The 144179-nt window shown below is 39.5% G+C and overlaps 2 protein-coding genes across 9 annotated transcripts in view; one reads left to right on the plus strand and one right to left on the minus strand.

Annotated features, from left to right (window-relative positions):
* EMP2 (epithelial membrane protein 2) overlaps positions 1 to 391 on the plus strand; it is a 39947-nt gene extending 39556 nt beyond the window's left edge. The window contains exon 5 of the mRNA XM_027117423.1: positions 1 to 391. This exon is cut by the window's left edge and continues 3152 nt beyond it. The gene's annotated coding sequence lies outside the window, so the exon portion shown is untranslated.
* Positions 392 to 19572: 19181 nt separating this feature from the next.
* On the minus strand, positions 19573 to 95307 carry ATF7IP2 (activating transcription factor 7 interacting protein 2). Of its 8 annotated transcripts, XM_027117426.1 has the most exons (12): positions 95200 to 95307; positions 93726 to 93820; positions 81823 to 82679; positions 80683 to 80807; positions 76738 to 76872; positions 76079 to 76177; positions 65522 to 65682; positions 46225 to 46295; positions 45057 to 45118; positions 44550 to 44616; positions 21724 to 21809; positions 19573 to 21122 (listed from the first exon to the last, which is right to left on the minus strand). In XM_027117426.1, exons 3-12 carry the CDS (start codon positions 82667 to 82669, stop codon positions 20709 to 20711), a joined length of 2067 nt encoding a protein of 688 aa, XP_026973227.1. In that variant the 5' UTR covers positions 82670 to 82679; positions 93726 to 93820; positions 95200 to 95307; the 3' UTR covers positions 19573 to 20708. The 8 variants fall into 8 exon arrangements, 6 of the variants coding, with proteins under 6 accessions (XP_026973227.1, XP_026973226.1, XP_026973231.1 ...); XM_027117425.1 differs by lacking the exon at positions 93726 to 93820 and having other exon boundaries at positions 95200 to 95303; XM_027117430.1 differs by lacking the exons at positions 93726 to 93820; positions 95200 to 95307 and having other exon boundaries at positions 82226 to 82343.
* Positions 95308 to 144179: the final 48872 nt, after the last annotated feature.

Raw genomic sequence — 144179 nt, forward strand, 5'->3', positions numbered from 1 at the left:
CTAATCAGGCTGAATTCATAAGATGCTCTATATTCACTAGTGATGAAGAAACCTAGACCCCCAAGCCCGTACGTAAGCACACTAAACACGGTAGCTTGAATAGAAGCTGTAGCATCATTTAAAATCTGCCTGGATGGGAATTACTAAACTTGCTAATAGTTGAAAGGTTACTTACAATACAGCAAGTTGGATAGTTTTGTCTATTGGGGGGCAGTGGTGATGGGGAGATGCTAGGGAAAGGCATAGAGGTTAAGTTTGAATCTTGGTTGGGGGACAAATGTGATTTTAGGGTAGTTAGATACTTTCTACTTAATGTGCCTTTAAAGTAGTCCATTTTCTATGTTTTGTATAATCTGAAACTGTACATTGAAAAATAAAGTTTAAAACCAAATTGCCCGGAGCAACAGACTCTAATGTTCCCAGCGGTGCCAGTATCTAGAGGAAGAAGCTGCTGTCTGGAGTGGCAAGGGGTCATTTGATTTCTCATCAAGATCATAACATGTGGCTTTTACAGTGAGCCAGGGATATCTGACAATTGGCCATAGGACGATTTCCCACTGCCTCTGCTGCTTTCATGGGCCAGCTTCCTGGACGAATGACTGGCAGTGGCACAGGAGCCAACACCTTGAAGGGCCCCATGCTTGGTTAATGATCTGCTAGCGCTGTCTTAAAACTCTTCATGATATTTGGACAAACAGCCCCACATTTGCATTTTGTGATGGTCTCTGCAAGTTGTGTAGCCGGTTCTGTTCTCCAGTTTGTATCTAATAAGACTTTGGCTTTAAAGAGTTTGGTGATGATGAAAATGAGACTATTGTAATAGCGCACTCTCCAGAAAAAAAAAAGAGAGGAAGGAAGGAAGGAAGGAAAATTCAACCAGAGAGAGAGAGAGCTTTCATTTTAACCTAAGGAATGCCCAAAGTAGTAACAGCTCTCTGTCTCGGGAACTCACACATTTCCTTGTCTCCACACAGGGGTTGCTGTCCATATTCTTCGTGTTTCTAGATTTTTTGTTTTTTTTTCCATGTGGCAATTGGATAGTGATCACCCCAGAGCACTCAATTTTATATTTCTTCCAGTCAGGAAATTAACCTATCGTTCATTCACCAAATGTTTGTGGCGTAACATATGGTTTATCCAGGAGAATGTTCCATGTACACTCGAGAAGAAAGTATATTCTGCTGCTGTGGGATGGAATGTTCTATCAGGTCCATTTGCTCTAAAGTGTAGCTCAAATCCAATGTTTCCATATTGATTTTCTGTCTAGATGATCTATCCATTGTTGAAAGTGGGGTATGGAAGTCCCCTAGTATTACTGTATTGCTGTCTAATTTCTCCCTTCACATCTATTAATATTGGCTTTATACAGGTGCTCTGATGTTGGGTACATAAATATTTATAATGATAAAGGGGTCAGTTCATCACCAGGATTTTGTAAATATTCACCAAATATTTGTGTACAAATTATGGCATAACCACTGGGCTAGGTGTCAGGTACATCGTGATAAACTTAGTCCCTGCTCTGATCTAGCCTATTTGAGTCCCAATTTCCCCCCCAAAAAAGTGACAAGAAAAATAGTAGTTGGTGACACATGAAAATTATATGCAATTGAAATGTCAGTGTCCATAAAGAAGGTTTTGTTGGAACACAGGCACGCCTGTTTGTTTAGATACTGTGTATGGATGCCTTCACGCTATAGTGGCAGAGTTACCACCCAATTCACATGGTCTGCAAAGCCTTCAGTACTCTCTGGCTAGGAGAAAATGTTGCCATCCATCCCCTGGTTTAATCAGGTAAGAAGGAACTGTCTTTTTTCTAGTTGTTTTTTTAGGAACAAGAAGAGATTTCCCAGAAGCCCTTTAGCAAACTCTCCCTGGTGTCATTGGCTTGAGGATTCCAGTTTTCAAGCTTAACCCAATCACTGGCAGAGGTAATTAAATTACCATGCTTAGCATTGACCTGCAAGCTGGGGGTCAAATTCCTTCAGTGAGGGATAGACTTATGAACCACATTATTAGGAAAGAAAAGCGGGGATTGACTGTGAGCTGGGCAACCAAATTATCTGCTCAAGTCCGTCCCTTTGCTATCTAGATCCATGCACAACTTTATAAGAAGTTTAAAAATTCTTATACATTCATGAAATGAACCAACCCCTTCCTGGGAGGTACACACCCTGAAGTCACAACCACTCCAGGATCGCTTGGTGATGCGTTAATATCCTCTCATCAGGCCCAGTGTGTCTCCTCATGGCCCAGCAACCTATGAGTAAAAGTTATATACTCCCAAAGGCACCCAGTATAGAATGGAGGAAAAGGAACAGGATTCCTACCATAAATGTTCCCCTTCGGAAAACGGATAAGCAGAATGAGCATCAATGCCCAGTGGCCCACATTTTGTGCTGGGTACCAACACCAAGAACTCCCTTCCCTGGTCGGGAGTAAGATCAGGGGTTGGTCAATGCAGGGCCCTTGGTTCCGCTCAGAGGGACGATCTCTCTAGTCTGCAGTCCTCCAGGGTTGTATCTAAGATGGGCGCTGGGGAGGAGGCCCTTCCCTCCTTCCTGTGGTCATGAAGCCTAGGGTCTCAGAAGTACCTCAGGGTTGGCTAGTCACAGGAGGTTCTCGGTTCCTTTAGCCATGGAAGACCAAGCCAGCCAGAGCTCTTATCTGGACTTTTTTTTGGTTAAAACAACAAACATTTATTATCACACGAATTTTGACAGTCAGGAATCCAGTAGCAGTGTATTAGGGTGGTTTTGCTTTACAGTCTTATATGAAAGAGGTGGACCTCATCTTTGAGCCTGAGAATTCCTGCCTCCCAGTCTTTTTTTTTTTTAATTTATTTTATTGAAGTATAGTTGATTTACAATGTTGTGTTAATTCCTGCTGTACAGCAAATGATTTAGTTATACATATATATACATTCCTTTTCATATTCTTTTCCATTATGATTTATCACGGAGTATTGCATATAGTTCCATGTGCTACATGGTAGCACCTTGTTGTTTATCCATCCTATGTATACTATTTGCATCTGCTAATCCCAAACTCCCAGTCCACCCCTCCCCCACCCACGCCTCTTCCTTGGTAACCACAAGTCTGTTCTCTCTTATGACTCTGTCTCTTCAAGCCCTCGATCCAAGCTATGTCCCCAGGCTGGTCCTTTGTCTGGTGAAGAATGCTTGAGGATTTGGTATATCTTTTCCTGTCATCCCATATGTCTTTGCTAAGCTTTTTGCCTCCACACCATGGATCCTTAGTCTAGAGCAGGGCTTAGCAAACTCCTGGCTTGCTAGCCAAAGCCCTGCCTTTTTTATGGCCCTCAAGCCAAGAATGCTTTTTCATTCTTTAAGAGTTATTTTTAAAAATGCAAAGAAGAATATGCAACAAAGACCTTATGTGGCCTGTAACAGTTAAAATATTTACAGTCTGGCCCTTTACAAAGAAAGTTTACCAGCCCCTGCTTCAGAATTTGACTTGCTTATCCCTGCAAATCTCCAAATCATTGGATTCTCCACCAATTTAGATTGCAGGCTTCAGGCAGAAAGAGTCTCAATAAAGCCATGTTTTCTTCCATTTTTGTTGTTAAGTGGACCATCTTTGACCCAAGATTGACTTTTTCTTGTAGGAACTTACTCAAGGCTCTAAGAAGCTGAACATGGCAACATCCTGATGTGTTTCTACAAGTTTTTCTGATGCTTACAACATCCATGGGTACGTGGTTGGTGTAAAACAGGTGACAGTTTAAACCAGGGTTAAACCATGGACCAAGGGCCAAATCCAGCCCACCACCTGATTTTGTAAACAAAGTTTTATTAGCACACAGCCACAACCACTGATTTACATATTGTTCAAGGCTGCTTTCAAAGGCAGAGCTGAGTAGCGGCAGAAGAGACCACATGACCTAAGCGTGAAACATTTACTAGCTGGCCCTTTACAGAAAGTTTGCCAAACCTTGGTGTAAACCAAATGTTTTGCAATAGCAATGTCAGGGCCACTGCTTCCCAGCATGGGAAGCGGGTCACAGCTGCCCTCTGCTCTGCCACCTGTCTGTTGCTTGTAGCACCCACATTCTGTATAAATCAGGGTTCTTAGTTGCAAGCAACAGCGACTGGTCGATTTAAATAGAAAAGGAATTCATTAAAAGGAAATCAGGTAGCCTTCTCCCCCACAGAGCACAGTTTGCTGAGGAAACCACTACTGTCACCACAACATGACACCAAGTTCTTGCACCAAGAACTTGATCTTATGGAAAGCATCTGTGCTACCCCTACTTCTTTAGATTCGGAGCCGGGCATGGTGCATCTGATTGGTGAAGGCTGGGTCACGTGACTGTGGCTTTACTGCAAAGGAGGCTGGGAAATGATTAGCAAGCATCTTCAGTTTCTACAGTGGGAGGTAAGTTCTGCAGCCTACCAAGACTCAGAAGTAAGGGAATGCCCCAAACGAAGGAAGGACACTCAGATACTGGGCAAACAGAAAGGCCAATGCTTGCTGAATCCCATCAGAAGCCCAGTTCCCTACTGACCCACAGCCAGGCTAGTGCTTCCCAAACTTTATTGATCCATGGCCCATCCACATGCTCTTTGCTCATATGTACGTACATACTATACTATTATTCACTGAGCATTTTTCCTTAAATCAACTCTTTTTATATAAATACATTTATTCAGAAGAAAAACTAAATTTATGATTTTTTGAAATTTCAGATTTCTGGAGTAAGTTGGAGATTAGCATCCGTTGTCATTAGTGACCCAGTTTAAAAATGAGATATGATTGGTCTTCCCTGGTGGCGCAGTGGTTGAGAGTCCGCCTGCCGATGCAGGGGACACGGGTTCGTGCCCCGGTCCGGGAGGATCCCACATGCCGCGGAGCGGCTGGGCCCGTGAGCCGTGGCCACTGAGCCTGCGCGTCTGGGAGAGGCCGCAACAGTGAGAGGCCCGCGTACCGCAAAAAAAAAAACAAAGAAGCAGCTGAGGTTTCTGACTTATTGCCCAGGGGGCAGGAGCTTTCATTTGCCTTTTTCTGTTCTGATCGCTGCTTTTCTTGCCCCTACCCAAGGCCGTGACCCAGGACTTCTGCGACCGACCAAACCCTCCCTGGGAGGCAGCGTAAACCACAGTTCCAATCCAACTCTGCAATTAGGAGCCAAGAGGCTTGAGTAAGCTACTTAGACTCTTTAAACCTCGTGTTCTAGTCTGCAAAACCAGGGTAATGCTTACTCCATTGGTCTCCCCTTCACCCAATGTTTGTTGAGCACCTAATATGTGCCACACATTGGGCTAGGCACCAGAGACACAGAGATGTACCAGACAGAAGAGTCCCATGCGCTCACGGAGCTTACATTATAGTGGGGGAGAGGAGCAGACAATAGGCAAGAAAAAAGATAAATAAAATTACAAGTTGGGATATAATCTGTGAAGGAAATACTGTCATGTAAAGAGAGCAACATAGGCCATGTGGGACGGACTCATTGATGAAACGACATTTAAGCTAAGACCTGTATCAGGACGGCTGAGAGCAGGAAGGACTGGGCAGCAGGGCCAGTTAGGATACACGGCTGTAAGGATTAAATAAGGTAATGCATACACAGGACCTGGCACCATGTAGGGAACATTGTGCTTCCAGAGATACCCAGAACTTCAGTTTACAAAGCACCTTCATGTGAATTGTATCATTTAATTTGATTCTCATGACCACTCAGCAAATAGGGCAGACACTGGTGTGCCCAGTTTATTGATGGGAGAGTGATGGGAAGAACAGTTAAATAGAGCAAGGAGGCAAAGCCTTTCCCTTTGGTCTCTCGGATCCCCAAAAGTCACCTCCTTTGATCAACAGTGGATGCTTGCAAGACAGCAGCTGGTGAGTTAGCTACTGCTGGGTAACAAATAGCCACAATGCATGGTGGCATACAACAGTCAGTGTTCGTTGTTCACGTGTTTGGGATCAGCTGGAGTCTGGATGGGCAGCCCTGCTGACCTTGGCTGGATGTGCTCACGGGTCTGGGTGTTGGCTGATAATGCCCTTGGCTGAAGCAACTCAACCTTGTTCATATGTCTCCTGTCCTGTATCAGACTGACTCGGGTATAGTCTCATGTGATGGCAGAGATGCAGGAGAGCAAGTGGAAACATAAGGCCTCTTAAGGGCTAGGCTTGCAATTAAGATACCATTACTTCTCTGCCTTCTACTGACCAAGCAGTTTACAAATCTTACCCAGGTTCACAGGAGGGGAAATCAACTCCCTCCTTCAGTGAGAGGAACACAAGGAAGGGGATGGGGAGGTGAGGGTGGGAGCAGATTAGGGCCATTAATGTAATCTATTACTGCAGGCTTCCAGTTAGGGCCATGCAATAGAGAATAGTGTGTGTGTACATGTGTGTGTGAAACAGTTGAACCATTTAGGGCACAGATGGAATACTTGTGAAAGTGCAGATTTTAAACCTGTTAAATCTCTAAGGGCATGACCCAGAATCTGAATTTTATAAGCCTTTCAGTTTATTCTGATGATCACAAAAGTTTGCAAACCATCATTTTAAGGGATCAGACCTATGTACAGATGGGTTTTCATTTTACATTTGGAGGTAAACACTGGAACAAGAAGTATATTATGTATGGACATGAATATGAATCTCTACTCCTCCCTCCAAAACATATGTGTCCAAAAATTATCCTGCTTCCAATGCATTTGCTTTACGGGCATTGAAAGGCCAAGTGCCCAGGGAGTGAAATAGAAGGTAATACTACCGCCTCCTAGTGGTGGTGTGTGGCAACACAACAGAGCAATAAAGCACCGTAGCGAAGATTTTTTTCTTTCACATAAAATTCAGCCAAATACAAGACAGCTGATAAGAGCTAATTTGAGTTATTCCTCACTGCTTTACAGTTTAATCTATTACTACCAGACATGGCTATGTAGCTATTTTCATTGAGCTCAATTTATTAATTTTCAGCTCAGTTTTAAAATTTGTACTCTTGTTTTCAGCTAGTAGACTATTACATTGAGAGGGATTTACAGTTTGCAGCTGGATGTCAGTGTAGAATTTACTATTCTTGCATGAGAAGAAGAATATATTTTAAGTGCAAAACCACTTTGAAGCCATTTTGAATAATTGTATTATGAAAAGTACTTGTGAACGTTTTTTCTCAAAATTTTTCCTTGAAAGAGCTTCATATTATCTGTCAGGGTTTCTCGACGCTGCCACAATCGACACTGGGGGGGCAGATAGTTTTCAGCTGTGGGGGTCTGTCCTGTGCACTGTAGGATGTTTAGCAGCATCCTGGCCTCCACCCACTAGATGCCAACTGCACCTCTCGAGTGTGACAACCCAAAATGTCTCCAGACATTGCCAGATGTCCCCTGGGGAGGGGAGGCAAAATTGCCCCCAGCTGGGAACCTCCACTTGTAGGGCTTTATATACCAGGAAATACGGTGATTGGCAACCATGAGGAGGCCACCAGGGTCCACAGCAGGTCATGCCACTGGGAGAGGAAACAGGGAGAAGCCAGTGACAGCCCACCCCACCGTGGCCCCTGGCCCGTCTCTGAACAGCACAGGATGTTCCTGGTCCCAAGGCTTAAACGGCATATTAGCTCAATATTTGTCATCAACTAGAACAAACAGAGACCGGAGGAACCAGGAAAGACTTGCCTCTCCGTGTTTGTAGAAGGACAACAGTGTAATTTCACGGGGGACTTGGACACATGTGAGGAAAGAGAGGTATGACTTAACCTTGGCACAGGGTTCCCTTAAATAACAGCTATCTTTTTTTTTTTTCTTTTTTGCCATTGGGGGAAGTTAAATTGCCATGATGTGCTGCTGCCTCGTCCAGAGATGAACGCTGCTGGAGAGGACAGCCTGGCCAGGAAAGCATCCACATCCCTAGTCTGACGCTGAGCTGGTGATGGGGAATGGGGTGTAACAAGGCGGTCGCCATGCCTCTGTCCTCTTAGTTGTGCTTAGCTTTGCATTTTCCTGAAGCCCGCTTTCTCTCTTTGTCACCCTCTGTCTCCTGGGGTGGATGGTCTTTTGTCCTGAGAAAAAGGACCCTGAAAGGTCCCCAGACGTTCTCAGAATAAGGTGTGATGTCTGGAAATATCTCACTAGGACCAATGAGACCAGCACGCCAGGGCTAACTCTTCCCGGTGAGCTGGCTGCCTGCCTTCAAACCAGGTCTCAGCATTTTCCTGCTGTATGACCTCAGGCAAGCTGCTTGATTTCTCTGTGCCTCTGCTGCCTGTAAAATGGGAACAGCTGTGACAGCAACAGCAGGGGACCTACACCCAGCGCTCAGTGAGGGCTATTCATCTTTTATTATCAAGTCACTGGGCCAAGCCCACCTACCAAGTAAGCGGCAGACTTGAGGATTAAAATTAGGTTTTCTGACTCCAAATCTTGGGTTCTCAACCTTGCCACATGCTGGAATCGCTTGGGAGGCTTCTGAAGGCTGGATCCTGCAGAGGTTGCCATCTCCTTGGTCTGGGGAGCAGCCAGGTGTGGAGAGTGTTGAGGGTCTCCAGGTGATTCTAATGTGCCGCCTTATAACTCAGGTGAACGACACTCAGGCTCAGGCAGAATCTGACCTCCCAGGGCTGGCTTATCTCACTGAGCATAATGTCCTCCAGGTTCATCCGCGTTGTAGCGTGGATTTCCTTCTTCTTCGTGCCTGAATAATATCCCATCCTATGTACATACCACATTTTCTTTCTCTACTCATCTGTCATTTTTTTCTCCACATCAGCTGATACTGCTTACATGAGGTATTTAAAGTGGTCAAATTCATAGGAACAGAAAGTAGAAGGATGGTTGCCAGGGGCTTGGGGAGGGGGGATGGGGAGTTGCTGTTCAATGGGTACAGCGTTTCAGTCCTGCAAGAGGGAAAGTTCTAGAGAGGCTGGGCAACATAGTCCTTATAAGTAACGGTATAGTTCCATACACTTAAACTTTGTTAAGAGGGTAATCTCATGCTATGTTATGAAAAAATTTATTTTTTTTTTACCACAACTTAAAAAAAAAAAGACAGGCTCAAACGGGTGGTTCAGGGAAGTGCTGAAGGCTCCAGGGTGGGCAGAGGCTGAAAAGAGGGGGACTGAATCAGAAGGGCTTCCTGGATGAGGAGCCTCCAGGCTGTTCCAGGAAGAGGTGGAAAATGTGGACCCAACATGTGGGGCAGCTGCTGGAGTGGAAGCGTTTCCCAAGGGATTAATGGGAGAGAAGGGCTGCTAGGAGACCCAAGCCGGGATCTGGAGCCTTCAGTGTGAACTGCAGACAGCCAGCCTCGGAGAATTGCCTCCGCTTGTTAGCAAGGTGTGGCCTGCAGCCTCCCTGCCCCTGGCTGAGTTGACGCAGTAACCAGAGTGCTTATTTAAAGGATGGATGACTCAGCCTCCAGTTCCAGCCTCCGTCTTGCTTGGCTTGTTTTCTGGCAAAGGAGGCAGAGAGCCAGCGAGCAAAACGTGTGATTCGCCAGATTTTGCCAGCAGCTCAACTGATTGCAAATTCAGCCTAAATTTCTGTCTCCTTGTACGTGAAAAAGTCTTTATAATTTGCTGGTGGGGAAGGGGTGGGGTAGGGGGCTGATTCTTAAAGTCTAGTCAAGGACTTGCTGCCTTGGAACTCCCTGGGGAGCATGTTGAGACTACAGATTCCTGGGTCACACCCCAGACTTGTGGAGTGGGACCCTCAAGGGGTGGGACCCTGGAATCGGCCATCTTACCGAGCTCTCCAGGTATGTGGACCAAACGATGTTGGTGGATCACAGCTGGGAGTATTTCATGGGATGCTTAACACTGAAAACCAGGCCAGACAGCCCAAATTAAGAGGTGGTCGTGGCCCATCCAACCTGAACTTCCTTTCTTCTCTGCTGGTTCTCTCCTTTGTCTCACTGAGCAGGATAAACAGACCTCAGAGGTGGTTTGGAAATGCAGTGACCTGCAGTCCAATCAAAAATGATAAATTTTAAAAAGAAAGGAAATCTCACTTCATGGTCTGCAGGTTTTCAAAATACCTGTGAATCGCGTTGACACGGATTGCTTTCTTTCCCGTCACCTAATATGCAGTTCCCTTTGCTTTGGTAGCAACCCCCCAAATTCCTTTTGGAATCATCTCTCCCTCCCAGTGGGTGGGCAGGTCGATCCATCAGGGTGTCTGGTGGCACGTGACCCAAGCCAAGTCAATCAACATTTCTCTCCTAGGCTTGTGAGGGTGGAAAACCCAGCCCTCAAACAGCTGCATCTTATTCTCTCCATTAGCTCCTGTTCCTTCGATTATTCTCTGTGCTCCTTTCTGAGCCTTCTCTAGCCTACAGCACAATTCTGTGGGCTACCCCAGGCCCCTCCCATAAACCCCTCTGCTGCTGAAATTCTGGTCCGCTAGACAACTCTGGGAACTAAGGTTCTCTCTCTCTCTCTCTCTTTTTTTAAAACAGATGCTAATATTTTGCCTTCTTTTTAAATTATTTTTGGCTGCATTGAGTCTTCATTGCTGTGCACGGGCTTTCTCTAGTTGCAGCGAGCGGGGGCTACTCCTCGTTGTGGTGCGCAGGCTTCTCACTGCGGTGGTTTCTCTTGTTGCGGAGCACAGGCTCTAGGCGCGCGGGCTTCAGTAGTTGTGGCACGTGGGCTCAGTAGTTGTGGCTTGCGGGCTCTAGAGTGCAGGCTCAGTAGTTGTGGCACACGGGCTTAGTTGCTCCGCGGCATGTGGGATCTTCCCGGACCAGGGCTCGAACCCACGTCCCCTGCATTGGCAGGTGGATTCTTAACCACTGCGCCACCAGGGAAGTCCCAGGCTCTCAATCTATGTCCGCATGCTGCTGCAGAGTTCTGGAAAGCTTTGTCCTGTTTTGACTTGTCATGGGGAGAGGGGAGGAGCGGAGATGGGGCGGTAATGTGAGTCGTTTTTATGCTATACATTTTGCCACTTTCAATCCAGTCCCTCAGAAAAGCTTTACATCTTCATCACAGACAACTAAGGGTAAGTTGCTTCCAGAGCCTCACTGAGATCTGAGTCTTTTTTGACTTGCATTGGATTTTCAGCTTAAACTAACTGCCTCTAATCTACATCAATTCCAATTTGATGAAATGAAGTGAGGATGATAAAATCCACCTGCAAGGGCTTTTGTTTCTAAATGGAACTGAAGCTCTGGAACGGAGAACACAGTCAAGGAGGAGCTTCTGACTCTAAGTTTAGAGAAGCAATTCCAGTTAAAAATTTTGACTCAAGACTCAAAATCAACTGAGAATCAATGTGGAGGTCTGGGAAGAAAGGACTGTGCTGTACCTAAATATTAGCCAAAGTCTTGCTACACTGGCACCATATTTCAAATATGTTGTTTGGTAGTTTTGTGACAATCGATTGGTTTCAACACCAAACATGACAAAAAGCAGGTTTATTTTCAGTTTCAGAAAGGTGGCGAAGGGGCATTACCGCCACCTGGTGGCCAATTTTCCAAACTGTTCGTTCAGGTCTTGTAGGGATGAAATTTGCGACGTTGAAGGCCGGCAGTAAACCGCAAACTTTCCAAAGCCTCAACATTTGGCTACTGACCTGCATATTATACATTTCGATATTCAATTACAATCCCAATCATAAACCAAAACAATTTGGTTTGGTCTGGTCAGATAAAATTTCCTTTTTTTTTTTTTTTTTTCAAATCGGATATTCCCAGAGAAATCATTACAGTGATTCCATTTGTGGTCATTCTACATTTCCTTCTGCCATGTTATTTTTTTCCCGGAGGAAGAAGGGTGTGCACATTTATTCTGGCTTCCTTAGTGGCATCGGGACAGAATAACTGGACCTTGGGGTCTGGGGCTGGTATGTGCATTGACGTTTCCCTGGAAAGGATTTGTTCTTCAGTTCCCCTTCCTCTGGACATCACTTCCACAAACCCAGTCCCAGCTGCTGTCGTGTCACCCTGACCATTGTGATGGACTTGTAATTTGTCATCCTGGTTCCCCCCTACCCATCGCCCCCACCCCAGCCCCCAGCCCATTTTCTATGTGGCAGCCAGAGTGACCACAGCCTCCACTCTGGTCCTGTCATCCATCGGGCCTGAAGGCTTCAATGGCTCTCTGTTACTCCCAAGATGATGACCAAACTTCTTAACATGGACAACAGTCTCTAGCAGTGTCCCAGGTGCTGTTTTTGCCTCATAAACAAACCCCAAACTTAGTGGCTTAAAATAACTTTTTTTTTTTTTTTTGCGGTACGCGGGCCTCTCACTGTTGTGGCCTCTCCCGTTGCGGAGCACAGGTTCGGGACGCGCAGGCTCAGCGGCCATGGCTCACGGGCCCAGCCGCTCCGCGGCATGTGGGATCTTCCCGGACCGGGGCACGAACCCGTGTCCCCTGCATCGGCAGGCGGACTCTCAACCACTGTGCCACCAGGGAAGCCCAAAATAACTTATTTTGCCCACAGTTTTGTGGGTCCAGATCTGGATAGGACTCAGTTTGGCTATTCATCTGCTCCACGTGGCTTCAGCTGGGGCATTTGCAATCCAGGATCTGCTCCAAAGATGGTTTCTTCACTCACGGGTCTGCCATCTCAGTGCTCCCTGGCCTGTCTCTTTCTTTCTCCCTCTCTCCATGTGGCATCTTGTCCTCCAGGGTCTCATGGCCTGGGTTTCCCACAGCCTGGTAATTTTAGGGTGGTTGCACTTCTTATGTGGTGGCTGGTGTCCAAGAGGCAGGAAGTAGAAGCCGCCTGGCTGGCTCCCAGAGCTGGCCCAGCATTGCTTTCATTGTATGCTATTGGTCAAAGCAATCATAGGTCTCCCCAGAGGCAAGGAGGTGGAGAGAGAGACTCCACCTCCAGGCAGGGGAGAGAGGCAAGTGGCCTGGGAGGTACTAGGAGGTCTAGCCTCGTCCCGCAGGCCCCAAACCAGACTGTCCAGAGCCACCTGCCTCTTGCAAATGTCCTTCCCTGTGCACTTAACCTGGTGAGTTCTACCCATTCTGCAGATTCCAGCTAAATCAGGATTTCTAGAGGGTAGTCTCACCTGACCCTATGTGGACTCTAAGAGTCCATGATCCATTGTTTTGTCCCCCCACTGCTTATTTTGAAAATTTTCAACCTGCAGAAGTGTTACAAGAATAACATTACTTAGATTCACCGACTATGAACATTTTTGTCACATTTGCTTTTATCTTTCTCTTTGTATGTGTGTGTGTGTGTCTAAATATTTTATGAGCCATTTGTGTGTCAGCTGCAGACATCAAGGCACTTTGCCTCCAAGGACGTCGGCAGTATCTCCTAAGAACAAGACTGTCCTCCCACGTAAGCCCAATACAATGAATACGATGATCACTTTCAGGTGATTTAACACTATTATCCATAGTCAGAGTTCACCAAGGTCCAAATAATATCCTCTAAATCCAGGATCCACTGTGGGTCATGCATTGCATTTCATTGTCCTGTGGGATCCCCTCTTACACCCAAATCCTTTTCCTTCAGAGGACTTTCCCCATGTGCGTTAAGCTCCTTGGTCAGGCACAAGCCCTTCCCCCAGGCACTCTCATGCCTTTCTCTTTATCATCCCTCAGCTTAAGTGCTTCCTCTTCCAGGAAGCTCTTCTTGACCAGCCTGTCTCACATAACCTCACTGCCCCCATCATGCCCCACCATATCTCCCTCCTTATTTTCATATGGACAACATCACATTGCTCTCTGAAAATCTCATGTGTGTACTTTCCATTTGTCTCCTGTGTCCCCCACTAGGTCAGCTCCAAGAGGGCAGGGACAGTGATAAGTCTTGTTCTCCATGTTAGCACCTGGCACGGTGTCTGGAATCTGGTAGATCCCTTGATGAATGAACACATGAATATTTCACTGTGAAATTTTAACCAATGTGTGAAAATAGAGTTTTGGGTTGCTGGGGCTGATGTCTTTACCAAACTTTTACCATGTCGTAAACCTCTTAACACAGCTGCTAAGAATTTCTCCTGTGTCTTGGGCTACAATCCAGCCTACCTAAACTTGGCCTCTATTTCGCTCAGACGAATAACCCCTGCCCACAAATTTACCAAATTGCATTTATACAGAGCCTATGTGGCCTGAAACAGGGCCCTCAGTCCTACTACTTAAACTACCCCAGATATCTCTGCTTGCTGCACATGGGTCCCAGTCTGTGAGCAAGACATGGGTGAGTATCCCCAGGCTAAGGGATAATTTTTTTTCATGGAGAGAGAAGTGGTAGATAAGCACAATTAGCTCAAAAGGAACTGACCTCAAGCTGTGGAGGTGATGGGGGCAATTTGTGGGTAGTTCACACTCCCCATGATCCTTACCACCATGTGTGGTTTCCATGGTGGCAGAGTTTGCCACGGCCAGAATTGGCTGTTTGCTATCATTGCAGAACCAGCTGTGCTGCATCTGTATCCTTCACAGGCACTCTGGACATCCATCCCACAGATTACTCAGATCTTTAGGAACCCCCCAAAACTCAATACTCTCTTTAATGTGAATAGTTAAAACTCTGTATGGCAAAAATCAAATATGATCTGCCTTTTGTATTATCTTGGCCCAAATTCCATCCGAACCTGTCCAACTGCATTTACTATATTCCCCTACAGCCAAAATCCAGGGAAACATAATTGGGTTAGAAATCGTTTTAAATAAATCTTGAGTGTAGAAAGATTTTCTTCATACATCAGATGTCATTTCCCTCTATCAAAGTAAGGAAAAGAAACTTCAGGTGTCTTTGCCCCTGTGGTCAGTCATAGCATCTACAGATATGTTTTCTGATACCATCTTCATTGATCCAACTTACTGCAATCTTTAAGGTGTTTTATTTCACTGGCATTGACAAACAGCTGTCCATCTTGTTACTGAACTGAACTCGGGTTCATTTGCCAGACGCACAGATAAGCCAATCTGCGAACACCAGGTTGTGGTGCATTGCACAGTGCCAAGCAAGAAGAACAGGCAGCTTACGCTCAAAAGACCCGAGCTCTTCGATGGGTTTTAGTGAAGGATTTTTAAAGGCAACGTTAGGGGTGAAGGTTGCAGGGTACATGATCAGCTCATGGATGTTCTTCTGATTGGTCGGTGGTGAGGTAACAGGGAGGTGTTTGGGCAATCTTAACCATCAGTCTTCTGACTCCAACCAATCTGGGGTCTACGTGCTTGTGGTCAGCAATTTCTATCCAGTGAGGCCCTGGTTTCTGTAAAACAACTCAAGGATATGTGTCCGATTGTTATCTATATCCCTTGAGGAGGAACTGGGGTCCTGTGACTCTGTTTTACGGCTGACCTATTGTTTAAGCTATCATTAATTTTCTTGCTGGACTGCTTTTCCTTTGTTTCTGCATTCCCTCACTTCTCTAATTAGTAACTGCTTGAGTCTGCTCTTTGGATCCTGGGGAAGGCCGAGGAGACTGAAGCCTTTCTCCTACAAACAAGAAACAGGGGACACCGAGGGATCTACCACCAGGAAGGCCCTGCAGGGTCCTGCTCGCTTTCAATCTCACAAAACCCTGGCCCTAGTTTTAAAATGATAAGAAATTTTCCTTTCAAAGAAATTTGAGAAAAACATCCTGGTATATGGATGATTAATTCATTGTCTATGTATAAGAGTTGTTGCTTGTTGACCAGTGATGGTCTGAGTTTTAACTAATGTTTGTTCTTTTCCACCATCTAAATAGCTAATCTGTTAAACTCTCCCACCACCCATCGTAATTCCTGTGGTCTCTGTCGTCTCACACTTTGCTTGTGTATTTGGAGGATTAGATCCCAGTGGGTGCGACTCTTTAACCCAACACAGTTCTACCACCCACAGTTCACATTGTAGAGGAAGAAAACTTCCTCTTCCCTTCTAGGGGCTATGAATGGAGCCTGTGAATTAAACTGACAAAAGACAGATTAATAGGAGAAAGGGAATACAAATTTTAATATTTTTACATGCACAGAGGTTTCAGAGAAAACACGTGAAACCCCAAAGAAGTGGTTAGACCTGGAGGGCTTTAACAAAGGGCGATTAAATTATGGGGAAGTGACAAAGGAAAGGGATTTGGGGCTCCTAGAGGTGGTAAATTGTGGGAAGGTGACTAGGAAATATATAGCAGATAAAGGTTTGCTTAATAGGGTTTGTTATGCAGATTCATCTCAGGTCTTCCAGGTACTGGAGAGGGAAACCCCTTTACAGAGGGAAATTTATGTCACCTTTACAAGTGGAAATTTATGCCTTGATTTTAGGCAGAAAGGGGGAGCCAAGTGAACTCTTCCTGTGTCTTCGGTTTTCTCAAATGCGTTCAGCTCAACATAATCCTTATGCCAAAGTGGCATATTTTGTGGTGGCACGTTTTGATCCCTTTCAACACAGATAAAAAAATCAAGTAGCCACATCCTCCCCCTGAGAAAATCTCAGGAGGCTGAAAGGTAGGAACTGACTGAATTAGATTTGTCTGCACTGTAGGACTCCTGATTTTTAAAATTCAATGATTTAACTCTATCCTCTGGATTTGTGGTAATAGGTAATGTAAGTCTATCTCTGAGCATTTGCCACTTCAGCTGTGTCAAAGGAAAATAAGATGGAGTGAGTATTGCTAAGAGAGCTCTCCGGAAAGGAGCCAGGAGGCTGTCGAGGAAGTGGGATTCACGCATGTCTCATTCCGGGTGGAATCTGACCTTTGACCACTTAGTATCTTAACACGGGCATCCAGAACATCTGCACAATGTTCCAGAAGTTCAAGATACCTATTAGACCCTTACCCTAAATAACTCGTTTCAGCCTATCCCTTAAAGACAAATATTTCCTTTTTGCATCCGTCATAATTCTCGCCAGACCATAACCTTGTGGCTTTTGCCTTTATAAGCCCCTGATTCCCTCTTCCCCAGAACACTCTTTTGGTTTTACCTGAATCTGTGACTCCCGAATTGCAATTCTTAGGACCCCAAATAAGGCTCTTTGTTTTCTGAAGCCTTGATACTGATTATTCTTCAACAGCTGCCATCTACCAGTTAAAGATAAAGCCACCATCTGATGTCACGATGTCGGGAACATCTCACTGACAGAAGACATTGTGAAATGATTGACAGAGGCTTTGCATCTTCCATGTTGGGGGCATAAAACCACCCCCCCAGGCCAACATGAGTGTCTAGGAACACACCTCCGCAGCATATGGGGTAAGGGCCAGGTGTCCACGTTTTGAACAAATCGTGGTCCCAGGGAAGAGTGCTTGTGTTAGTTTCCCTAGGGCTGTTGTAACAAATTACCACAAACTTGGTGGCTCAGAACAACAGACGTGTATTTTCTCATAGCTCTACAGATGTCTGAAATCCAGGTGTTGGCTGGGCTGTGCTCCCTCCAGAGGCTCTTTCAGCTTCTGGTGGCTCCGGTGTTCCTTGGCTTGTGGCTGCATCACTCCAATCTCTGCCTCTATCTCCATATTGGAAACGTGTTCACATTATGATTTTTAGAAGAATTTTCTTCTATCTCCATGGCCACCTCTGAGTGACATGCCATCTCCTGCTGACCCTTTGGTCCAGTAAATTAGCAGTTACCTCGGAAACAAGGTATTTCTAATTTACCCATCCCCAGCAAAGGTTTTACGTTTTTGCTTTCTACCATTTACTAATAAAGGACTTGCTTTGTCCTAGGTATTCTATGTTACATCGTTAACTCCTTACAATGACCCTGAATCAGGGCTCTTGAGCTCAGGCAGCAGAACCAGTTAAACAAGGAAAGAGAGGGAGAAAGAGGCAGAAGGAAGGAGTCAGCACTGCCTTCATTCTACACATTGAGAAAAAGCAGGCTCAGAGAGATGCTGACCTCACGGTAAGTGTTGGAACTGGCTTTCAGACTCAGGGTCTGTCTGTGAATTCCTTATCCCACGAAAACAACGTAGGAGACATTCAGTGTCCAGGACAGGTGGACAAGCTACTGCCCTGATACTCAATTCCCGGGGTGAGGATGCGCCTCCTCTGTCTGGGGGCCCTGTGGTCTTGGTGAGGAAGCCATCAAAACTATAGAACTTGGAACTGATTACAGGGGCTAGGCTTGGCCCAGTGTGGGAGAGCTGGTGGAGAAGCCTATGCAAAGTGTTCCCTCTGGGTCTAGTGTTGAGTCTGGAGTCACCAGAGGTCAGCCAGGTGGCCGTCAGGAAGGAAGGAAGGAAGGAAGCGGACAAGTACGAACTGGAAGCACGTCTGTGTGTGACTACCTCCAGCCTCGAAGCCACAGGAAACACGGCCTATAGGAAAGGCACAGAGCAGCATGCAGAGGTGCCCTTCACTTGGCCAGGCACTTGGCAGGAGCTGTGGGTCTATGAGCCAGCAGAGCATAGAAGCCTCCACGCTCTGATGCCCCGTGTCTATCTTCAGAACATAAAACACAGAACTGATGTTTTGCTTCTGCTCCAAACTGCATGCAGTGTCTCGTGACCAACGCTAAACTTGAACCAGCCAGGGAAGGACATCCTTGGAAAGGTAGTTCCAGCTTAGCGACATGGACATCATCCAAAGCCACTACACCTACCCTGAGTGTCAAGAGTAGCGGAGTATACCTCTCACTGACCAAAAATGCCAGAGGTTTACTTTCTTGTTCACCTTGCAGCTTTGACAAATGCCCTAGGATAAGCCAATCTGATATGTGTCTGGGCTTTGATTCTGGAACCACAAGGCAGCAAGGACAGTGGGAAAGGCTTTCTGTTCCGCCCATTGTCCCCACGAGGCCGCACAGCCTGTGTATACAGCCGGAACCCAGGACCAGGGCGCTGCATGTGAATGGGCTGGGTCTCTGTGACTCGGGCAAGCCAACTAAGCTCCCTGGACCTGTTTCCACTCTTTAAAATGGGCAGAAAATATCTTAACATATCATTATGGGGTATAAATTGCATAAACTGTCTCAGGTTTGAAACCTCATGGGAATTTGTTGCAAAGTATCTTTTTTTCCCCTTTCCTGTTTTCCAAGCCAGAGTCTCTCAGCTCCCTGCTGATTCCAGGAACCGCCCCACAGCCTTTTCTCAATATATTCAATTTTAGCTCATCAATCAGGAGTTTGGTTCTGTTGCTTCAAGGAGGCATAAAGGTTTCCCACCAAAAGCGCATGAAACGTTTCCTGGGTGGAGGTGGGGTGTTTACCTTGTACTATGTAACTGTACAGTCCTGGGTCTTGTTCTCAGGCCGGTTCTCTTCTGGTGTCCCTGATAGGTAACAGTTGAGGATCTTGCTCCTGCCCCTCCAAAAGGCAAGAAACATTAATGCTTTCTGGGCCACCAGCTGTAAGATGCTTGCTTGCTATCAGCGTTCCTCCTCATTCTACTATTGTGAAGAGCTCTTTTGCTTAAGACTTGTATACCTATCAACATTCCAGAAGATCTGCTGGTTGGGATGCAGTTTCGCTCTGCTGATGCACACCAAAGTCTTGGCTTTGGGCTTTGCTTAGTGAGTGAATGGCTAGTTGATGCCAACCCAAGGGTGCAGTTGTCCTCAAGTGAAGCCCGTGTCCTGTGCTGCAGGACACCCTCCACTGCTCCGAGCCTGAAATAGGACCTCACAGAGGGCAGCTCATCTCTTCAAATTCAGGTCAGAATTTGGCTCTTTCAGTCATAATGTTTTAAAAGGTAGACACAGGAGACTGAAAAATAACATCTTTATTTATGACTGAAGATGTGACAGCATTCACAAAATGCCAAGGAAAGCCATTCCTGTTCAATTTTTTAAATCTCAGAGCCTCTGAGGCCTGAACTTTCACTATATACCAGAAAAGAATGCCTCTCTTGAACAGACTTTCACACTAACTGTTATTTTTCTGTTTTCTCAGTGTCCTAGTATTACTCATCCATGGTTTGTCCCATTAGGGACTGACTTACACTTACCCAGTCTGCTCACCCGTCAAGTTTCTTGGGCTACTTGTAGGAGCCACAGCTCACATCAGTGTTCCCTCAGACAGAGGTAAGCAGGACATCTATGGGAGCCCCTTAGTGTTATGTTGTAAGTAATGACGGTAGCCAGGAAATAAGCAAAGGGTCTCATTAGGGAATCAGCAAATTAAAGCCTTAAATCTAAGGCAGACAACTCCATTTTCCTCCACTGAAATAGCAGGTTGGGTAATTTTTTATTTTACAAGAGATACTGTATTTTTTGTGTACACAGCATACGTTTAAGTAGTTTTATTACATATGTAAGTATACAAACCGATTTCGGGAAAACCTAGACTATTTCCCTAAATGATTGACATGGCTTAAAACAAAAGGGGGGAGTAGGGAGGGGCACAAATTAATAGCCCTTAGAATTTGAACAGAACGGGAAGACATATTTTCATAAAATCTTGGTGTAGATGCCCCCCAAGGATGATCTGGCCTCAGTAAAGAGCTGAATTTTCCTGTACCTATACTGACCACAAGCAGGTCACCAAAAGCTGATATTCAAGAGAGGAAATAGTGGTTGCTTGCATCCTAGGGCTTCTGATAGAAGCAGCAGCTCCATAGTTACCGAATGTATTATAACTAACACAGCTTAGCGACATGGGTCCATGATGGTGTATGTCTTAGAACATATCCATTGGAAGTATTTATTGAATGCAAATCAGAAATTCATGAAACTAGAGGCCACTTACAACATAGGGAAGAGGACTGTCCCTGTATAAAGGGTTCACAATCTGAACTGGCCCGTTAAGACACTGAATAGGGTTAGAGAACCATTGTAAACAAACAACTGAAGTATGAAAAAAAAATGTAGTACAATATATAATTATCAAATACTTTTCTTACTTTTAGGTAAGATTTTCAGAAAACCCAGGAATAGATTTTATATCACAAAATGGTCCATATCGCCCAAAAATGTCTTTTGACTGGACAGTAAAATAATATTTGTTGGAAGTTAAAAAATGAGATAAAGTACAGGCCATTGGGAGTGGTAAAGCTTTAATTTCTCCAACTTTCTTCCAGCTCATCTTATTATTAGGGATGTCATGGCACAGGAAGATGTGGTAGCTTTCCACGGGGGCACACTTGGGATTGATTTTGGTTATGTTCCAAGTCAGGGCAATGCCCTTGGGTCTCAGCACCCGTTTTACTTTGAGCTCAGGCTTCTGGGGAGGAAGTGTGTCTCGGATTTTGTCTACCAGTTCGGGTAGTAGTGGTGGTAGTTCTGGGAGAGGTGGCAGGTGCTCAAAGGATTCAAGAACCTAAAACACATTTATAAAAAGTTTAGCAAGCTGAATTGGTGGGTTCTGATTTTTTTTAAGTGGTTAACTGCAGTTCTACAATATATATTTCCCATTCCTCAATCCATTTATCAAAATCATAAGAACAAAAGGATGCTTCAAGGATACGTGAGGCTGGATCCAGTTTCTTTCAAGCATAAGCTTCTTTAAGAGTTAAGATCTCTACACTCTGGAATATCACTAATCCAGAATGGGTTAGGGCCCAGACATTCTGGAGAAATATTCCATCTCATTTCCAAACCTGTGTTCCCAAACATGAAAAGTGTGAGTGTAGGAGAACACCCATTTCCATCCACCTTCATCAACAATGGTTATTATTCTTAAAAATCTTTTCCAATTTGTTGGACTAAAAAATGTAGTTGTTCTAATTCTGTAGCTTCTGGAAAATTCAATTAAATTATTTTAATTGAGTAAATAAGTAGACTCACAATAGCACATTTGAAAAAGCATATTAAAGTGCTTTCTAAGATGAAATGTAACCCAAATGTTTCTTTATGAGTAAAATGGATACTTCCACTCAATTTGGAATGAATATCCCTTACAGAACATTTCATATCAGTACCTGGGCTGCATTTTGTGCCTCTGGGGTTGTCTCTTTTGAGATTGAAATAGCTTTCGTAGGTGACTCAAGCATGGATACTGGACTTTCTGTGAACAACAGAAGGTTTAAAAGTAAAATGTATCTACAATAATCAGTCCCATAGCCTTTAAAGCAAACAGTAGTTTACATCTTGGGTAGTAATTAAATGTGAACTAAAATTATAAAACTGTGAAATAAGAAGATAACTTTTGATATGCAAAGGTATCAAATATAGAGAATTTTTCTTTAATGTGACAAAAATTCCTCAAGGTAAACACTAATGTCATGATGCAACTGGGAACTAGGAAAAATTACCCATGGTAGAGGGATTCCTGCTTAGCAGTCTTAGAGGCAGATTTTGCTCTGTTAGGTCAACAAGGATGTTTGCAAACACAGAACTGTTTACAATCCTATAAGAATGTGTGATACAAACAAGGCCTGGGAATTCAAACTAAAACTCATGCAGGCTGGGGTTGGAGGTATCCCATGGTAGCCTAGAGGGAATTAGACATCAATTGTGGACTGCTGAAAGGGAGGGGAAGGGAGGAGAGACAGAAGAGAGAATGGAAGAAAGAGAGATGGTTAGAAGAAGAAAAGGAGGAAAATAGAGAAAATGTGGGTGTGAGGGAGAGAAAGAAGGTTTAGTAGGCACAAGAATGGTTTGAGGACAACTGGGGAAAGTATCATGGGGATAGTAAGAAAAGTGCCTCCATGTTGGAAAGTAATAGGACCAGACAGCTAAAAATTTCAGAAGTTTGAACATATCTAATAAGCAGCAAAAATCATTTTTAATCCACTGTGTGTGCAGTGATATAACTGTTTAACGTACTTTAAGAATCTCCCCCAATAAAATTTTTTACTTGTATTTTTCTTTTAACTGACAAGGATAATTGAGATTGTACACTGTTTCAAAGGTAACTTATTAATCGCTTTATTTACTGGTGTTAAAATATGTTTTTGTAAAGGTAATGATTTTACGCTTTTAATTGTAAGAGAATCGATGCATGAGAGATTGGTTCAAAATGGCAGAGTAAAAGGATGTGTGCTCACTCCCTCTTGCGAGAGCAGCAGAACCACAACTAACTGCTGAACACTCATTGACAGGAAGACACTGGAACTCACCAAAAAAGATACCCCCACATCCAAAGACAAAGGAGAAGCCGCAATGAGGCGGTAGGAGGGGCGCAATCACAATAAAATCAAATCTCATAACCGCTAGGTGGTGACTCACAAACTGGAGAACAATTATACCACAGGAGACCATCCACTGGAGTGAAGGGTCTGAGCCCCATGTCCAGCTTCCCAACCTGGGGGTCTGGCAATGGGGGGAGGAATTCCTAGAGAATCACACTTTGAAGGCTAGTGGGATTTGACTGCAGAATTTGACAGGACTGGGGGAAACAAGAGACTCCCCTCTTGGAGGGCACACACAAAGTAGTGTGCACATCAGGACCCAGAGGAAGGAGCAGTGACCCCCACAGGAGACTGAACCAGACCTACCTGCTAGTGTTGGAGGGTCTCCTGCAGAGGCGGGGGGTGGCTGTGGCTCACCGTGGAGACAAGGACACTGGCAGCAGAAGTTCTGGGAAATACTCCTTGGCATGAGCCCTCCCAGAGTCCACCATCAGCCCCACCAAAGAGCCGGGTAGGCTCCAGTGCTGGGTCACCTCAGGCCAAACAACCAACAGTGAGGGAACCCAGCCCCACCCATCAGCAGACAAGCAGATTAAAGTTTTACTGAGCTCTGCCCAACAGAGCAACACTCAGCTCTACCCACCACCAGTCCCTTCCATCAGGAAGCTTGCACAAGCCTCTTAGATAGCCTCATCCACCAGAGGGCAGACAGCAGAAGCAAGAAGAATTACAATTCTGCAGCCTGTGGAACGAAAACCATATTCACAGAAAGACAGACAAAACGAAAAGGCAGAGGACTATGTACCAGATGAAGAAACAAGATAAAACCCCAGAAAAAGAACTAAATTAAGTGGAAATAGGCAACCTTCCAGAAAAAGAATTCAGAATAATGATAATGAAGATGATCCAGGACCTCAGAAAAAGAATGGAGGCAAAGATCGAGAAGATGCAAGAAATGTTTAATAAAGACCTAGAAGAATTAAAGAACAAACAAACAGAGATGAACAATACAATAACTGAAATGAAAAATGAACTAGAAAGAATCAATAGCAGAATAACTGAGGCAGAACAGATAAGTAACCTGGGAGATGAATGGTGGCATTCACCGCCATGGAACAAAATAAAGAAAAGAGAATGAAAAGAAATGAAGACAGCTTAAGAGACCTCTGGGACAACATTAAATGCACCAACATTCTCATTATAGGGGTCCCAGAAGGAGAAGATAGAAAGGACCCAAGAAACTGTTTGAAGAGATTACAGTCAAAAACTTCCCTAACATAGGAAAGGAAATAGCCAGCCAAGTCCAGGAAGCACAGAGTCCCAGGCAGGATAGACCCAAGGAGAAACATGCTGAGATACACAGTAATCAAACTGACAAAAACTAAAGACAAAGAAAACTTACTGAAAGCAACAAGGGAAAAATGACAAGTAACATACAAGGGAACTCCCATAAGGATAACAGCTGATTTCTCAGCAGAAACTCTACAAGCCAGAAGGGAGTGGCATGATATATTTAAAGCGATGAAAGGGAAGAACCTACAACCAAGATTACTCTACCCCGCAAGGATCTCTTTAGGTTTGATGGAGAAATCAAAAGCTTTACAGACAAGCAAAAGCTAAGAGAATTCAGCACCACCAAACCAGCTCTACAGGAACTTCTCTAAGTGGGAAACACAAAAGAAGAAAATGACCTACAGAAACAAACCCATAACAATTAAGAAAATGATAATAGGAACATACATATCAATAATTACCTTAAACGTGAATGGATTAAATGCTCCAACCAAAAGACACAGGCTCACTGAATGGATACAAAAACAAGACCCATATATATGCTGTCTACAAGAGACTCACTTCAGACCCAGGGACACATACAGACTGAAAGTGAGGGGATAGAAAAAGATATTCCATGTAAATGGAAATCAAAAGAAAGCTGGAGTAGCAATACTCATATCAGATAAAATAGAATTTAAAATAAAGAATGTTACAAGAGACAAGGAAGGACACTACATAACAATCAAGGGATCAATCCAGGAAGAAGATATAACAATTTTAAATATATATGCACCCAACATAGGAGCACCTCAATACATAAGGCAACTGTTAACACCTATAAAAGAGGAAATCGACAGTTACACAGTAATAGTGGGGGACTTCAACACCTCACTTACACCAATGGACAAATAATGGAGACAGAAAATTAATAAGGAAACACAAGCTTTAAATGACACATTAGACCAGATAGATTTAATATATATTTATGGGACATTCCATCCAAAAACAGCAGATTACACTTTCTTCTCAAGTGCACACAGAACATTCTCTAGGATACATCACATCTTGGGTCACAAATCAAGGCTCGGTAAATTTAAGAAAATTGAAATCATATCAAACATCTTTTCCAACCACAATGCTTTGAGATTAGAAATAAATTACAGGGAAAAAATGTAAAAAAACACAAACACATGGAGGAAAAACAATACATTACTAAATAACCAAGAGATCACTGAAGAAATCAAAGAGGAAATCAAAAAATACCCAGAGACAAATGACAATGAAAACATGACGATCCAAAACCTACGGGATGCAGCAAAAGCAGTTCTAAGAGGGAAGTTGATAGCTATACAATCCTTCCTCAAGAAACAAGAAAAATCTCAAACAATCTAACCTTACACCTAAAGGATCTACAGAAAGAAGAACAAACAAAACACAAAATTAGTAGAAGGAAAGAAATCATAAAGATCAGAGCAGAAATAAATGAAATAGAAACAAAGAAAACAATAGCAAAGATCAATAAAACTAAAAGCTGGTTCTTTGAAAAGATAAATAAAATTGATAAACCTTTAGCCAGACTCAACAAGAAAAAGAGGGAGAGGACTCAAATCAATAAAATTAGAGAGGCTTCCGGGAAGATGGCGGAAGAGTAAGACACGGAGATCACCTTCTTCCCACAGATACACCAGAAATACATCTACACGTGGAATAACTCCTACAGAACACCTACTGAACGCTGGCAGAAGACCTCAGACCTCCCAAAAGGCAAGAAACCCCCCAGGCACCTGGGTAGGGCAAAAGACAAAGAATAAACAGAGACCAAAGGAGAGGGACCGGACCTGCACCAGTGGGAGGGAGCTGTGAAGGAGGAAAGGTTTCCACACACTAGGAAGCCCCTTCGCGGGCGAAGACTGCAGGTGGCGGAGGGGGAAGCTTCAGAGCCACGGAGGAGAGCACAGCAACAGGGATGCGGGGGACAAAGCGGAGAGATTTCCACACAGAGGATCAGGGCCGACTGGCACTCACCAGCCAGAGAGGCTTGTCTGCTCACCTGCTGGGGCGGGTGGGGCTGGGAGCTGAGGCTCGGGCTTCGGTCAGAGCCCAGGGAGAGGACTGGGGTTTGCGGTGTGAACACAGCCTGCAGGGGGTTAGTGCACCACGGCTAGCTGGGAGGGAATCTGGGAAAAGTCTGGACCTGCCGAAGAGGCAAGAGACTTTTACTTCCCTCTTTGTTTCCTGGTACACGAGGAGAGGGGATTAAGAGTGCTGCTTAAAGGAGCTCCAGAGATGGGCGCGAGCCGCGGCTAAAAGCACGGACCCCAGAGACGGGCATGAGACGCTAAGGCTGCTGCTGCCGCCACCAAGAAGCCTGTGTGCGAGCACAGGTCACTATCCCCACCTCCCCTCCGGGGAGCCTGTGCAGCCTGCCACTGCCAGGGTGCCGGGATCCAGGGACAACTCCCCCGGGAGAACGCACGGCTCACCTCAGGCTGGTGCAATGTCACGCCGGTCTCTGCTGCCGCAGGTTCCCCCCACGCTCCATGGACCACCCTCCCCCTGGCCTGAGTGAACCAGAGCCCCTGAATCAGCTGCTCCTTTAACCCCGTCCTGTCTGAGCGAAGAACAGACGCACTCCGGCGACCTACATGCAGAGGCGGGGCCAAATCCAAAGCTGAGCCCCTGGGAGCTGTGCGAACAAAGAAGAGAAAGGGAAATCTCAGCAGCCTCAGAAGCAGCGGATTAAAGCTCCACAATCAACTTGATGTACCCTGCATCTGTGGAATACATGAATAGACAACGAGTCATCCCAAATTGAAGAGGTGGACTTTGAGAGCAAGATTTATGATTTTTTCCCCTTTTCCTCTTTTTGTGAGTGTGTATGTGTATGCTTCTGTGTGAGATTTTGTCTGTATAGCTTTGCTTCCACCATTTGTCGTAGGGTTCTATCCATCCATCTTTTTTTAAAAACTTTTTTCTCTTATTTTTTATTTTAATAACTTTATTATATTTTATCTTACTTTATGTTACTTTATCTTCTTTCCTTTTTTCCTTCCTTCCCTCCCTCCCTCCCTTTCTTTCTACTTCTACTACTTCTTTCTTTCTACTTTTTCTCCCTTTTATTCTGAGCCGTGTGGATGAAAGGTTCTTGGTGCTGCAGCCAGGAGTCAGTGCTGTGCCTCTGAGGTGGGAGAGCCAACTTCAGGACACTGGTCCACAAGAGACCTCCCAGCTGCACATACTATCAAACGGCAAAAATCTCCCAGAGATCATCTCAACACCAGCACCCAGCTTCACTCAATGACCAGCAAGCTACAGTGCTGGATGCTGGACATCCTATGCCAAACAACTAGCAAGACAGGAACACAACCCCACCCATTAGCAGAGAGGCTGCCTAAAATCATAATAAGTCCACAGACACCCCAAAACACACCACCAGACGTGGACCTGCCCACCAGAAAGACAAGATCCAGCCTCATCCACCAGAACACAGGCACTAGTCCCCTCCACCAGGAAGCCGACACAACCCACTGAACCAATCTTAGCCACTGGGGACAGACACCAAAAACAACAGGAACTATGAACCTACAGCCTGCAAAAAGGAGACCCCAAACACAGTAAGATAAGCAAAATAAGACAGAAAAACACACAGAAGATGAAGGAGCAAGATAAAAACCCACCAGACCTAACAAATGAAGAGGAAATAGGCAGTCTACCAGAAAAAGAATTCAGAATAATGATAGTAAAGATGATCCCCAATCATGGAAATAGAATGGACAAAATGCAAGAAACATTTAAAAAGGACCTAGAAGAACTAAAGATGAAACAAGCAACAATGAACAACACATTAAATGAAATTAAAACCACTCTAGATGGGATCAATAGCAGATAACTGAGGCAGAAGAATGGATAAGTGACCTGGAAGATAAAAACAGTGGAAATAACTACTGCAGAGCAGAATAAAGAAAAAAGAATGAAAAGAACTGAGGACAGTCTCAGAGACCTCTGGGACAACATTAAACACACCAACATTCGAATTATAGGGGTTCCAGAGAAGAAGAGAAAAAGAAAGGGACTGAGAAAATATTTGAAGAGATTATAGTTGAAAACTTCCCTAATATGGGAAAGGAAATAGTTAATCAAGTCCGGGAAGCACAGAGAGTCCCATACAGGATAAATCCAAGGAGAAATACGCCAAGACACATATTTATCAAACTGTCAAAAATTAAATACAAAGAAAACATATTAAAAGCAGCCAGGGAAAAACAACAAATAACACACAAGGGAATCCCCATAAGGTTAACAGCTGATCTTTCAGCAGAAACTCTGCAAGCCAGAAGGGACTGGCAGGACATATTTAAAGTGATGAAGGAGAGAAACCTGCAACCAAGATTACTCTACCCAGCAAGGATCTCATTCAGATTTGATGGAGAAATTAAAACCTTTACAGACAAGGAAAAGCTGAGAGAGTTCAGCACCACCAAACCAGCTTTACAACAACTTCTAAAGGAACTTCTCTGGGCAAGAAACATGAGAGAAGGAAAAGACCTACAATAACGAACCCAAAACAATTAAGAAAATGGGAATAGGAACATACATATCGATAATTACCTTAAATGTAAATGGACTAAATGCTCCCACCAAAAGACACAGGTTGGCTGAATGGATACAAAAACAAGACCCATATATTTGCTGTCTACAAGAGACCCACTTCAGACCTAGAGACACATACAGACTGAAAGTAAGGGGATGGAAAAAGATATTTCATGCAAATGGAAATGAAAAGAAAGCTGGAGTAGCAATTCTCATATCACACAAAATAGACCTTAAAATAAAGACTATTAGAAGAGACAAAGAAGGACACTACATAATGATCAAGGGATCAATCCAAGAACAAGATATAACAATTGTAAATATTAATGCACCCAACATAGGAGCACCTCAATACATAAGGCAAATACTAACAGCCATAAAAGGGGAAATCGACAGTAACACATTCATAGTAGGGGATTTTAACACCCCACTTTCACCAATGGACAGATCATCCAAAATGAAAATAAATAAGGAAACACAAGCTTTAAATGATACATTAAACAAGATGGACTTACTTGATAATTATAGGACATTCCATCCAAAAACAACAGACTACACATTTTTCTCAAGTGCTCATGGAACATTCTCCAGGATAGATCATATCTTGGGTCACAAGTCAAGCCTTGGTAAATTTAAGAAAATTGAAAGTGTTTCAAGTATCTTTTCCCACCACAATGCTATGAGACTAGATGTCAATTACAGGAAAAGATCTGTAAAAAATACAAACACATGGAGGCTAAACAATACACTACTTAATAACGAAGTGATCACTGAAGAAATCAAAGAGGAAATAAAAAATTACCTAGAAACAAATGACAATGGAGACACGACGACCCAAAATCTATGGGATGCAGCAAAAGCAGTTCTAAGAGGGAAGATTATAGCAATACAATCCTACCTTAAGAAACAGGAAACATCTCGAATAAACAACCTAACCTTGCACCTAAAGCAATTAGAGAAAGAAGAACAAAAAAACCCCAAAGTTAGTAGAAGGAAAGAAATCATTAAAATCAGATCAGAAATAAATGAAAAAGAATGAAGGAAACGATAGCAAAGATCAATAAAAATAAAAGCTGGTTCTTTGAGAAGATAAACAAAATTGATAAACCATTAGCCAGACTCATCAAGAAAAAAGGGAGAAGACTCAAATCAATAGAATTAGAAATGAAAAAGGAGAAGTAACAACTGACACTGCAGAAATAAAAAAGATCGTGAAAGATTACTACAAGCAACTCTATGCCAATAAAATGGACAACCTGGAAGAAATGGAAAAATTCTTAGAAATGCACAACCTGCCAAGACTGAATCAGGAAGAAATAGAAAATATGAACAGACCAATCAAAAGCACTGAAATTGAAACTGTGATTAAAAATCTTCCAACAAACAAAGCCCAGGACCAAATGGTTTCACAGGCGAATTCTATCAAACATTTAGAGAAGAGCTAACACCTATCCTTCTCAAACTCTTCCAAAATATAGCAGAGGGAGGAACACTCCCAAACTCATTCTATGAGGCCACCATCACCTTGATACCAAAACCAGACAAGGATGTCACAAAGAAAGAAAACTACAGGCCAATACCACTGATGAACATAGATGCAAAAATCCTCAACAAAATACTAGCAAACAGAATCCAACAGCACATTAAACTGATCATACACCATGATCAAGTGGGGTTTATTCCAGGAATGCAAGGATTCTTCAATATACACAAATCAATCAATGTGATACACCATATTAACAAATTGAAGGAGAAAAACCATATGATCATCTCAATAGATGCAGAGAAAGCTTTTGACAAAATTCAATACCCATTTATGATTAAAAACCCTGCAGAAAGTAGGCATAGAGGGAACTTTCCTCAACATAATAAAGGCCATATATGACAAACCCACAGCCAACATTGTCCTCAATGGTGAAAAACTGAAAGCATTTCCACTAAGATCAGGAACAAGACAAGGTTGCCCACTCTCACCAATCTTATTCAACATAGTTTTGGAAGTTTTAGCCACAGCAATCAGAGAAGAAAAGGAAATAAAAGGAATCCAAATTGGAAAAGAAGAAGTAAACCTGTCACTGTTTGCAGATGACATGATACTATACACAGAGAATCCTAAAGATGCTACCAGAAAACTACTAGGGCTAATCAATGAATCTGGTAAAGTAGCAGGATACAAAATTAATGCACAGAAATCTCTGGCATTCCTATACACTAATGATGAAAAATCTGAAAGTGAAATCAATAAAACACTCCCATTTACCACTGCAACAAAAAGAATAAAATATCTAGGAATAAACCTACCTAAGGAGACAAAAGACCTGTATGCAGAAAATTATAAGACACTGATGAAAGAAATTAAAGATGATACAAATAGATGGAGAGATATACCATGTTCTTGGATTGGAAGAATCAACATTGTGAAAATGACTCTACTACCCAAAGCAATCTACAGAATCAATGCAATCCCTATCAAACTACCAATGGCATTTTTCACAGAACTAGAACAAAAAATTTCACAATTTGTATGGAAACACAAAAGACCCCGAATAGCCAAAGCAATCTTGAGAACGAAAAACGGTGCTGGCAGAATCAGGCTCCCTGACTTCAGACTATACTACAAAGCTACAGTAATCAAGACAGTATGGTACTGGCACAAAAACAGAAAGATAGATCAATGGAACAGGATAGAAAGCCCAGAGATAAACCCACGCACATATGGTCACCTTATCTTTGATAAAGGAGGCAGGAATGTACAGTGGAGAAAGGACAGCCTCTTCCATAAGTGGTGGTGGGAAAACTGGACAGGTACATGTAAAAGTTATGAGATTAGATCACTCCCTAACACCATACACAAAAATAAGCTCAAAATGGATTAAAGACCTAAATGTAAGGCCAGAAAGTATCAAACTCTTAGAGGAAAACATAGGCAGAACACTCTATGACATAAATCACAGCAAGATCCTTTCTGACCCACCTCCCAGAGAAATGGAAATAAAAACAAAAATAAACAAATGGGACCTAATGAAACTTCAAAGCTTTTGCACAGCAAAGGAAACCATAAACAAGACCAAAAGGCAACCCTCAGAATGGGAGAAAATATTTGCAAATGAAGCAATTGACAAAGGATTAATCTCCAAAATTTATAAGCAGCTCATGCAGCTCAATAACAAAAAAACAAACAACCCAATCCAAAAATGGGTAGAAGACCTAAATAGACATTTCTCCATAGAAGATATACAGACTGCCAACAAAGAGATGAAAGCATGCTCAACATCATTAATCATTAGAGAAATGCAAATCAAAACTACAATGAGATATCATCTCACACCAGTCAGAATGGCCATCATCAAAAAATCTAGAAACAATAAATGCTGGAGAGGGTGTGGAGAAAAGGGAACACTCTTGCACTGCTGGTGGGAATGTGAATTGGTACAGCCACTATGGAGAACAGTATGGAGGTTCCTTAAAAAACTACAAATAAAACTACCATATGACCCAGCAATCCCACTACTGGGCATATACCCTGAGAAAACCGTAATTCAAAAAGATTCATGTACCAAAATGTTCATTGCAGCTCTATTTACAATAGCCCAGAGATGGAGACAACCTAAGTGTCCATCATCAGATGAATGGATAAAGAAGATGTGGCACATATATACAATGGAATATTACTCAGCCATAAAAAGAAACGAAATTGAGCTATGTGTAATGAGGTGGATAGACCTAGAGTCTGTCATACAGAGTGAAGTAAGTGAGAAAGAGAAAGACAAATACTGTATGCTAACACATATGTATGGAATTTAAGAAAAAATAAGTCATGAAGATTCTGGGGGTAAGACAGGAATAAAGACACAGACCTACTAGAGAATGGACTTGAGGATATGGGGAGGGGGAAAGGTAAGCTCTGACAAAGCAAGAGAGAGGCATGGACATATATACACTGCCAACTGTAAGGTAGATAGCTAGTGGGAAGCAGCCGCATAGCACAGGGAGATCAGCTCGGTGATTTGTGACCGCCTGGAGGGGTGGGATAGGGAGGGTGGGAGGGAGGGAGAGGCAAGAGGGAAGAGATATGGGAACATATGTATAACTGATTCACTTTGTTATAAAGCAGAAACTAACATACCATTGTAAAGCAATTATACTCCAGTAAAGATGTAAATAAAATAAAATAAAATTAGAAATGAAAAAGGAGAAGTTACAATGGACATAGCAGAAATATAAAGCATCATAAGCGACTACTACAAGCAACTCTATGCCATTAAAATGGACAACGTGGAAGAAATGGACAAATTCTTAGAAAAATATAAACTTCCACGACTGAACCAGGAAGAAATAGAAAATATGAACAGACCAATCACAAGTAATGAAATTGAAACTGTGATTAAAAATCTTCCAACAAACCAAAGTCCAGGACTGTCCAGGACCGGATGGCTTCACAGGTGAATTCTATCAAACATTTAGAGAAGAGCTAAGACCCATCCTTCTCAAACTCTTCCAAAAAACTGCAGGGGAAAGAACACTCCCAAACTTATTCTACAAGGCCACCATCACTCTGATACCAAAACCAGAGATACTACAAAAAAAGAAAATTACAGACCAATATCACTGATGGATATAGGTGGAAAAATCCTCAACAGAATACTAGCAAACAGGATCCAACAACAAGTTAAAAGGATCACACACCATGATCAAGTGGGATTTGTCACAGGGATACAACGATTCTTCAATATAGGCATATCAATCAGTGTGATACACCATATTAACAAATTGAATAAAAACCATATGATCTCAATAGATGCAGAAAAAGCTTTTGACAAAATTCAACACCCATGTATGATAAAAACTCTCCAGAAAGTGGGCATAGAGGGAAACTCAACATAATAAAGGCCATATACAACAAACCCATAGCAAACATCATTCTCAATGGTGAAAAACTGAAAGCATTTCCTCTAAGATGAGAAACAACAAATGTATGTCCACTCTCACCACTATTATTCAACATAGTTTTCTAAGTCCCAGACACAGCAATCAGAGAAGAAAAAGAAATAAAAGGAATACAAATTGGAAGAAAAAAGTAAAACTGTCACTGCTTGCAGATGACATGATACTAACATAGAGAATCCTAACGATGCCACCAGAAAACTACTAGAGCTAATCAATGAATTCGGTAAAGTTGCAGGATACAAAATTAATGCAAAGAAATCTCTTGCATTCCTATACACTAACAACAAGAGATCAGAAAGAGAAATTAAGGAAACAATCCCATTTACCATTGCAACAAAAAGAATAAAATACCTAGGAATAAACCTACCTAAGGAGGTAAAAGACCTGTACTCAGAAAACTATAAGACACGGATGAAAGAAATCTAGGATAACACAAACAGATGGAGAGCTATACCATGTGCTTGGATTGGAAGAATCAGTAGTGTGAAAATGACTATACTACTCAAAGCAATCTACAGAATCAATGCAATCCCTATCAAATTACCAGTGACATTTTTTACAGAACTAGAACAAAAAATCTTAAAATACGTATGGAGACACAAAGGACCCTGGATACCCAAAGCAGTCTTGAGGGAATAAAATGGAGCAGGAGGAATCAGACTCCCTGACTTCAGATTATACTACAAAGCTACAGTAATCAAGACAATATGGTACTGGCACAAAAACAGAAATACAGTTCAATGGAACAGGATAGAAAGCCCAGAGATAAACCCATGCACCTATGGTCAACTAATCTATGATAAAGGAGGCAAGGATACACAATTGAGAAAAGATAGCCTCTTCAATAAGTGGTGCTGGGAAAACTGGACAGCTACATGTAAAAGAAAGAAATTAGAACATTCCCTAACACCATACACAAAAATAAACTCAAAATGGATTAAAGACCTAAATGTAAGACTGGACACTATAAAACTCTTAGAGGAAAACATAGGAAGAACACTCTTTGACATAAATCACAGCAAGATCTTTTTTGACCCACTTCCTAGAGTAATGGAAATAAAAACAAACATAAATAAATGGGACCTAATGAAACGTAAAAGCTTTTGCACAGCAAAGGGAAGTATAAACAAAACAAAAAGACAACCCTCAGAATAGGAGAAAATATTTGAAAATGAACCAACGGATGAAGGATTAATCTCAAATATATAAACAGCTCATGCAGCTCAATGTTAAAAAAACAAACAACCCAATAAAAAAATGGGCAGAAGACCTAAATAGACATCTCTCCAAAGAAGACATACAGATGGGCAAGAGGCATATGAAAAGCTGCTCAACATCACTAATCATTAGAGAAATGCAAATTAAAACTACAGTGAGGTATCACCTCCACCAGTTAGAATGGGCATCATCAGAAAATCCACAAACAACAAATGCTGGAGAGGGTGAGGAGAAAAGGGAACCCTCTTGCACTGTTGGTAGGAATGTAAATTGATAGAGCCACTATGGAGAACAGTATGGAGGTTCCTTAAAAAACTAAAAATAGAACTACCATATGACCCAGCAATCCCACTACTGGGCATATACCCTGAGAAAACCATAATTCAAAAAGAGTCATGTTGCTCCGCAGCGGGAGAGGCCACAACAGTGAGAGGCCCGCATACCGCAAAAAAAAAAAAAAAAAAAGAGTCATGTACCACAATGTCCATTGCAGCTCTATTTACTATAGCCAGAACATGGAAGCAACCTAAGTGTCCATCGACAGATGAATGGATAAGGAAGATGTGGCACATATATACAATGGAATATTACTCAGCCATAAAAAGGAATGAAATTGGTTCATTTGTAGAGACATGGATGGACCTAGAGACTGTCATACAGAGTGAAGTAAGTCAGAAAGAGAAAAACAAATATCATATATTAATGCATATATGTGGAATCTAGAAAAATGGTACAGATAAACCTGTTTTCAAGACAGAAATAGAGACACAGATGTAGAGAACAAACCTATGGACACCAAGGGGGGAAAGTGGGGGGGTGTGGTGGGATGAACTGGGAGATTGGGATTGACATATATACACTAATATGTATAAAACATAATAAGAACCTGCTGTATAAGAAATAAATTTTAAAAATTACAAATTGTAGGAGAATCTATACACCCTTTTTATAACTGGTTAATTAGAACTAAATTTGTGAAATCATAATCTGCAGCTTAATCAATGCACAAGAGCTGATACAAATAACCTCCTTTAAATTTTCAAGTGAACAGTTTCATACAAAAAAAAATTCTAATAGATATAACTTCCCATAACTAACATTCCTTCTTTCAAGGTAGTAAGTCAACAAGCCCTTGGCAAATTAAAACAGGCTAAGACAGAAACTCAACTTTATGATAAGAGATAAAACAGGATTTTTATCCCAAACCAGTTTATGTTTAGATCCTTTGTGTCACCAATGTCAATGTCTTGTAAATACTCTGCAGCTTTTACCCTTATCTATATAAAAATGAGTAACCGTTACTTTTTTAAAATTTATTTTATTTTTTTGGCTGTGTTGGGTCTTGGCTGCTGCGCATGGGCTTTCTCTAGTTGCAGTAAGTGGGGGCTACTCTTTGCTGTGGTGCGTGGGCTTCTCAGTACGGTGGCTTCTCTTGTTGTGAAGCACAGGCTCTAGGTGCGCAGGCTTCAGTAGCTGCAGCACGTGGGCTCAGTAGTTGCGACACACGGGCTCTAGAACTCAGGCTCAGTAGTTGTGGTGCGCAGGCTTAGTTGCTCCGCGGCAATGTGGGATCTTCCTGGACCAGGGATCGAACCCGTGTCTCCAGCATTGGCAGGTGGATTCTTAACCACTGCGCCACCAGGGAAGTCCAGTAATGGTTACTTTAGCACTTTGTATTCTCAAAGCAACAGGAGCCAGTACCCGATTATTTTAAAGTTCCTCCTCATTAAACTGCTAGGTGAGAATTGTGGCCTCTGGTCTCAACTTACCCCTTTGGTGTTTGACCTTTCAGATCCTTTGCTGCATGTATATGCACTGTTCACTTATGTAAATATTTATGTAGACGCACGTTCACTTATGTAAATATTTATATGATAGACATGATTTTTAAAGTTTGTATTTAAAAATTAACTATTCAGATATAAGTTACATACAATAAAATGTACCCATTTTATTTTTTTAGATTTTTTTGTTGTGGACCTTTTTTTTTTTTAACATCTTTATTGGAGTATAATTTTGCTTTACAATGGTGTGTTAGTTTCTGCTGTATAACAAAGTGAGTCAGCTATACATATACATATATCCCCATATCTCCTCCCTCTTGTGTCTCCCTCCCACCCTCCCTATCCCAGCCCTCTATGTGGACACAAAGCACCGAGCTGATCTCCCTGTGCTATGTGGCTGCTTCCCAGTAGCTAGCTATTTTACATTTGGTAGTGTATATATGTCCATGCCACTCTCTCACTTTGTCCCAGCTTACCCTTCCCCCTCACCATGTCTCAAGTTCATTCTCTACGTCTGCATTTTTATTCCTGTCTGGCTCCAATTTCTTCAGAACCATTTTTTGTTTTTTTTTAGATTCCATATATATGTGTTAGCATACGGCATTTGTTTTTCTGTTTCTCACTTACTTCACTCTGTATGAGACTCTAGGTCCATCCATCTCACTACAAATAACTCAATTTCGTTTCTTTTTATGGCTGAGTAATATTCCATTGTATATATGTGCCACATCTTCTTTATCCATTCATTTGTCGATGGATACTTAGGTTGCTTCCATGATGTGGACCATTTTTAAAGTCTTTCTTGAATTTGTTACAATATTGCTTCTGTTTTATGTTTTGGTTTTTTCGCCACAAGGCATGTGGGATCTTAGCTCCCCAACCAGAGATCGAACCCACACCCCCTACATTGGAAGTTGAAGTCTTAACCACTGGACCACCAGGGAAGTCCCCAAAATGTACCCATTTTAAATGTGCCATTCTTTGGGTTTTGACAAATTTACAGTTGTGAAACCACCACCAAAATCAAGACAGAATGTTTTTATTACCCCAAATAGTGTCCCTTCTGGTAATATGGAAGAACAAATCTGACTCCACATTGGATCTGTTTCTTTTACTTTAACCTTTGTATTCTATTGATTTTGCTACAAGTTAAAAATGTTGCCGGTAGCCTGAAATATACAGGATAGCTCTTTCTCAAGGCCCTGACCTTAAAAGGTATAACACTTATCCATTTAAATAGAGGTAAAAAGTTGTAGAACAGAGAATAACATTTGTCTTGTTGGAAGTTTATAGCAACATTGTGAAATGACCTACTGGACAGCTAGCTGCCAAGAACAAAGGATTCCAGCCCCAAGACGTTTGTAGCAACCAACCACACACCCTTCCTCTTTTAGTATAAAAGAAGCCTGAATTCTAATTCGGAGAAGATGGTTCTTTGGGACACTAGTCCACCATCTTCTCGGTTTGCTGTCGCCATTCCTTGACCCAACAATTCATCTCTTGATTTATTGGCCTGTTGTGCAGCGAGCAGTATGAACTTGGTCTTGGTAACATTCTCAATCCCTCTCACCGCTGGCCCCATGAAATCACAGGTCTGTTGTCACTACAGATTGGCCTTTTCTAGAATTTGACATAAAGCAAATCACACAGTATGTATAATTCTTTTGCCCAACATTCTGTTTCTGAGATTCATCAATGTTGTTGCATATAATAATATTTTGTTCATTTTTATTGTTGAGTAAGTAGTACTTAGCTGTAGAGATAGATGTGCCACAACCTATTTATCTATTGATGGACATTTGGACTGTTTATAGTTCAGTGCTATTATGAATAAATTGCTATGAACATTTGTGTAAAAGTCTTTGTGTAGATGTAGGTTTTCATTTGTCTTGGATAAATACCTAAAGGTGGAATAATAGTGTCATTTGCTAAGAGTATAGCTAATGTTTTGAGAAACTGCCAGACCACTTCCAAAGTGATTTCACCATTTTACACTCCTACCAGCAAAACATGAGAATTCCAGGTCACTCCACATCCTCACCAACACTTTGTATATTTTCAGTTGTTTTCATTTTAGCCATTTTAGTGGATGTGTTGTGGTATCTCATTGTGGTCTTAACTTCCCTAATGAATAACAATGTTGAGGATGTCTTGTGTTTATTTGCCATCCCCATATCTTCTCTAGTGAAGTGTCATCTACTTGCTTTGGGTTTAATTTGCTCTTTTTAATGTAGAGTCTTAGATTATTCATTTTAGACTTTCCATTTTTCCTACTATAAACATTTAATGCTAGCAATTTCCTTCTAAGCACTGCTTCAGCTGCATTCCTCAGATTTTGATATGCTGTGTTTTCATTTTCATTCAGTTCAAATTTTTTTTTTTTTTTTTTTGCGGTATGCGGGCCTCTCACTGCTGTGGCCTCTCCCGTTGTGGAGCACAGGCTCCGGACACGCAGGCTCAGCGGCCATGGCTCACAGGCCCAGCCGCTCCACGGCATGTGGGATCTTCCCGGACCAGGGCACGAACCCGTGTCCCCTGCATCGGCAGGCAGACTCTCAACCACTGCGCCACCAGAGAAGCCCCAGTTCAAAATATTTTTAAACCTTCCTTTTGATTTCTTCTTTGACTCATGGGTTATCTAGAAATGTAATCTTTAGCTTCCAAATATCTAGGGATTTCCCAACTAGCTTTCTATTACTAATTTAATTGTATCTGTAATCATACAGAGTATGTTCTCTAAACTTTTACATATACTGAGACTAGTTTTGTGGTCCAGAACCTGATATGTTTCATATGCACTTAAAATGAATGTGTATTCTTTTGTGGCTGGGTTTGAGCGTTCTATAAATGTCAAGTAGGTTAAGTTGGTTGATAGTATTGCCCAGGCTTCCAAAATTTTACTGACTACATATTATATCAATTACTGAGAAGGCAGTGTTGGAACCTCCAATTATAATTGTCTACTTATAATTTCAGTCCGATCAGTTTTTATATCAGGAATTTTGAAGTTCTACTATTATATGCATAAACGTAGGTTTAGTGTGTCTTTCTGATGAAATGATTGCTTTACTGTTACGAAACAGCCTTCTTTATCCCTGGTAATATTCCTTGTTCTGAAGTCTATCTGATAATAATATAGTCACTCTAGCTTTCTTATGATTAGTGTTTGTATGCTTCTTTTTGTTTTTTGCGGTACGCGGGCCCCTCACTGTTGTGGCCCCTCCCGCTGCGGAGCACAGGCTCCGGATGTGCAGGCTCAGCGGCCATGGCTCACGGGCCCAGCCACTCCACGGCATGTGGGATCTTCCCGGACCAGGGCACGAACCCGTGTCCCCTGAATCGGCAGGCGGACCCTCAACCACTGCGCCACCAGGGAAGCCCTGTTTGTTTTTGCATGGCTTATCTTCTTACGTTCCTTTAATTTTAACCTATCCATATATTTATATTTAACATACATCATGTAGTTGTCACATAGTTGGGTCTTGTTTTGTTACCCAGTCCAACAATGTGCGCTTTTTAATGCAGTGTTTAGACCCTCTGTACTTATTCTAACTATCAATATGGTTGGGTTTAAATCTACCATCCTGTAATTTGTTCTCTATTTAGTGTCATTTGTTCTTTGCACCTTCTCTTGGATTGAGTATTTTAAAAATTCCATTCTACCTCCACTATTGGTCTATCAGCCATACTTGCACTTAAAAAAATATTGCTCTAGGCACTGCCGTATGTATGTACCTAGTATCTTTAATAACGTATAGTCTATCTTCAAATAACATTATACTACTCACAATGTAACACCCTTACAGCCAGCATACTTCCATTCCTCTGACCATCTTTCACACTACTGTTGGCATACATTAGCTTCCAAATAAATTATAAACTCCAAAACATACTGTTACATTCCTCTGTGTAGATCCACTTTCCATCTTATATTTTCCCTTTGCTTGAAGAACTTCCTTTATTTTTGACAGTGAAGGTCTGCTGGCAACAACTTTTGTTTATCTTAATAAACAGAAGTCTTAATTTTGCTTTCATGTTTGTAAGTTATATTAGCTGGATATAGAATTCTAGGTTGACAATTATTTTCCCCCAGCCTTTTAATAATGCCATTTGATTTGTTTTGCATAGTTCCAATTGAGATAACTGTGCATTCTTTGTTCTTCCCTATATATCTTATATATATGGTGTCTTTCTGATTGCTCTAAAGTTGTTGCTGTTAATCACTGGTTTTCAGGAACTGATTATGATGTTCCTCGATGTGGTTTTCTTTGTATTTATCCTGCCTGCAGAGTACTGAAGTTCTTGGTTATGGTGGGCTTGTACTTTTCATTAAATTTGTAAAACTTTTGACCATACATGTATGTTAGACCACTTGATATTGTCCCACAGTTTACTAAAGGTCTGATTCCTTTTTCCCAGTCTTTTTTCTTTTCTTTTCATATTCTTTCTTTAATTTGTATAGTTTCTTTCCAAATTATACAGTCATGTACTATTTCTTCCAGTATACCAATTTGTTTTTCTTTCTCTGGTGTTTAATAATATTTATTAACATTTAATTAATTAATATTTATTAATATAATAATATTTATTCCATTCACTGAACTTCAAGTATTTTTATTTCATTTGGTTCTCTTTTATATCTTTTATTTCTCTTATTATGTTCATGTTTTCCTTTAAATCTCTGAGTGTACTTCTATCAGTTCTTTTAAGGTCCTTGTCTGTTAATTCTGTCAACTGTCATTTCTAAGTTTGTTTCTTTTGACTGATTTTTCTCCTGGTTATGGATTCCATTTTTCTTCCTCATATCTCGAGTGACTTTTTAAAATTGGATGATGGATATTATGAATTTTACATGGTTGTGAGTTGAATTCTGAGTTTGGTTTTATTAGGGCAATGCTAGAGTTGCCTTTGCTCTAAGATGAGTTTACACCCGTATATTCAGTAAGAATCTACCACAATGGCTGGTCAGACCTGAAACATTTCCCACTGCTGTTTGAGCTCTGGAAATTGTTTAGTGTAAAGGTCCTTGGTCATTCTCTGCCCAGACTCATGCAATTTCACTCTGCATGTGTGACTTAATATTTCTGCAAAGACTCAAAAGGACTCCTATGCTAACCTCTTGGAGCTCTTTCTCCAAGTGGCTTCCTCATCTGATAGTACTCTTCCCCTCATTCCAGTTGCCTCAGCCTCTCTGAATGCCAATCTCTCTTTACCTCAGCAAGACAGCCATTCTCTGCTTGGGATCTCCATCAGTGCACCACAATCTAGGAAGAAAGCTGGGGCAGCCCATAGGGCTCATCTCATGCATTTCCCTTCTCTCAGGGACTGCAGTCCTGTACTGCAATATCTAAAAAATTTTTTCTTATATCTTGTTTAGTTTTCTACTTGTTTACTGAAGAAAAGTTAAGTCTGAGCCCACTTACTCCACCATGACTCTACATATATACTTTTATAACTTTTTTCTCTTGTTATATTATTAACATGTTTACATCAATACATATACTTCCTCAACATTATTTTTAATGGTTGAATATGGTTGTACCATATAAATCTAATTTTTGTAATTAATTCCTTATTCCTAGAACTTTAAGCGTTTCCAAAGTTTTATATTTCATGAATAGCACTGCAATGAACATTTTCGTATTTCCCCTATACTTTATTTTCTTCAGGTAACTATTCAAAGAATTGAGTCACAAGGCTTGCATATTTGTAAAGTTTTGATATTGACAGAATGTCTTCCAGAAAGATTAATTTACACTCCCATTCACAGTATATAAACTTACATTTCTTTTAAAACTATTTAGTGGAAAATCTGCATTAATTCAACGCTTTTTTTTTGGAACGTATGTTGTGTGCCAAGCACTGTGCTAAAAAGGTGAAAACATACAGATTAATAAAAACATTAATGCTGCTGAAACGAATTTCAAGTCCTTTTAGGAAAACAGATATGTACAGAAACAATGAAATAAAGGTATAATATAGGCATGCACAAAATACCAAGGGTAAGGAGAGCAAAGATGACAATTTCTGCCAGAACAGTTTGTCACAAGTGTCTAAACTGAATATTGAAGGATGAGAAGTGGGGTCATCAGACAAGCCTGGGGAGGTACAGAGGGGAGAGCACTCCTGGCAAAGAGAACAGGATATGTGGTGATGGCAAGGAGAGAAGAAGCACTACCTACTGAGAAGCCATCAAAGAAGAGGTAAGGAATCTGTAGAAGATAAATCTAGAAACGTTTTCAGGGTTTAAGTCATTAAGAATTTTGTATATCTTGTTAAAGAATTTGGATTTTATCCTAAAGACAGAAACATAACCAGATTTGGATACAGGAAATAATATTTTAGTGGCAACTTAGAAGATTCATTAAAAGCAGTAAGTTAGGACAGAAATATTAGTTATTAAGTTATGGCAATAGACTACAGATGATAGAATTCTGAAATAAGGAAATATATGGACTACATCTGTTAGCTTTTTGGGAGACAACTGATGAGCTTGAAAGCTGACTACACAGTGGAATGAGGCATATCTATGAGTCAAAAGTGACTCTTACTTCCGGCTTGAGAAACTGGATGAGTTGGTGATACCATTCATCAAGCCTGGGAATATGAGAAACGGTCCAAGTTTCATCTGACTAACTAACTATACCCTTATTCAGAACTGAACATTTTACAAGACAGATTCACATTCACATTATCATGAGTTAGCATCATGAATTGGCATGATTTATCTTTCCAACTGCTCGATTTCAAAGTGAATCCCCCCTCAACCCCATTACAGGTATAACTTATTTTATCAAGCACTGAATGAATCTATGTTTTTATTTTACTGCAACTCGAATACTGTATCATGTACTTTAAAAATATTTAGTAATCTTAATTGTTAATATTAATGTTAAAATTGTTAATCATTAATGATACTTCATTATGGACTCCAATTTCATTTTTTAATTCATTCTAATCTTCATGAAATTGGAAACTGAAGGGTTTTTTGATTCTATCATGGGGTGCCTAAAGATTCCAATGGTTCCAACCTTTGTTTGGATCCACAGTTGAGATCAGAGAATGAACTGGACTATATAGTTCCTGTAGTAATCTCCATTTTTAAATATTAATTTACTAATGCTAATAAGTGGAATCAAATATTTCATCAAGAGTACCATAAACATTCAAGTGCAATTAAGAGATGAAACCTTATGATTGATTACCAGCCCCAGAAGACTCTATTTTACTTCTTTTTGTTTAAATCTGAGAAAGAGGGCACTGCTGTCACTCTCCCTCTGCATTTTCATGTTATGCCCTAGCATCCTCTCACAGCCAGTATTGCTATGGTTAAGGAAAAAAGTGTGTCTCACAGGTAGAAAAAAGATTTCTAATAGTCCCAAGCAACCCAGATGTCTTTCAGTGAGTGAATGGATAAACCATGACACATCCACACCATGGAATGCTACTCAGCAATAAAAAGGAATAGTTACTAAACAACTTGGATGACCCTTGGGGGAAATTAAGCTAAGGGAAAGAAGCCAATATCAGAAGGATACATATTACATCACATTTATATAACATCCATGAAACAACATATAATTATAATAGTGAGGAACAGATTAGTGGTTGCCAGGGTTTAGGGACTGGGAACAAACTCTTAAAAAAATCCTATAAAGGGATAGCATGAGGGAACCTTGTAATGATAGAACAGTTGTATAATTTGAGTGTGGTGGCAGTTACATAAATCTACACACGTGATAAAACTGCATAGAGCTACTAAATACACATACTAACACACACAAAAAAACTTCATAAATGGGTCAAATGTATTTTGAGTTGTTACCCTTCCCTCTTTCTTGAAAAAGACAAATCCTTTACCTGTGTTGCAGTGTGACAGGCCTTCTTTCGTTAGATCAATCACAGAATCAAGTTTCTTCTCTTTAGCCTGAAAAGTTGTTAAAAAAATAAGATTTTGCCTCAACAGAAAATGTTTTTAAAAAATAAAACACATATCATTTAAAATTACTATTTAGAAGCTAGAGATTGAACATTCTATAAGTCTTACAGCTTAATTTAACTCTACTATGAAAGAGAAGCTCGTGAAATACTATATGGTTTCTGTGAATATAACTAAGCAGAGTCTAAATGAGTTAATTTGGTAATAAATATGGTTGTGAAATATGTTTACCATTAGCTGTTTGCTTTTTAATGTTTAAGCTGGACTGAAAACCTGGTCACGCTAACTAGGAGACATTAATTTCTCAGAGAATGAATCTCCCAAAGAATGAATGACAAAGATGAGTCATCCAACATGTAGCAACACTAAAGTTCCTAGAACTAACGTATTCAAATAAACAATATTCAGAGACAATATTTAATACCTACCATAGCTTCAGTTTCAGCATCAGGTGAATTGTTAGAATTTCCTGATGTAATTTTTCCAGTATCTGAAAGAAAATTATTAAAATATGAACATTTGACAAGTTTATTAACTATTAAATATTTATGGACTTTATAATATGTGAATGCTGAAACAATAATAATGGGGATGCTACTTAACCATTATATAATCATGGTTGTAACTCAAAAATGTAACTCAATCGACTTTACTTATTCCAAAGACCAATGAACCAGTCCAAAAAAAGCAAGCTCTAATTTTGGTTCAAAAGATTTTTTCCTTCTGTAACTTTACAGCTATATTAGTAACTCTTTTTTGAGTATCTATCTGTAAACCACTATAGCATTTGAGGAAATAACTTGGAAATTTACACATTTTTTATTCATAGTATCTTTAGACTAGACCACCTGAGATGGCTGAGGAGGATTCTTCACAGAACCAGTAAAAGCCTCAGATAAATGCTTAATATCCCTTAACTATCTGATTTACAATGTTAACAGCCCAAATCATAGTGGCAATTAAGTAGCTATATACGTGCAGACAAAGCTTTCTGAAATTAAGATGCAAATTAAAGTCTCTAATGTATATTAAAAATGAAAAGGAAATGGGGAATTTTGAAGGAGAAATTATGAGGCAAAAAAGATAGCTATTTTAAGGGAAAGGAAATTTATTGGAAATCTAAGGTTAAAGATTTTTATATTAAGTGTAATGAGAAACTCTAAAGAGTAACAGAAGTATTATTTATAAAAGTTTAAAAAAATCAAAGATACTAAAGATTAGACAAACTAGTAGACTATAACTCGATAAAACAAAAGACAAACAAAAAATAAACCATCACTATCAGCAACAAGACCAGAGTAAACAAGTAAACAAATAACGGATATGAAAGGTTAAGTAGTTTTATAATTTACAAAGCCATTAAACACAGTAAAGAAACAAAAGGCCATAAATTGATAAACACAAAGTTAACAAGAAACCTCAATTTTATTAAGCAATCACTGATTTATTCAGGTAATATTAATCACAGATATAAATTAAACATTTTTGAGAGTAGAATTAAAACTTTTATTTTATTAAAAGATAATATTCAATTCTCTATTTTAAACAAATACTGATTTGAGGCTTTCTGATTTGCTAGGTCATATTTTAAGATACCTGTTGGATCTGATGTAATTGGAGTTGTCAAATTAGGACTTTCCACAGAAATCAACATGATATCATCTTTACTGAAATAAATAAATAAATAAATAAATAAAATAAACGTGATTATGCTGAGATGTGCAATCAATGGTTTTAATTCTTCTAATTTAACATTTCATAACTGATATGTTTTAATCTAACAATGGGGAGGATGTGGAATGAAAATGATAAAACCAAGTACCCAAGAAACCCTGTGTATAGCCAATTATTTATATGACCGAAAGTTCATGATATACAATAAACATAGACCCTTAACACTTAGTAGAGGGCTTCCCTGGTGGCGCAGTGGTTAAGAATCCACCTGCCAATGCAGGGGACACAGGTTTGAGCCCTGGTCCGGGAAGATTCCACATGCCACGGAGTAACTAAGCCCATGTGCCACAACTACTGAAGCCTGTGCACCTAGAGCCTGTGCTCCACAACAAGAGAAGCTACTGCAATGAGAAGCCCATGCACTGCAATGAAGAGTAGCCCCCACTCGCCGCAACTAGAGAAAGCCCGCACACAGCAGCAAAAGACCCAATGCAGCCAAAAATAAATAAATTTATTAAAAAAAACTTAATAGAAATCCATTTACAATAAACCCAAATGTATGAACTATAAGTATTCAACATATATAAATGTACAAAATATACAAGAGTCACTCTAGCACATATACTTGCCTTCTTGAAAATGAAACAATGTATAAAAGAAACTGATTAAAACTTTGTTACTGATGTAGAACTATAAAAAATAAAGATATTAAAAAATTAATTCTGCCACTACTCTATATCACTATAGTAGCAATATTTACTATGCAATGATGATAAAGGATGCTGATTATGGTTACAGAATATTCTGAGTCATGAGACTGTCTTTTGCTCCCATTTGACCCCGACTCCACTTTTTTGAATGTGACATTTAAAATCAGAATTTTTGTTAAGAAAACCTTGACACAAATTTCAGTAAGCCCATTTAATTTGCTACATGAATTTTCTACACACAGGGTTGTACCATTTTCTTATAGATGTTTTTAATTTTTAGCCTTTGTATTTGGCCTATGATCCATTTCAAGTTATTTTTGTGTATGGTGTAAGAGTTGAGGTTCACTTTTCCCCTCTGGTTATTCCAGGAACAGTTGTTGAAACAACTCTCTCTTCCCCATTAAATTACCTTGGCATCTTCGCTGAAAACCAATGGACTCTATATATACTCTCTAATTTGTCCATTGATTTATATTTCTATCCTTATGCCAACATCATTCTCTTAATTACTATAGCTTTATAGTAAGTCTTGAACTCAGGTAGTGTATGTCTTCCAACGTTGTTCTCTTATAACACTGTTTTCACCTTCTAGGTCTTTTGCATTTCATACAAGTTTATGATCAGTTTGTTACTTTCTACAGAAAAGGATGCCATGATTTTGTTTAAGGGTGCATTAAATATACAAAACAATTTGGGTGAAGTGATATTAACAATGAATTTTCTGATTTGTAAACATGGCATATCTCACCATATATTTATGGCATATCTCACCATGTATTTATATTTCCATTAATTTTTCACAGCAATATTTTGTACTTTTAAAAATTATTAACTGGGTTTTTTTTTACAGCAGCTTTAGGTTTACAGCAAAATTGACTACAGCGTTTTCCCATATACCCCCTATCCCTCCCACACACAACCTCCCACACAATCCTTTGCCAGTGGGTACTGCTGTTACAACTGATGAAACTACGTTAACATCATTACCCCCAAACTTCATAGTTTACAATAATATTCACTCTTAGTGTTAGGATATTCTGTGGATTCTGACAAGTATATAATGACATGTAGCCACCATTACAGTATAATAAAAAATAGTTTCACTGCCCTAAAAATCCCCAGTGCTCTGCCTATTCATCCCTCCCCACCAACCTCTGGCAACATTTGATCTTTTTACTATTTCCACAGTTTTGCCTTTTCTAGAATGTCATATAGTTGAAATCATACAGTATACAGCCTTCTCAGATTGGCTTCTTTCCCTTAATAATATGCATTTAAGTTTCCTCCATGTCTTTTCATAGCTTGATAGATCTTTTTTTTTTTTAGCACTAAACAGTATTCCATTGCCTGAATGTACTGGGTTGGCCAAAACGTTTGTTCGGTTTTTTCCGTAACATGGATCTAGTAGTGCTTAGATGTCTTTAACTTCATTCAAAACAATTTTGTTAGATTGTATTGTGTCAGCTGCCATATCAGCATGCATTTAAAAAAACTTATCAAAATTGGTAAATTTATGTGAAGCCATTTTGATATTGATGGAAGAAAAAAGCAACATTTTCGGCACATTATGCTTTATTATTTGCAACTGAAATGCAAAAAAAGATTTGTGCAGTGTATGGAGAAGGTGCTATGACTGATCGAACACGTCAAAAGTGGTTTGCAAACTTTCGTGCTGGAGATTTTCTTGCTGCACGATGCTCCACGGTTGGGTAGACCAGTTGAAGTTGATAGAGATCAAATCAAGACATTAATTGAGAACAATTAATATTATGCCAGGCAAGAGATAGCTGACACACTCAAAATATATCAAGCGTTGAAAATCATTTGCACCAGCTTGGTTATGTTAATCGCCTTGATGTTTGGGTTCCACATAAGTTAAGCAAAAAAAAACTTCTTGACCGCATTTCCACGTGCGATTCTCTACTGCAACATAATGAAAACATTCCATTTTAAAAACAAATTGTGACGGGTGATGAAAAGTGGATACTGTACAACAATGTGGATGGAAGAGATCGTGGGGCAAGTGAAATGAACCACGACCAACCACACCAAAGGCCAGTCTTCAACCAAAGAATGTGATGATGTGTATATGGTAGGATTGGAAGGGAGTCCTCTATTGTGAGCTCCTTCTGGAAAACCAAACGATTAATTCCAACAAGTACTGCTCCCAATTAGACCAAAAGAAAGCAGCACTCGATGAAAAGCATCCGGAATTAGTCAACAGAAAATGCATAATCTTCCATCAGGGTAACCCAAGTCCACATGTTTCTTTGATGACCAGGTAAAAACTGTTACAGCTTGGCTGGGAAGTTCTGATTCATCTGCTGTATTCACCAGACTTTGCACCTTTGGATTTCCATTTATTCCACTCTTTACAAAATTCTCTTAATGGAAAAAATTTCAATTCCCTGGAAGACTGTAAAAGGCACCTGGAACAGTTCTTTGCTCAAAAAGGTAACAAGTTTTGGGAAGATGGAATTATGAAGTTGCCTGAAAAATGTCAGAAGGTAGTGGAACAAAATGGTGAATATGTTGTTCAACAAAGTTCTTGGTGAATATGAAAAATGTTTCTTTTATTTTTACTTAAAAACCGATGGAAACTTTGGCCAACCCTATACCACATTTGTTTACCCATTCACTTACTGAAGGGCATCCTGGTTGCTTCCAAGTTTTGGCAGTTATGAATAAAACTACATTTTATATGATTCCATTTTCTCTCCTTTCTTAGCAAACTATACTTCTGTATTTAGTGGTTGCCCCAGAGTTTGCAATACACATTGACAACTAATCCAAGTCAATTGTCAAATAATACTATACTGCTTCACAAGTAGTACAAGTACCTTATAATAACAAAATATTCCTAATTCCTCTTTCCTGTTCCTTTTCAATCATTGCTGCCATTCATTTCACTTATATATAAGTGCGTGAATGCAGCATGCACACACACACACACACACACACAAGCATACATAATCAAATACATTGTTGCTATTAATTTGAACAAACTCTTGTCAGTTAAATCAATTAATAATAAGAAAGATAAAACATTCTATTTTATCTTCACTCATTCCTTCTCTGATGATCTTCCTTTTCTTTATGTAGATCTGATTTTCTGACATACTATTTGTCTTCTCCGTGAAGAATTTTTAACATTTCCTGCAAGGCAGATCTACTGGCAACTAATACCCTAAATTTTTGTTTGCCTGAGAAAGTCTTTTTCCTTCACCTTTGAAAGATAATTTCACACTGTAAAGAATTTTAGGTTGGTAAGTTTTGTTCTTGCAACACTTTAAATATTTCACTCTACTTTCTTCTTGTTTGCATAGTTTCTAAGGAGAAGTTGAATGTAAGTCTTACCTTTGCTCCTCTACACGTATGGTGTTTTTCCTTGGCTTCTTTCAAGATTTTAGCTTTGATTTTCTGAAGTTTAAATATGATATGTCTAGGTGTACTCTTTTAGGTATTTATCCTCCTTGGTATTCTCTGAGCTTCCTGGATCTGTGGCTTGGTGTCTAACATTAATTTGGGAGAAATTCTTAGTCACAGTTACTTCAAATACTGCTTTTGTTCCTTTCTTTTTTCTTCCTGGAATTCCCATTATGCATATATAACTCCCTTTGTAGTTGTCCTAAGTTTTTGGATATTCTGGGTTGTTTTTGTCTTTTATTTTCTCTTTGCTTTTCCATTTTGGAAGTTTCTATTGTCATATTCTTAAGGTTGGTGATTCTTTCCTCAGCCATGTCTATTCTACTAATGAGCCCATCAAAGGCTTTCCTCATTCTGTTAGTAGTTTTGATCTCAACCATTTCTTTTTCTTAGAATTTCCATCTCTCTTCTTACATTACCAAACAGTTCTTGCATTTTGTCTACTTTTTCCATTAAAGCACATTAATCATAGTTTAAAAAAATTCCTGGTCTAGTAATTTGAACATTCCTGCCATATCTGACTCTGGTTCTGGTGCTTGCTCAGTCTCTTCAAATTGTGTTTTCTGGTTTTTAATATGTCTTTTTTTTATAATATGTTTTTAATATGTAACTTTTTGTTGAAAGGTAGACATGATGTACTGGGTAAAAGGAACTATGGTAAACATGCCTTTAGTAATGTAGTGGTAAAATGTGGGGGAAGGGGAAGCATTCTACTAGTCCTATGAGTAGGTCTCAGTCTTTTAATGAGCCTGTGCCCCTAGAGTATGAAATTCACTAATGCAGCCCAGTCTCCATACCCCTCTTAGGTGGGACAGGATGGCTAGAGGGGGCTAGAGTTGGGTATTTCTCTTCCTCCATGTGGAAGGCTGGAGGGAGTAGGTATTAGATATTTCCTTTCCTCCAGGTAGGTTAATCTCTGGTAATACTTTCTCCTGATGGCAGGCCTTGTTAAGAACAGAGTGCTCTGGTGTATTTCAAAAGCTTCTTTTTATCTTGCCCCCTGCTGGAAGCATGAGAGGATTTTTCTTCAATATTCACTGCAAAGATCAGTAGAGCTCTAGAGGTAAAACTCACAAAATTGTGCCCCTCCCTGACCTGGACCCCCTCCCTTGGAGTTTTTATCTCTGAGATTTATTTACTCTGAGCCTCCAGCAATTACAATTTAGGTTTCCCTACCCCAGCAGTGGTTGCCACGGAGGTTTTTGCTCCACTTCCAGGGCGTTTTGATTCTGTTTCCGCCTGTTTCTGTCTCCAAATTGGGTGTCAGTAGTTTGCTCTATGACCTTACTTCTCTGGTGGATCAAAGAAGAGTGGTTTTTTTCAGTCTGTTCAGCTTTTACTTGTTAGTATGGAGTGATGACACCTTACAGGCTGGACCAGATATCTTGTTTTGGAGTTAGGTCTTATATGTATTTTGGTAATTTATCCCTATGAATATCATACTCTGATATTACTGTAAATGGTATTAATTTAAAATTCCAACTGTTTGTTGCCTGTACACAGAAATACTACAGACAACCAGTATTATAACATATATATACACACCACATAGTACAAAGGAATAGTGTGATATATACACACATATATACCCTATATAGAAATAATAAAATATTTTATATTTATCCACATATTTATAATTTCCAGCACCCTTCATAACTTTACCTTTGTATAGATCCAAATTTCCATCTGATATTATTTTCCTTCTACCTGAAGAAACTCCTTTAGCATTCCCTGTAGTGCAATTTTGCTGCTGATGTATTCTTTCACTTTTTTTGAGTATGAAAAAGTCCATTTTCTTGTACACGTCTGAAAGACATTCTCACTGAGTGTAGAACTGTAGAAACTGTAGACAGTTCCTCTTTTAATGATTTAGAGATGTCTCTCCATTTCAGTGCTTTAGAGATGTCTCCTTTTCGACATCTCTAAAGTCTGAATAGTTTACAGTGAGAATTCTCATCTTATTTTTTGTTCCTTTCTATGTAATGTGTCTTTTCTCTCTGGCTGCTTTTAAGATTTTGTCACCATTGATTTTTAGCAGTCTGGTTATGATGTGTTTTTCCTTTATGCTTCTGCTTAGCTTTGTTAACTTTTTTTTTTTTCTATTTATGGGTTTAGAATTGGACAAATTTTAGATATATTTTCCTGCCCCCCTGCCTAGTGATGACTTCAATGATATATACATATATTAGACTACTTGATACTGTTCTACAAGTCTCTGATGCTCTGTTCATTTTTTTGTTAGCCTGTTTTCTCCCCATGCTTTTGTCTGAACAGTTTCTGGTATTTCACTGATTTTTAAAAAGCCAGTAATTATTCTGTTATTAATCCTATCCAATGTACTTTTCACTTTATTGTCTTTCTCATCTCTAGAAGTACAATTTGGGTCTTTTTTTTTACATCTTCCATTTCTATCACGTTGACATTCTCCTCTATGTTGTTAGATATGAATAATATACTGATAATTGCTATTTTATGTTGTCTGCTAAGTCCAACAACCATATTAATTCTGTTTCTATCATTTTGGTTTTCTCCTTGTTATGGGTTACTTTTCATATTTTGCATGCTTGGTAAGTTTTTATTAGATGTCAGACATTGTTAAATTCACACTGTTGGATGATGTTTCATTCTATCAGAGTGTTGGACTTTGTTCTGGCATACAGTTAAATTACCCATGATTAGTTCTGACTCCTTTGAGTCCTTTTAGCTTTCTGGGGTAGGTCCACTGGAGTCTTTTAGTCCAGAATTAATTTAGCCTCACTACAGCTATACCCATCCAAGGACTCTACCTGTTGGTGCACGCTAAGTCTCTTCACTACAGCCAGTGAGAAAGCAAAATGTTCCCAGCCCTGTGCAACCTCCAAAAAATGTATGGCCTTCTTCTTTTCAGTGGTTCTTGACCCAGCCTCTTGTAGTTTCATGCTTTGCACATATAGATCTGTATTCAGCCAATGATTCAAGAGATTTTGCAGATCTTTGCAGATCTCCAGAGCTCTACCTTTATGCAATTACCTCTCTTGCTTTGCCTCACAAATTCTAGATAATTCATATTCTCCAATATCTGATCTAAATGCACCAAGACCAGCAGGCTGTTTGGGCTCCTCCCACCCCTGCTTTTCAACTTGGGAAATGCCTCCAGGCAGAACTAGCACAATGGTAGGGTGCATTTCTTTTGTTTCTTTTCTCACAGGGATCATAATTGTGTGCTCCCTGTTGAACAATGTCTAAACACAATTTCTTTTCTTTAGTCTAGTTTTCTGTTTGTTTACAGCAAAAGAACAATTCCTGTGCAGTTAATACTTCATGAGCAGAAGGATACATTTCCCACACACTGATTTCCATTTTGTGAAATCAACTGTTTTTCATGTGCACTTTTAAACAAATTCAATAATTTTTTCCATATCAAATTTATCAATAAAAGATTCTGACAAAAGCTATTATTTCTAAGTTCAATTAACAACAAAAAAGTTCAGATCTAAATTTTATCAATAATATTTTACTCTTCTACTCATTTTTGGCCTTTAACACAGCTTACAAAGTTTATTTTGTATATACTTTTTTCTACTAGTATTCAATAATAGTCATATAGTGGATGAAAGACTAATAGCTGTATTTATTTTGTTGCTTAACTACAACTATAAGCAACTCTTTTCATTATACTATAGTCAAAATCTCTTATCAATCTCAAAATTCTTCATTTAATATTTCTATATTTCTAATGTTTTAAATATCTTTATTTGCTGCTACAGTATATCAAATATAATGTTATTAAGGAGTCTAAGACATTAAGCAGAAAGACTAAAAATCAGAGTGAAATTTTTGGCAATCTCATTGGAATTTTGGGCTGAGGAGGTAAAGGTAAAGATTTAGAAGCCACCGAGGCGGAGAGGCCCTGGTGAACACTCCAAGCTTTCAGCTGGAATCCACTAAGGGCTACATCTTAAAAGCCAGAGTGAAGTAGATATAGGAGACTTACCAAAATAACAACAGGCCTGAATTTATACCATTACCTGAGCAGATTAGGTGACCAGGCCCTACTCTACCTGCCAGAGAACAGAATAAATCTCGTCTATAGAAAGATATTATTCAGAGCCTCACCAATTCTTCAGAAACCATCAAGCACACTAACAGACAGAATCAAATGACTAGAAACAGAGAAAAACAATAAAAACATATGTACAGATGATTGAGGTACTGGAGTTATAAAACAAGGACATAAAAAAAAACTGGGCTTCCCTGGTGGCGCAGTGGTTGAGAGTCCACCTGCCGATGCAGGAGACACGGGTTCGTGCCCCTGTCCAGGAAGATCCCACATGCTGCGGAGCGGCTGGGCCCGTGAGCCATGGCCGTTGAGCCTGTGCGTCCGGAGCCTGTGCTCCACAATGGGAGAGGCCACAACAGTGAGAGGCCCACATACCACAAAACAAAACAAAAAAACCCCAAAAACTATGATGAATAGTTTTAAGAATACTGAGGAAAGATGGGAAAATAGTCAAAACCAGATGGAACATTCATCAGAAAAGCATAATCTATGAAAAAAAAGACTACACTGAAATTAAGAAGAGTCAATACATATAAAGGCACTATTATGAAAGTGGAAAGACTTGGAATGGGAAAAGATACTTGTTGTCAATATATCTGATAAAAAACTTAAGACAGGCAACTCAAAAGAAAAACATGCAAAAATCTTAGAGAAACTTTATGAAAGAAGATATCCAAATGACTAACAAATATTAAAAAAAGTGCTTAATTTCATTATTAGAAGGAAACAAATTAAAACGAATACAGGCATACCTTAGAGATATTGCAGGTTTGATTCCAGACCACAACAATATTAAGCGAATATCTCAATAAAGTGAATCACTTGAATTTTTTAATTTCCCAGTGCATATAAAAGTTATGTTTACTATACTATAGTGTGCTGTATACTATAGTCTATTAAGTGCGCAATAGCATTATGTCTAAAAAAACAATACATACCTTAATTTTAAAATATTTCATTGCTAAAAAATGCTAACCATCATCTAAGCCTTCAGTAAGTTGTAATCTTTTTGTTGCTGGATGGTCTTGTGTTGATGCTGATGGCTGCTGACTGATCAGGGTGGTGGTTGCTGACGGCTGGGGTGGCTCTGGCAATTTCTTAAAATAAAACAATGAAATTTGCTGCATGAATTAACTCATCCTTTCACAAGTGATTGGTTTTCTGAAGCATGCAATGCTGTTTGATAGCATTTTACCCACAGTAAAACTTCTTTCAAAGTTTGAGTCAATCTTCTTAAACCCAACCACTGCTTTATCAACTAAGTTTATGTAATGTTCTAAATCCTCTGTCGTCACTTCAACAGTCTTCACAGGATCTTCATCAAGAATAGATTCCATCTCAAGAAACCACTTTCTTTGCTCATCCGTTAAAGTTTATCATGAGATTACAGCAATTCAGTCACCTTCAGGCTCCACTTCTAATTCTAGTTCTCTTGCTATTTCTACATCTGCAGTTACTTCCTCCACTGAAGTCTTGAACCTCTCAAAGTCATCCATGAAGGTTAGAGTAAACCTCTTCCAAACTTCTGTTAATGTTGATCTTTTGACCTCTTGCCATGAACCATGAATGTTCTTAATGTATCTAGAATGGTGAATCCTTTCCAGAAGGTTTTCAAATTACTTTGCTCAGATCCATTGAAGGAATCACTATCTATGGCAGCAACAGCTTTACAAAGTACTTAAAATAATAAGCTTGAAAGTTGAAATTACTTGACCCATGGGCTGCAGAAAGGATGTTGTGTTAGCAGGCATGAAAACAACAATAATCTCATTGTATATCTCCATCAGAGTTCTTGGGTGGCCAGGTGCATTGTCAATGAGCAGTAAATTTTTTTTTAAAATAAATTTATTTATTTTTGGCTGCATTGGGTCTTTGTTGCTGTGCGTGGGCTTTCTCTAGTTGTGGTGAGCGGGGGCTACTCTTCATTGTGGTGTGCAGTCTTCTCATTTCGGTGGCTTCTGTTGCGGAGCACGGGCTCTGGGCTCTAGGCACGCGGGCTTCAGTAGTTGTGGGACACGAGCTTAGATGCTCCGCAGCATGTGGGATCTTCCCAGACCAGGGATTGAACCCGTGTCCGCTGCACTGGCAGGCAGATTCTTAACCACTGCACCACCAGGGAAGTCCCCTCTGAGCAGTAAATTTTGAGAGGAATCTTTTTTCTGAGCAGTAGGTCTCAAACATTCAGTTGAGTAAAATATTCAGTAATTCAAGCCTGGATATGCTGTCAGCCAGGCATTGTTCTTCTACTTATATAGCACAGGCAAAGCAGATTTAGCATAATTCTTAAGGGCCCTAAGATTTTTGGAATGGTAAATGAGTACTGGCTTCAACCTAAAAGTCACCAGCTGCACTAGCCCTCAAAAAGAGAGTCAGCCTGTTCTTTGAAGTTTGAAGCCAGGTATTGACTTCTATGTAGCTATGAAAGTCCTAGATGGTATCTTCTTGCTATTTAAGGTTGTTTCTTCTACACTGAAAATCTTTTGTTTATTGTAACCACTTTCATTAATTATCTTTGGTAGATCTTCTGAATAGCTTGCTGCAGCTTCTACATCAGTATTTGCTGCGTTACATTGCACTTTTATGTTATAGAGATGGCTTCTTACCTTAAACCTCATGAACCAACCTCTGCAAACTTTTTTTTCTGCAGCTTCCTCCTCATCACTCTAAGCCTTCACAGAATTGAAGAGTTAGAGCCTTGCTCTGGATTAAGCTTTGGCTTAAGGGAATGCTGTGGCTGATTTGACCTTAAACTTTCTCTATATCAATAATAAGGCTATTTCGCTTTCTTATCATTCACGTGTTCTGGAGTAGCACTTTTAATTTCCTTCAAGAACTTTTCCTTTGCATTCACAACTTGGCTAACTATTTGGTGCAAAAGGCCTAGCTTTTGGCCTGTCTCAGCTTTCAACATGCCCTCCTCACTAAGCTTAATTTCTAGCTTTTGACTTAAAGTGAGAGACATGTAGGTCTTCTTTCACTTAAACATTTAGAGACCATTGTAAGGTTATTAACTGGCCTAATTTCAATATTGTTATGTCTCAGGGAGTAGGGAGGCCTGAGGAAAGGAGACAGATGACATCAGTGGAGCAGTCAGAATGCACACATTTATTAAGTTGCTGTCTTATACGGGTGTGGTTTGTGGCAACCCCCAAAAAGTACAATAGTGACATCAAAGATCACTAATCACAGATCACCATGACAAATCATAATGGAAAAGTCTGAAATATTGTGAGGAAAAAAAAATATTGTGAGAATTGCCAAACTGTGACACAAAGTGAGCAAATGCTATTGGAAAAATGGTGCCAACAGAATTGACGCAGGGTTGCCATAAACCTTCAATTTGTAAAAAACCACAATATCTGTGAAGCAAAATAAAGCAAAGCACAAAGAAACAAGGCATGCCTGTATGTGATACTATAAACATACCAGTGTGGCTAAAGTGAAAAAGGCAGATAATACCAAGTGTTGGCAAGGATATAGAATAAGAAAAACCTCATATACTCTCATTGGGAGTGTAACTTGATACAACTTCTTTGGTATTTAGTAGTATCTATTAAACCTGAAAATACACATACTCTATGACCTACCAATTCCACTTCCAGTCAAAGGTCCAACAGAAATTTACCTATGTATATTCACCAACAAACACGTAAAGGAATGTTCATAGCAGCACTAATCATAATTTCCCCAATCTGCAAATAACTCAGATGTCCATCAACAGTTGTGAATGGAATAAGCTGTGGTATATTCATATGATGGACATTATATAGCAATGAGAATGATCAAATTATTGTTGCTAAGCAACAGCATGGATGAATCTCTTAACACATAAAGTTGGGCAAAAGAGGCAAGACACCAAAGAGTTCATTGAGTATGATTCCATTTATATAAAGGGGAAAAGTAAACGAAAACAACTTATGGTGTTAGAGGTTAGGATGATGTTTACTGAAGTCAGTGTGGTAGGGGTGGGACTTGTGACTGGCATGAGGCAGAACAGATGCCATTGGTGTTGTTTTTTGATCTGGGTGATAATTACAAAATGTGTTTACTTTTTCAAAATTCACCAAACTATACATTTACTGTTTGTGCAGTTTTCAGTAGGTATTATAGGTCAATTAACTTTATTTTAAAAATTATGTGTCTGTGTATGTATGTATGTAAAGCTGCTAATGCTTATCCTGAGAAATTCATTTATACATCTACACACTAAAGATTGGAATTCCACGAGCATTTAATGATACGTAACTTTCATGAAACTGTTCCACTGACTGCTTCCAATGATGGCTCTTTTTTTAATGAACCGTATCTGGGAGGAAAACTGAGGACACTGATGATTTTTGTGGTCTTCTAGATGCACCTATTTTTCTACTTGTATTCTACCTTGGAGAAAAACTTCTGTGTCTAAAATCAGTAATTAAAATTCTCCAGGTAACGTTATAATGTAGTACATAGTTCAATAATGGGATCTGGAGACAAAACTGTCTAGGTCTAAATCCTGGTTCTGCCATTTACTAGCTCAGTGTTTGGGGGACAGGAAACTTGGTTTCCTGATCTGTTAAAGAGGGATATGTCATAAACGTGAGATTAAATAAGTGTTAATAATGAGTAGGAAGGAGCACATGAAAAACAGTGGAAAATTTCTTATAATACTATGGCTGGTAACTACTTTTTTCTCCTTTGTATCTCTGTAAACATTTCTTCACATGAAATTCAATGCAAGACTTATTTTTCAGACAATATTAATGTTTCATTCCATCAACACTGGTGAAGTGGTCTGTTCTTGGGTGCCTTAGACCTTGATGCTTACTTTTCCTCTTTGGAAAAGATTGCATATGAAACACTTTTCTTTCTATTTAAGCAAGTTCCTTCATCAAATATGTGTTCTGGTCCACAGGCCTTCTCTTCTATGAGCTTCTTCAGCTCAGCTGTTACTGCCTTTCTCATTTTCTTCACATTCTAAAAAGAAAATGCTTAAACTTCTAAATCGAACCATGACTATAGACATAGAAAGTTAGTAGTGGCACTAATTCCTTCAACACTTGGGGTATCAGAAGAAACAATTATAAAGCCTCCTGGATTTCTCTAGAGTTATAATAATGGAGAGAAAATAGATCCAATGAAAAGAGAAGACTAGAAAATTAAAAAAACTGAAACTAAGAACTAAATACCTGAGTTTAACAGCCACTTGGATACAGCTAAAGAGAGAATGAACTAGAAAATTGTAGCAAATATCCAGACAAAAGCATGGAGAACAAAATAGATGGAGTGTACACAGAAGAGTATAATTGGAATACCAGAAGGGAAGAAGAGACAGAATGGTGCAGAAGCAATATCTAAAAAGATAATAGCCAAGAATTTTCCAAAGATAATGAAAGATATGAAGTCACAGATTCAAGAAAAACTATGAGCCCCAATTAGGATAAATTAATCCCCCCCCACCGCCAGCATCATAGAATATACTGATGAAAACCAAAAATATATAGACTATCTTGAAAGCAGCTAGACAAATAGACACCATCCTCAAAGAAGGAACAAGAAGATGGATATCTAACTTTTCAACAGAAATTATAGAAGTCAGAAAACAATGTAATGACATCTTGAAAGTGCTAAAAATAACTGCCAACCTATAATTCAATACCTATGTTGAAATATCCTTTAAAAATAAAGACAAGGGCTTCCCTGGTGGCACAGTGGTTGAGAGTCCGCCTGCCAATGCAGGGGACGCGGGTTCGTGTCCCGGTCCGGGAAGATCCCACATGCTGCGGAGCGGCTGGGCCCGTGAGCCATGGCCGTTGAGCCTGTGCGTCCGGAGCCTGTACTCCGCAACGGGAAAGGCCACAACAGTGAGAGGCCCGCGTACAGCGCAAAAAAATAAAGAAAGAAAAAAAATAAATAAAGATAAAATGAAGTTATTTCCAGACAAATAAAAACAAAGTTTATCCTGAGCAGAATTTTTAAAATAAATAATAAATGGAATTATTCAGGCAGATGAAAAATTATCCCAGATGGAAATACAGGAAGAAATAAAGAGCAACAGAAAGGGTAAATACACTTGACCCTTGCACAATGAAGGCATCAGAAAATCCAAGTATAACTTTCGACTCAACCCCAAACTAGTAATAGCCTACTGTTGACTAGAAGGCTTACTGTTAACATAAACAGTCGATTAACACATACTTTGTATGTTATATATATTATATACTGTGTTCTTACAATAAAGGTAGAAAAAAAAATTAAGAAATCATAAGGAAAATACAGTTGCAGTAGTGTCCTCTATTTATTGATACTATAAGTTTATGCTGTCTGTTTACAAGATGAATCGTCTGTCAGTACCTATATCAATATTGTCCTAATGATATAAATACCATAGATGTTATATGTATTACAAACATTAGACATCAAAAATGAAAAGAAAATGTGAAAAAGAAATTATTTGTTTATAGGTACTATATTTATTGAAAAAAAATCCGTGTATACGAGTGGACTCAAGTAGTTCAAACCCTTGTTGTTCAAGAGTCAACAACTGTATTTGGGTAACTCTAAGTGAATGACTGTATAAAGTAATGATATTGTCTTATGAGATTTAAAATAATGTAAAACTTAAATGCATGAAACCAACAATGGGAGGGAGCACTAAATGGAGTTAAAAGTGTTCTAAGGTCAAGCATTGCCTATAAAATGGTAAAAGTAGCAATTCATATTAGACTCTAATGTTAGACTCAAGAATCCATATCATGATCTTTAGGATAACTTCAAAAGGTACAATGAAAGATGTATAATTAATGAGGTAATGGGGAATGGGAAAAAGAAATCCAAAAGAAGGCTAAAATAAGTAGAGAAAAAAACAGACACAGATAAGGGAAAAGGACCATAAAATAATGTAACAAATAGAAAACAAGTATTAAGATTATAGTTATGAGCCCACATATATCAGTAAGATTACATTAAACATAATCTAAAATTTCCAATTAATAATTATTTTCAAATTGGATTAAAAATACATATTCAGCTTAATAAATAATTATAAAGCTAGCATCCATGTAGCCACTACTCAGATAAATACATTTTAACCTTTTTTTTTTTTTTTGCGGTACGGGGGCCTCTCACTGCTGTGGCCTCTCCCACCGCGGAGCACAGGCTCCGGACGCACAGGCCCAGCGGCCATGGCTCACGGGCCCAGCCGCTCCGCAGCATGTGGGATCTTCCCGGGATCTTCCCAGACTGGGTCACGAACCCGTGTCCCCTGCATCGGCAGGCAGACCCTCAACCACTGTGCCACCAGGGAAGCCCCAGATAAATACATTTTAAATTATCAGCACTTCAGAAACCCACATGCCTCCAGCCTGAATCATAAATCTCCTCCATAAATAGCATTTGTGGTACTAATCCCCTTGTTTTACTCTTTAGATTTACCATCTAGCTTTGAATTCGTAAATAATGTACTTTTTGCTGGCTATTTCTGAACTTCATTTGAATGGAATCATACTATTCCTTGTGTCTGCCTTTCAGTAATGTTTTTTGTGGGAGTAACATACTGTTACATGTGACTGTAGTTCCTTCACTTTCATTAATGTACAAAATTCTACCGTATGGACTTACAGCAATTATTTTTCTTTTCAGCTGTAGATGGACTTTTTTTCCTCCTGGTTTTTGGCTATTATGGAAAATGCTGCTAATAAACATTCCTCTAGATATGTCCTATTGCACATGTGAACATGTCTCTAGCTAGGGTATATACCAAGGGATAGGACCGCTAGGTCAAAGGATATTCAGATCTTCAATATTTCTAGATAATGCCAAATTTTTTCTAAAATACTATACCAATTTACTCACCCAACAAAATATTAACTAAAACCAATTCCTTTTATTTCAAAACCTCACCAATACCTGGTATTGTCAGATTTTAAAATGTTTTACTTTTCCTTACCTGATATGAAATGGTACCTCATTGTGGTTTTAATTTGCATTTCCCTGATTACTAGTGAAGATGAGCACCTTTTCATATGTTTATTTGCCATTTGGAATTCCTCTTTTGTGAAGTAGATGTACAAGTCTTTTGCCCATTTTTCTTTTGCATTATCTGGCTTTTACTCATTGATTTGTTGAAGTTCTTTATATATATTCTGGGTACTAGTCCTCTATAGGTTATATGTGCTGCAAGTATCTTCTCCCACTTGATGGCCTGTCTTCTCACTATCTTTATAGTGCCTTTTGAGAAAAGAAGTTTCTAATTTTAATGTGGTAAAATTGATCTTTTTTTTCTTTTATGGTAAGGGTATTTGTGTCTGAAGATATCTTTCCTTATCCGAAGTTCATGAAGACATTTTATGTTACCTTCTAAAAGCTTCATAATTTTCCTTTAGATATTTAGTTCCTTAATTCACTTGAGATTGATGTACAGGGATTGGACTCAGGGATCCAATTTCTTTTATATTTCTCACAATATGAACAGCAATATGAATTTACTAAAGTCAATCATTTCCCAATTGATCTGCCATACAATCTCCAACACAAATCACATAATACATTATAGGTATAGGTTTCCAGACTCTCTGTTACACAGCTCTGTTGTCTAGCACTTGCCAATATCACATTATCCTAATTACTGCAGTTTCATAATGTCCTGACATCTGATGGCAAACTCCTTCCATTCTGTTTCTCTACTTAAAGGGTATCTTGGCCTCTTAACCCATTGCATTTATATATACATTTTCGAATGAAATCAGCTTGTCAAGTTCCATAAAATTACACACTGGGAAACTGACTGAAACTGTCCTCTATAAATTAATTTGAACAAAAGTAAAAGCATTTTTAATACTGTATTGTCCAAACCATAAACATAGTACGTTTCTCCAATGAATTCTTCTTCAATATCTCAAAGTTTCGAAATTTTCTTCAGTTAGTTATTACATGCCTCGTTAATTGTATTTCTAGGTACTTGATACATTTAATACTATAATATGTTTAAAAAATTTTCATTTCTGAATTTTTTATATCTTATAGGAATACAATTGATTTCTTATATGTTTGAGTTTAGCAATCTTGCTAAACTCTTATTAATCCTAATAATTTATCTGTAAATTCCTTTGGATTTCCTACATATATACCCCCAATCATCTAGGAATAGTAATAATATTTATTGTTTCTTCTTTTTGAATCTTTTATATTTTTCTTTCTTTTGTTTTTCTGATTTTTGCATTAGCTAAGATATCCAGTATAACCTTAAAGTGGTAACAGCAGGCATCCTTCTATTTTTATCTCAAAGGGAATATTTCCAATATTTCACTATCAGATTTTAGGGTTTTTATAGATACTCTTTATCAAATTAAGGAAGGTACCTCCTATCCCAAGTTTGCCAAGAATTTTTTTTTAATCATAAACATGTATTTTATAAAATCCTACATCTATTTTGAGCTGATGATGACTCTTCTCCTGGCACATTATGTAAGTTGACTTGCTATTGTTAAACCAATGTTGCAGCATTCCTGGAAAAAACTCAACTTTTATAGACTGTTGAATTTGGTTTACTAGTTTCTGTTTAGGATATCTGCATCTATTTTGTGGGTAAAAGTAAACTGTAATTTTCCATTTCTGTAAAATTTTTAAATTGATTTTATTATCAGAGTATCAGAGTTATACCAAATTTTAGCATCTAGTCTCATAAAATGAAAAATATTCCCTCTTTTTTTATTCTTTAGGATAGTTTGTTTAAAAATGGTATTGTTTCTTTCTTAAATGTTTTATAAAATTCACCACTGAACCTACCCATCAGGGTCAAGTTACACAATTGTTACACCTATTCTCACACTCACCATGGGCTGAAACAGTTTCATAAATTGCACATTCTTCCTTCATTATAGAGCATGAGGTGAATTGTTCATATCATGGGTATAAGCCACTGATAAAGTTAACATATCAGTCTATAAAATGTTACTTTAACGGCGCTTTCACTTCCATCAACAGCATTTTTCTTTTTTGTCACCTTATGAGTTTCAGCACAGGCATCAAGTAAGTGGTAACAACAAACACTCACTGAAATGTGACTCTTTCCTTTGTCAACTAAATAAGTGCCTTCTTCACAGCAGCTTCCTGGCTCAAAGCTAAAATGCAGGCCTCAATAACATGGAATATTAGGGTTTCTTCTGAAGAGCCAGAACTGCATGTGAATTCCCAAATACCAAGAATCTCCTGTAAATGGTGTCGATCTGTAATGCTTCTCTTTCATTTTATAGCATCCTTGAGTATGCATAGTTATTTGGGGGAAAGAGTGGTGTTCTCCAAACAATGGCCATCATTTAATTCACTTATTTTTAGTTATAAATTTTCCTCTTTTTAAAAGCTGACATATAATTTAACATATAAAAGCAAAACCATAGGACATTTTAGGGAGTGAAATGTTAACAATAAATAATATTATAAAGCTCCAAAACTGTTGAGAATCACCAGTCAAGAGAATTCATTAAAATGTCCCCATCCCCCTATCCTTGAACATCAATCCAGGCCAGGATCACCAATCAAGGGTCTTTGTTAAACTAAACTATTTCTTCCCTATCAGCCCCAAATCTTCTATTAGACTAGATTGGAGATTAGGTGTCTCAGCTGCTTTGTGATCAATCAGACAAATAAGTTAACCTATTCACTATAGTTTGAAGTTATCATGATACTACTTTCCACATTCAGGGAACTAATTTTAGACACTTTTCTCCTAGTCTTACTCCTCTGTGTAATTCTTTAAAACCACTGTTTCACAGGGCCTTGATTCTTCCATGTGTAGAAGTGGAAACTACTGGAGTGATCCAGTTGATCACTCCAGTTGCCATACCAAAGATGGAAAGCATCACAATGAAAAACCTGATCACCTAACCAATTCAAAAGTTTATTTAGTACAGTTAAAACAACAATAAAAGCTTTTGAGAACCAATTTCTTCATAATGGACAAAAATAGCATTCATATAAATATGAAGCTTTAAGGTATTTTATGCTTGAGTATATGTGTTTACAAACATATTTAGATAAGTTTATGCATTTTTATAGAAATGCCTACCTTTCAGAAACAGCCTCATTATGTTCCCATGACAAATTAATCTTTTCACTTGCTTTTTCTGAAGGGTTAGAAGGTTCAGAGTTCACAGAAGTTTTTCTTTCCTGTGGACTATTAACTGACTCTGGATTCTTATCCAAATTCATAGTCTCTGAATTTGCAACCTGTTAGTTGGGTGAGGAAAAAGCAGTTGAGGGGAGGGTTACCAATTGTGCTCTTCCAACAAAATTGATGATAGGTTAAAATTCCACTTGGAAAGTGTTCTCAAAATATTCTTGCATACACACAGTAAAACATATATTAAATTATATGTATATCAATGGCTGATGACCATGATTGCAGTTACTCTGCCACAATTAATTTTAAAAAATACTTCAAAAGAAATAAAAATAATGACAGCACAAATCAACTTCCTAGCTTGAACGGAAAGAAGGAGAAACAAATACCTAAGTGCTTAGACAACATTTTATTCCTATTATACTAAACTTTAGGAATAAACATTAGACTTCAACAAGGAAACTTTTACTTTTGTTATACTTCTAATAAGAGTGAAGACCAGAAATAAATCAATTTTCCAAGTTGCTCTTCTAGTTGATGAGTTTTGGATAGGCTAAGAATTTCCCCAATCAAATCCTGGTTCCTTTTTGCTAAAGTCTCTCCTTCAATTTATCTTTTCTCTCTCACATTTTACTGTAAGAAGCAAGAAACCAAGCCAAACCTTCAACATTTTGCTCAAAAATCTCATCAGCCTAATAAACACGCAAGTTTATCATTTACAAATTCTGCTTTCCATATCACTGTAGGTAACATTTCAGCTAAGCTTCCTGCCACTATGTAACAAGAACCCCATCCCCTCCCCAATTTCCAATAACATGTTCCTCTTTTGAGTCCTCACCAACAGTACTTTTAAATATCCGTATTTCTGCCAACAGTTTATGAAGATTTAGGTATTCTCTTAGACTATACAGGGTTTCTCTACAATGTTCCTCATTTCCTCCTGAGCCCTCACTTGCACACTTTATCATCTATATTTCTATAATACTAAGAGTCTGATCAAGGCAATCCAGGCTTTTGAAAAATCATGCGCCTTAATATTCTTCCAGCCTCTACCATTCCAAATCCACTTCCACATTTTTAGGTATCGGTTACAACAGCATGCCATACTTCCTGGTACCACATTCTATATTAGTTTTCCGAGGCTGCGATAACAAATTACCACAAACTGGGTGGTTTAAAACAACAGAAATTTATTCCGTCACACTTCTGAAGGCCAGAAGTTTGAAATCAGTTTCATTAAGATCAAGTTGTTAGCTGGCTGCATCCCTTCTGGAGGCTTCAGGGGAAAAATCTGTTTCCTTTTTTCCAGCTTCTAGAAGCTGCCAGCATTCCTTGGCTTGTACCCCTTGCCTCCATCTTCAGTGCAATCATCCAGCCTCTGCTTTCATTGTCCCATTTCCATCTTGTCTTTAACCTTCTTGACGCCTTTTTATAAGGACCCTTGTGATTTTATTGAGCCCACCAGGATAATCTTCCCATCTATAAGCTTCTTTTAGCACATTAAGTAACATACTCACAGGTTCCAGGGATTAGGTCGTGGACATCCTTTAAGGGCCATGATTCACCACTATCAACCATCTTGACACAATTAGCATAGAAGTGACATTTATAGAATATTATACCGAATATTCTTTTCAAGTATACATGAAACATTCAACAAGGGAAAGCATATCTTGGGCTATAAAATAAGTGTCAGTAACTCTCAATGTTGCAATTTTACACAGTATGTTCTCTAACCAAAATGAAATTAGATATCTATAAAAATAAGATACCTAGAAATGTGTGGAAATTAAACATATCCTTCTAAATAACCCATGGGTCAAAGAACAATACCATAAGGGAAACTGGAAATTATTTTCAACTGATGGAAAACAAAAATACAATAAAATACAGATTATATTATACTCTCTACACTGAAAAGTACATAATATAAGCATTAAGAAGATGCTTAGAAGGTGCTTAGAAATAACAGTGCTTAGAAGAAAATTTATAGCTTTAAATGTTTTCTAGTAGAAAAGGTTAAAAATTAATGCTCTTTGTCTCTTAAGAAGCTGGAAAAAGAAGAACAAATTATATCCAAAGTAAGACTGATCAAGAAAAAAAGGAGCCACTTCAGTTTTAATCAGAAACTGGCTGAGGTTGAGTCCAGATCCTAAGCATTTTAAAGCCTAGTTATTCAGAAGCCAAATACACCAGAAATACATCTACACGTGGAACAACTCCTACAGAACACCTACTGAACACTGGCAGACCTCAGACCTCCCAAAAGGCAAGAAACCCCCCCCCCCCAAGTACCTGGGTAAGGCAAAAGAAAAAAGAATAAACAGAGAAAAAAGGATAGGGACTGGACCTGCACCAGTGGGAGGGAGCTGTGAAGGAGGAAAGGTTTCCACACACTAGGAAGCCCCTTCGCAGGCGGAGACTACGGGTGGCGCAGGGGGAAAGCTTCGGAGCCGCGGAGGAGAGCACAGCAACAGGGGTGCGGGGGGCAAAGCGGAGAGATTCCCACACAGAGGATTGGGGCCAACCAGCACTCACCAGCCCGAGAGGCTTGTCTGCTCACCCGCCGGGGCGGGCGGGGCTGGGAGTTGAGGCTCAGGATTTGGTTGGAGCGCCGGGAGAGGGCTGGGGTTGGCAGCGTCAACACAGCCTGCAGGGGGTTAGTGCACCACGGCTAGCCGGGAGGGAGTCCGGGGAAAAGTCTGGACCTGCCGAAGAGGCAAGAGACTTTTTCTTCCCTCTTTGTTTCCTGGTACACGAGGAGAGGGGATCAAGAGCGCTGTTTAAAGGAGCTCCAGAGACTGGCACGAACAGCGGCTAAAAGCACGGACCCCAGAGACGGGCATGAAACGCTAAGGCCGCTGCTACCGCCACCAAGAAGCCTGTGTGCAAGCACAGGTTACTATCCACACCCCCCTTCCGGGGAGCCTGTGCAGCCCGCCACTGCCAGGGTCCCGTGATCCAGGGACAACTTCCCCGGGAGAAAGCACGGCGCACCCCAGGTTGGTGCAACGTCACGGCGGCCTCTGCCGCCAGAGGCCCGCCCCACATCCACACCCCTCCCTCCCCGCAGCCTGAGTGAGCCAGAGCCCCCGAATCAGCTGCTCCTTTAACCCCGTCCTGCCTCAGCGAAGAACAGACACCCTCCAGCGACCTACACGCAGAGGCGGGGTCAAATCCAAAGCTGAGCCCCGGGAAATGTGCAAACAAAGAACAGAAAGGGAAATCTCTCCCAGCAGCCTCAGAAGCAGCGTATTAAAGCTCCACAATCAACTTGATGTACCTGTATCTGTGGAATACATGAATAGACAACGAATCATCCCAAATTGAGGAGGTGGACTTTGAGAGCAAGATTTATGATTTTTTCCCCTTTTCCTCTTTTTGTGAGTGTGTATGTGTATGCCTCTGTGTGAGATTTTGTCTGTATAGCTTTGCTTCCACCATTTGTCCTAGGGTTCTATCCATCCGTCTTTTTTTTTTTAATTTTTTTCTCTTAATAATTATTTTTTATTTTAATAACTTTATTATATTTTATCTTACTTTATGTTACTTTATCTTCTTTCCTTTTTTCCTTCCTTCCTTCCTCCCTCCCTCCCTCCTTTCTTTCTTTCTACTTCTACTAATTCTTTCTTTCTACTTTTTCTCCCTTTTATTCTGAGCCGTGTGGATGAAAGGTTCTTGGTGCTACAGCCAGGAGTCAGTGCTGTGCCTCTGAGGTGGGAGAGCCAACTTCAGGACACTGGTCCACAAGAGACCTCCCAGCTCCACATACTATCAAACGGCAAAAATCTCCCAGAGATCTCCATCTCAACACCAGTACCCAGCTTCACTCAATGACCAGCAAGCTACAGTGCTGTACATCCTATGCCAAACAACTAGCAAGACAGGAACACAACCCCACCCATTAGCAGAGAGGTTGCCTAAAATCATAAGTCCACAGACACCCCAAAACACACCACCAGACATGGACCTGCCCAACAGAAAGACAAGATCCAGCCTCATCCACCAGAACACAGGCACTAGTCCCCTCCACCAGGAAGCCGACATAACCCACTGAACCAACCTTAGCCACTGAGGACAGACACCAAAAACAACGGGAACTACGAACCTGCAGCTTGCAAAACGGAGACGCCAAACACAGTAAGATAAGCAAAATGAGAAGACAGAAAAACACACAGAAGATGAAGGAGCAAGATAAAAACCCACCAGACCTAACAAATGAAGAGGAAATAGGCAGTCTACCAGAAAAAGAATTCAGAATAATGATAGTAAAGATGATCCCCAATCATGGAAATAGAATGGACAAAATGCAAGAAACATTTAAAAAGGACCTAGAAGAACTAAAGATGAAACAAGCAACAATGAACAACACAATAAATGAAATGAAAAATACTCTAGATGGGATCAATAGCAGAATAACTGAGGCAGAAGAACGGATAAGTGACCTGGAAGATAAAAACAGTGGAAATAACTACTGCAGAGCAGAATAAAGAAAAAAGAATGAAAAGAACTGAGGACAGTCTCAGAGACCTCTGGGACAACATTAAACACACCAACATTCGAATTATAGGGGTTCCAGAAGAAGAAGAGAAAAAGAAAGGGACTGAGAAAATATTTGAAGAGATTATAGTTGAAAACTTCCCTAATATGGGAAAGGAAATAGTTAATCAAGTCCGGGAAGCACAGAGAGTCCCATACAGGATAAATCCAAGGAGAAATACGCCAAGACACATATTTATCAAACTGTCAAAAATTAAATACAAAGAAAACATATTAAAAGCAGCCAGGGAAAAACAACAAATAACACACAAGGGAATCCCCATAAGGTTAACAGCTGATCTTTCAGCAGAAACTCTGCAAGCCAGAAGGGACTGGCAGGACATATTTAAAGTGATGAAGGAGAGAAACCTGCAACCAAGATTACTCTACCCAGCAAGGATCTCATTCAGATTTGATGGAGAAATTAAAACCTTTACAGACAAGGAAAAGCTGAGAGAGTTCAGCACCACCAAACCAGCTTTACAACTTCTAAAGGAACTTCTCTGGGCAAGAAACATGAGAGAAGGAAAAGACCTACAATAACGAACCCAAAACAATTAAGAAAATGGGAATAGGAACATACATATCGATAATTACCTTAAATGTAAATGGACTAAATGCTCCCACCAAAAGACAGAGATTGGCTGAATGGATACAAAAACAAGACCCATATATTTACTGTCTACAAGAGACCCACTTCAGACCTAGAGACACATACAGACTGAAAGTAAGGGGATGGAAAAAGATATTTCATGCAAATGGAGACCAAAAGAAAGCTGGAGTAGCAATTCTCATATCAGACCAAATAGACTTTAAAATAAAGACTATTAGAAGAGACAAAGAAGGACACTACATAATGATCAAGGGATTGATCCAAGAAGAAGATATAACAATTGTAAATATTTATGCACCCAACATAGGAGCACCTCAATACATAAGGCAAATACTAACAGCCATAAAAGGGGAAATTGACAGTAACACATTCATAGTAGGGGATTTTAACACCCCACTTTCACCAATGGACAGATCATCCAAAATGAAAATAAATAAGGAAACACAAGCTTTAAATGATACATTAAACAAGATGGACTTAATTAATATTTATAGGACATTCCATCCAAAAACAATAGAATACACATTTTTCTCAAGTGCTCATGGAACAATCTCCAGGATAGATCATATCTTGGGTCACAAGTCAAGCCTTGGTAAATTTAAGAAAATTGAAAGTGTTTCAAGTATCTTTTCCCACCACAATGCTATGAGACTAGATATCAATTACAGGAAAAGATCTGTAAAAAATACAAACACATGGAGGCTAAACAATACACTACTTAATAACGAAGTGATCACTGAAGAAATCAAAGAGGAAATAAAAAATTACCTAGAAACAAATGACAATGGAGACACGACGACCCAAAATCTATGGGATGCAGCAAGAGCAGTTCTAAGAGGGAAGATTATAGCAATACAATCCTACCTTAAGAAACAGGAAACATCTCGAATAAACAACCTAACCTTGCACCTAAAGCAATTAGAGAAAGAAGAACAAAAAAACCCCAAAGTTAGTAGAATGAAAGAAATCATTAAAATCAGATCAGAAATAAATGAAAAAGAAATGAAGGAAACGATAGCAAAGATCAATAAAACTAAAAGTTGGTTCTTTGAGAAGATAAACAAAATTGATAAACCATTAGCCAGACTCATCAAGAAAAAGATGGAGAAGACTCAAATCAATAGAATTAGAAATGAAAAAGGAGAAGTAACAACTGACACTGCAGAAATAAAAAAGACCATGAAAGATTACTACAAGCAACTTTATGCCAATAAAAGGGACAACCTGGAAGAAATGGACAAATACCTAGTAATGCACAACCTGCCAAGACTGAATCAGGAAGAAATAGAAAATATGAACAGACCAATCACAAGCACTGAAATTGAAACTGTGATTAAAAATCTTCCAACAAACAAAGCCCAGGACCAGATGGCTTCACAGGCGAATTCTATCAAACATTTAGAGAAGAGCTAACACCTATCCTTCTCAAACTCTTCCAAAATATAGCAGAGGGAGGAACACTCCCAAACTCATTCTATGAGGCCACCATCACCTTGATACCAAAACCAGACAAGGATGTCACAAAGAAAGAAAACTACAGGCCAATACCACTGATGAACATAGATGCAAAAATCCTCAACAAAATACTAGCAAACAGAATCCAACAGCACATTAAAAGGATAATACACCATGATCAAGTGGGGTTTACTCCAGGAATGCAAGGATTCTTCAATATACGCAAATCAATCAATGTGATAAACCATATTAACAAAATGAAGGAGTAAAACTATATGATCATCTCAATAGATGCAGAGAAAGCGTTCAACAAAATTCAACACCGATTTATGATAAAAACCCTGCAGCAAGTAGGCATAGAGGGAACTTTCCTCAACTTAATAAAGGCCATATATGACAAACCCACAGCCAACATCGTCCTCAATGGTGAAAAACTGAAAGCATTTCCACTAAGATCAGGAACAAGACAAGGTTGCCCACTCTCACCAATCTTATTCAACGTAGTTTTGGAAGTTTTAGCCACAGCAATCAGAGAAGAAAAGGAAATAAAAGGAATCCAAATCGGAAAAGAAGAAGTGAAGCTGTAACTGTTTGCAGATGACATGATACTATACATAGAAAATCCTAAAGATGCTACCAGAAAACTACTAGAGCTAATCAATGAATCTGGTAAAGTAGCAGGATACAAAATTAATACACAGAAATCTCTGGCATTCCTATACACTAATGATGAGAAATCTGAAAGTGAAATCAAGAAAACACTCCCATTTACCACTGCAACAAAAAGAATAAAATATCTAGGAATAAACCTACCTAAGGAGACAAAAGACCTGTATGCAGAAAATTATAAGACACTGATGAAAGAAATTAAAGATGATACAAATAGATGGAGAGATATACCATGTTCTTGGATTAGAAGAATCAACATTGTGAAAATGACTCTACTACCCAAAGCAATCTACAGATTCAATGTAATCCCTATCAAACTATCACTGGCATTTTTCATAGAACTAGAACAAAAAATTTCACAATTTGTATGGAAACACAAAAGACCCCGAATAGCCAAAGCAATCTTGAGAACGAAAAACGGTGCTGGCAGAATCAGGCTCCCTGACTTCAGACTATACTACAAAGCTACAGTAATCAAGACAGTATGGTACTGGCACAAAAACAGAAAGATAGATCAATGGAACAGGATAGAAAGCCCAGAGATAAACCCACGCACATATGGTCACCTTATCTTTGATAAAGGAGGCAGGAATGTACAGCAGAGAAAGGACAGCCTCTTCCATAAGTGGTGCTGGGAAAACTGGACAGGTACATGTAAAAGTATGAGATTAGATCACTCCCTAACACCATACACAAAAATAAGCTCAAAATGGATTAAAGACCTAAATGTAAGGCCAGAAAGTATCAAACTCTTAGAGGAAAACATAGGCAGAACACTCTATGACATAAATCACAGCAAGATCCTTTCTGACCCACCTCCCAGAGAAATGGAAATAAAAACAAAAATAAATAAATGGGACCTAATGAAACTTCAAAGCTTTTGCACAGCAAAGGAAACCATAAACAAGACCAAAAGGCAACCCTCAGAATGGGAGAAAATATTTGCAAATGAAGCAATTGACAAAGGATTAATCTCCAAAATTTATAAGCAGCTCATGCAGCTCAATAACAAAAAAACAAACAACCCAATCCAAAAATGGGTAGAAGACCTAAATAGACATTTCTCCAAAGAAGATATACAGACTGCCAACAAAGAGATGAAAGCATGCTCAACATCATTAATCATTAGAGAAATGCAAATCAAAACTACAATGAGATATCATCTCACACCAGTCAGAATGGCCATCATCAAAAAATCTAGAAACAATAAATGCTGGAGAGGGTGTGGAGAAAAGGGAACACTCTTGCACTGCTGGTGGGAATGTAAATTGGTACAGCCACTGTGGAGAACAGTATGGAGGTTCCTTAAAAAACTACAAATAGAACTACCATATGACCCAGCAATCCCACTACTGGGCATATACCCTGAGAAAACCATAATTCAAAAAGAGTCATGTACCAAAATGTTCATTGCAGCTCTATTTACAATAGCCCGGAGATGGAAATAACCTAAGTGTCCATCATCGGATGAATGGATAAAGAAGATGTGGCACATATATACAATGGAATATTAGCCATAAAAAGAAACGAAATTGAGCTATTTGTAATGAGGTGGATAGACCTAGAGTCTGTCATACAGAGTGAAGTAAGTCAGAAAGAGAAAGACAAATACCGTATGCTAACACATATATATGGAATTTACGAAAAAAAAAATGTCATGAAGAACCTAGGGGTAAGACAGGAATAAAGACACAGACCTACTAGAGAATGAACTTGAGGATATGGGGAGGGGGAAGGGTAAGCTGTGACAAAGCATGAGAGAGGCATGGACATATATACACTATCAAACGTAAGGTAGATAGCTAGTGGGAAGCAGCCGCATAGCACAGGGAGATCAGCTTGGTGCTTTGTGACCACCTGGAGGGGTGGGATAGGGAGGGTGGGAGGGAGGAAGACGCAAAAGGGAATAGATATGGGAACATATGTATATGTATAACTGATTCACTTTGTTATAAAGCAGAAACTAACACACCATTGTAAAGCAATTATACTCCAATAAAGATGTAAAAAAGAAAGAAAGAAAGAATAAAAGGAAATACAGATTATACTAGTATCAGAAATGAAATAGAGTATATCACTACAGATCTACAAAGGTTAAAAGGACAAGGGAATTTTATCAATAACTTTATGCCAACAAAATCATCAACTTAGATGAAATGGACAAATTCCTTGCTAAGATAACTTACAAAACTAATACACAAAATGAAATAGGAAAATCTGAATTACTTTATACCTATGAAAGAATTACATTTTCAGGAAAATGTCTTCCTACAAAGAAAGGTCCTTACCCAGATTTCAGAGGTGGATTCTATCAAACATTTAAGGAAGTGATAAAAATCTTGCACAAACTTTCAGAAAACAGGGAAGGAAATGCTTCCCAATTGATTTATTGAGGCTAGCGCAAATATGATACTACAGGGAATAAAGACATAAGAAAAAATTCAGTGAATGTATACTTATGATTATTTTAAAATTTTTTTTTTTTTTTTTTTTGCGTTACGCGGGCCTCTCACTGTTGTGGCCTGTCCCGCAGAGCACAGGCTCCGGACGCGCAGGCCCAGCGGCCATGGCCCACGGGCCCAGCCTCTCCGTGGCATGTGGGATCCTCCCAGACCGGAGCACGAACCCGCATCCCCTGCATCGGCAGGCGGACTCTCAACCACCACGCCACCAGGGAAGCCCTATTTTAAATTTTATATAAAAAATATAAACAGATACTAAACTCTACTTAATGATACCCATGCTGAAATATTTTGGAAGTGTACACTGCAAAGTGTATTTTGATACAAAATACGTTAGTACTTATGAATGTACCAAATATGAACATGGCTTAGGGGATGAGTAGGCTGGCAGATACATGACAAAAATAAATTTATTAAAAGAGTAAAGGTAGAAGTTAGACGTTGATTATACAAGCGTTCACTGTAAAATTCTCTCAGCTTTTCTATGTTTGAAATTTTTCATCATGATAAAACGGCGGGGAGGGAGGCAGTACAGGCAATCACAAATCACCTCTCTACTCACTTTATGAAATAAATACAGGTGGCATTTACTTTTGGCTATCTGAGGGTATCTTCTCCAGAGATAGAGTCAGAGGAACATTCTAAGTATAAATTTATTGTCTTTTAAACCTATGTCTTCGTTGGAAGTATATTCTGCTCTTACAATCCAACTACTTATAATGTGGGGCAAGTAAGTTATTAAAACTCCTATACGTTTATACCAACCTTACAAGCTGTATTGCTGGATACCACGTTTGGTTCCACACAATTCCTTCGAGATAACATTACTGTTCTAATACGTCTTTGAAGTTTTTTTATTTTTGTCTAGAAGAGAAAAACAAATAAATACAAAACCAGAGTACCAAATAATATATCATATAGAGGTGGAGAGAAAAATATTTGCCAATGTAATTTTGTGAGACTTAGGCATCCACCAAATAAATGAGAAATTCTTATGTAAGCCAAACATTTAAATCAGGTTTGATCTACTATAAGATGTTCAAGAATAGAAGATTAAAAAAATCAAACTTCTAATTGGTCCACAATAAAATTAATGTTGGTAGAAACACCAATTAGCAAGTAACCCTAGAAGAGTAAAACAAAACAAAAAACCTAAAGAAAGTTTGAAACAGGTTATACAAGCTCTAATATAGAATATATTTTGAACTGACACAGAATGGCTGATGGTTCTACAAGTATTTCTCAAGGGCCAATACAGCTGAGATATAATAACTTATATTACCAATGGTATAGCACATCAGGGTTGTGGCCAGGGATCAGATTTGGGTCCACCTTTACTGTTTTCCTTTCCTAATATGTAAAATATCATTAAATTCTACTTTTTAAAAGGACTCAAATGAAATAAAATGAAATTAGAAACTTACAAAGAGTTCATCAGCTATTGCTTCATGTTTACTCCTGCACTGTGTCTTCCCAATGCGTTCAGTCAATTCTTTCAGTTTGTTATCAAATAGTTTGTAATTTATACTACAGATCTCCTGTCGAATCAAATGTCCGACCTAGAATGTTAAAATAAAAACCAAAACACTCCACGTTTCAAATTTAAAAGCAATTTTATTTTCTACTTCTTAAAAACAGCTTTGCTCTTTTCTGGATTTACTGTAACTAATAACAGGCACTTTATTTATGTATTTATATTACTATGTCAATATGGTTTATAAAAGTTAAATAGCAAATTCAGCAGAACACATCTAATATTTAAATATATGGGTAAGTTAGAAATTAAATTTATTCTCCTAGTGCTAATTTTAGTTTCCTACAGTTTTGGTTGAATTCCATAATACAAATTAAAGGAATAGTAAAAGTCTATATATATCCCATTTATACTTTTTAATGACCATAGCTGAAACCTAGTATTCTATGAAAAGGGACTCCACTTATCTGAAAACCAGAGCCCAGTGAAAATGGCTGGTTGATCTGTAGTAGACAGAAAGGAAATTATGAAAATTTGAGCCTTGACCCCACCATTAACAAGCTATATGACGTTCGGGAAGTCACAACATCTCTGAGCTTCATTTGCCTGGTCCACAAATGGGTAGATGTCATACAATGTTGAACAAGTGATGCTCATAGGATTTTCATAAGAACAAAAAGATAATATGCATAAGAGCTCCATAAAATGGAAAACACTGAATTGAAATGAAAGAAAGAAATATACAAGATAATCTCCTTTAGTTTTTTTTTGCAGGGGGAGGGGATGACTTATTGTTAAAGTGAAAAAAGCAATTATGTGACTAATGCTATCTGGCATAATGCATGCTATTCTATCAGACTATAGTAGTTAGCACATGAAACATTAATGAATTTCATTATCTGGCTAGTTTTCAGAAAATAGATTGGCCTATTTTCAGGTAGCATAATTAATCTCAGTGCCTACTGATATTAATGGCTTTGCTGAGCCATACATTCAGAAATATCCACTGCAGGTGTTTGCTCAATGTATATGCCCCTTTTAGCAACTTTCACAACAGAGTAGGTAGTCTCTCTTAATAACAAATTCTGTCATGATATATTTAAGGTATTTATTAGTAATATTTATATCTTCCCATATCATCTTGTTTCTTGGTGCTCAAAACTGTAGCACATAGTTTCTATGTTAAACTCCTTTATACTGATGTCACCCAGATGATTAGTCATATTCAGTAATTTTATTTGATTATTCCCAAGGTTTTTCCTTTTCATTCCCTATTGTTCTTGATCTTCAACATTATCATCTACTCGATTTCTTCTGTAATGCTTCATTAACATTTCTACAGTGGTTTCTCAACATTATTAGACATGATTGTCATTTGTACTCTCACAACTTTTAAATATCTGATTAATAACAGCTCAAAACATATGTATTATGTGAATAAGTGCTCAGAAAATCATACTATTTTTACTGACAGCCATTACCTGTCCCCATGTGTGGTTTTTATGGATTATTGCATGCTTGCCAGTTCACTGGCTGAAGTCAATACGTGAAGTTCATACCCTGATGAATCTTGGAATACAAATTTAACTGTTTTGAATACGGAAATACTGTTTTGCTAAGAAGCAAAAGCCATACAGTGTTCGTCAAACTTCCCTGGTAAGGAAGAATCATATGGAATACTTGTTAAATTCACAAATTCCTAGGACCTACCCTGATTCACCAATTTCCTGAAAAGAGGCCTGGCACCACTAATGATTCTTATCGGGTAAGTCTGAGAAAAGAGAAGCTTAAAACAATTAGTAGTGAGCTGAAGACACCACAATTTAAACAAGTACTCCTGGTGATTCAGATGGAGGCAGACTCTTAAAACTTGGTTACTTTGGATTAACTGCCCTCCAAGGCATGCGTCCTCTAGTGTAGAATACACACTTGTTCTCATTTAGTGGTTATGGTCTTCATACAGAAGGAAGACACAATAACCTCCACCAAATACCTCATAAATATCTTCTGCAGATGGTAATGTGTCAAAAATTATGGAATCAGATGAAGTCCTAGCTACAATTTGCAGATGGTAGGCAAAGTGGCCTAAAGATTGGAGAAAAACTGGAAATTATGTGTGTATGTGTGTGTGTGTGTGTGTGTGTGTGTGTATATATATATATATATAAATATATATATATATATATATATATATATATATATATCTCCCCTATCTGCCTCAACTTTCTGCAATGGTGGGTAGGGTTAACAACTTGGACTTCGGAAGAAAAACCCCTCTACTTCAGTAATTTAATTGGAATCAACCAGGCCAAGATCCTTCTGAAACCTCAAAAGATAAGAGTTAACTGCTCTGGGACTCTCTCAGTAGGGAAGAACAATATCAGAATGGGAGGCCCTATTCCGCTGGGATTCAAACAAGAAAAACAAACAGATGTGGTTTAGAGAGTTAACTGTTCAGACAGGAATTAAAATATCAAGTGAGGGAGAGCTAGTTACTGAGAGATAGATAAAAGATAGGAATTAGCTAAATCCCACGCTGTCACCCGACAATGTAAGAAACTTCTGGTGGTAGTGGTGGGGGAGGATAACAAATAAACTGCATTCCTTCAACCTCACTGGCAAGGACCATATTCTGTGTTAACTTGGACCAAGTATTTTGTGAGATAGATAATAGTAGTGAATGAAAACCCTGATTTTTCTGTGCCAGTGAAATTAAAATGTTCAAAGATTAAATTTTGTATTTATATGTCCGTATCAGAACTTATTTCTGAAATCAGCTACTAATCACTGGGAGTAACACAGCTGCAATGCCCAACTTCTTAAGCTAGATCCATGTTTAACATAATTCCACTACCCCATCCCTGCAAACAATAGAATATTTACATATTTTTTATTAATGTCTCCTTTGGTCTTGCAGAAGAAAATAAGAAGTAGAAAGGGTAAGTATTGACTCACCTTTTAAGCTGATTCTGCATGAGTCTTTCAATGGTTTCCATTTATTATGTGAATATATGTTGATATAACATGTAACTATGTAATTGTAATGGCCTGTTTTAGAAACAGTGTTTTTGTTTCTGAAACAGCAGGATAGTTTGGATTGGGACATTTTTTGGTCCACTATAGCTGACGACAATCTATCACATAATGACTTTTAGTTGTGGCATTTCAGTGGTAATAAAATAGCAAAACATGATCATCAAAACAAGTCCTGATACAGGACCTACTAAAATTGAAGCTCATTACACTTAAAGTCAGAGTTGATCAGACATTAATGGAAACTGTAGTACAATGAGATGAAATGGGGCAAAAAGAAAAGGAAAAGTACACTTAAGGATGCTATAAAAGCAAAACGTCAGATAATGCACCATATCTGTGTAAATTAGGGTAAGTAAACCTTTCCCTAATTTCTTGGAAATTAGGGCAAGTAAACCTGAATGTAGCAGGACTTTGTAATGAACGTCTGGGTTGCCTGGGTCTATGAAGTAGTGGTCAATTGTGATAATAAACAGCTATAGCTGCAGATCAAGAACGCCATGACCAGTACAAAAGAGACAGAATTGTTCACAAAGCTCAAGGTCATGTAGTGTCTGACTTGAAGAGATTTGAGCATAATATTGACTAAAAAGCCCATTCTTTTTCTACCACAGCACTCTACCTTCATGTGATTCTGTAGGTTACTCTGCATAGGATCATTTTGAAGGATCTAGAGATGTTTTGGTGATGTAAACAATTATTTTTCCCTAATATCTCCACCTGCTAATAATTCAGTTTTCATATACCTGCCCTGCATCATGAAAGTTATCTGTACTCATTGTTTAGATCAATTAACTTTTACCATTTTTTACTAATCAAAAGTAAAAGTTTCTGAAGCAAATATTTAAGCCCAATATTTTACCTGTTCCAGCAATGCTGTTTGCTTTCCCAGAGCTAGAGAAATATTTTCATTAACTTGCTCTGAAGTTTTCACACGCTTAACATTTTCTTTGTGTTCTGAAAACGTCCTCTTCTTTTGATTATGGCCTTGGGGAGACGGAAAGATGAGACAGAAAAATACTCCTTCTAACGAAGGAAACAGGGGAATTCTCTAATTTAGGGACCCCTAAGCAAATTAAAAAACTAAAATGTGAACACAGCAGCATTTTTTAGAAAATGTATAAAAAATTCTGACAAACTAATTCTTAAAAAAAAAAGAGTATTTTAGTCCTGGTCTCAGATATACTTTCCTTCCAGAGTATTTAATATACACTTAATACTAACAAAAACAATAAATTACAGCATTTGATCTTCTGTTTACAGTTATTTACTTGGTGGTCTTACATTATTTTTAGAGTTACTTAGGCAGTCCTACATATTTTTAATAGGTGATCCTACTATTATTTTTAAGCAATTTAAAATTCACCTTGTTAAATGATCACTCTGTAGCATACACAAGAAAACAAATACAATTTATCCTAGTAAATCAAGTTTTTCTTATATTTCATTAACCTACAAAAACACCCTTTTAATGAAATTTACTTGTGCTATTTTAATAACTTTATAACCCTAGAACTTCATTGGTTAATTATTTGATGTGTTTCTCACTCTACACACAAACCTGTATGTATTCTTATTATCTATCCGCTTACACTTGGCATGTGATATACAGGCCAATTCTATGGAAAGAAATGGGTTCAACTATTTAAAAAACCCACTCTGCCTTTCAACTAGCCTCCTTATTAATTTAATAAAACTTCAAAAAAAAGAAAAAGGTGTAAATGAAATAAACCAAGCAATTTCTATAAACAACCTTTTGATTTTGTTGTACTTTCAAAGGAAAGTGATTGATTCCTTCTTTGCCAGAATTTACTTCCCTTTGGACATAGAGGATACCATTCCCCCTCCCCGCCAAGAACGGTTCAGAAATAAGATACTCTGAAATAATTACCATTTACTGTTTTCCTGTTTATGTGTACTCTACTGTTTCTGAGATTATGAAACTGCCCAAAGCAAAGTAACTATTTTAACTTCTCCAAGAGAAACATAAGTATGCACTTACTGTTATTACTATCAGTGTCAAATGAGGACAGCCACTTTGCATCTGTACTTTCACAACTTAAAATGCTGGAATGACAGGTTCTACAGGATTCTTCACTTTTCAAAATGTCAGCAGCACAGTTACTAGAAATGACTGAATTTACCAAGTTAGGTATTTTATCAACAGGCACAAAAGGGATATCTGAATTTAAAGTTAAAGTGTTATTTTGTCTTTTATCACGAAACTCAGAATTGGAGTTTGTTTCTAAATAGGAAACTATCTTGTCAGTTCTCTTATCATCCAAGGTATTGGTTATTGTAGACTTTGACATCTGAACTACACCACTCAATACACTGGATGGACAGCAAATGGATTTCAGATTACAATCCTCTTCATGTTCAAAAATGGATCGTGTTACACTTGCCTGACATTCAAAATGGCTTTCAGAAGTGTTTTGTGAATCTTTTGCGTCTTGTGTGAAGAGTTTCCTGGGAGATTCTACTGTTTTACTTGGCTTTTCATAAGGGTACACAACTTGTTCTTCAGTGTATTCTAATCTTGTTTTCGAATCAACAATTTCTAGTGGTTTTATTAAGTTCTGAGAAAATACTTTACTTTTTGGTGCACATACTGAATTTTTTATAGAGTCCAAAGAGGAAGCATCATTTTCAGAATGTCTACATTTGCTACTTATGACATCAGTACTTGAATTCTGATTACTACTTGACACATTATTCCCAATTGCTGCTGTTTTTAGTGCTTCAACATTCTTTGACTTATTCAGGATCTCTGCTTGCTTCCGGCAACTTGCAGGCATTGTTTTTCTTGCTTTTAAAATCTTCCGTTTACTTCTATCTGGACTTGCCATCTTTCATATCCTAGAATTTAAGATACCATATTTAAATGAATATCTCTAGCAGACAAAAGTTAACATTTACTTACAATATTAAAATAATGCCGAGACTAATCTTTCCAGATTTAGATAATTATTTTTATTGAAAAATATACCCATTTTCATCTATCATTGATAATTTTAATTTTTTTCTATAACTATATAAAGTCAAAATTTATACTGTCAGTAAGCCTCTGTTTGATACTAAGTCTGATAATTTATCTGGCCACTTTTTGTTATATCACCTCACTACTATAACCATTAAGTTCTGATTTAAATAATCCAAGTAGGCCATACTTTAGATAATCTAAAGATTAAGTTGCATTTCTTCATAAAAACAAAAAACAATGTTTTGTGTGGAATGTTCCATTTTCTACATACCGTGGTACCTTTTTAAAGCTTTCCTAATGTTCAAATTTCCAAATTAATGGTACTGCACGAGTAATTCTCAACAATCATCAGTATGAAATGAGCACTAAAATACACAACGTGATGCTAGTTCAAATAAGAAAGCCAAGTTAGGTTTCAATACATCCTTAATTCTGAATTAGATTCTGTTAATTTAAGAAAAATCTACTACATAGAAGGGAAAAATACTTTAGTATTTATTTCTCAGTACCCACATCAAGCCTGATCTGAACCATAAGTAAGTAAATGGTTTAAAAGAAAGGAAAACTGCCAAATTACAAGGCACTTAAAGGCATAATACAAGCAAAAAAAAAAAAATTATATAATACATGATAGACCAGTTACCTAACAAACTATAGAGCACTTATTAAACTCGAAGACAGAATCTAAGACATTTTAAGGTGCAAATAACCCAGTCAAAGCTACCTGAATAATTTGATTTATCCTTATCTATTTTCTTACTCGAAGTTTTCATTTACTGTATTTTTTTCATTCACTATATCATTTGACCAGGAACCGTTCCAGGATTTGTTAGACTTGAAGGCTAAATAAATATTTATTTTATGTATACATAAAAATCAGGAAATCCAGAAAAACAGCACATTTTCATTAAGGGCCTGATACAAAATAGAACTCTATTTTCTCTATATGACTACATATTTGACAGCCTTTTCATGAATACAATATTTGTAATATTCCCCAAAGACAAACCAAATCTTTTCTCTAGCAAGGTTGATCAATTTTTAATTTTTTTATTTTGGGTTTTTTTTTTTCCCAAACATTTTACTGAAGTACCTACAGAAAAGTGCACATATCATGTGTTCAGTTAAAAGAATTTTCACAAACTGAATACACCCATTTAACCAGAATCAAGATCAATTATAACAAATATACCACTCTGGTGGGGGATATTCATAATGGGAGAGGTTATGCATGTGGGGGTCAGGGGATATATGAGAAATCTCTGTATCTTCTTCTTAATTTTGCTGTGAGTCTAAAACTACTCTAAAAAAATGAAGTCTGAAAAAAAAAAGAGCTATAGAAATAAAAGAATTTTAAAAAAAGAGAATAATTCCAAGGGTCAACTGTACTAGTAACTGCCTAAAAGGTGAAGAAATAGTTTACGTGTTGTAGTGAGGGTGAGTGAAATTTATTACTGGGAGCATAAAAAGCAACAACTCAGTCTAATTGGGGGATCACTGGCATCACCATCCTGACATTTAGACTTGAGTCCTTTGCTGCAAATAAGCCACATTTCACAGAGGTCTTTGGAATCGTGGTACTGTCCTGCAGCACAAGGTCAGAACGACAGGTCATCTACATTTTCTCAAGTCTTAAAGACTTGTCATTTATAATTTACATCCTCAATCCATCTAGATTTTAGGATATAGTTATAGGAAGGGATGTAATTTTGCTTTCCCTCAGATGTATACTGGCATACCTAGGAGATACTGCAGGTTAGGTTCCAGACACTGCAAATACTGCAATAAAGTGACTCACATGAAGTTTTTGGTTTCCCAGGGCATATACAAGCTATTTATGCTGTACTGTAGTGTACAATAGACTAAAAAAACAATATACATACCTTAATTTGAAAATAATTTATTGTCCAAAAAATGCCAAAACAATTCCAATAGGAACGTCAAAGACCACTGATCACAGATCACCATAGCAATATAATAATGAAAAGTTTTGAAATATTGTAAGAATTACCAAAATGTGACAGAGACACAAATGAGCAAAGGCTGTTAGATAAATGCTGCCCACAGACTTGCTCAACACAGGGTTGCCACAACCCTTCAATCTGTAAAAAACACACTATCTGCGAAGCACAATAAAGAGAAGCGCAATGAAACAAGGTATGCCTGTAATTGTTTGAAAGCATCCTATTAATTTTAAACTGTAAAAACATAATCTAATCTGTCCCTTTTATTCTATTTTATCTGGTGATGTAACTCATGCTGAATATATTGTTGTTCACCCCACCAACTTTTTTTAGATGTCTCTTATAAAACCTATTGAAAATATTTTAAACTAATGTCTTTTAATAGGAGAATTTAATCCAATTACATTTATTGTAAACAACACATTAAAGCTTTAGTTTACATTTGGTTTTATGCCCTCTGATTTTTATAACTTGTTATGTTTTACATTTTATTATTTATGTTTATCTCCATGTCATTTTAGTATGAAAATGTCTTTTTTTTTTTTTGAGGTACGCGGGCTTCTCACTGCCATGACCTCTCCCGTTGCGGAGCACAGGCTCCGCACGTGCAGGCTCAGCGGCCATAGCTCATGGGCCCAGCCACTCCGCGGCACATGGGATCCTCCCGGACCAGGGCACGAACCCACGTCCCCTGCATCGGCAGGCGGACTCTCAACCACTGCGCCACCAGGGAAGCCCAGAAAATGTCCTATTTTTTAAGGTCTACAAATGCTTTACAGTTCTGTGGAGCCTAGTATATTTAAACATTCCCTAAAAGCATTTTTCAGCTAACATTTCATTAACCACTGAGGTCAAGAGATTTCTTTTCACTGAATTTAGAACTTTATATCCCAGGTTTTACTTTACTCTTACATTATATTTACACACACACACTTGATCCTTGAACATAGGGGTTGGGGTTCAACTCTTCGTGCAGTTGAAAATCCACATATAACTTACAGTTGGCCTTTCATATATGTGGTTATGATGCTTTCATATCCACAATTCTCCATCAGCAGATTCAACTGCAGATCATGTAGTACTATATAATATTTACTATTGAAAAATACCCACCTAAGTGGATCTGCATAGTTCAAACTCATGTTGTTCAAGGGTAAACTGTACTTTCAAGAATAACTCTGAATATTCACATCTTGCTAAAGAACCAGATTTGGCTATTATAAATAATGCTATGAACATTCACGTATAAATTTTTGTGTGAACAGGTTTTCATTTCTCTTGGGTATATGCCCAAGGATGGAATTGCTGATCATACAGTAACTCTACATTTAACCTTCTAAGAAACAGACTGTTTTCCAAAGGGTCTGGACCAATTTACATTCACACCAGGAAAGTATGAGGGATCCAATTTTAGCACCTCTTCATCCATCAATACTCATTATCATCTGTCTGTTTTAGTATTGCATCTTGGTGTGAGTGATGACTTCACTGTCATTTTAATTTGCACTGCCCTTATGGCTAATGATGATGAGCATTATTTCATGAGCTTATTGGCCACTGGTATATTGTTTTTGGGGAAATGACTATTCGGCTCATCTGTCCACTTCAAAATTGGGTTATCTGACTTTTCATGGTTGACTTGTAAGACATCTTTATATATTCCAGATCTAAGTCCCTATAGACATGATTTCCAAACTTTTCCTCACATTTTGTGGGTGTCTTTTCAATTTCTTGATGGTATACTTTGAGAAACTAAAGTTTTAAATTTTGATAAAGCCCAATTTACTTTTTCATTTGTTGCTTGTGCTTTTAGTGTCATATCTAAAAAAAAAAAATCACTGCCTAATCCAAGGTCATGAAGATTTATCTCTGTTTAAAAATTTTATTGTTTTACCTTGGATACATTTGGAGTTAATTTTTATGTGTGTTAGTAATAAAGTGAGGGAGAAGGTCCACACTTATTCTTTTGCATGTGGACATAGAGCTGTTCCAGCACCTTTTGAAAAGGCCATTCCTTCTCCCTCATTGTTTTGTTTCTCTCATCAAAAACCAATTGCCTAGGACTTCCCTAGTGAGGGAGTGGTTGAGAGTCCACCTGCCGATGCAGGGGACACGGGTTCATGCCCCAGTCTGGGAAGATCCCACATGCCGCAGAGCGGCTAGGCCCATGAGCCATGGCTGCTGAGCCTGCGCGTCCGAAGCCTGTGCTCTGCAACGGGAGAGGCCACAACAGTGAGAAGCCCGCGTAATGCAAAAAACAAAAACAAAAACAAAAACCAATTGTCTATATAAATGTGAAGGTTTATTTCTGGATTCTCAATTTTATCCCACTGATATATAGGTATGGCCTTATGCCTGTACCACACTGTCTTGATTACTATAGCTTTCTAGTAAGTTTTGAATTCAGGATGTGTGAGTCCTCAATGTTCAAGACTGTTTTTGCTATTCTGAGTTCTCGGAATATCTATATGAATTTTAGGACCAGATTAACAATTTCTGCAAAGAAGCCAGATAGCACTTCAATAGGGATTGTGTTGAATCTTTAGATCAACTTAGGGAGCAATTACCTTCATTCTATCAAGTGTTCTGATCCATGAATATAGGATGTCTTTCCATTTATTTAGATATTTAATTTCTTTCAATAATGTTTACTTTTCAGAGTTAAAGTTTTGCACTTTTCGATACTATTGTTAATGAAACTTCAGAATTTTTCACTGCAAGTACATGGAAATACAATAGAATTTTGTATATTTATCTTGCATCCTGCAACTCTATTGATCTTATTCTCATCTCAGAATAGCTTTTTGCAGATTCCTTAGGATTTCCTCCATACAAGATCATGTCATTTGTCAACAGTTTTATTTCTTCCTTTCCAATCTATTTCATTTTCTTGCCTAATTGTCCTGACTACAACCTCCTGTACAATGTAGACTAGAAGTGGCAAGAGTGGACATCCTTGTCTTGCTCCCTATTTAGGAGGAAAACCTTCAGTCTTTAATCATTATGCATGATGTTAACTGTAGATTTTTCACAGGTACATCTTATCAGGTTAAAAAAAATTTCACAACTAACCCTACTTCTTTGCTTTTTTTTTTTTTTTTACCATGAAGGAACCTTGGATTTTTGTCAGAATATGCCTTTTCAGCATTAACATGACCATATGGCTTTGTTCTCTATTCTATAGATATGGTACATTCATTAATATATTTTTGGATGTGAAACCAACCTTGCATTCCTGGGATAAACCCTACATGGTCATGACGTTGCTGGATTCAACTTGCTAGTATTTTGTCGAAAATTTTTGCACCTATATTCATAAGAGATATTGTTCTGTCATTTTCTTACAGTGACTTTGGTTTTGTTACCAGGATAATACTGGCCTCACAGAATGATCAGGGCAGTGTGCCTTCCTCTTCTATTTCTCTGAAGAATTTGTAAGAAATTGGTATTTTTACATGCTTGGTAGAATTCAACAACAAAAACCATCTGAGTTTTTCTTTGTGTTCTAATTCAATCTCTTTACTTGCTTTTCAGATTTTCTATTTCTTCCTGAGTCAGTTTTGTTCATTTTGGTCTTGTTAAGAATTTGTCTAGGGCTTCCCTGGTGGCACAGTGGTTGAGAGTCCGCCTGCCGATGCAGGGGACACAGGTTCATGCCCCGGTCTGGGAAGATCCCACATGCCTCGGAGCAGCTAGGCCCGTGAGCCATGGCCACTGAGCCTGCGTGTCCAGAGCCTGTGCTCCACAACGGGAGAGACCACAACAGTGAGAGGCCTGCGTACCACAAAAAAAAAAAAAAAAAAAAAAAAAAAGAATTTGTCTAGTTCATCTATAAAACTGATCAGTATATAAGTGAATCGTTCTATAGGAGTCTCTTATTATCTTTTTAACTTCTGCAAGATCAGTAGTAATGCACCCTTTCATTCCAAATTTCAGTAATTTGAGTCTTTTTCATGGTCACTCTAGGTAAAGGTTTGTCAATTTTGTTGATCTTTTTGAAAAACAACTTTTGATTTTATTAATTTTATTTTTTTCTTTCTTGATTTTACTAATCATTTCCTTCATTCTGCTTAGGTTTAGTTTCCTCTTTCTGCATTAAGATTAAAAGTCAGTTTATTGATTTGAAGACTTCTTTTTAAATATAGGCATTTATCACAACAAATTTCCTAAGAAAAGCTTTAATTGCACCCAAAATGTTTTGTATGTTATATCTTCATTTCCATTAATGTTATTTTCTAAATTCCCTCATGATTTCTCCTTTGACTCACTCATTATTTAGGAGTGTGTTGTTTAATTTCCACATAGCTGTGAATTTCTCAAATTTCTTCTTCTTAGGTTCTAATTTCATTCCACTGTGGTCACAGAATGTAGTTTGTTGTGGTTTCAGTCCTTTAAAATGTGTTGAGGTTTGTTTTATGGCCTAGCATAATGTCTATTTTGGAAATTTTTCTATGTACATTTAAGAAGAATATAATCTGCTTTTGTTTGGTTGAGTGTTCAAAAGATGTTTCTTAGGTCTAGTTGATTTACAGCGCTATTCAAGTCTTTTCTAATTGATCTTTCACCTAGTTTTCCATTATGAAAGTGTTGTATTGAAGTCTCCAACTATTATTGTTGAAATTTGCTATTTCTCTGTTCTTGTCAATATTTGCTTCATATATTTTGGCGCTAGTTGGTGGCATGTTTGTAATTGTTATAACTTCCTAAGGGACTGCACCTTTTATTACAAAATGTCCCTCTTTACCTCTAATATTTATTTTAAAGTCTATTTTGTCTGAAATTAGTATAGCCACTCTAGTTTTCTTATAGTTGCTATTCACATGATTTTTTCTATGCTTTTACTTTCAACATAATTGTATCTTTCAATCTATGTGTGTCTCCTACAGACAGCATATAGTTGGATGCTATTTTTCCTCTGGTCTGACAATCTGGTATTTGACTGGATTGTTTAATCCATTCACACTTGACATTAATATTGATATAGCTGGATTTCTGGCTACCATTTTACTTCGTTTTATATGTTTCATGTCTTTTACTCCTCTATCCCATAGGCATTCATTTTTTAATATTCATTTTTTAATACTTTCGATGTGGCATCACTTTAAAATTTTATTTTTCTGCCTGGTATCATATAGAAATACAATCAGTGCTTTTTTATTGATCGTATCTCCAACTAATTCATTAAATTCACTTATTAAACCAAGTAAGTTCTTTTGAACTTTCTATGTAGTGTCATAACTTTCTTGCTAAGCCTTATTTTTCTTATTGCACTAGTTAGAACCTCTAGTATGCTATGAATGGGTATGCTGTTAGCAGGCATCCTTCACTCATTACCAATCTTGAAAGGGGTGTGCAGTTTCACTAACACCACTATGATTTTTGCTATACGTTTTACAAATGCTCTATATTAGATTAATAAAATACCCTTCTATTCCCAGATTTTATCATTAATGCATTTTCAATTTTATCCTTTTCATATATATTTAGATAATATAATCTCATTTTTTCAATTAACTTCTATCATATTGGTTGATCTCTTAAAATACTAAACCTAGCTTATTTCTGAAAGAAACCTCAGTCAGTCATAATATGCCCATTTTTTTGCTTCATGTTTCTGTATTCAACTTGCTAACATTTTTTTAGGACTTTGTATCAATGTTATGAGAAAGATGAGTCATTCTTTTCCTTTATCAGGTTTTGAAATCAGGGTTATTTTGGCTTCATTAAAAAACTGGAAAGTCTTTTTCCATTTTCTGAAGAGTTTTTGTCTGCAAATAGTATTACTCCTTCCTTAAATGTTAGAAATAATTCATCATAATGCCATCTGGGCTTGGAGTTAACTTAGTGATAAACGTTTTCAATTATGTTTGAATTTTTAAAAATAGATATAGGAATCATTCATATTTTACTTTTCTGTTAATTTTGTTTTTTTCACACAAAATTTCAAAATTTAACAGAATTTCAAGTTTATAAAGTTCTTCATAATATTCTCTAATTACATTTGTAATATATGCAGGATCTGTAGTGATGTCTCTTTTTATTCTTGATATTACTGATATGTTTTGTTTTTCTTTCTCTTGGTCACTCTTACTAGAAATTTATCCATTTAATCAATACTGTCAAAGCACTGACATTCTGACTTTCCTCTCTATTGTATGCAGTGTTCTATTTCATCATTTCCTGTTAGTTTTATGATTCAATTTTCTTCAGGCTTGATTTTTGTTCCAGCTTGAGATAAAACTCAAATCTTTTTCAGTCCTTTTTGTTTTTTTGCATTTAAAGCTACAAAATTTCCTCTAAGTCCTGTCTCTTTGTCAAGTCTCACAAATTCTGATAAGCCCTCTTATTACTTGGTTCAAAATACTTTCTAATTTCCATTATAATTCCTTCTATGATCTGTGCATTATTTAGAAATACATTTATTTCCAGGCAATTGCAGATTTCCAAGTTGCAGTTTTGTTGTTGAAGGTTAGCTTAATTTAATTGCACTGTAATCAGAGAATGTCCTCTGAATAATTTCCATCCTGTATTATCTGTTGAGGCTAGTTTCACAGCCAATTTTTTCAAAAGCTCCATGTGTATTTGAGCAAAACCTGTATTCCAACATTGTTGGGTACAGTGTTATTCTATGTCGACACCAACTAGTTCAAATTTCTTAGCTGTGTTGTTTATAATCTTCCAGCTATTAAAACAGGAGTGTGTTCAGAGTGATCCACTATGATTCCACAACTTGTCTATTCCACTATGATTTGTCTATTTCTTTTAACTGAATCACTGTCTCTCCCCCTCTACAGTATATAGTTTGAAGCCATGGGTACATACTGATTGAGTTTATTTTCTCTATTCCTGGTGCTGGACTGGTTTTTCTCATTACAAAATATCTCTATCTCTAGTGATCCTTGTTGCTGAGATATTACCTTATTATAAATATCAATACTAAATAAAGCACAATTCCTGTTATATTTTACATTTACACCAAAACAAATCTAAGCTAGGTTGTATAACTTGTTCAGAAAAACACAGTTCAGAGCCAGTATTTAAACCCAGGATTGTAAGACTCAAATCTCATATCACAAGTACAAATCAGATATTATGAAGTAACAAGGTTACCTTTAAGGGATATATAGTGGTCAACAAAAGGACAAAACATGACCAACTTGTGCCAGGTGACAATCTTATAATGAGCATGAACTAATCCTTACTACTCTAAATGTGGTCCATGGACCAGCAGCATTAGCATCTTCTAAGTGCTAGTAGAATTTTGCTTTTACTTAAAAAAATTTTATCGACGTAGTGGTATAAAATTAAGCAGCATAGGGCTTCCCTGGTGGCGCAGTGGTTGAGAGTCCACCTGCCGATGCAGGGGATGCGGGTTCGTGCCCTGGTACGGGAAGATCCCACATGCTGCGGAGCAGCTGGGCCCGTAAGCCATGGCCGCTGAGCCTGCGCATCCGGAGCCTGTGCTCCGCAACGGGAGAGGCCACAACAGTGAGAGGCCCGTGTACCATCAAAAAAAAAAAAAAAAATTAAGCAGCATAAAATGCTCACAGTGAAATAAAGTAGTTGCTTGTCAACACTCAATGCCTAGTAACAATCATTTTAAACTAACTTTTTTTTTTAATCTCAGTATTTTAAAATACATTCACAGTAGTATTTCTTGAATTACAAATTTTAGCCACTATCAAGGTCCTATACATACAGATGAGGATTTAGCTCTTTTCTATACCCTATACAGCTTTTCATCACATTTGTAATTAAATCAATACTTGAGTTGTTACAAGCAAATACATAACCAGAGAATCACGACTGCATTATCTTTTTTATATTTCCTTTTTCCTGAAGCTATTAAATTTTATCTCTGAATTTCCTATAAACCTATTCTTCACTTTTTTTTCAAATTCATCAGAACGGTCATATACCAACATTTTCCCTTATTCTCCACTCCTTCAAGGTCTCGTTTAAAGATCATCTCTTCAGAGAAAGACTTCCCCCAAGAGAACTACTTCCTTATCTGAATTTCCCATTAGAAATTTATATTTTAGTCATGATATTTGTGGGCAGAGACTTGTCTTACTTTTATATCCTCAGTGAGATGCTTTTCATGTAGAAGTTTTATTAAATGCTGCCTAAATGAATACTCAACTTATAAAAATGAACCTCTGGAAAGCCACCCAGGGTTATTTTTTCCTTAATAAAGAGTACCAGAACAGGCCTCAGCAACTTTTGCCATAGCTTTACCATAAGCTATTTCATATCAGCAGCACTATACACAGTAGAACTTCAAAGGTATACTAATGATACCACATTTAGTAGATACATATAGTGCCTCTATATAATTAATGGTTAAATTTAATAAGATCTGTACACAAACACCCCTTATATGCCTAGAAATTTAATCAGAAATTCAAAAATTCACATTATATCCAATTATCTCCCCTACCCAAACAGTTATGTTTACTTCCCTCTAGATATTACCCGACTACAATCTTTCTGTCCTACTTAGATTGGTAAAGATAAAAAAAGGATACGAAGTTACCTGAGTCTATAGTGATGCATTTTAAAGGTATGGGTCAAGGTTTAATTAAGCTTTAGAGAACAGAATAAGTATTTAAACAATGTAAGGACATGAGACAAAATAAGATAGAAGAATATGTTTCTTTGTATTTTAATATAATCTCATTCAACTTAATGAGAACTAGTACTCTTGTGCATTTAAAATCATAGTTTATTTTTAACAAGTATCCAATATATTATTTAAAATTTGATATCAAATGAAATACATCTGTACACACCCACTATAAGAGAACTACATGATTTGCACATGCAAAGATGCAGGGATCATGCAATATTTTCATACCAGAATTCAAGATATTAAGTAGCAAGGAAATACAGCAGAATTGAAGGTTGAGGTGAAGTATGAGCATCAATAAGATAAACAGCTGAAAATTCAAGATGTACCTAGATACACCAGTTCTTAAAAGATGCAAATCATGCACTTCTGTTGAGGCAGAAGTCAATCTTAGGATGTAGTCTGTACAAATCTGCAGATAAGACTGAGAGTTAAGTAGATTAATTTGATTACGGTCAGACTCAACATTTCCAAAAATGTATTGAAGGATGAACGAACTAAGAAGACATACTTCAAAAGAGCTGAACTCAATGTAATCAGTCCTTCAGCCAGATGCTTCATTTTTGTATTTTCAATAGCTTTCCTGTGATATAAATTATTTCTATCTTGAACGTTCTTCCCCATTTGTTTTGCAAATAGTTGTCGCCAGTCATTTACTGGCTACAATATATGACAAAATCATAATAAAGAAGTATGAAATCCCAATCTAGCATAACAGCCCGTTTAAGTGGGTTTCACATAATTCTTCTATTTTTTTTAACATTTTATTCCTAATGAATTACTCAGTATGATCATCTTTTTCTAGGTCTTGACCATCTATGAGTCTCCAGAGCAGTGAATACCGGCTCGTCACAAAGCAAGCAACACGTGCTGGCTTACAATGTTGGAAACTTCATCTTCAACACAGTATCACGGAAAGGTGGAGGTCAGTTTTCCAAGCCAGTTTTCCAAGCACAGCAAGGTTGTAATCAGAGAGACAAAGCAAAATAATTGCTTCCTCTGTACAGGACACGTTCTTGAACTTGCCAAAATTGAAAGTAGGTGAGGGAAGGGCGACAAGCAGGAAATGGGTTTTTTCTCTTTAACTTCCTCAAAAATAAACTGTGTTAAAGAACCACGCCTGCCGTTACACGGCTTTCATCCTTCAATCACAGCATCCCAACACTGGTGAGCTCCACAGGTGTACATTACACGTTTGTGCTCCAGGCGCTTTCCTTTAAAAAGGCATGTGGGCATTAAGGCTCGGAATTTTCTGTTTTCCCTGATGTTCTAGTACCTTCTGCATAAAATGTACATCAAGGAAAGCCTCCCCACCGCCTGATGAAGATCACTTAACTGTTCTGGCACCTGGTTTCCTCAGATAAATTATAACTGAAACTCCTAGAAATTTGGCGACGGAATCCCAAAGTTGCGCGGAGGACTACTACATTTTCTCCGTTAGTCTGTAAATGTAGTCCGGTAGGGCCCCACGCTTCCACTTACTTACTCGGCGAGTACCAAACCCTGAGGCAACGTCCCTCCGCGGCCCCGACTCGCCCGCGCCGCCGCCCACCACTCCTGCTTTGCCCGCCGCCCGCTCGGACAGCGGGTGGAGACGTCCTTTCGCCCTTCGCCGTTGTCTTGCCGGCCGGGTCGGAGCCCCAACGACTCCGCGGACACATCTGAGTCAACCCCGCCGCAACCGCCCGGCTCGCGCGGCGCTCCGAGGCCTCCGGAGGCCGGCACTCAGGCGCGCGGCGCGCAAGAAACCTCCGTCCCGGCCAACTGTCGCTCGCGCAGGGTTCTCGCCCGGCCCCAACGTACCTAGAGCGGCGCCGCGCCAGCCGCTTCTCTCCCCACAACTGCCGACAACCGCCGACAACCGCCGACAACCGCTGCCGCCGAGCACAATAACGCTTCCGCGCGAACCAGCTGAGGTAAGTTTCCCTTGCGCCCAGCCCCGATGGACTTCCGGCCAATGGCAGCGCGCACTTGCGGCAGCCCAACCAATCAGAGACGAGCGGGTGAAGGGGGCGGGGAGAACGCGGCGGGGAAGTGGAAGTCTGCTGAGGGGTGCGGAAAGTTCGCCTTCCCGCGCTTCTTTGTCAGGACGTTAGACCTACCAGCGGGTTACGCGACCAAGCGCCTGAGCTGGGCCTCTACTTTGAGCAACTGAAAGTTTTCCGAAAATCACTATTAAAAATCTGTATTTACAAAAACAGGCGGCCCGTCCGCAAGCACTGGCTAACCCATTTGAATTTTTAAAACACTACAATAAAATATAATTGATCTTGCTTTCAGAGGTTTGTGACAACTCCTTAAATTTTGCAACCCAGGCGAGTGGTCATGGCCCCATTGTGTTCTCTCGAGTTTCCTAAATCGACCCAGGGATCTGCCAAGCTAGGCTGCATCAGACTTAAAGAGACCTGCTCTGCGGCCGAATAACCACACTTTTGGTGATTATCCTGGGTTCATTGAATAGTTAAGTACCCTCACTGTACCGGGTGCAGGAAATATCACCATCAGCTAGTTCGATTAAGGCCTCCTCATCATGGAGGGTGGAGCTGCCTGCCTATAACTACTGGCTACTAGAAAAATGAGCCAAGGTCGGACAATCTAGAAATAGGTCATTAACAGAAAAACCTACTCTAACCCAGTCTGTTCCCAAAATATGGTCCAGGGATCCCTGGAGGTCTACAAGGTCATTCTATTTTCATAACAATAGGAAGATGTTATTGGCCTTTTTCATTCTCATAGTCGCAAGTGTTCAATGGAATTTTCCAGAAGCTTCTAGAAAATTTACATGTCTTTTGCAACAGATTGAATGCAGAAACAGATGTGAGAATCCAGCTGTTTTACATCAAACACTAGGGAAAATGTAAAATGTTGCCAATCTTTGCACAATTTTTTTGTTTCGTAAAAATTTTTTCTCTCAGTTTTACTGAGATATCATTGGCATACAGCACTGTATACGTTTAAGGTGTACAGCATAATGATTTGACTTACATACATCATGAAGTGATTATCACAATATGTTTAGTGAACATTCATCATATATAAATATGAAGTTAAAGAAGCAGAACAAAAATTTTGTGTGTAATGAGAAATCTTAGGATTTACTCTCTTAACGTTCACATATAACATACAGCAGTGTTAACTGTGTTTAACGTGTTGTTATGTCACATTCCTAGTACTTGTTAATCTTATAACTGGAAGTTTGTACCTTTTGACCAGCTTCATCTGATTTCCACTGCTTCCCTCCGTGCCCAGCACTGCCCCCCCCACCTCTCTTAACCACAAATCTGATCTCTTGAGAAAATAACAATTTTGAATATAATTGAAGGGTATGTATAGGGTTGCTGAGAGAGAAGGATGGTGTGGGAGGGAGTGTGAGGCAAGTAAACTGGAGCCAGATAAGGAATTTAGACTTAATTCAGTCAATAGTGAGTAAGTAGCCTTTAGAAATATCATGCCTATTTAGGGTGATTGGGTATCTTGTGTGCCATTTTAATAAGAATCGATATTTACTGGGCATTATGTCAATTAAGTTCATTACATGCATTTTTCCCATTTATTTCCACATTTGAAATTGGACAATCTGTATTCAAAATTGTGCTGGGTTACTTATTAGCCATGTAGTCTTGGACAAGTTAGGTCACCTCTCAGAGCCACAATGATCTTGTCTCTAAAATGGGAATAATAACAACAAAGGATTTATTGAGTTCTTAATTGTCCCGGACACTGCACTAAGCACTTATCCATGTTATTTAAATTAATTCTCATAACTCAGTATATGAAGTACTATGAAGTCTCTCAATTTGCTATTTGATTTTTATATTATTTATTATTATTGATGTATAGTTGATTTACAGTATTAAATGTTACAGGTGTACAACATAGTGATTTACAATCTTTAAAGGTTATACTCCATTTACAGTTCTTATAAAATATTGTCTAGGGGGCTTCCCTGGTGGCGCAGTGGTTGAGAGTCCGCCTGCTGATGCAGGGGACACGGGTTCGTGCCCTGGTCCGGGAGGATCCCACGTGCCACGGAGCAGCTGGGCCCGTGAGCCATGGCCGCTGAGCCTGCGCGTCCGGAGCCTGTGCTCCGCAACGGGAGAGGCCACAACAGTGAGAGGCCCGCGTACCGCAAAAAATATATATATATATAGTCTATATTTGATTTAAAAAAATACATGGGATAGTAGGGAGACACCTCCTTGAATATTTCCAGACTTATAGTAGACACTTGGTACATTGTAGTTATTATTATTAAAATTGATAAAGCTGAATAACATGGATGATCTTGAGCAAATCTCTTAACCTTTTGTGTTGGAATTTTTTTGTTTGATAGTTTCTCCCAGTGAGAATTGTGGTAGGCAGAATTCTGACTCCCATGATCTTTGTCCCCTGGTATTCCTCTCATGGTTATGTTACATCTTTGGCAAAAGGGATTTTGCAAATATAATTAAGCTGACTAATCAACTCACCTTAAGATGGAGGGATTAGCTTGGGTTTTTCAGGTGAACCCAATATAATCACATGAACCCCTAAAGGCAAAATAGCAGGTCAGAGAGATGCAGCAGAAAGGAAATTCATAAAGATTTCATACATAAGAAGGACCCAAACCACGGGTGCTGGATTGAAGATGGAAGGAACCACATGAAAACCACACTAAAGAAATGAATTCTGCCCACAACCTGGAACAAGCCTGGAAGCAGATTCTTCCCCAGAGTGTTGGCTGGCTGACACCTTGATTCCAGTCTTATGAGACCCTAAACAGTGCTCCCAGCTGAGTCCACTAGGCTTCTGACTTAAAGAGCTGTGAGATAATAAGTGGGTATTGTTTTAAGCCACTAAGTTTGTGGTAACTTTATGGCAACAATAGAAAACTAATAATAGCATTCATTCTCATACCCTTCTCAGCTCTCCCCAAGGCATACTGGAATCCTGGGAACTACATTTCCCAGATGCCCTTACCACCAGTGTTCTGGATTCATTTACATTTTGTCAAGTGGGATGTATTTCCTGAGATCTGGAAAGTGGCAGAAAGACATAAATTATTGCTCGGTGTTTTTTGCTTGGGCTTTGGCTTGCTTCCCTGCCAGTTTCTGCCTCAGTAGACAGTCAACAGTGCTTTTCTGAACTTTTCTGGCTTTTGGGTGGCAGCAGCAGCAACTTCTCTATTCTCTGGACCAACCATAGAAGCAGTGGCACAAATGAAAATTGATGTGACATTAGCTCCTTCAGCCCTTCCAAAGGCTTTTAAGCACCTAATTCTCTGTCCTAAATACCATTATGCTTGAAATACCTGGAGCAGTTTCTATTTTCATGATTGAACCCTACTTATAGACTTATCCATGCCTCAGTTCCCTCATCTATAAAGTGAAATTACCAATAATGCATGACACAGAGTAAAAAGTAGCCTCGTAGAATTGTTGTGTGGATTAAATTACATGGGTAAATCCATTTTAAGTGCTGAATATTGAACACACAGTACGTGCTCAATAAATGGTTTTTACTATTTTATCTAAAGGGTTATTCATATGATTAACAAAATTGACACTACCAAATGCCAATTTATTGTACCATTTTCCAAACCTATCATCGACATTCCTATCTTGAAAACACATACACATTGTCACTACTTTACCTATTGAGGAGTTTTAGCAGCCACAAAGTACCTTATAACATAAGAACTCAGGATTATATATAGTTCTCAGCACTGTCAACTGTGAAAAACAACTCTGGGGTTAGACAGTTGATTTTATACCAGTCTTTACTGGATCTTTTCAAAAGCCATCGGAGAAGTCTGGAAGCCTGCAATGGCAGAGAGAAAAAACACTTTTGTGGTAACTTTCCAGGGAAGTAACCCCTGCCTAGCTAACCATTCTTATTTCTGCCCCCTTGATCTCCAGCCTTTCCAGAGGCTATATTATTATCGAGATAATAATACCATATTAAATCAAGACTTGGGAATTTGCATTTGTTGCATAGTTGCTCCAACTATTTGGAAAAGTCTTTTTCCTCGTCTTTACCTGGCTAACGTCTATTCACATGTCAAGTCAGGTGGTTCCATCTTTATCTACAGCATAACACTTTTTTTTTTTTTTTTTTTTTTTTGGTACTCGGGCCTCTCACTGTCGTGGCCTCTCCCGTTGCGGAGCACAGGCTCCGGATGCGCAGGCTCAGCGGCCATGGCTCACGGGCCCAGCCGCTCCGCGGCATGTGGGATCTTCCCGGACCGGGGCACGAACCCGTGTCCCCTGCATCGGCAGGCGGACTCTCAACCACTGCGCCACCAGGGAAGCCCATAACGCTTATTATACTGTGTTTTGTCTCTTTTTTCATTTGTCTTTTCCCACTGCTTATGAGCACCTTGAGATCGGTGACCGATCTTTTATGTATTATATTAAATAAGATGTGCCTGACCCATAGTATGTACTTAATAAAAGTTTAAAACTACTATTACTAATAAAATCATCATTGCCACCCTCTCATTATCATTATATATTCCTATTTCCATTATCTGGTACATAATAAGTGCTCATTAAAAGTCCATAAAATGAAAGCAAATGAATGAATTCATTCAGAAGGAATTTTTCAGCATAACATTTATGGTATCATTTCTGTTAGCATAAATCAAAATAGAACAACTAAATTTTATTTAAGGGAAAATGGAAGATTAAAACATTGCTGATTATGAATCCAACATTAAGTTATAGGATAAGACTATTATTATCTTGAATAATTTTTTGTTGGTGTGATTGTTGTGATGGTTAAATTTTATGTGTCAATTTGGCAAGGCTATGGTACCCAGTTGTTTGGTCAGACACTATAAAAGATGTTCCTGTGAAGGTATTTTGTAGATATGATTAACAGCTACAAATAAGTTGACTTTAAGTAAAGTCAATGTGTAAAGATGAAATTTGTGATAACAACAACAGACAGGGGGAGGGAAAGATCTGTAAAAGAGCAGGGTGTCTGTATACCATTGAAGTTAAAGTGGTATTAATACAAAATAGATTGTTATAAGTGTACGAGTCTAATTGTAATCCCCCAAGGTAACCACAAAGAAAATAACTTTTAAAATTTTCACAGAAAAGGAAATGAGAAGGGAATAAAAATGGTACACCATTAAAAAAAAAAAAACGGAAGAAGGGAGTAATGGAAAAATTGAGGTACAACCAGAAAAAAAAAAAGACAGAGAAAACAAATATCAAAATAATAGAGTAAGGAGTTCCTTATCGATAACTACTTTCAATGTAAATGGATTAAACTCTCCAATTAAAAAGAGGGTGATGGGCTTCCCTGGTGGCGCAGTGGTTGAGAGTCCGCCTGCCGATGCAGGAGACACGGGTTCGTGCCCTGGTCTGGGAGGATCCCACGTGCTGCGGAGCGGCTGGGCCCGTGAGCCATGGCCGCTGGGCCTGCGTGTCCGGAGCCTGTGCTCCGCAACGGGAGAGGCCGCAGCCGTGAGATGCCCGCGTACCACAAAAAAAAAAAAAAAAAAAGAGGGTGACAAAATAGATTAAAAATAACAACAACAACCATGATCTCACTATATCCTCTCTATAAGAGACTCACTTTAGGACTTCCCTGGTGGTGCAGTGGTTAAGAATCCACCTGCCAATGCAGGAGACATGGGTTCGAGCCCTGGTCCAGGAAGATCCCACATGCTGTGGAGCAACTAAACCTGTGCACCACAACTACTGAGCCTGCATGACACAACTACTGAAGACTGCGTGCCTAGAGCCCATGCTCCGCAACAAGAGAAGCCTGCACACCGCAACAAAGACCCAACACAGCCAAAAATAAATTAATTAATTAAAATTTTAAAAAAGACTCACTTTAGATCCAAGGACACAAGTAAGTTGAAAATGAAAAAGATAAAAATAAATATTTCATGCCAATAGTAACCAAAAGAGAGTTGGGGTGGCTATACTAATGTCAGACAAATAGTTTTTAAGTCAAAAACTGTTGCAAGAGAAAAAGAAGGCCATTGTATATTGACAAAAGGGTCAATCCTTCAAGAATATATAACAATTATATCGGGCTTCCCTGGTGGTGCAGTGGTTGAGAATCCGCCTGCCGATGCAGGGGATACGGGTTCGTGCCTCAGTCCAGGAGGATCCCACATGCTGTGGAGCAGCTGGGCCCGTGAGCCATGGCTGCTGGGCCTGCGCATCTGGAGTCTGTGCTCCACAACGGGAGAGGCCACAACAGTGAAAGGCCCGCGTACCGCAAAAAAAAAAAAAGAATATATAACAATTATAAACATATTCACACTAAAAACAGAGCTAAAAATATATGAAGCAGAAATTGACAGTACTGAAGGAAGAAACAGATAATTCTATAATAATTGTTGAAGGCTTTACTACCTCACTTTCAACATGGATAGAACAACTAATCTGAAAAGCAATGAGGAAATAGAAGACTTGAACAATAGTATAAACCAACCAGATCTAACAGACATATACAGGACATTTCCTACCAAAACAGCAGACTAGACATTTTTCTAAAGTGCATCTGGAACAATTCTCCAGGATAGACCATATGTTAGGCCACAATACAAGTCTCAAAACATTTAAAAAGATTGAAATCACAGAAAGTATATGCTCTGGACACATGGAATAAAATTAGAAATCAGTAACAGAAGGAAAACTGGAAAATTCAGATGTATGTTGAACTTAAACAACATGTTCTTAAACAACCACTGGGCCAAAGAAGAAATCACAAGGGAAATCAGAAAATATTTTGAGACAAATGAAAATGAAAACACAATATACCAAAACTTACGGGAGGCAGCAAAAACAGTGCTCCAAGAGAAATCTATAGCTGTAAATGTCTATATTAAAAGAGAGAAAATGTTTTAAATAAATAACCAAACTTTATACCTTAAGGAACTAGAGAAAGTTCCTAAAACTAATCAAAAGCCAGCAGAAGGAAGGGAATAATAAAAATTGGAGCAGAGATAGAGGAAATAGAGAATAGAAAACCAACAGAAAATAGAGAAAATCAACAGAGTAAAAAAAAATTGGTTACTTGAAAAGATCAACAACATTGACAAATCTTTAGCTAAACTGACCAAGGAAAAAATAGAGAAGACTCACTAAAGGCAGGGATGATTGTGGGAACATTACTAATACCCTTATAGATGTCAACTGAAAAAAATGTACAACCTGAAAGTTGAGAAGTGTGTTTTATTCGGAGCTTTACTGAGGACTTAAGCCTGGATACAGCCTCTCAGGTAGCTCCGGGGGACTTTTCCAAAGAGGTAAGGGAAGAGCCAGGATACATAGGAGTTTTTTCAAAAAACCAAATTGTCAAACATCAAAAGATTACTATTAATTAAAGAAAAATCAGACAGCTCAGGTTAATGAATTTAGCACTTTCCAAGTATGGGAAGATGCAAGAGTCTGGGCTTAATGAAATTATTCCTTTGATATCCACCTTAACTATATAGGGCCAGTATCCTGTTTTTCTCCATCCTAAATCTCCTCAGGGTGCACCTTCTGGGGCGCCTGTAGTGGCTGATGGCTTGATGGTCACAACATCCTTTGTTTACTGATAAGACTGGCAACATTCTTGTCCACATAGAAATAAGAAGGATTATAAGAGAACACTATGAAAAACTGTATGCCAACAAATTAGATAACCTAGATGAAATGGAAAACTTCATAGAAATCCACAAACTACCAAAACTGACTCAAGAAGAAATAGAAAATCTGAAGAGGCCTATAAGAAGTAAATAAATTGAATCAATAATCAAAAACCTCCCAAAAGAGAAAAGACCAGGACTAGATAGATTCAGCAATGAATTCTACCAGTTATTTAAAGAAGAATTAACACCAATCTTTCTTAAACCCTTCCCCGCAGATAGATGTGGAACATGTTCTAACTCATGTTAAGCTAGAATTACTGTGATACCAAAGCCAGATAAAGACAGCACAGGAAAATAAAACTACAGGCCAATATAACTTATTAATGTGAATGCAAAATCCTCAACAAAATAGAAGCAAACCAAATCTAGCAGCATATTGAAAGGATGAGACACCATAACCAATTGGCATTTATCCCAGGAATGCAAAGATGGTTCAACATAAGAAAATCAATGAATGTAAAGCATCACATTTACAGAATGCAGAAAAAACAACCACTTGATCAGTTAATTGATGCAGAAAAGCCATTTGAAAAACAACCCATCACCCTCTCATCATAAAAACTCTTACAAACTAGGAATAGTAGAGTACATCCTCAACATGATAAAGAGCATTTATATAACAATCCCCAGAGGGCTCTCTCCCACTCTTTCTGCTTTGTAAGGATACAGTGAGAAGATAGCCAACTATGAACCAGGAAGCAGGACTTTGCCAGACACCAAATCTTCTGGTGCTTTGATCTTGGACTTCCCAGCCTGCAGAACTGTGAGAAAACAGAGGCTGGTGAGGGCTATTATGACCATGACATTGCCTACTTTAGGCTCTTCTGACGAATTTGCAGACAAGGAAGCATACATGTTTCAAGTCTAATCTTGATAAAGGATGATGTGTCTGTTTAGCAATTGAAATATTAAGAGATAATATACATTAGAATGCACTCAGTCTGCCAACTCTGAAATTATTTCACTTTCTTCAAAGGCTTAGTTTTGGGGGATTCACACCACATGGGTATCAGATTTGGGGACTGTGATGTGTTTAAAAGATGCCCACAGATAGTGTTACAGAATATGAGGTGTCATTGATGGCAAAATTGTAGAGCAGGCAGTTAGCCAGATATGAGCAGAGAAGGGAGGCACGAGTCATGTGACAGGAAACGATACATCTTGTGATGACAGGGGTCCTAGAGGCAAACAAAGAACAGTGGGAATCTCTAGCATCAGAAAGTAACCTTTTGCTCTTTATGCCCTTATTTCAATAGAATTAGCATTGCAACCAGAGCAGTACCCATCATGCACTGACACCATGACAGATCCGAGCAAGACCAACTAAGGACAAAAACTCCTCCTCCCCTTGGGAAGGTGGAGCTGGGACAAAACCTAGGAAATTACCCCCCAAACCCTCCTCAGTGAATATTCTGCCCAGTCATTTTCACACCCCATATAACCAGCTTGCCAGAAGGAACTCAGCCTGCCCACTCTCCCTCCTGAGAGCGTTCCGTCTGTTAATAAATGCTTGCTTTGCCTACTTGGTCTCCATGTCTTATCTCTGAATACCTTCTGTAATGAAACAAGAACCTACACTCTGGTAACAAAGTTTATGGAAACATCCACAGGGTGGTAATATGTAAACAGGTAAAGGTACTAGGTTCTGGTTCCCTGGACGTCCCAGTGGTTGTATGGCTGTGGATGATAAGGCCCAACAAGAGTGAGGACTCTGCAGGCTACAGATGCTTTTCCCCCTCCTGATTTGAGGGTCTGTATTCATTTATGGCCCCTCCCTAGAGGGAAGACTTAAATTCTATGTCTGCTCGTTTACCATATGCTTATCACAAGTCTCTGGTCTCCAGCGTGTTGATGGGAAATCTATACAGCACAACCCAACACATTTACATTATTTTATGCTTGTCAGTTGGTAACAAGCACAAACCAACTCAGCACTTTCCTGACCATTTACTTACTGGGATCAAGGGTTAGTCTCCAAGGTGCTTATGTCAATAATAGGCTTCAGACCTGTGGTCCATTTCTGCATAGATTATTTCAATATTGTCCTAAAGTGAGACTTTGCTTTACTATTTGTTTCTATTTTATGAGTTCAAGTTTGATTCATTAAAAATCTTTTTCAGGACTTCCCTGGTGGTCCAGTGGCTAAGACTCCATGCTCCCAATACAGGGGGCCCAGGTTTGATCCCTGGCCAGGGAACTAGATCCCGCATGCTGCAACTAAGAGTTCGCATGTAACAACTAAAAAAAAAAAAAGAAAAAAGATCCTGTATGCCGCAATGAAGATCCAGCGCGTGGCAACGAAGATCCAGCGTGCCACACCTAAGACCTAGTGCGGCCAAGTAAATAATAAAATAAACAAATAAACATCTAAAAAAATTTTTTTTCGTTTTTACTTTAAAATCGACTTCATGGGTATAAAAATTACATAAAATAAAATGCACACGTTTTAAGCAAACAATGAGTTCTGCGTAATGTAACTACCACCATTGTCAAGATCACCCCCCCCAAAGTTCCCTGTTCCCTTTGTAATCACCCGCAACCTCTGATTCTCAGCCCCAAGAAACTCCTGATCTGATTTTAATCAAGATATATTAGTTGTGCCTATTCTAGAATTTCATATAAATGGAATTATACAGCATATGCTTTTTATATCTTTCATTCAGCACAGCGTTTTTGAGATCCATTCATGTTGCTTTGTGTTCAGTAGTTTTTTCCTTTTGAATGGGGAACAGAGTTTTATTGTGTAGATGGACCACACTTTGTTTATCCATTCACCTGCTGATGGGCATTTTGGTTATTTCCAGTTTTGTCTATTATGTCTATAAAGTTGCTCTGAACATTTGTGCAAAAGTCTTTCAGAGATCGTATGTTTTTCTTCCACCTGGGAAGGCACGTAATAAGCATATGCTTAACTTCAAGGCTTGGCATACGTTTTCTCTCACCAGAAAGTAAATAATTTAGGCTTTGTGGGCCATAGGGTCTCTGTTACAGTTACTCAGTTCAGCTACTGTAGTATGAAAGCAACCATAGGTGATACATAATTGAACAAGCATGTCTGTATAAACTTTATTCACAAACACAGGTAGTGGCTCAGATTTGGTCAGCAGCCCATAGTTTGCTGAACCCTGGCAACCAACTTTACAATGATTCACACCTATGTTTTCTTTTAGGCATTTTATAGCTATAGCTTTTATATTTAGGTCTAGATCAATGTTGAGTTAATTTTGGTAGGTGGTGTGAAGTTAGGATCAAGGTTCACTTTTTTGTTCATACTGTTTTTCTTGTTGTTTCAGTAACATTTGTTGAAAAGACAGTTCTTTCCCTCTTTGAATTACTTGGCATATTTATCAAAAAGCAATTTAACCATACGCATATCTATTTCTGGACTCACTATTTGTTTCTATTGATTTATATATTTATCCTCATGCCGATATTCCATGGCTTTGATTACTGTGACTTTATAGTAAGCCTCTAATTCAGAGGGTATAAATCCTCCAACTTTGTTCTTCTTTTTCTAATTGTTTTGCCTATTCTAGGTCCTTCTCATTTCCATATAAATTATAGAATCCACTTGTCACTTTACGCAAAAAAACTGCAGTGATGTTGGTTTTGACTGTATTGCATACCTAGACAATTGGCACCATAACAATATTGAGTTTTCCAATCCATGAGCAGTTAACATTCTGACATGTATATGTATAATTTTTATTAAAAACATTAATAGTAATCCTCTGAAGGCTAAGATTATAAAATATTTTTGTTCTTTTTACTTTTCTGTCTCAAAAATATTATTTTAAAAATATTTAGCTAGACCAAAAAAGATACTAATTTTGGTTATGCAACAGCTCAATTTAATTTGAATGATTCAGAGACAAGTAACTATATTAGAAAAAGAGGATAATTGTTTCTGTCTTTCCAACTAAAATAGAAGATTCATTACCAAAAGAAAAAATTATTTGATGGTGTGTCCTTAGCAACTAAATTTTAAAAAGGCAATTGAAAAAAAAGAGAATGGGAAACTGCATATTCATCTACACCATGAAAGCACCTTCATCCAAATAACTCTTTTTTTCTTACACTGTGAATTCATAGTCTATTTTCTCTTTTGAAAACAAAAGAACTGTGTATTTCTAACTTTACCCACTGAAAAAGCCAAGAAATAATGACCAATGTAATAGTAATGGACTCCCCCAGGGTTCAGTCTATGTGTTGTTTCCCACTCCAAGAAACTAGAGCTTCTTAGAAAAACAGTTGATTCCAGTTCTGAGCAGGAAAGTACAACTTAACCTGCAGCATCCCACATTCAAGAGGGGGGAAATTAAATTTTACCTTTTTATTTTAAGTTTTTGGTTTTTTTTGGATGTGGACCATTTTTAAAATCTTTATTGAATTTGTTGCAATATTACTTCGGTTTTACGTTTTGTTTTTTTGGCTGGGAGGCATGTGGGATCTTAGCTCCCCGACCAGGGATCGAACCTTCACCCCCGGCATTGGAAGTTGAAGTTTTAACCACTGGACAGCTGGGAAGTCCGTAAATTTTACCTCTTAAATGGAGGAATATTCTAGAATTTATGGACTGATTTTAAAACCACCACCACCAATCCATTAAATGATTTTGATTTTTTAAAATATACCCAATGATTACCTGTATGCAGCCTTATGAAACACAAACCATATACAAGCATATTCTACTCAGTAAAAATTGAAATCCCCTCTTCACAACTAAACATAACCATACTCCTACTCTAACCTTCCTACCATGACTTTACAGCCTTTTTCCTATATACTTACACATACACACACATCTATACATATGCACGTACAATTTTAGAGTTTTTATTATTACACAAATGGGCCCATCCTACCATTCTCTTTATCCATCAAGACATAATATCTTGAAGCTCTTTCCATGTGAGCATAGACCCAGCTCATTCTTCTTAAAAACTGCACCACATTCTGTTGTGTAGATGTACAGTAACTTATTTAGCCAATTCCCAACTGGAAGACATAGCATGATGCTCCTTCCTATTTTCTTTTATAAACATTGTGCAGTGAATATCTTTCTGACTTGTTCCCTAGTTCTATAAATTAAGGAACCAGACGTGAAAAAAGTACTTTGTTAAATGGTATCTATATATCAAATTTTGACATGAATCGCCAAATGGTGGCTTCACAGGGAAGTTGGTCTAAAAGGGAGGTTGTTCCAGGAAGAAAGGACAGACTTTTATCTGTTCAGATGTTTTGCAAATAACAGAAAACCCAAAGTAGCCCAAACTTTTAGGAAAATGTAGTCGTTGCAAACTAGTGTTTCCTTTCACCTCCCCAGTGCCGTGACGAAGATCCTGTGGATTCACAGTAACCTGAAATTTTGAGGTGGAAACACGAGGTTATTTAGTGCTAACAACTTCAGCTGATTATGTTAGCTCTGTTTGCTGTTTAAAAGGGGGAAAACTGAACTGTTGCCCCAATTTCTGGCAGACCGCAGGTAAGAAGCCTGGCAACACCTAGAGCCACAGCTCCTCCCACCCACCCCCCACTGTCCCCCTACCCTCCCCCCGTCCCCCCCATGATACCTCCTCCCTCCACCACCATGACCTGATGGCTGTAGGCCTATCTGAGCCTGGCCCCAGCCATACAGGCCGCCCTGTCTGGGTTGGGCCGCGGTGAATCCCCACCAGCCTGCAGAGGACACGTGGCCTTGGGGTGGCTTGCATGACGGGGCAAGGGCAACGGTGACCAATGAAAGGGTAAGCAGGGCAGGGAAGGCTGGTCTAGGCTGGCATGACCTTGGCCACCTCAGTGTCAGGCCAAGTTGTCGCACAGATCCAGCACCTGGCGCGACTGATTGGTCCCAAACAACATGGATGAAGGCTGTCAGGGCCGGGAAGCGAACGGAGCGCATGACAACTAAGGTTGGGGCGGTGGCCCTCAGGACTTGACACTGGAAGCCAGAAATGGTAGAATAACGTACTACACTGGGCCAAGAGGAAGTGCCCACCCTGCTTGAGGAAGATTTGCTGGCCATTTACGGAAGGCCTGTACATAGATCATGGAAAAGCTGCTCTTCACTTCCAACCTTTCAAAGGAAACCTGCTACATCTAGGCCTTCTGGCTGTAAAGTAGTTGCCCGAAATCACATAACTTGTACAGAACCATTTGTTTAAAACAATCATAAGAACGTCTTCCGGAATGACCTGTTGCAATGGAATCGTTAGATGACCTCTAGAAACCACATCATGCGCCACACACATCCGTGTTTGTTCTGTAGTTTGGAGGACATGGAGCAGAAGGTGTGAGGAGGAAGAGAAGCAGCTTCTATGCCAGACCGGCCATGTTGAGAAGATATTTTCATAGTAAAACCACTGTTCCATATGTGCATTTTATTCCTCACTATATATAGTTGACAATGCTAAGTGCTTTTTTGAAATATATAGTCTTTCTAGATGTTCTGAAGTGCCTGATGTATATTAAAAGTAGAGGTAGTGAAATAACACATTTCATAAATATCTTTCTGTTCAAAGTAACAAGAAATATTGCTTGTTTGTTTGGAATGACCAAAGCACTTCTTTGAGCACACATTGTGTGTGTTTGTGCATTGGTTTGGGGGAGGAGAGGGGAGATGCAAATGCAAAGGTGTCTAAGCAAGTGTGTTTATTCTTGGGCAAGATTAACCATTGTCCTTTAGGGTCATATATTTAGTTTTACGTTGCTGTGTATGTAATAGTGCGTGTAATGAACAAATAACTCTTGGTTTACAGCATCTAGCCTTTCTAGATGTTAAAGTGGTTGCCAGTCTGTTACCGACCAGGGTTCTTGGCCTCCTTAATCAATAGAAATTGATAAGAGGCCAGACAAGAAATTCAGGCAAGGCTTTATTGGGGCTCCTGCTGCAGCAGAGGGGAGCAAAAACAAATAACAGTTTCCTCTGCTTGCTCCCTGAGGGGGGGGCGAACTGGTTCTTTATATGGGGTGAGGGTGGGGGTTAGTCCAGGGTCAGGCTGGCTTGGATGGTCTGCCCACCCCCTTGGTGGTGCTGTGTGCAGGGTGCATGCACAGTACCCTGCTTCTGCTCCTGGCTCCTCGGAAGTGACAGTTGGGTTTTTGGTCTTTTTGTATCTTGTTCATAATTTGCCCCAAATGCATATCCGACACAGTTACTTATTTATTTATTTAATAGATCTTTATTGGCGTATAATTGCTTCACAGTACTGTCTGTGTTAGTTTCTGTTGTACACCAAAGTGAATCAGCCATATGCATACACATGTCCCCATATCCCCTCCCTCTTGAGCCTCCCTCCCATCCTCCCTATCCCACCGCTCTAGGTCATGGCAAAGCACCGAGCTGATCTCCCTGTACTATGCTGCTGCTTCCCATTAGCTATCTATTTTACATTCGGTAGTGTATATATGTTGATGCTACTCTCACTTCGCCACAGCTTTCCCCTCCTACCCCATGTCCTCAAGTCCATTCTCTATGTCTACATCTTTATTCCTGCCCTGTAACTAGGTTCATCAGTACCATTTTTTTTCTTTTTTAGATTCCATATATATGTGTTAGGATATGGTATTTGTTTTTCTCTTTCTGACTTACTTCACTCTGTATGACAGACTCTAGGTCCATCCACCTCACTACAAATAACTCGATTTCGTTTCTTTTTATTTCTGAGTAATATTCCATTGTGACACGGTTATTTTTAATCCCTTATAGTTTCTTTGCATTTTGTTGTCAAGGAGACGTTTGTCCAGGTGCAAGCACTGCAGCAAAGGGTCCCAGGTCCCAGGTTCCAGCCTGTCTCAAATTTATGACAAAAACATAGATGTTAAAGTAATACATTTTGTATGCTTTGTGTTAAAATTCCTAGGAAAGATTGTCTCCTGAAAATTTGAGTGTTATAGTTCACTGGGTCAGTGGAGGATGCAGAGAAGAAAGAAGGGTTCTAGGCCAGAATGTTCATATTTAGAAGATACTTTTAGATCATAACTGTTGTCATATGTGTGCAGTTTATTCAGGACTGCTGTGTATATAGTGGGCAAAGTCCTTATTTGAAACATCTAGTCTATCTAGATGTTTTGAAGTGCCGGACATATGTTTAAAGTAGAGGGAGTGAAATATCACTTTGTAAATATCTTTGTGCTAAAGTTCATAGGAAGTACTGTCTTTTGGAAATGGAATTGCTAAACCACCTCTGTGAGCAGTGTCAACCAAAAAACACAGAAGTCTGCATGTAAGAAAAGAGTTTATTTGGAGTCTTAAAATTTGCAATTTGGAAGACACAGATTTGGGTAAAACTGAAAGAGTGTTCCAGGGAAGAGAAAGGATCAGGGGCTTATAAAGGCAAAAGGCTGTACTCTGACACAAGAAAGGAAATAATTGTCCTTAAGAGATAGGCTGTCATGAGTTATTTTGGGTGAGGGTCTGATAAGTATCTTGAGTTTCTGGAACATTGGGCAGATGTTCTGGATGCCTTCATTAAGACAATAAGTGGTTCAAAGGTCAGATTCCATCAGGCTGGATGTACATAAGTTACGCTTCTTCAATGGCCTCCCAGCTCCATTTTAGAGAGGTCTCTTAGCAATACCAGCTCCATTTTGATTTTTCCTTTGTCAGGAGTATACTATTGTCTATATGGTTCAATGGTTTGGAGGAGCTGGGAGGGAAGGAAATGCAAAAGGTAATATGATAATATGTTCATATTTGCATAATTCCAGACAAAACCACTTTTGGTGAGCTTTACGCATTTTGTTTTGCTGTGTATATAGTGTATATAATAGACAAATGAATCCTAATTTGATAACATCAAGTCTCTAGATGATCAAGAGGTTGCCAACGTATGACAAATAGAGTTAGTAAAAATTATCATATTTTACACAGTTCGTGATGAAATTCATAGGAAAGCTTGCCTTCTATATGGGACTTGTGAATATTAATTTGTTCAACCACCTCTAAGCATTATACGTGCCCGTACTTGCCCACTGTATTGTGGTAGAGAGAAGGAAGTAAGGAGGGAATGGTTCAAGGCCAAAATGGTCATATTTAGAAGATACCTCAATTATAACCAGTGCTATGTGTGTGTGTGTGCAGTTTTATTTAACAGTATTGTATATATAGTAGACAGTTAAGTTCTTATTTGAAATTTCTAATCTTTCAGGATGTTTAGAAGTGCTTAGTATATTTAAAATTAGAGATAGAATGACATTTTGTAAAGAGCTTTTAAAAATTGATGGGAATATTGTATGACTCCACTTATATGAGGTACTTAGAATAGTCAAATTCGTAGAGTCAGAAGGTAGAATACTGGTTATCAGGGGCTTGGGGGAGTGTTCTAATGGGGAGTTAATGTTTAATGGGTACAGAGTTTCACTTTGGGATGATAAAAAATTCTGGAGATGGATGGTGGTGATGGTTGCACAAGAATGTGAATGTAATTAATGCCACTGAACTGTAGACTTAAAAATGGTTAAGTGGGGCTTCCCTGGTGGTGCAGTGGTTGAGAGTCCGCCTGCCGATGCAGGGGACACGGGTTTGTTCTCCAGTCCGGGAAGATCCCACATGCCGCGGAGTGGCTGGGCCCATGAGCCATGGCCGCTGAGCCTGCGTGTCTGGAGCCTGTGCTCCGCAACGGGAGAGGCCACAACAGTGAGAGGCCCGCGTACAGCAAAAAAAAAAAAAAAAAAAAAAAAAAAGGTTAAGTGGCAAATTTTATGACATGTATATTTTACCACAATAAATAGTTTTTAGAAATTTATGGGAAATATCAGCTTTGCAAATGGAATTGTTAAATCATCTCTACAGTATACTTTTTGTACTCATTCATTGGGTTGAAGGAGATGGGAAGAAAAAATTACAAAAGGTGTTTTGCTGGCATGTACTGGAAGATTTCATATTACACATTGCCCGGTATATTATGTGCATTTCATTTAACTTTAGCTGTACTGTATATAAATCCAGGAATATCTTTTTCAAGGGTCTGGGAGCCATCTCTTTGAAGTGTAATTATCAAGGGATATAGCCCCTGTCCCCCAGCTTCTGTGAGAGTAGGAGCCTAGGTTCAGTGTGATCTACCTTTCATCATGAATACTCAAAATAAGCTTATTTTTCCTTTGGATAAAGCCAATTAGCAAACGCTGATGGCTACGTCAATTACCAGGTGAACTTAAGACGGATGATGTGTGATGAATGGTGCTGTCAAGTCCTTGCAATTGAACACTAGTTATCACTTATCTTGAGAACATGGGTAATAGGTTGTATCTGCTTGGCATGAGGAAGGATGCCCTGAAGAAAGGCTGAGGTTTCTTCCTGGCTTTCCAATCTCTTGGTGGCTTCCCTGTGATGAGCATCACATTCTGGTTTAATCCTTATCCAATAATAAAACTGTTTTCTTTCTCTATTATATTTGTGGAGAGGATTTCTGGGTTGGGAGAAGATTTTGTTCTTATTTCCCCATCAGTGACAAAAGTAGAGTTAGCAAACGAACACATATTGTTCACTTTGTGTTAAAATTCAGAGAAAGATTGTCTTCTGAAAATGGCTTTGGGAATGAAATCATAAAACCACATCTCATTCAGCTGGTCATTTTTGGAGAGAAGAAATCAAGAGAAATGAAGGATCCTAGACTATAATGTTCCTAACCAGAAGTCACATTCAGACACAACTGTTGTTACACGAGTATAATTTATTCAACACTACTGTGTATATGAGGGACAAACTTAAGTTCTTATTGGAAACATCTGCCTTTTCTAGATGTTTAGAAGTACATAAAATCTATTAAAAGTGGAGGTAGTGAAATAACACATTTTGCACATATCCTTTTGTTAAAATTCATTTGAAATCATGTATTTTGGAAATGGAGTGGTCAGACTACCTCTCTGAGCAGAACACATGGTGTTTGTGCTGGTTCAGGGAGGAAGGAGGAGAACAAAGGGCAAAGGGATCGAAGCCAGTATGTTTATAGTTAGGCAAGATTAACCATCATCCTCTTACGTTCTGTGCATCTGGCTTTATTTCGTGGTGTCTATAAAGGACAAACAAGTTAAAATTGTATAACATCTAGTCTTTCTAGATGTTAAAGAAGTTGCTAGCGTATGACAAGAGTAGAGTTAGTATAACCCCAATTAACTCACATCTTAAGTTCAAGCCTTCTGGTTTACTAACACGAATCAATACTTTATCAGTTATGTAAACGCAAGCCAATGACATTCCTTGACAGTTTTGGAATTAGTATTAAAATCCTGCCAAGAGAGGCGTCATTCAGAGCCAGATTATGCTCCTGTCAAGAGATGTTGCAGGTTGATCATATTTTGTTTTTGTTTGTTTGTTTGTTTGTTTTGTAAGGTTGAATAAAAAAAATCCCTAGACGGTTTACTGAAAGTGGGAAGAAGACAGGGAAAAAAAAAAGAGTAGTTAGTAAATAAGCTTTTTGTTCATTTACTTTCTTTTCTTTTTCAATTGCGAATGTTCCATAGTTTATTAAACTAGTTATTAACTATTTCCAACCTTCTGCTACTACAAACCATGTTTTAATGAATAGCCTTGTACATGTAGGTTTATTCTATCAGGTAAATTCCCAGAAGTGAGATTGCCAGGTCAAAGCGTTGAATACAATTCATAAACTTGATCCTTTTGGTGGGATTATAGATAGTATCATTTTGTATTTCCATTGGTACTGCATGAGAGTGCTCTTTCTCCACTGCTTCTCCCATAGAAATATGTGGTTCACTTTTGGATTTGGGCAACTGATAGGTAACAATTAGTAGTTTATGTAGTTTACATCTGTAATTATCCTAACTATGAGAGAGGTTGAAGATTTTTTTCATGCATCTAAAAGGTGTCTTGTTTTTATATTTCTGTGAACTATCTGTTCATATCTTTTGCCCATTTTGCTCTTAGGTTTCTGACGTTTTTCTTTTTTTCAATGTCTGGTTAGCTCTTTGTATATTAGGGATACTAATGCTTGTCTTTTATATGAGTTATTTTCTGGTATATCATTTGTCTTCTGATGATTGTTCACGGGTTTTTTTCCCCATGCAGGTATTCTGCTTCAGGATACCACATTTCACTTAGTCATCATGTTTCCTTAGGCTCCCCTTGGCGTGAAAGTTTCTCAGGCTTTCCTTGTTTTTGATGACCTTGTTGGTTTTGAGGAGTACAAGACAGATGTTTTGTAGAATGTCCCTCACCTGGGAATTGTCTGCTGTTTTTCTCGTAATTATATTGGGGTAATTGTTTTCTTGGAGAAAGACCACAGAGGTAAGGTGCCATTTGGTAACATCTTATCAGGATAAATGCTCTCCACGTGACTTTTCATTTCTCAACAGAGGATGAATCACTGTTGATCACGTGCCTGAGGTCATGTGGTCAACTTTCTCCATTGCAAAATTATTCTTTTTTCCTCTGTTTACATAATGTACCCTTTGGAAGAAAGTGAGGAGTTATGCTACACCTCCTTCATGGTGGAGTATCCACATATATTATTAGGAATTCTGCACAGGAGATTTGTCTATTAACTCAGTCCATGTTTAAGATCAATATGAACTAATGGCTAGTTATTTTTTACTTTGTTTATAGTCCAATACTACCTTGTTTATTTTGTTGCTCAAATTGTTTCAGCTTGGTTATTAAATAGAGCACTTGCAGGTGGTTCCTGTGTCCTTCTGATGTACCCCATTATTGTGTTTTTGTTTGAGTACTTCTTCTATACTTTCTGGTAATAGAAGATATTCCAAGCTCATCTTACATTTCCTGCCCTAGAATTAGCCATTTTTCCCTGAAGAGCTCTGGTTCCTTTCATTGGAGCATGGTATTAGAAACCAAGATTGGGGGGCTGGATTGCTACTGGTTTCTAATTCCTTAGAGACCCTCTCAGCTGACTGAACAAGAAAATATATATGTATACTAACTCACATATATACACATATCTATAAATATTTCAGTATGTAACCATCTGTGTTTGCATTAAGCTAAGTATTATTTCACACTGATGTCCCCTGCTGTAATCATTATCACATGGAACATTCTAGCCTTCTCCCCTTGCTTGTCTGTAACTCCCACTCTAGCAATCTGGCTACCACCATTCTGCACTTGGTCATTGAAACGGTGGGAGAGGGAGAACATGAAGGGAGGGGTCTCTCTGCTAGTATCTCCATATCTGGAAAATAGTCTTGGCTTATATCCATAGTTCTATATGTGCATTTTTTATAAAGCACCTGTGTTTATCTAAGCTTTATGGATATCTTGAGCTAACACTGTATGATAAAGAGTAGAGTTAGGGGCTTCCCTGGTGGCGCAGTGGTTGAGAGTCCGCCTGCCGATGCGGGGGACACAGGTTCGTGCCCCGGTCCGGGAGGATCCCACATGCCGCGGAGCGGCTGGGCCCGTGAGCCATGGCCGCAGAGCCTGCGCGTCCGGAGCCTGTGCTCCGCAACGGGAGAGGCCACAGCAGTGAGAGGCCCGCGTACTAAAAAAAAAAAAAAAAAAATAGAGTTAGTGAATTAACCAAATTGTAAATATCTTAAAAGAAGTAATTAATACAAAAGAAGCATCTTGGGCATGGCATTGTTAAACCACCTCTGAGCAGTGAAATGTCAGGACTTGTACATTAGGTTGTTGATGGGGAGGGATGTAGGCATATGTGTTCATATTTACATTTTGATGATAGCAATTTATGTATGTATACAATTCTTTTGGCTGTACTGTAGGAATGTATTGTTAAATAATTCAGTGGAAACATACCTTCCTGATAATGTTTTAAGAGAATATATCTGATAATGAATTCTCTTAAAAGCATTGTACTCATCACTTTTTGTCTCATTTAGTATTGCACATAAGGGAATGTAGTATTTTAATTACAATTCTTTCAATATCTTTATGTAAGAGGCTTGTTGCCATTTTTGTCTTTTATGACATTTTTGTCCCCAAGTGTATTAGTCAAGATTCTCCAGAGGAACAGAACCAGTAGGATTGATTGATTAGAATTGGCTCCAGAAATAATATTTAGTCTGGGTACCCCATGACCAGTCGAGTTAACACAAAAAATTAACCATCACACCAAGAGAGTAAGGATTTGATTTGATTTTTTCCTGATTGGGTTGGTGTAGGGTATTCTTGGTTATCAAAATACTTATGGTTTTTGGACTTTGAATTGGTAAATATGCATGATCATGATGTGTGCAAATGCATGATACATACTGTCTAATCTCAACTACATAAAAATATTGGGTTAGTTCTATGTATACAAACGTAGGACCTAGAAGGACACATCAAGCTATAAAGTGTGTATAACTGTGGATGATGTTTGTATACTTTGCTTCCTGTGTTTTTCAGTTTTCCATAATGCACATATTAACTTTTAACCATTGAAAAATGACGCCAACATCTCAGTGATTTCCAGTAACAAAGGTTTGTTACTCACTTGCTCATGTTTACATTGGCTGCTATATAGAGCTACCAAAACAAAGTACCACGAACTGGGTGGCTAAACAATAAATGTATTCTCTCACGGTTGTGGAGGCCAGAAGTCTAAAACCAAGATGTTGATAGGGTTGGTTTCTTCTGGAGGTACTGAGGAAGAATCCATTCTGTTCCCCTCTCCTGGCTTCCGATGGATGCCAGCAGTCCTTGGAGTTCTTTTGTTTTTGTTTTTTTTGCGGTACATGGGCCTCTCACTGTTGTGGCCTCTCCCGTTGCGGAGCACAGGCTCCGGACACGCAGGCTCAGCGGCCATGGCTCACGGGCCCAGCTGCTCCGCGGCATGTGGGATCTTCCCGGACTGGGGCACGATCCCATGTCCCCTGCATCGACAGGCAGACTCTCAACCACTGCACCACCAGGGAAGCCCTGGAGTTCTTATCTTGTAGCTACATCACTAACCTCTGCCTCTGTTGTCACATGGCCTTCTTCCCTGTGTGTCTCTGTGTGTTCTCTCTTCTTCTTATAAGAACAGCAGTCATATTGGGATGACAGCACACCCTAATCTAGTATGACCTCATTTTAACTAATACATCTGCCAAGACCCTATCTCCAAATAAGGTCCCATTTGCAGTTACAGGGAGCTAGGACTTATCTTTTCAGGGGACACAATTCAACCCACAACAGTTGCAGGTCAGTGGTGGCTCTACTGCCGCCAGATGTGTCTTTCCATTCTTGGACCCAGACTGAAGGAGTGGCCCCTACTTAGCATGTGTCATTCCTGTGGCAGGGATAAACGGTAGCTCTCAAAGCATCCATTCAGGTGAGGCACGTATCAAGTTCAATTACATGGCAAATTTGATCATTCCATAACTTGCTCTGCATCACAGTTCCTGCCTCAGGCTTGAGTTTGTCCAAAACCTGCAACGTTTGGCAGTCATGGAGTTCCTGTTAAGAATCAATCTGTTGCAATTCCTGTTTTCTTTTGGTTTTAGTTGATTTATAACCATTCCTCTTTCTGTAACAAAAGTATCCTCTCTTCTATCAATCCAATCAAAGCCCACTTCTTTGAAGACATTTGAAATTTTTCTTAAGAATTCAGATGTATCTTCAAACCTTTAACCGTGGTCATTCTTAAGTCTTTTGTCATTTAGAGACAGTTCTGGGTGTACTCTGATGCTTTTGCAAAAATGTTCCTATAAAAGGATTTCATCTTCAAGGAATTCATGGAAAAGACTCTGACAAGTACAGGTTTCTGGTAACTGACTATACTGCTGAACTGAATAAATAAGCATTTTCAGAACTCTAATGGAAAACTGATGAATTCATAAAAGTGCTAACAAAAAAACAAGATGAAAAAAATTAATTACATGGGACTGAGTGAACTGATGAGGATGATTATAATTTTTGTGACTTTCTGTTTGAAACATTGGTTCTTCTGTGCTTTGTGTTTCCAGATTTAAGAAAACCTTTTCTCTTTTCTCTTAAAAAAAATAATAATTCGTATGTATCTTCAGCCAATTAAATGCAAGAAGCACATAAAAAAAATCTCAGCACTTAAGTTTCTGTCAAGAAAAGATATCAGTTTCTGAAATAAAATTAGTGAAGTATTTTCACAACGTCCACATCAATGGGACAAACTCCAGAGGTTGCTTTCAAGTCTTGGTCTACATGGTAGTGAGGCAGGACAAGAACAAGGGAGTTGTTTCCTCTACATCTGGTTTCATTTTGCTAAGCAACTTGGGTGCAGGACCGTAGCAGTGCCATAGTGTTATCTGAACGGTGGAAGATGCACAGTCATTTCTAAGAATGGTGGAAGCAGGAAGGGGTTCACCACACCTCTGAACTTCAGGAAGTGGGCAAAGCTATTAGAGGCAAGTGACCTTTAAACCCATTGGTTAGAGGTTTTGGGGACACAAGTTGGAAGCTTGTGTTTTCTTGTTTGTTCCATTTTGCCTTCGGGTTGAAGTTCACATATCCCATTTCACCTAGGAATTGTTACCCATCAGGGTTCTTGGCCTCCTTAATAATAGAAATTGATAAGAGGCCAGACAAGAAATTCAGGCAAGGCTTTATTGGGACTCCTGTGGCAGCAGAAGGGAGTGAAAACAAGTAAAAGGTTCCCTTGCTTGCTCCCCAAGGAGGGATAAGCTGGTTCCTTATATGGGGTGAGGGTAGGGGCGGGGCCAGAGGTCAGGTCAGAGGGGCGGCTTAGGTGGCTTGCCCACCCCTTTGGTGGTGGTGTGTGCAGGGTGCATATGCAGTACCCTGCTTTTGCTCCCTGTACCCTGTTTTTCTCCTGGCTCTTCAGAATTGGCTGTTGGGCTTTTTTGGTCTTTCTGTATCTTGTTGAACATAATTTGCCCCAACTGAGCATATATGCAGTTATTTTCAATCCCTATGGTTTCTTTGTATTTTGTTGCTCAAGGAAACATTTGTCCAGGTGCAAGCACTGCAGCAAAGGGTCTCAGGTCCCAGGTACAGCCTGTTTCAGAATGATCTTTAAGCACATGAAAAGGTTCTCAGCATAGCTGGTCGTCAGGGAAATGCCACATAGAACCATGATAAGATGTCATTATACACCCTCTAGAATGTCGAAAACTTAAAAGATACAGAAAGCAACAAGTACCTACTGTATAGCACAGGGAACTATATTCAATATCTTGTAATACCGTATAGTGGAAAAGAATCTGAAAAAGAATATATACATATATGTATAACTGAAGCACTTTGCTATACATGTGAAATATTGTAAATCAGCTATACTTCAAATAAAAAAAATAGATGCACAATACCAAGGATTGGTGAGGATGTGCAGCAAATGGATTCTTATATATTGCTGGTGGGAGTATAAAATGGTACAACCACTTTGGAAAACAGCTTGGCAGTATTATATATATACATAAAATTAAACGTGTTTATCATACCACTCAATAATTCCATTTCCAGATATTTAGATATCTGGCCAAGGGACAAAAAGTTGATTATTAAGAGATGAAAAAATACCTTACCAGCTATCTGGGTATCCCTTAGCCCAGTCAAACTGACACATAAAATTAACCATCACATGTAGCAACTAGAGTAAGAGACCAGCAGGGAAACTGTAAAGATTCTTGTTAGGAAGTAACTCAAAATCTCAATCAGTGACAGTGACTTCTCATATTATACTGCTCAGTTTTAGAATTATAGGTTTTGATGGAAGAAATTTTCAGATATTGAGGTATGGAGAAGTCATTCTGGCTTATACATGATTTGGCCTGAACTTTGTGTGAACTTCAACAGCCTGACTTATGTCCTGTCAAACATATGTTGCACATCTGCCTTAACCATTAAGGTAAAGAATTTCCTCTTTGAAGATAAGAATAAATGACTCCCTTCCTATGCATCCAATATTAGCGTTCCCTTGAAGATAAGGTTCCCTTCTCGGACCCCAGGGTCATACTGACTCTCTGTGTACATACAAATCTATCTTTTTTGAAATCTTGAAGGAATGTACCCCTGTCACATTTGATGTATGTTCTTTGTTCTGATATAAAACTGTGCTGAAAACCATGCTTCAGCAGAACAGTTTCTCAGAGCTACTGAGAGACCGCCTCCAGAGCTATAGTCCTCAGTTTGGCTCAAATAAAACTCTCTTCTGTTCCTTATTATAGATTGATTATTGATTATTTGTATCAACAGTTTTATTCATTTATTTCTTCAGTCATTCAATATATATTTAATGAACATATCTGTGGTGTGCCAGGGTCATGGTGAACAAGAAACAGTTCATGTCCTCCAAGGGATTTGTCATCTGAAATTAAGGTGGACAAGTAAATCAGTAATTTAAAAACTGTATGATCAATGCTACAATCACATGTTTTGTCACAAATTTGATTTCACTAACAGAGTGCCACCAAGGATCATTAGCCCTAAGATACAACTTACTGCCAAAACACACAGGAGAGGAACACTGTAGACAAGGGGCATGAGATCCAGATCTTTCTACATTCCCTGTTCAGATATGGAGTGGTTGCATATTGATATTGTGACATGCAAGGGAATGTATTCAGGTCAAGAATTTAGGGACAGCTTCTCTGAGGAGGTGACTTTGAAAAGATCTATCTGATTGCCACAAAAAGGGGAACCGCTCGTGCAAAGGCCCTGAGGTAGGAACACACTGAGAGGAACTGAAGGAAGGCCATGTGAATATAGCATAGAGAGTCCCAGAGGCCAGATCACAGTGGTGTCATCTGGGGCAAGGGGATTAAATTTCATTCTAAAGGCAGCATGAAGCCATTGGAGCACCTTAGGCAGAAATGAGATCTGATGTGCCTTGTGCCTGTGGAGGTGGGGACTTTGTCGTCATTGCTCACTTTACCCAACTTCCTTAGTGAGGCAAAGCATAGCAATGCTTGGAACTGCCAAACTTTTGTGGTTAGCAGTAGCTGACAAATGCGTCGTTCCATCTACTTCGCTTAATTCAGAAGAGTAGACTTTAATCATAGATTTTCTTAACTCTTACTTCCCCTTTGCACAGCTCAAACCAACCAACCAACCAACCAACCAACCAAATAAACAAACAAAAAAACAGCAGCAGCAAAAACAAGAACAACGAAAGTCTCAACAGAGCTCTTTAAGAAATCTTTCAGGTGGAGAGAACTTTTTAGCGTAATGGAAATATTCTATATCTTGATTGTGATGGTGATTACACAGGTGTATACATTCATCAAAACCCGATCAAACCATAGCCTTACAAAAGGGGAATATTAATGTATTTAAATTATGCCTCAGTAAAGTTGCTTTTAAAAAGGAAATTCTCTACACACTGTAAGGAAATACAAAGGAGGAGCATTTTGCACTCTTCCAAGAAGTGCAGGAAACTTCTCAAAGGGGATGGTATTGGAACTGCTACTTGAAGAATGAGGAGGAGTATTGTGGCTATTTAAAACATTTCAAAATTCTGTGACACTCCTCCCGTCAAGGTCTGTGACTAGTACCCTGTAACTACATGATCACGGAATAGGTGGAAGTGATGCTGTGCTTTAGAAATGGACAGCTTCCACTTCCTGTCCCTCAGTCCCCTTCTTGGAACCCAGCCACCATGTTGTGAGGAAGCCTGTTCAGCCCGTGGAGAGGGTCTGGTGGAGAAGCTCATGTGGAAAGGAACTGAGTTGTCCCCTCCCTCGCCCCATCCTCAGCCTCGACAGAGTTCCCAGCCGACAGCCAGCCCACCTTGCTGGCCATGTAAGTGGGCCATCCTGGAAATGGGCCCTCCAGTCCCAGTCAAGCCACCCCAGCTGACCTGGTGGAGCAGAGGCCAGCTCTCCCTGCTGAACCCTGACCAAACTGCAGGTGTGTGAGCTAAATCAATGATTGTTCTTTCATCCACCAAGTTTTGGCATGGTTTGTGAAGCAGCAATAACAACCGATCAATTAGCTGGATAAAAGGGGTGGTGACGGTGAGTATTCCGGGCCCAAGACAATTCCAGTATCTGCCACAGGTCCACACTCACTTATTCAACATCCTGAAGGTGAGCTATATTTTAGAATTCAGAGGTTTTAATTGTAGAATGATAATACAGTACCTATACATATTTTCATAACTTCTCAGTGGGTAATGCAAAATATTAATTCATCTGTAGGGAAAATGTATAAATACGTGCACTAAGCATGACCAATTAAGACCATAAATAACCACCAGTCAGTCATTTGCTACCAAATGAATTTGCTGTGAAAGAAAAGAAAATGTTTAGTTGTCAAAACCATTTTGGATTTTAATTTTTGGAATTGCACTGAAAGGATGATGGATGGACCTGTAGTTCGGTGTGCCTAGAAAGTAGAGCAAGAAGGGAATGGGGGTGGGGGGGGCGGAGAGAAGGCAGGAAAGATTAGTGTGTTCAGGAAGGGGGACGCCTTCCAGGGCCCCAGAGTGGGCTCTTGTCTAACACTCGGAAATGAATTCTCCGAGGAGACACACGGGCTGACAAAGCAAGAGACTTTATTGGGAAGGGGCGCCCGGGCAGAGAGCAGCAGGGTAAGGGAACCCGGGAGAACTGCTCTGCCACGTGGCTCGCAGTCTCGGGTTTTATGGTGATGGGGTTCGTTTCCGGGTTGTCTCTGGCCAATCATTCTGACTCAGGGTCCTTCCTGGTGGCGCACACATCGCTCAGCCAAGACGGATTCCCGTGAGAAGGATTCTGGGAGGTTGGTAGGACATATGGACTAGAGTCTCTCCTTTTGACCTTTCCCGAATTCTTGGTGGTAGCTTGTTAGTTCCGCTTTCCTTACCAGGACCTGCTGTTGTAAAATAACTCCTGCAAATGGTTACTGTGGTGCCTGGCCAGGGTGGGCGGTTTCAGTCAGTGTTTCCCGCAACAACTGGGTACAGAAGAGTCCTATAGCCTGATTTACTGGGCTGTGAACCTGAAGTTTATCCTGAGGATGGCAGGGAAGCAGGGAAGTATCGTCAGGGGAAGATTGTTGGTTCTGGTGTGGCACATGGAGTGGACGGGCAGGCTTGAAGCAGAGAGATGACACACGGTGGGGACCACAGTCTTGGTGGCCGTGGATGGAGAGGAGAGGACCCAAGTGGCAGAACACACAGAAAAGTGATACTATTCATCCTGTGCACTGGGGCACTGGGAGGACACTGCTCACAGATTGAGGCACTGGACCTGGGGATCCGCCCCTCACCTCCTCCAGCTGCCCCAAGGGTAACTCAACCCACCCTAACCAGGTCTGGGGCACAGAAGTGTGCAGGGCCCGCTGGTTGGGAAGCTCTGGATTTAAGAACTAAACAAGAAGGTAGAAGCCACTGGGCTTGGCATTCGATTTGATGTGGGGGACAGGAAAGAGGGTGAAATCAGGGGGTGATACTCAGGTTTCTGTTTGGACATTGTGGTGGATGATGGAGCCACTCTTGGCTGCCAGTCTTGCTAAGACACATCTGGATGCTCTTGGCTATAGGTTGGATCCCTGGGGAGAGCTTCAGCGTTATTCTAATGAAGGTGGTAATTGAAGACTTTGGCACGTGTGTGATAGGCCAGGAAGAATGTTTCTGGTGAGAAGGAAGGGAAGGGGAGGGAGAGAGGAAAGAAGAGGGAGAAGAGGCACTCTTAATATCTTTCCTTTTTTTTTTTTCTTTTTATTGGCCACGCTGCATGGCTTGCAGAATCTTAGTTACTCAACCAGGGATTGAACCCAGGCCACGGCAGTGAAAGCGCCGGATCCTAACCACTGGACCACCAGGAATTCCCAGTAGCTTTTAATTTGTCAAAATTCATCGATACAAGCCCAGAAATCTTAATCAGACCGGGTCTCCATCACAGATCTTCTAGATTCACTGATCAAGCTGTCAAGGGTAATGTCTGGCAAGGTTTAGCTTTCATATAAAATTCCTTATAAATAAATGTAAAACCTCATACAATAAATGGCCTTCAGTGCCCCAGACTTTGCTCTGAGGGCCATGACATCGTTGAGGTGTGGAAGACCCAAGAAACCAGAGGACCCACCCAACCAATCAGATCACTTCTGTCCTTGTTTCTTGATAGGCATAAAAAAAGGCAGAGTCACTTCTGAAGCGACGAGTGGGGGCAGGGTGGGCTGTGGGTGGAGGGTGGAGGAGGAAGAAAATTTTACCTTTTAATTCTATATACTTCTGTCTTTTTCGAAAAACTTTATAGGAATGTGTTTGCGTATTACTTCTGTAAGTATATAAAGACGTATACTATGTAAAATAGGTCCCGGCAGTTTTCACGTGATTTGTTCTGAAAGATGATTAATAGCAGTTGCAGGAAAGGCAGGAGCAGGCTGAGTCAGGGTGACATGGTCAAGCTTCCTTTGTTTAAAAAAAAGGAGGGAGGCGATTGCCTCTGATGGGTTCAGGACACGCTACCTTAAAACATGGCACCTTGACATATTGAATATTTTAAGCTGAAGAAGTTTGAGAAAACAGCAGAAAGGAAATCGCTCTGACCTCCTTCCCCCTCTGGCCCTCCTTTCCAGAAACAGGCCATAAAACCCTCAGGTGAGAGGTGCCCTCCCTATACCTGGGAAAGGAGCACTCTTATCTCTGAAGATAAAGGGACACCAGGAAGAATCCTAACCAACCAGCCTGGCTAAGTTTCCCCCAATTTACTTGTTAGACCTCACACTCCTTAACTTGTGCCCCACGACTGTCCACTCTTCCTCAAACCCAGCGTAAAATTACACTAGTCTAACTGTCTCTTTGGGTCTTCATTTCCTTATGAAGGCTCCTGTGTCACGGAAAACTTGTACTAAATCAATTTGTATGCTCTTCTCCTGTTAATCTGTCTGTGTTGGTTACATTTTTAGACCTAGAGTCACTAAGAAGGTCCAGGAGACCTTTCCCTCCCTGACACCTCCCCTCCCTCTTCTACTTGGGATGTCTCCTGGAAACAGAATAGGCCCCGTAGGAGGGCCAACCTTTTCATTTTGCAGTGCAGATCTGTGCTTTCTGATCCTTTGAGCTGTAAACACACATGCCTCCGGGGCTAACTTTGAAGGTACACGGAGACAATCCCAGAGATGAGAGTAGTTTTAATTATTTTTGCCTCTACTTTTCTATGTACAGTGGTGTGAAATTCCGTTCAGACTTTGTAGACACTTTTGTGCTACCTTGCATGCGCGTAAATACTGTAACGCTTACTTCATATTAAACTGGTATGGAAGTTTCTTTGGTTGGCAAGATTGTTTTATTTCTCCCTGAATTTATAGACAAACTGCAAAATAAGCTAATTACACACACAAATACACACACACGCACACACAAAACAGACTGTCAGGTAAAGTCATATGATAGATACTCAATTTAAATGAATAAAGCTCAGGAGAGAGAGCAACTGATACCAGCAAAAATACTATAACTGTTGCCCATGATTCTGCCCCACTTTGCACTCAATGGCCTGTGTCCCTGTCCATCCTGAGCTTGAATGGGAGACAGGAATCTACTGAAATTCCCAGGCCTCACTTTGGAAGTGGTGCTTGTCATAGAATGAATATCTATCTCGTCAACATGAATGTGATTCTAGTATGTGAAAAGCAGCCGTTTCTGTTTGGCATGCTTCCAAACACAAGCCGAGTGCTTCGTCTGGTGTTCGTGAAAGTACAACCTAATCTAAAGTTGGAGAAAAGGCTCACTACGTTGATTGTTTTGAGAAGAGAGCAAAACTTGTAAGGGAGCAAAACTTGCCAACCCAAAATGTCTCTTTGGCACATGGATTATTTAGAACTGAAAACATCCAAGGCCCAAGACTCAGTAAGAAACTTTGACCTTTTCCCTAACTGCCTAAAAGAATTTAGATAGAAGACATATTCCCAGAGTAGAGCTCTCACCAGAGATACCTGAAAAGAATATGGAGTTGGTGTTATGGGGGAAACTCTTTGAGACCAGAATCCACTCTGTGTCCCATTGACTGCCTGGCCCAGCAAACATTTGTTTAAGCAAACATTTGCTTTTCCATCTCAATGTCAATTGCCTTCCTCACTTTTGAAGTCCTAAACCACTACCCCTAAAATTCTCTTCCGTCTCTAATCTCTTCTTTTGCATTTGAGGTGAGGTTTTTAACCCTTTTGGTGAGTTACTCAGTTTTCCTGGGTCTCTCCCAGGTATACATGTTATTAAACTTTTCTTTGATTTTCTCCTGTTAATCTGTCTCATGTCATTTTAATTCTTAGACCAGCCAGAAGAACCTAGAAGGGTAGAGGAAAATTTCTTCACCCCTGATAGTCTCCAAGATGGGACATTAGTCTAGAATCGGATGTGGAGGGGAGAGTGGTCACAATGCCACGTCTGCTCCCAGCACTCCTGGCCCCTTCGCATACTCTGTTGTGTTACCCTATCCAATGCCTGCCAGTGAAACCACCAAGAAAAGACCCAGGTCGCAGGACCTATAAAGCACCTTGTCTTCCTTCCAGGCCATGCACACTCCCCAGTCACAGCTACAGATTCAGTCTTATTTAATTACTCAAGGCTTATGCCTACCAGTAGAAACACCTCTGACAATGACCATGAATGACTATAACTCCCTGGAATAGACTATGTGTCCTTGGGCTATTCTAACTGTCTAAACAGATAGCCATATTTAGTGAATATGATCTTCATTCTGGGGTAGCCATCCACGTTTTCCAGGACTCCCAGGATCCACACCAGCCTTGGGCCTGGAAGTGGTTGTTGTACATAGTACATGAAACTACAGCTTCACATGGGGCTTCATTTCTGGGTTGGGGGATTAATGAACTGGTGAGATCCATATGGGATTTCTCAACTGCTAGACCAAATAGCAAGTGAAGTGGCTCAAGTCCCAGTGTCCTAGCAAACCAGATAAGGGATGGATTGTACCCTGACCAAACTGTGTTGCTTAGATTCACGCTGGTGGCAAGGTAGAACAATCAGACTCCTGTATATAGAAACAGGTAGCATGGCTGAGTAATGTGCCCGACCAGCAGCTTAGAACCTCTTCTCTTGTCTGCTCCGGCATCCCTTGGTCCCTGGTTTTGCGGAGGACTTCAGGTGTTATTCTTGACCTTCCTTTTCCTGCTCACTGTTCTAACCATCCTTCATTGTCTACTACAGCAAAGCCAGAGACTAGCTTTACAATCCTATGGGTTCAACGGGTACAGGTACAAGTCTGCTAGTGGAACAGACTATGACACATAGAAGCTATCCTTCGAAATCAAGCGGTGGCCCAAGAGGCAAGGATTAACTTGTCCAGACGTTGCTTCCCTGCAGACTGGCCTCCTAAGGAGGAAGTTGGCTTCCTCTGGAAAGAGTCTGTTTCAGTTACAGAAACTAGTTAAAGCTCAGAGTGAAAAGAATAACCTTTCTGGAAGCATGCTGATGTGGTGGAAAAGGGCTGAGGCGGTATGTCATATCAAATGACTGTATCTGAAAGACTTGGACCACAGACCAAGGTCACATGGAAGGGAGCTGTGGATCTGGTGAGCGCAGAGGTTAGGTTCATCTCCTGGACTCTTATCTGACTCTGCAAAGTCTGTTTTCTGCCCCTTATTAAAAGCGACGTTGGAGGGGAGTGGAGTCACACACCTGCTACTGTTCTATCTCTATTATTTCCTCCAATAAACACTGTTCCAGGCTTGGTGTGTGTACTGTCATCCCATATGCTTTATTGAAGTATAGTTGATTTACAATATTATATTAGTTTCAGGTATACAACATAGTGATTCAATATTTTTATAGATTAAACTCCATTTAAAGTTATTACAAAATAATGGTTATATTTCCCCGTGCTGTTGCTCATCTATTTTAAACATAATAGTTTGTATCTCTTAATCCCATACCCCTGTATTGCCCCTCCCCCCTTCCCGCTCTCCATTGGTAACTACTGGTTTGTTCTCTTATCCATGAGTCTGTTTCTGTTTTGTTATATATATTACTTTGTTTTACTTTTTAGATTCCACATGTGAGTGATAACAGAGTATTTGTCTTTCTCGTGACTTATTTCACTAAGCGTAATACTCTCTAGGTCCATCCACATTGTTGTAAATGGTAGAATTTCATTCTTTCTTAGGGTTCCATTGTATCTATTACCACATTTTCTGTATCCATTCATCTCTTGATGGATGCTTAGGTTGCTTCCATATCTTGGCTATTGTCAATAATGCTGCTATGAACATTGGGGTGCATGTATCTTTTTGAGTTAGTGTTTTAATTTTCTTTGGCTATATACCCAGGAGTGGAATTGCTGGATCATAGGGTAGTTCTATTTTTAGTTTTTTGAAGAACCTCCATACTGTTTTTGAACAGAAACACTTTTACAAACCTTTCCACCAATGTTTAAATCTTTTATCCCAATATGTTTTAGAAGGTAGAGATAGTCTATAGAATTTTCACAAGTAAAACTTAAGTCATCATAATTGAACCTTATTGCTTGCCGCCTAGCACCCATTCCTTTCCACTGGCATCAGTCCACTGGATTTCCTTGAACAAAATTAGCCAAACAATTTAGGTAGGATTGACCCCACCTATAGACTTGGAAGTGGCACCTGATCAACTTAAGGCAATCAGCAAACACAGTTTCATTTCTCAGGACCCACAATTGTCTTAAGAATGTTTGTCCACGTGACCATATTTGGGCAGAGAAGTGAAAATGAGATGCTGGTAAATTCTGGGAAAGAAGTTTCCTTCCTTTTCTGAGAAAAATTCTGGGAAAGATGTTGTTTCATCTAATAGGAAAAGAAGTATGTAGCCCTGGGGCTCCTGGCAGGCATCCTTGGACCACATTGGGAGGCAGATGTAGGGTAGAAAAACTTCCTTCTACCCTCTTGGGTCCTGTAGCTGAGCCTAAGAACTAAACTCATGTAAGACAGGTTAACAGGAGAAAAGCATACAGATTTTATGTAATATTTTTATATGTACATGGGAATCTTTAGAAGGAAAATGAAGACCCGAAGAATCCGATAGACCCAAAAGCTTACAAATGACAATAAATTGTGGGGTTGAGAAAAGAGACAAAGGAGCCTGGTCTAGGGTCAGTAAATTGTGGGGCAGTGACTAGGAAATATACAGGGAAACTAATGGAAGATAAGGGTTATGACAGTAGGTTGCTTTGCACAGGTCCATTTTGGTGTCGACTCCCTGTCTCTGGTGATAAGAATGTTCTTCTCTCCCTGGTGCAGGGAGGGCACCATTCTCATGGGAAATTTTATGACCTGATTTTAGGTAGAAAGGGGAGGTCAGAGAGCCCTTCCTGCATCTGCTGTTTCTCAAGTGCCGGCAACTCAAGATGATACGTCAAAGCGGCGTATTTGGGGTTGGCATGTTCTGCACCTCTTCACAGCCTTAGTTTGAAGCCAATTTTAGAGAAATTGAAGAATAACCAAGAGAAACTAGGTCATTGGTGACATGGCTGAGCTGCTGAAGTCTGCTCTGTTGCTGGGCTTATTAATTTTGTGGGGTGATACATTCTCATTACTGTTCAAGACAGTGAACATGGATCTCCATTGCTTGCTACTCAGAGGATCGTAACAGATATTGCCATTACGACTGATGTGATGACAAGAAAACCATTCAAAACAGACCAAGAAAGAAGCCAGAAAGGCAAGGATATTATAATTCAAATTTTGATGTGTGTAATATTTATATCTGTGTGATATTAAGGGTCAAGAAATACTGCAAATTGAGTTTGTTGGTAAGAAAAATTTTATGTGTTACGCGTTCAACAGGCTTTAATTTTAAGAATGGTATCTTTATCCAAGAAGCTAGGGTGTGGGAAGTGGATGGGGATGTAAAGAGGATTATGTGTTGAGAAGATAAAAGTTGTCCAAAAATGGAGACAAGGCCAAGTTCCACTGTGCAGATAACTGTAACAAACTAGAGCAACTTGTCGATAGAAGAGGAATTTTGTTGTTTGATGTCTTTGTTTATTGGTGGTTATATCTGATTAATGGCCCAGTCTATGAAATTAACATTTACCCCAAACAACTTAATCATGAGTTTTACTGCCTAACAATCTTTAACTAGTTTGTGACTAGACTCAACAATCTTTAACCAGGTATTTCTTTCTAGAACCTAATCTTGCAATATAATCCTCCCCCTTTTTTTGTATCAAGACCTCCTTCTTGAAAAGCACTGTGTCAACTTCTTTTTGCTTTTGTTGGTTCCTTCTGTTAAAAAGTTGACATGTGATTTGTGGTAGTTTGTAAGAGTAGCTGCAGCTACTCCCTCCTCCCACCCCCTCTATATGCACATTTGCAGCAGGATTCTCTCTGCATCTAAAGGTGGAGTCTATTTCTCCACCTGCCCCTGAGTTTGCACTGGCCTCTGACTTGCCTGGGTCAATAGAATATGGTTCTGAAACCACACAACTCAGATTGGGACTTGAACCCAATGTCTTTTAATTGAAATCACACACCTGCTCTCAGGATTTAATGAAGCTCAGGTTCTTTATGTCTTGTCGCAGAGAGAATTCAGTGAGAGACAAAGTGATAGTTAAGAAGTGGATTTATTTAGAGAGATACACACTCCACAGACAGAATGCGGTCTGTCTCAAAAGGCAAGAGCAGCCCCCAGGGCATGGGGTCGTCTCAGAAAGTGAGAGCAGTCCCGAAATATGGGGTGGTTAGTTTTTATGGGCTGGGTAATTTCACAGGCTGATAAGTGGGAGGATTATTCCAACTATTTTGGGGAAAGGGCAGCGATTTCCAGGAATTGGGCCACCACCCATTTTTGGCCTTTTATGGTCAGCCTTGGAGCTGTCACAGCGGCGCCTGTGGATGTGTCTCGTTTAACACATGCTAATGAATACAGTGAGCGCACAGTGAGGCTCAAGGTCTACTGGAAGTTGAATCTTCCACCATCTTGGGAGTAATCGGTTCTAAACACTTTTTATCGTGTCCTCAACAGCTCTGTCATTCTTTAAGGGTTGTTCCCTGCCCCCTTCCCTCCTGTTTCAGTTCTAGAGATGTTGTGCAACTTCTGGGCCCAGGCCTCAAGGGGTCTTGTAGCTTCTGCCTTTGCTGTCTTGGAATGCTGCCTGAGCCCACCATGTAAGGAAGCCCGTGGAGCCCGCAGATGAGAGGCCGTGTGAAACCACACAAGGAAGGTGACCCGGCCAATAGTAGCACCAATTGCCCGACATGTGAGTGAGGCCATCGTGGACCATCCAGCCCGGTTGACCCCCCAGCTGAATGCAGCCACATGAGTGACCCCAGCTGAGACCAGCAGAAAGAATTGCCCACCCGTCTCACAGAATCATGAAAAATCATACATCAATGGCTGTTTTAAGCCACTACGTTTTGGTGTGACTTGTTAGACATAAGAAATAACTAAGGCAATTCTCCAGATCCGTTCTGCTGAGAAGTCTGTTTAAAATGTAAAGGCAGGGGACTTCCCTGGTGGTCCAGTGGTTAGGACTCTGCGCTTCCACTGCAGGGAGCATGGGTTCAATCCCTGGTTGGGGAATTAAGATCTCGCGTGCTGTCTGGCACGGCCAAAAAATAAAAGCAAAGGCATTGTAAAGTTTGGATACCAGATGCTATTAAAATCTGAAGAAATGGGGACTTTCCTTGTGGTGCAGTGGTTAAGAATCTGCCTGCCAATGCAGGAGACACAGGTTCGATCCCTGGTCCGGGAAGATCCCACATGCTGCAGAGTAACTAAGCCCGTGTGCCACAACTACTGAAGCCCATGTGCCTAGAGCCCGTGCTCTGCAACAAGAGAAGCCACCACAATGAGAAGCCCGAGCGCTGCAGCGAAGAGTAGCCCCGGCTCGTTGCAACTAGAGAAAGCCCACACAGCCAAAAATAAATAAATAAACAAATAAATTTATATTAAAAAATCTGAAGAAAGAAACTGCGTACTATCCAGTATAATGCATTCTCCCAACCCTTTAGGCTCCAAACCTCAGAGTGGAGACATCAGGAAATGTGACCATACCACGAGAGTGGTCTTCTGTATAAACAGAACCAGATGTCAAATTATTTGTTGCTTCACCATGCAAAAAAGACTGGATGGAGGGAGGGTGTGTTTAAGACCGTCTGAATTGTGTAGGGGAAGAAAAAAATCTTTTCCCTCTACCCATCCTAAGAGTCTTCAGCTGGGGCCCTATGAAGGAGACCAACAAAAGACCAATTAACAAGGGAAAATCAAAGAGAAGTCTGCTAGCATGTGCATTGCACATATACATGGGAGAGAGGTAAGTAGGTCAAAGGGGTGGTTAGAATTTGAGATCTATATTCCTAACTTAGTAGGGGAAACAAAAGTGGGAGAAAGAGTATTTATAGAAAAGCAAACAATGTTTTGGAAAAAGCTCAGTGAGCCCTTAAAAGACTAGATGGGTGATAGGACAGTCTTGTGACAATGTTTGTCTGGGTGGGGTAATGACGTCTCACCTCAAGAGGTTAGAGCAGCTCCTGGAGAGGGGACTTAGGACAGTTGTGTTCTTTCAGGAGGTTCTGCTTTTAGGTAGATAAGGGATTTCAGGAACGCAAATGCCTTCAGCTCAAAATGATTCTTTTGCCAAAGTGGTATATTTTGGGGTGGCCTATCCTGATCCCCTTCACTTGAAAAATGTGGATTTCATTTCGGGAGGCCTTGGAGCATTACCTCGAAGATGTAGTTAGTCATTCTCCAGGAGCTGAAATTGAGGTACAAGGAAAGGATCTTGTGACCGCTGATTGGAAAGAAGTAGTCACGTGTGCAGCAGATTAATGTAACCACACCGTGCCCTCCGAAAAGTACGCTGCCTAAGTACGGAATGCTGAATCCATGGCTGGCTGGACTCTCTATACCTGTGTTCTCATTTGTAAAAGGGAATAATACTATCTATCTCATAGAGTTGTTTTAGGGTTGACAAAGGCCCTCTCCTTAACCAAACTTTAATCAGGCTTCTCTGAACTCTCTTCCCAGCTAAGGCTCAGCTTTTGGGCTTCCACGCCCTTCTTCACATGGCCCAGTTTTAGCGAGACTCCTGTCAAGTCAGCTTAGCCAGAATCCCCGACCCTCAACCTCTGATCACCATCAATGTCTGACCAAATTCCTCACCGCCTCCACCGTCCCTCAGGTGAAGTCTGATCAGCTCGGCCCACTTGCGGGCAGAATCCTGTTAGGCTGGTTTAGCCAGAATCCCCAGTGTTTCCTCTTAGTGATTTTCCATCCCCCAACCCTCAACTTTCTCCTGGGCTATGAATCCCCACTTGTCCTTGTTGTATTCCGAATTGAACCCGGTTCCACCCAGAAGTCTCTTTCCCCCTGTTGTGATAGTTCTGAGTAAATCTGCTTTTGCCACTTTACCGTCCAGCTCTGAGTTTTCTTTGACAGGGTTAAATGGTTTAATGTATGAAAAACACTTAGAATGGTACCTGGCACACAGTCCTAGCTTTATTATGAATTTTGCAGCCTTTTCCATCAGTTTCCCAACCGATGGGAATAAAGACACATCCCTGCTGCTGAGGTCCAAGAAGCAGCTTCAGACTTGGGTTACAGCTCCCTGACCCCCGCCCCCTTCTCTCTCTAAGCTGTTCTTCCCTTTGCCATTCAGACCCACCACCTCCTCCTCTCCCTGCCCAAGGGTTGAGGGGTCCTGTTTTCTATCGCAACACAGGCTCGGAGTGTTTACTTATCTTGTTCTTTAATGATCTCTTACTTTCCCAGAGACACGTGATATTTTTCGGCTACTTATTCATCTGTCTTTCAAGGACCTTTATCTGCTCCACTCTCTTCCACCCAAGGCCAACCACACTTGTTATCCTCAGAGACATGCTTGTTTTCCATTTTCCTTGGACAGAGCAGCTGGCCCCTAAATAAAATAACTAAATTCTCATGCAGCTTTAAGGAAAGAGGCTTGAGAGAAGGGGGAACTGAGAAAATATAAAATTGGGGACCCCTTCAAATATATCTTCAAAAGCCGGGGTCACGTGGAAAGCCAAGAACTTTTAAGAGTTCTGTATTCCTTTTTGAGTTTTCAGGGCCGACAGGGTCACTGAGTTCTCTCCCCTCACCAGAGTGCCACCCCCCGCTCCCCCAGCAACCCCTGTTCTTGACTATAGGTGTATTTGTACAGAGAACATCAGAATTAACAAAAATCTGTAGTTATGACCATTGTCAATAACCAGTTCTGGAGAGTCTCTGTGGAAAGACCGTATTACCAGACAAAACACTTACCTGCACATAGGAATTTAGTAGTGGCCATTTCAAAAACAAGTCTATAGAAAGATATTCAAATAGAAGGGTATACACCATCACCACCACCACCACCACCAAGCATATTTGAAGTGATTTTTCAATGGAAAAGGACAGAAACACAAGCCAGACTGGCGTAAGCAATACACATAGAATTTTTGACTCACATAATTGAAAAGTCTATTTGGTGTAATCAGGCACAGCTGGATCTAGGTGCTCAAATAGTGTGATCAGATGTCTTTCTTCCTTCCTCCCTCCTTTCTCCATTCATTTCTTGGCTAGCTTGACCTTTATGGTTCATTTTATTTAACAAATATCTATTGAGTTTAGATATAGCAGGCACCAGGGATATTTCAATGAACAAAACTGACAGGGTCCCTATTCTCGTGGGAGTCATGTTCTATTAGAGAGAAGGACAGCAAATTAGTGAATGGACAGAGACATAATATACTTAAAATGTGGGGTAATTATGATGAAAACAAATGAGGAGCTGAGAGTTAAAAGGGACAGGGCTGGGGGGAAGATTTGTGGTATTCAGGGTGGCAAGGAAGGTTTTTCTGTAGGTAAGATTTTCTGCCACCTGAGGGAGGATTAGAAGTCAGCCATGCAAGGATCTGGGGGGAGAGCACTCCAAGTGGAAGGAACAGCTATGCAGAGGTAGACAAAAACCTTCCAAAGATGAAAAACTGGTTTTGGGGAGACTGGTACCAGGTAAAATTGTTGAAAGAGCCAGGGGACAGGTATGGAGTTAAGGCTGATACAGGAAGATGGCATTGATGGGTTTTGTATACAGGGGTGTGATGGTGCCTGTTGCTGTGTGAAGAATGGAACAGAGCAGGGTGGGAGTAGAAGGCTTTCCTGATCATATCCGCAAAAGGAGGCTGATTTCCACCTACCTCAGCTTGTTATGGCATTGGCTGAAGTCACCAAATCATGGTGCAGTTGTCCATCTTACAAAGGGAGGTGATCGTCATGGCAACAAAGAGAACACTCACAGTCCATCATCTTACCCCTGTCAATAGACAACCAAAAATATGTCACATCACACAATTTTCTTCTCACAGACCGTGCCTTTTCACGTTTATTCACTTGGTACAATATGGCCGTTTTTCAAAATGTCAGAGGCCATTATCTTAAACACTTGGGTCCCAGGAAAGCTACTTGTTCTTGTGAGCAGTGCATGAAGTTTTTCTAATTATAGCCCTTCTGGATTCCTTGTCCTTTCCTTTAAATAAAGCGTCTAGCCATATGTTCAGTGAGTAGTATTCTAAGTTTTATATCTTGCCTTATTTTCTTCGGAATCCGTCAATGTCAGAGCTTTTTACAGTGTTATGTACTGAACGTTGGTTGAGAAAACTAGCTTTTCTGAAGATAAAGTGATTTTTAAAAGAGGTTGTGTGGGAGTCTGTGTCCTGCTTGCAAAAATAGTGAAATCAGGCCTTTCAATTAATTCCCTACCTAGAATTGAGCTAGCTTTTTCAGCGTTGTGTTGACTGTTTTGCCTGGATTTAAACACACTTTGTTTGCAGTTCAAAATCATTTCATACTTCTAAGAAGTAAGGTCATGGAACATTTCACCCAGAGACAGCTGGAGTTGGAGAAAAGGAGGGGATAAATAAAACGAGTTGAATATATATGAGAACGGAAACTGACATAATTTCCTGTGTCTGAATTAAACCATACTGGGACCAGGAATATGTTTCCATGCTTATATTAAATAACAGAGAAACCAGGCCTAAAACAGTTAGCTGTTGATTTCAGGAAATACTTGCTCTTAGAAGATAAGACTGTGAACCAGCTAAAATAAGGTGGTCATCAAGATCTGCTCTTAAGACTTTAGAATCACTGGGCCCACCTACCCAAAGCTATTATGTCATAAGCTATGCCCAATCCTAGATGGTCCCCTACCTTGCAAAAACCACATTAAAATCACCCAGCCTAGGCCCTAAAGTCCTATTAATACTCTCTGCTAATAAAGGGGATCAGAATATGCCACCCCAAAACATGCCACTTTGGTGTAAGGATTACTTTGCCCTGAAGACAGTTAAGAGTCAATAGATGCAGGAAGAGTTCTCTGCCCTCCCCTTATCTGACTGAAAGCAGGACAACAATTATCCTTTGAGGATGGTGCCCTCCCCCTCTCCCCACTACTAGCAAGAGAAAAGTGACTCTTATCATTGAATGTGGGGAGTCTGTACCAAAATGAGTTTGCATACATAGACCTTACTAAAATAACTCCCGTTCTCCCATTAGTTCTCTCCATATATTTTCTAGTAATTTCCCCATAATTTATTGTCTCTTGAAGCCCAAGCCCTCTTTCCTTTGTTAGAAGGGTACATAAACCCCTGAACAACTTTTCCAAGTTTTCATTTCTTTTCTGTGAACTCCCATGCACTTCAATATCAGTAAAAATTGTGTGACTTTTTTCCCGTTAAATTTGTCTTTTGCTAGTGTAATTCATGAGAGCTGAGATAAACAGCCTAAGAGGACAGAGGAAAAGTTTTTCCTCCCCAACACTAATTTCCCCATTTTAAGATACCACCAAGACTGTGTTAAGATGATGCTCTCCTCTACTGTAGTACATCCAATCAACAGCTTTGCTTGGACAACAGGTTTTATCAGAGGTCCTTGGAGAGTCAATCACCAACTTATATATACTGTGTGTCTGTGATGTGTAAATGTGATAAAATCCCCACCAAAATGCAATGGTCCAAATGATCTGATTGCATAAAATGTGAGGTTGTGTGATTGCAAGGATAATGAAATTCCCTTTTGTATGATCAATTTTTCCATTTCAGTTGTGATCCATCTATACTTACAAACATGATCTAGCCTTACAAAGTTTACTCAATACTCATGAGTAAAAAGTTTACTCATACTCATGCTCAAAGTTTACTCAATACTAAAAATGTGTGGCAGCTTGATTGCAAAAACGATAACTCTTTATCTCTTCCTGTAACAACACCCCTTACAATGTGACTCTGCAGCTCCTCCCATCAAGAGATAGAACAATTGTTTCCCCAGCCCTTCAGTCTGGGCTTGCCTGATGACTTGTTCAGGCCAATGGAATGTAGCAGAATTGAAGGTGTGTCAGTTTTGAGCCTAGGCCTTAAGAGGACCTTCCAGCTTTTGCTGCTTCTCCTGGAATCCCAACTCTGTCATATGAACAAGCCCAAGTTAGCCTGATAAAGAATGAAAGACCATGTTGGGAAATTAGTCAAGCCACCTCAGCCTACAGCCAGCCTACCTCTTATCATGTGAGAAAGCCCAGCCTAGATCAGCAGAGCCACCTACCCAACCCACACCTAACACTGATGTATGTATGAGCCCACTATGACCAACAGAACCACCCAGCTGACCTACAGACTCCAAATACCTATTGTTTTAAGTCATTGAGTTTTGGACTAGTTTGTTATGCAGCAATAGCTAACTGATACTGTGGCTGAACCACACTGACTCCATTCTGTCAGCTCCATCTTAGGCCCTCAGTCCTACCCCTCCCCTTTCTGCATGACTGAGCTTTAGCCTACTCATAAGGAATGTGCCCAAACCAGATAAGTTCCCTATCAGCTTTTACCCTTGCCTTCATCTGATGTGAAAACTGCAAGAATGTCTTTGCTGGCACAGGTGGCTAATGGTCATGAGACCCCTGGGGTAGGAAAAAAAATCCCTGATTTCCATCATTGTGTATGTGCTTCTCCCTTAGTGGTCAGATTATATCTTCAGTTTTGGCCCCTGTTAATCTCCCTGTACCCCTTTTGGAGGCTCAGAGAGCAGCTGTGAATGCCTCTGGATTGTCATCTGCCTGATCCTGCCTGTATGTAAGTTACCCACGATAAACCTCATAATTGTACTTCATGGAGTTGCCTGCTTGGTTTTTTGCTCTCAAAGTTCCTTCTCAGTTCATAGGATATTATTCAATATCCCTGCCATTCAACAGATACATATACTGTGGCAGATGTTGTTTATTGCCTAAAAACATATCTCCCTCTCTTCTTCCCAGCTAACAGAGTGTAAATTTTGTTCAGATTCCTTGACCTGGGAAAAGGTAGACAGTGGCCAATAACATTATGCCACATTGCTGGCTACAAATAGGGATGGCACATGAGCTATCCTGGCTCCTTGTGAGACATTGCTATGGTCATTATGATGAGTCAAAGATGAGCATCTGAGTGAAGATATGTGTCTTAGTCTGTTTGGGTTGTCAAAACAGAATACCATAGACTGAGTGGCTTAAAAAAACAAACATTTATTTCTCATGGTTTTGGAGGCTGGGAAGTCCATCTAAGTTCAAGGCAGATTCAGTGTCTGGTAAGAGTCAGCTTCCTCATCCATGAACAGCTGTGTCCCCATATGGCAGAAGGGTGCTCTTAGGGGTGCTCTTTTATAAGGGCACTAATCCCAACCCAAGGTTCCCACATCTTAATACCTTTATATCAAGGTTAAGATCTCAACGTATGGGGGAACATAAACGTTCAGTCCATAACAGTATCCCCATCAGAATTCTTCCCTACAGTTTTATATATGGAGGTTAGAAATGAGAAAAATGTGCCTGAGATGGGGGCTAAGTCCGATTGATCTGTTTTAGAATAAAGCATGAGAGATGAATTTTACGTCTGAATATTTTAGACAAAATTTATTTCTGTGTAATAAACTTACCAGAACAGTGAATTTATATGTCACCGCCCTCAACATACAAATTGCGTGACAAGTTATGGTCAGCCTTTGGACTTCTGGAAAGACAGATGCCACATTAAAACAAGATGATACATAATCATTTTTAGGACTCCCACTGAAATTTTCTTTTTTGCCTGGCTAAAAACAGCTGAAGCAATGGATGTTTATAATAGGTGGGAGAATCATGTCAAATGAACCCATCTCCAAGGAGATTTAAAATGCTTTTGAAACTAAAAATAGAACTACCATATGACCCAGCAATCCCACTACTGGGCATATACCCTGAGAAAACCATAATTCAAAAAGAGTCATGTACCACAATTTTCATTGCAGCACTATTTACAATAGCCAGGATATGGAAGCAACCTAAGTGTCCATCGACAGATGAACAGATAAAGAAGATGTGGCCACATATATACAATGAAATATTACTCAGCCATAAAAAGAAACGAAATTGAGTTATTTGTAGTGAGGTGGCTGGACCTAGAGTCTGTCATACAGAGTGAAATAAGTCAGAAAGAGAAAAACAAATACCGTATGCTAACACATATATATGGAATCTAAAAAGAAAAAAAGATGGTTATGAAGAGCCTAGGGGCAGGACAGTAATAAAGACGCAGACCTACTAGAGAATGGAGTTGAGGACACAGGGAGGGGGAAGGGTAACCTGGGACAAAGTGAGAGAGTGGCATGGACATATATACACTACCAAATGTAAAATCGATAGCTAGTGGAAGCAGCCACATAGCACAGGGAGATCAGCTTGGTGCTTTGTGACCACCTGGAGGGGTGGGATAAGGAGGGTGGGAGGGAGGGAGACGCAAGAAGGAAGAGATATGGGGATATATGTATATGTATAGCCGATTCATTTTGTTATAAAGCAGAAACTTACACACCATTGTAAAGCAATTATACTCCATTAAAGATGTTAAAAAAATTAAAAATAAAATAAAATGCTTTTGAAACCCTCTGTGATACGGACCCAATTTTATGCATTTTCTTTGAACTCTATCATTCTGGACCCTGTTTGCCAACTTGTCTTTGCATTCATGTTTTAGACTAAAGCTCCATCTTCTGGAGAGGAAATGACATTTAACCACTGCCTGGCACATTGACTAACTGTCAAACTTGATTTGGAAGTTTCTGAGAAGATGTCTTTCTTAGTTATCCAAACGATTTCTCATTGGCAGCTCATTTTCACCTTTGGGAAGAGTGTCATCTCAGTGGGGCAGTGAAACTAGGTGCATGCTATCGATCACCTCCCCTTTTTCAAAGAGAGACTCATGGCATAGTTTCATCTTTATATTTATGGTTTCTGCAGCGGGAGACTGATTGGAATAATTTCCCTTCCCTCAGCTTGTTCTTTCTTTGATCCCTCATATCATTGAACACCTGGGTATTATCTTCTTATTCTATGGAGAAATCAATTTTGCTGTATTTTATTCATGTGGTCTATTCTGAAGCTCCTTCTTGAATGCAAATATTTTAAGAAATATTATACATTAACTTTATATTTTTGAGAGATTGAAAACTGGTCAATTTTTTGTTTTGAAATAAAATTAATTTTTTAAGTTTAAATCTAATAGTTTTAGATTTAAAGAAAAACTGTGAGGATAGTGCAGAGAATTCTCATAAACCCTGCATTCAGTTTTCCCTGTTAGTATCTTACATTAGTATGGTATATTTGTTACAACTAATGAACTAATATTGATACATTATTATTAATTAAAGTCCATATGTTATTCAGATTCCCTTAGTTTTTACATAGTGTCCTTTTTCTGTTCCAGGATCCCACATTGCATTTAATTGTCATGTCTCCTTAGGCTCCTCTTGACTGTGACAGTTTCTTACATTTTCTTTGTTTTTGATGACAGTTTTGAGAAGTACTGGTCAGATATTTTGTAGAATGTCCCTCTGTTGGGATTTGTCTCGTGTTTCTCTCATGATTAGACTAGGGTTTTTGGCTTGGGGAGAGGAGGACTGCAGCGGTAAAGTACCATTTTTATCACATCTTATCACTGTGGATGCTGACCTTGAAACAGGGTTTGTCAGGTTTCTCACTGTAAAGTTACTCTGGTAGCTTTAAAGTCACCCACTGTAAAGGCTCTCTATGACCTTGAGCGGCTGTTTTGGGGGGAAGGAGAAGCATAGTGCTTTGCTGTCTGTCTTCGCTCAGCTGGTGCCGCACAGCCGGGCTGCTCCTGGCCCCAGCAGAGAGAAGCACCATGGATGATGGGGTCCATTTGATTCAATCTATTTTATGCAGCCATGGGGAAATGATGACCTGGGAGGACAATATGAAAAGGGAGTCAGGAAGCCAGAGTTGAGATCTGTCTCTAGACTTGGAAATTCTTTTGTTTCCATCACCAATACGTTACTGAATGCAAGTTTGTGTGCCCAACACACAGTGAGGCCAAACATTACTGAAACATCAGAGTTTGGAGCAGAGAAAGGTTTGTAGCAGGGCCACGCAAGGAGAACAGGTGGCTCAAGCCCCCCCAAACCCCTAACTCCCTGAAAGTTTTCAGCAAAGCATTTTTAAAGGCCAGGTGAGGGAGGGGCGTCCCAGGGTATGTGATCAGCTTATGCACAGTTCTCTGATTGGTTGATGTTGAGGTAACAGGGTGGTGTCACAGAGGTTAACATTATCAACCCTTAGGTGCCAGAAGGTCTGGGGGCTACGTGCTCATGGTCAAGTAGTTAATTTCTCCCATTTGGTGGTGGTGTTTAGCATCTGAAAAATTCAGGAAAAATCCATGAGGTACTATTATCTGGGTACTTCAGAGAGGAGATACAGCAGAGGATATGGTGGAAATGAAACCATGCAACTCAGATTGGGACTTGAACACATGTACCGGGCCTTGAACCCAGCCTAAACCCAGATTGGGACTTTGAACCACGTCTTCTAACTGAGATCACACAGCTGGTCTCAGGACTTAATGAAGCTCAGGTTCTTGATGTCTCATCACAGAAAGAATTCAGTGAGAGACAAAGTGATAGGTAAGAATTGGATTTATTTAGAGAGAAACACACTCCACAGACAGAGTGTGGGCCATCTCAGAAGGTGAGAGGCCCCCAAATATGGGGTGGTTAGTTTTTCTGGGCTGCGTAATTTCATATGCTAATGAGTGGGAGGATTATTCCAACTATTTTGGGGATGGGTGCCCAGGAATTGGGCCACTGCCCACTTTTCGATCTTTGATGGTCGGTCTCAGAAGTGTCATGGCGCTGGTGGGTGTGACATTTAGCATATGCTAAAGTATTACAACGAGCATATAATGAGGCTCAAGGTCTACTGGAAGTCAAATCTTCCACCATCTTGGACCTAGTTGGTTCTAACCAGTTTTTGTCATGTCCTATGGCTATGTTATTTTTCTAAGGTTGTGCCCTGTCCCCTTCCCTCCTGTTTCAGAAGGGTTTGTCCCAGGAAGGCCAAATAGGTTCCTGCTCAGTTACAATTATGCTAAAGGGCTCTTGGTGTATCTTTGAGGATGGAATGGAAAGAACACTCCAGAAACAGGAAACTTGAGTTATATTCTAAAGAGTTAAGTTGCCTTGGACAAGACAGTTGCCTTCTCTGGACTTAGGGGAGGGGATACTGAAAAATATTCATTAAATCATCCATTCAATGACTTTACACAGCTCATGTCACTGAATGAGCTAGGTGACTCTATGAGGTAGATGTTACGCTGTAACAAAACCACAAACATAATGGCAAGTTTAATAAAAACAGCCATTGTGTATTGACTCTTACCATGTGCCAATCAGTAGGAATTCGAAGTGACTAGACCTATCGCTTCAGCATTCCAAATCTAAGGGGGAAAGAGAACAAATAGATAAGTTGTGGTATAATAAGAAAAGTATTTGTTTTTTGTTGTCCCCCCCCACACACACCAGCTCCTAAAACCGTTGGAATTTCCTGAGTGACAGGAGTGTCTTTTGTTATACATAATGAACTCCTCACCAACACACCTGAGTTTATGCTAATGAGGTGACTTAGGATGGGGCCCCAGACAGCCTGAGGATGGGGCTGGTCACCAGAAAGACCAAGTGATTAGAAGGTTGGAACTTTCAGCCTCAACTACAGACCTTCAGGGAGGGCAGTCAAACTGGAGATTGTGGAAGCTTCTGGGTTGAGGAACATATCAAGGTGCTGGGAGGGTGACATGCCCAGAGGGGGCCTGGAAGCTCTGTGCTCCCCTCTCGCACATGTTCCCCTAAGCATTTCTTCCATTTGGCTGTTCCTAAGTTGTATCCTTTATAATAAACCCATAAACGTAAGTAAAATTCTGTGAGTCATTCTAGCAAATTATCAAACCTGAGGCAATTGGTCAGAAGTACAGGTGGCCAAGGATTTGTGACTGTCATCTGCAAGGGGAGCAGTCTTGTGGGATTGAGCCCCTTTAACTTGTGGGATC

The sequence above is a fragment of the Aethalodelphis obliquidens genome, unplaced genomic scaffold, assembly GCF_003676395.1.
Source record: "Aethalodelphis obliquidens isolate GAN/ISIS:26980383/991018 unplaced genomic scaffold, ASM367639v1 scaffold18, whole genome shotgun sequence".
Lineage (NCBI taxonomy): Eukaryota > Metazoa > Chordata > Mammalia > Artiodactyla > Delphinidae > Aethalodelphis > Aethalodelphis obliquidens.

Excerpts from the sequence above, each read along its gene's own strand:
- ATF7IP2 (XM_027117426.1), bottom strand. The coding sequence starts at position 82,669 with ATGGCAAGTCCAGATAGAAGTAAACGGAAGATTTTAAAAGCAAGAAAA. Across the intron at positions 44,617-45,056 it reads ATGCTGAAACTGAAGCTATG|GCTAAAGAGAAGAAACTTGA; the intron begins GTAGGTATTAAA and ends ACAACTTTTCAG. Across the intron at positions 21,123-21,723 it reads AGGCACAAAATGCAGCCCAG|GTTCTTGAATCCTTTGAGCA; the intron begins GTACTGATATGA and ends AATGTGTTTTAG.